The sequence below is a fragment of the Cynocephalus volans genome, chromosome 5 (genome assembly GCF_027409185.1).
Source record: "Cynocephalus volans isolate mCynVol1 chromosome 5, mCynVol1.pri, whole genome shotgun sequence".
In the NCBI taxonomy this organism is placed as follows: domain Eukaryota; kingdom Metazoa; phylum Chordata; class Mammalia; order Dermoptera; family Cynocephalidae; genus Cynocephalus; species Cynocephalus volans.
The window spans coordinates 94,756,915-94,901,093 of NC_084464.1; the positions used below are offsets into that span (position 1 = coordinate 94,756,915).

General features: G+C 37.7%; 1 protein-coding gene across 1 annotated transcript; it reads left to right on the plus strand.

Annotated features, from left to right (window-relative positions):
• The first annotated feature begins 11,419 nt into the window (after nucleotides 1-11,419).
• Nucleotides 11,420-11,783, plus strand: LOC134378667 (large ribosomal subunit protein eL27-like). The gene has a single exon (XM_063097978.1). It carries the CDS (start codon nucleotides 11,420-11,422, stop codon nucleotides 11,750-11,752), a length of 333 nt encoding a protein of 110 aa, XP_062954048.1. The 3' UTR covers nucleotides 11,753-11,783.
• Nucleotides 11,784-144,179: the final 132,396 nt, after the last annotated feature.

Sequence of the window (144,179 nt, forward strand, 5' to 3'; positions counted from 1 at the left end):
CTTTTTGAATACATTGAATCCAGTTATAATAACTGTTTTAATGCCATCTGTGTCATATCTGGGTAAGTTTTGATTGGGTGACATTTTTTTCTCCTCATCGTAGGTTGTATTTTTCTTCTTTGCATACTCGATAATTTTTTATGGATGCCAGGCACTGTGAATTTTGCCCTGTTGATTTCTGGTTATTGTTGTATTTCTAAAAATATTATTGAGCTTTGTACTTGAATGTGGTTAAGTTACTTGGAAATAGTTTAATCTTTTAGGGTCTTGCTTTTAAGCTTTGTTAGGTGGCACTAGAGCAGTTTTTATTTGTCCCCACTCTTGAGGCAGTACTCTTCTTAATTTTTTAGCTGGTGTCAGTGAATTATGAGGTTTTCCATTTTGGTCATTGGGGACAGCCATGACTTCTGGCTGTGTCTGATCTCCAGGTACTGTGACCTCTAACCCTTCTGAGCAGTTCTTCTCCTGGCCTTGGGTGGTTTCCTCACATGCATACTCTCTCTGGTACATAACAGGATACTCAGGGGGAACCGTCTGCAGTTCTCTTGCAGTGTATCTCTCTCCTCTTCAGTGTTCTGCCCTGCAAATACTCGGAATCTTGTCTCCCTGGACTCCCAACCGTCTCCTCAACTCAGGGAGTCCACTGGGCTCTGCCTGAATTCCCCCTCCTTGTATCACATTCTCTAGGAAGCAAGGTGGGGCAATCACAGGTAGAGCTCAACTCATTTGTTTCATGTTTCTCAGAGATCACTTCCCTTCATTTCCAATGTGTTGATAACCATGGTTTTACTTATTTTGTCTCACTTAGTTGTTTCAAACAAGAGAGTGAATTTGGTCCCTGTTACCACATCTTGGTTGGAAGCCTTGTTTTTCTTTTTTTTTCTTAAGTGCCAAGAACTTCTTTTTTCGTGTTGAGCAGTTCTCATGTAATTATAGTTACTGATATTTACTTAAGACTGCCTTCTCTCCCCAAACATTAGTTTCTTAAGGGCACGACAGCATTACTGTTCGTCATTGTATTCTCAGTACTAATATAGTATTTAACAGATAGTAGGAATTTGACAAATGCTTGTAGAATGAATGAAACTAAAACAGATATATGTATATAATACCTATTTCATATTATATATAAACCAGTGTGTGCATGTATGAATATATATGTGTGTGCATGTGTCCCTTTCATTGCCTTTATAGTTCTGCATTTCCCTTTTTTATATAGCTGAGAGACACTTAGTAAAAGCTTTTTTATTTTTTTGCAACAAAGAAAGGTTGAATAGGTTTTATTTCAGCAAAATGAACAAGACTGACTCTTAAAATGTAAACGTGTTACCTGCCTAGGCTGCACTCGCTCTGAATATTAATAAGCATGTATATATGTTTTTTGAATATTAAAAAAAGAAATACTAATTCCAAGACCCTGAAAGGAAAAATCCGTAACAAACGTTAAAGTTAAATATCTAAGGTATAATTTTTAATAATCTCATTGCAAAAATAAAATTGTTTTTTTCTATTACATTGCAAAATAAACGTGGAAATACATATCTGTGTCTGTCACCATTACAGCTGGAAAGAAGTCTTTCAGGACAGTTATATCTGCTCCTTACTCAGAGTTCCAAGAGAGTAAAGCCTGCGAGAGAGCACATCCTTCTCTAGTGAGCATGAAATTTGCTAACCTTAGCCCTGACCTTTAATCTGCTAAAGCAATGAGACAGAGGCATTTCTCTGGGACACTGAAGAAGATACAAACCATTAGAGTTAACGGTGGATGAACTCATCCCATTACTTTTAATAACATTATATCTGTGTTTGTCTGCTCGATGTAATGATAACTTAGTGAAGGAGAATTAATTCCACATATTATCTACATAAAGGATAATGAGGAAAATCAGTTTCCTCTAAGGAAGTTTCATTAAATTTGGGTATAAGCCAATCTACTTTAGATTGGTCCCTGGCTCTTGGATGACTTTCAAGCCCTGAGGCTCCTAGAGAACGAACAAGGCCGTATTTGAATGTCAGGGAAGCAGACGCAGAAGGTTTCAGAGGACCCCTGTCTCTGAAATTCCCTTCCCTTCTGGAAAAACAAACTGCTAGTTTGTTGACCATCAGGTACAAAATATAATTTTTCCCACATACCAACATGATGTCTGCTGAGATGGTTTTAATTTATATGATTTGTGCCTAAATTATTTGAACTGTGGGTCTGATGGCTCCTTGAGGTATTTCAAGTAATAAAAATGACAAACAAGCCAATAAATGGTGAATTAATAAATATTCAGTGTCAATAAGGAGAAATATTTTGCAATTTTTTTTTTTAACACAGGAAGGTTAAAGCAATGTCTTCCAATTTAGTTGCCAGTTTTGAAAGTTTGTCCTTGTTAAAGTCGCTCTAAGTATTGACATTATGTATAATGCTGGTAATTCTTGCAGTGAAATTTAGGACATACAATTTTTGTGTGGGTTCAGAATGTAATTAATTTTGCAAGTCTTTAACTGAGCAAACAGTTTGATGTCTCAAAAGACAACAAAGCAAATTCACTAAAATATGTTCACTTTAATTTGAAAACAAAATTTTATCAAAGGTAAATTGCACATAAATTGTTTTATTCAAACAATGTTAGCAATCCTTAAAATGTTTCTTGGGCACATACAGCATTCTTATGTCCTAATACATTAATAACTTGGGTTAGATAAGGAAGAGAAATTCTAAGATAACAAGCATGCTGAATTACAGAATTTATTTTAATTGTTACCTTGGTCTTAATGTTTGTGTTTCCCCAAAATTCATACATTGAAATCCTAACCCCTAGGGTGATGTTAGTAGGAGGTGGGGGCCTTTGAGAATGGAATTAGTGTTATTATAAAAGAGGGCCCAGAGAGCTGCCTTTCCCCATCTACCATGTGAGAACACAGCTAGAAGGTGCCATCTATGAACCAGAAAGTGGGCCTCACCAGACACTGAATCTGCTGGTGCCTTGATCTTGGAGTTCCAAGCCTCCAGAACTATGAGAAATAAATATCTGTTGCTTATGAGCCACCAAGTTTATAGTATTCTGTGAAGACAATGGTAATGCAGTTTATCACTTCTAAACTATTAATAATAATAATAATAATAATATAATAATTAAAAATCAGTGTCAGTTACAGGGTTAGTGCATAGTGGAAGTACTTTTAGATTAAAACAATAAAATCAAAGAATTGAGGTACTGTTGAAATATTGAATTAGAGTTGAAAGGACCTTACTGTTAGGTTGGATACTTTACTAAATTATACCAAAGAAACTGAAGAAACATTTAAATACTTTATACCTTAAATAAAAAACCAAAAACTTGTTTCTAATATTTCCAAGCATTCTGCAAAACTGTTTATTTTCAGAATTTTTTCTCATTTATATTTGGTCACAACCAAATATGTTCTTCTCAATAGGTTGACTCTGTGTGTGTGTGTGTGTGTGTGTGTATTCATACATACAGGTTGAACATTCTAATCAAAGATAATCTCCACCTTTTACCTAGTCTGAATTTCTTCCAATTCCGAATTGGTGGAGCCCATATAAATAAAGCCTTGCTGTATTTACAATTCTAGAATAAATAACAGCAATAGAATGCAAGTTTCTTTGGGGACTTGAATTATTCACAAAACGAATAATTGAGCTAATCCCATATGTAGATTTTCAATTTACAATTATTATGTGCTTAATCATTTATTGTTATTTGGGATCATGAAGAATTTACTAACAGGACTTTAGGAAAATGAGACAAATGGGGAGGATGATATGTTATTACTAGAAAAGCATTTTGGCCCAGTAAATCCTGAAAAAATAATTACCGTTGATGGTGAAAAGGTTGCATTATCTCTCTCAGTGGGGTCATATGGCAGGAGGCAGTCAAATAAGAGCCAGAACAAGAATATTAACTATTTCTTATATGTACTTTACTTTTTGTTAAGAACAATACAATACATAAAAAAAAAAAGATACTATTGTATTGGAGAATTATATTTTAGGGCCAAAAATTTTAGTTTCATCATTTTTAGACCAAAGTAACTGTTACAGATTATCACAGGGACAGGAAAACCATTTTTCCCATGTGCTATTCAGTGTGCAGTACTGTCCTCAATTTGCCTTAAAAATCATCATAATCACAATCATCTTCAATAACCAAGTGAGTAGAAGAAGGAGGTATTTTATTGCTAGAGAGTTTATTCTGTGCTATCTCTGTCTAAATCACGGTTTCTAAGTCTATGGGTACTTAGAAGGAAGCAGAGGTTTATGTTTATCACCATGCACTCATGACATGTGTACATCATGAATGTGCCACCACATACTTTTCCTGGGGAAGGCCCTGGGGTGGGGTTCTGAGGGACAGTAGTGGGGATGATAACGACAATGATGAATGTTATGGAGCAGTTTCTATTCGTTCATTCAATTTACATTTATTGAGCACCTACTATGTACCAGGCATACTTCTGACCTCTGGGTATACAGCAAGGTTTCCCCATAAGTTTCACATTCTAATAAGGAGAAATAGAAACCTTATGTGATTAACTCTGTCTGCCTTATGTCAGATAATGATAAAGGCCCTGGAGAAGCAGGAAGGGGGATGGGAAAAGCCAAGGGGTGATTGTGATACAGCATGACTAGGAAAGCCTCCATGCTCATGTGAGACTTGCTGCACTGACAAAGTGAGGGAGAAAGCCATGGGGAAGATGTTTCCCCACAGCGGGAGGAGCCAGCGCAGAGACCCGGGGAGAGTGCTCTTGGCTCATCAATGAACAGCACGAGGGCCAGTGCAATTGGAGAGAGGAGAGTGAAGGGAGATGAGGTCAGAGAAACCCAGAGAGAGCTGGCGGTGTCTGAGTATAAGGTCCTGTGGGCCACTGAGAGGACTTTGACTTTTTGAGGAGAGGCACGACAAGGTCGAATTTAGCTTTTAACAGTATCACTTTACCTCCTGTGTAGAGAACTTGTTCTGTGGAAGCCAGGAAGGAAGCAGAAAAACTAGTTGGAAGGCTTTGCAATATTCTAGGATGAAGTTGATGATAGGGTGATAGTGATCGAGAAGGAGAGAAGCAGTACTCTGAAGTGGAAGCCAACAGGACTTGCTGAAGGGTTGGATGGGTGTAAGAGAGAAAGGAAAATCTCAAGGATAACTCCACGATCTTCTGGCCTATGCATCTGGGAGGATGAAGTTGTTGTGAACGGACATAAGGACAAGAAAGACAAAATGGACTTTGGTTTTTATTCATGCTAAGTTTGAGATACTTCCAAGAGAAGATGTGCAGCCTGAAGTCCAAAGGAGAAGTTCTGGCTGGAGATGTACATTGGGGAGGCCATCAGCATATCAATGTCTATTTAAAGATATGAGATAAGATTGCCTAGGGAGTGGGCCACGACAGAGGACAGTTGTGAGGACTGAGCCCTGGCTGCTCTAACATGTGAAGGTTGGGGAGATCAGGAAGAACCAGCCGAGGAGATGGAGAAGGAGGTGGCCAGTGAGGTAGAAGACAGTCCTGAATGAACGGTCACCCTGAAGCCAAGTGAACAGAGCATCTCAAGAAAGGGCAAGTGATCAATGAAGTCCCAGCTTCGAGGAGTTCTGACAACATCCTATGTGAAGGAGCCCCACATGGTTAAAGCAGTGTTCTCTGTCCTCCTATAGCACCGCACTGTCAGAAGCCCCATAAATAAATGGCTGGACAGAAGATAAGTTAGGAATAAAGCCTTGGACACAATCTCCAAGGGATATAAGGTATAGGCTTTAACGAATTCTTATCCTCTCTTCATGCAATGGTATGTAGGACTCTAAATGATTTTGATCAACCCACAAATCTTGAGTGCCTCTAATTTCATCAATGAGAGCCAACTTCTACATTTGTCATTCAAATTGACAGGACGCTGGTTTAATCAAGGGGAAAAAAAGTTTTCACATCCAGTACACAAACTAGTAAAAGGTCTGTTGCAGATGAAGATATCCATAGGAGAAGGAAATGCAGCAGCCACTCGTGGAGTGTGGCCTTTTTGGTTGGAATGGGAACTGACTCTCCTTGGACTGTGCATTCTCTTGCAAGCATGATGGCTGCCCATGCCTAGAGTTAAAACTTAAACTATTTGGCACTTACATACAAGAATACTTCGAAAAGCTCATAGAAAGATTCATATTATCTTTTAATTCTATTTTTCCACAAACATTTTGGAGTACCCTCATATTATCATTCTGATAACCTGAGGTACTTTAATGAAAATTACAGACATTATGATATTAAGCAGTTTCAGAGAGGAGTAGGAAAGTTTCTATGACTATGAAGGGGAGACATTGGGATTTAAATCTAGACATTGCTGACTTCAAAGTACATGATTTCCACATGGGCTATGTTGTCTCATCTGTGAGATACAGCTCCTGCAGTTCAGAGCTTGCACTCAACAGGCAAGTTGTGGATATGACTAACTATCACACAAATTATATGGCGACTCATGTCCAGTCAACATTCCGGCTGTCTAAGTTCAAAAAAAAAAAACCCCAAAAACAGAGTATTTTGACTGGGTTGTGCAAGAAAGACTTCAAGGCAGAGTAAGGCTTTACATGGATTCTGATAGATAGGATTTAAAGTGTAGAGAGAATTGCATTATAAGATCAGGGAATAGAACTCTTCACAGTGGTGTTACTCTAAGTAATGATACTGCTTGAAGTCTCAAATTCTTCTTTATTTACAATTCTCCTGTCAACATTTTTTTTGCAGAAATCTGAATTTCTTCTGAAAGGATTAGGGAGAGACTATTGATATATCTCCTTCTTAATTATATTAGTCAGGGTTCTCCAGAGAAATAGAATCAATGGCATACATCTAGAAAGAAATTTATCATAAGTTCTTGGCTCATGTGATTATGGAGGCTGAGAAGTCTCACCATCTGCTGTCTGTAACCTGAAGACTCAGGACAGCTGATGGTGTGGTTCAAAGGCCTGAGAGCCAGAGAGCTGATGGTATATATTCTAGCCCAAGAAGGAAGGCCTGAAAACTAGGAATGCCAAGGTAGGAGAAGATCTATGTCCCAGCTCAAGCAGATGGAGCAAATTCAAACTTCCTCCACCTTTTTGTTTTATTCAGGCCCTCAGTGGTGGTTTGGATGATTCCCATCTGCACTGGGCAATTTGCTTTACTCATTTTACTGATTGAAATCCTGAACTCTTCAAGACACACCTTCATAGACACACCCAGAAACAGTTTTCCAGATATCTGGGCATCCTGTGATCCAGTCAGTTGGACACATAAAAGTAAGTATCACATCAATTAAGTATTAAGTACTCCCTCTATTAATGAACATAGTGCCTCTTTCATTGTTACCCATGAGAAATTAGGCAGAGCTCTGGAAATTAAGTTTCTTCATCTATAACACAGGAATGTTAATACATTTCTCACAGGATGTTCTGAGTATTAAATAAAATAGTGTATGTGACAGTGCTTCCTAAAGTGTAAACACAGAGATATATCATATGCACCATTGTTCAATTTCATCGAATGCAACAGTGCGAGAGGAAAAGACAAAAACAACAATAAATATTTCCTTTGGGGTCTTTGCGTGTGGTCCTATGACGTAGATTGGCTGAAGGATCTTTTGTATGTTAACATAATAGCTTTGAAAGATTTGAGTCGTATCGTTCATGTCAGAAGGAAGCACTGTACTGTATCCAGCTCAGCTGCCAGCAGGCCTGACAGAATGCAAAACAGTGATAGGACCCCTGAGCTGTTCTTGATTGGCCCAAGGACTTCAAAAATGAAATAAACCAGTTCTGTTATTTTTCATTTCCTGCAAAATATGAAAGCTGATAAGTTCTGGGCTCTCTGGTTATTACAAGGATAGTCAAGTTGAATTGTCCCTTTAGCCAACAATAGAGCAATCCAGTAGTTTCTGTTCAGAAAGCTACCACTTGGAGGTCAAAGGATCTCTGCTCAGCAAAGGGTTCTCTCTTCTGGGGCTTTCCAGCAGGGTGCTTATGAGTTTGATCTCCAGAATTCTGCACAGAGCACTCCACCTTGGTTTTTAGGGGAAGTAGGTAAGCAGCTTGCTATTTACACTGCTTATTGATCTTTTAAAGGTGTCTAGGGAAGTCCCCTTGGTATCTCAAAAACGTAATGTTCAGTTCAATCAGTTAGGAGGGTCTCAAGGCCATGAAAATCTCTAAAGAGGATACAAGGTAACCAATCATGCATACTCTGTAACCACAAACTTCACAAGTGCATCAGAAGGTCAAAGTCCAAAGAATACTTTTGTTCTTCTTTTTTATTTCTCTTTGCTTTAAATGTGTCATATCGCCCTTTTTGTTGTATGTAATAATTAATTCTTTTAGTTGGAATATTCTCTAAGAGATTAGTGAAGTCTATTAGGAGTACATTGAGTCATAGTAGGAAAAGTTATATGTGTAGGTCAGTGGTACCCGAGAAGCTTACAGACTGCAGGGTATACAAGTTCCGCTCAGCACACACCACACTCATCACGCTGCTCTGTGTAAATTTAAGGATTTTCACCATAAACCACAGACGATCTTCTACCAGGTTCTCTACAAGTGCCTCCTCTCCTTTTTTGCCTTTCTTCCAAGGCATGACTACCCTTTGTGTTGTTTACTAGTTCACAAATAATCCGTGACCCAGTAGAGCTATTTTATTTCCAGTCTAAGTCTGCTAGTCAATGCCAAGCAACCATGGAAAGGGTGTTAAAGGAAAGAGATGTGGAAGAACTGGGTCACTTGGTGGCCACATCTCATCCTTTCCTGCTGTTTATTGACCTGAGCCTGAGGCTACAACTCACCCTATGATAGAATAGATGATGGAATAGAGAAGAGCTTCACAGACTTTAATGTGCACAGAAACACCTCGGGGTCTTGTTAACCTTCAAATTCTGCTTCAGTAGGTGTGGGGTTGGGACCTGAGATTCTGCATTTGTCATAAGGTCCCTGGTGGTGCTGATGCTGCTGGGCCACAGGCCACACTTTGAATAGCAAGGAATTAGAGGATTTATTGATCTGGGAGGCTCTTAGACATTCCAATTAGACTCAGGCTCCTGTAACAGTACAGGGCCTAATATGATGTATAACAAAGAAATATCGTCTTTTAACAGCATTTCTCTGGCCTGTCTCCTGGGATCTAGCATAAAATGATTTCATTATATTTATCAAATATTCTCTGCAAAACATATTGCTATAAAAATCAGTTAAGGGTTTGTGACCAAGTAGAATGACCAAAGTGCTATAATTGTCTAAAGAGTGATATATGAGAAATTCACCAGAGCTATCTGGGTGCATAGGATCTTATAGCCTCTTTCATTCATCAAAGGTTTTTCTCCACACATGTCAGCCAGGAGGTTATCTGTATCATAAACACTATGCAAAGCTTTTTGGATTCTTTCTCTGGGACAGGTTGCTTCCATTGACTATGTTATCAATCAGGGCATAAACCACAGCCTTAATGTTATCGGAGACTCAGAAGTTCACCCTGGCACACTAACTGCTGGGGAATTATGAGTCCTGGGATTGCTCTAACACAGAGAGCATTGGGCTGTGAAGATTATGGAATCTTATTAGAAAAGGCTCTGCCCCAGATTTGTAGCAGTTCAAATCAGAGTATTTCTTTCAGATACCTTAGGGAAGACGAACAATGTTGGAACCTGTTTATATTTACTCATACGTACTCCCAGGATGCAGAGCCGGCAGCAGGAGCTGCAGCAGTCCCAGCTTATTAGTGCGAATTTCCCCTTTGGGGGGTTATTTAAAAATATTTGTACATATTTCAAATCCCTCAATCTGGTTTGTGGCAAATGGTTACTTAAGCAGCTTCTCAATTGTTTTATTCAAGTTTTTGCAGATATTTGGCACAAAGCTTAGGTTTTTGAAGCCTTTAACTACCTCCTCAATTGGTTTCAGGAAAACGAAAAAAAAAAAAATCAAGGGGTGTTAAATTATTACTCTCATTATGTAGTAAGCACAAATAGAATTGATTGTAGACCTCAGTACAGGAAAAATATTCTTGCACAGCTGCATGGTCATAATTTTTACATGTGTTAAAATTATGTTCTTGCTATTTTGTCATAATATTCCAGAGTGAATCTTTGGAGGAATGACATGGTTATAATAATAGTGAATGGAGTCACTTTGCAGATCTCAGGTAATAAAGTATCTCATAAACTTGTGGATGAAATGTAAGCAAAATCATTTAAAATCAATGGTAGATAAATAGAAACAAGTAAAAGCAAATGTTATTTTGCAGTAATATCAGGTGGTACCACTCATTAGACGGAGACAAATGAATCAGTTGCCAAACTTGGACTTCAGCAAATTTCAATTACCAAAATTATGCCCAGTCGTTGTGCCCACCCTTATGTTTGAACTTCTATGGGGAGCTGGAAGGCCATATGTCAAGTGCGGAGGGATGCAGGCTCATGGAATTATAGACTGACGATGTCCAAGACCCTAGATTATCCTGAAACACCACTTTATTTATTTATTCGTTTTATTCCTTGTAGCCATGCTGGATATGAGAGGATGTCTGTATTAGTCTGTTTTTGTTGCTTAAACAAGATACCTGGAACTGGGTAATTTGTAAGAAAATGAAATTTATTGATTACAGATTTGGAGGCTGGGAAGTCCAAAGTCCAAGGAACATTTCTGGTGAAGACCTTCTTTGGTGGTGGCTTCAGCAGCACAGGGTGTCACATGGCAAGAATGGTGGAGCAGCAGAGAGCTACCCTTCTCAGTTGGCTCCTTTAAAAGCCATCAGAATCATGCCCATGACCACCAATAATCTATCAACTTATTACTCAGTGAATGGAATGATCCATTCATTAGGCTCAGTCCTCACAGTCCAGTCAACTCTTCAAGGCTCCATCTTTCAATTACCACGATAGGATTTCCCACCCTCAACAGTTACAGTGGGGATTTAAGCTTCAATGACTTTGGGGGGCCCTTCAATCCACTGCAGTGTCAAAAACTAATTGATCCCATGGTGACTAATTTGAAGCAGGTAGGCTGGGTCCTCAGGGGCAACATCAATCCTGTCTTCCTGCTTTTCTAGTTGTCTGATTATGTGACCTGTTGCATTTCATTCTATTCATTTACATATTCATATGTATGTGTGTGTGTATGTATGTGAGTATATACATATTTTATAAGCATAGGAAAGACCAGTGATAGTTGGTGAGAATGACATTCAGAATTGCTGAGCTGTCCTCTTCCATTGGACTCTATGGGAAACAACCAATTAAGACATGCAGCAATGCCAAACTTCACTCACTCTGTGTTCTTTCGCCTCACACTGTGTATTTTGGGTAGACACAACTGGTCTTGAAGACATTTGAGCATTAGATTCTAGGAAGAAATTTTAAGTTTGAGTGATTGTGCCCTTTCCGCTGAAGGTCCAGTTGGCTGCTGTTGAAATGGGTAAGTTTATGAAACCCGGCAAAGTGGTGCTGGTGCTGGTCGGATGCTACTCCGGTTGCAAAGCCATCATTGTGAAGAACATTGATGATGGCACCTCAGACCAGTCCTACAGCCATGCTCTGGTGGCTGGAATTGACCATTATCCTCAAAAAGTGACAGCTGCCATGGACAAGAAGAAAATCGCCAAGAGGTCGAAGATCAAATCTTTTGTGAAAGTTTATAACTACAATCACCTCATGCCCCCAAGGTACTCTGCGGATATCCCCTTAGACAAAGCCATCATCAACAAGGACGTCTTCAGAGACCCTACTCTTAAATGCAAGACCTGACGGGAGGCCAAGGTCAAGTTTGAAGAGAGGTACAAGATGGGCAAGAGCAAGTTGTTCTTCCAGAAGCTTTGGTTTTTGATGTTTTTTTTTTTTTTCTTTCAGTCATTAAAAAGAAAAAAAAAAACAACAACTTTGATTGCAATGTCAGAACTTGGATCCTACTGATTATGATTATGATGAGTGGTTCTTTCAACAGGTTAAGGGTGCTTTCTGATAAATAAAGTTGTCATTAAATAAGGTGAGATTACACGTACGTGTGGATGTGTGTGTGGATGTGTGTATACGTATGTATCTGCATATGTATGTGTGTACACTCATGTATGTAACATCACTTGAGCCCTTTGAAAACTATCTTATTGGGAATGATGACCTATGTAATCCAAGTTCCTCAGCTGGGGAGAAAAGGAACATCAGGGAAGGCAAAGAAAGATGAGACAACTCCAAGATACCAGTTTTTTGCAATAAAATCCACAATCTCCACCCTGTGAAGATCATTCTGTGGGCACTGCTTTGGCAATGAAAACAATAGTTATATGTCAAGATGGTTTAAACAGCCTCAATCCATACACATCAGCTTTACACAAAACAGTGGTCATTGGAAGAACAATGTTTACCTATGCTTATTTTAAAGGAATGAAATAAAAATCTCACAACTCCAAACCATGAACAGAGAATTCTGCCAGGCCCCATAAGAAATAGAAGTTTAGCCTAAGCAGACCTTTTCCTCAGATAGCCTACCACCTGGTTGAAAGCTTAGTTAAACAAAACAGAATAAAACACAAAAAACAAATAACAGAGCTTGGAGGTTACCTCACGCAAATAGTTCATTTCTACAAAGAAACAATCTGAGAAAGAGAGTTTATGCAAATTCCCAGAGTCACACAATGGGTAAGTGGCAGAGCTGAGACAAGGATCCAGGCAGCCTGACTCCAGAGTTTATGTTCTGTGTCCTACGCACTATCGCCTCTTTGTAGAAGCTGTAACCTAAGAGAGATTTATTTTAAATTTGTTTTTAAACTCTCTCATTCCTTCATGTCAAATAATAATTGGCTGCCTCTATAGGCAATTCTTTCTGCTAGTGGGGTGGGAGGAGACAGGCGTGAATCAGCCAATTATCCAATCAATTATTTACTTTCCATTATGGAAAGAACTGGGAAGCAAAAGGGACTATGAAAATATATGACAGGGGTAAGGGGTGGGGTCCAACCTAGATCAAGGTAAGGGGATGAGTCCTTGAGGAAATGGCATTTGGGTCGAGCTTTGATGGTTGAGTAGGCATTAATTCCAGGCAGAGGGAACAGCTGTGCCTTGAGGCGAGAAGTAGCTGGCACCTGTGAGGCTCTGAAAAGGGACCAGAGTAGCCTGCCATGGAGAGCAATATGACATGGAACCTGGGAGACCAGTAGGAGGTACGGGCTCAGGCATGGCCTTGAAGACCATGTTAGAATTTGGTGTTTGTTCCTAAGAACAATGAGCTTGTAGCACTCACTGAAATGGGCTTTATTTCCATCTGCTTAATAAATACTGTATTGGGAGAGGAAAAATGTAGTTTCAGTATCTAATCTTGCCGTAGAATTTAGACTGGAGCTTTCCAGATGATCTAAGGCAGGAGTCAGCATCCTTCCAAAGCACGCGCTAAGCGGGCACTTCCTGTGAACCTGACCAAGCCTTACATGGTGCAGGCCGGGAGCTGGTAGTTGTTCAGGATGTAAGAGATGAGCTTCTGTGCCCTCCAGCAGGGGCTGGAGAGCCACCTATTGCCTGGGAACTGTTGTTTGCCTCCCCTTCCGCATGTCACTTTTGAAGTCTTGTATAACAAAGTTTACTTTCAGACCACCTTTGCTCTTTTATTTTCAATGGGATTGGAGGATCATTCAGTCAATGCCTACACAAAAGAAGTCACCAACTCATAAACTTTCATTTCTAAAGTTTATATATCAGAAGATAGAGCGACCCTTGGACTGATCCCTTCAATCACCGAATAGACTTGCTTTCCCTGGGTGCCTGAATCTGTGCTCTAGGCATTGCCATTTCTCCTAGAAGTGAGGTAATAAATAAGATTTCTGTTCCCGGGCAAGCACACAATTGCATTAAATATCTGGCCTCTGAGCCCAGGGAAAATGGGACCACGCAGCTCAGAAGGGAGCAAAGGAAGAATAGAATTTCCTTCCCTCTCTCCTGGGTGCGATTTTGAAAGAGGCACATTTTTGCTAAATTAGAATGATAAAAGAAAATCCTTTCTGGGAGGGGGCAGGGAGAGCTGCAAGTGTAGGCGTAAACTCAGACATTGAAAGGAGGTCTCTAGAGTGGGGCCTCCAACTCAGCTGGTGGCCACCTGGGCTGGCACAGAAAGACCGTGAGGGGCACCGCCTCAAGCTGTAGTTAGGCTGGTGCTGCAGCTGCTCTCTGACACTGTTCAAAGTCCCATTGTGGAACAAAGAGGACAGGGTGACAGCTCCTTTGTTTCCTGGCTTTCTAAAACTGATAGCATGCAGGTGACTGGGGTTTCTCTCTTTCTCTCTCTGGTGCCTGTTTTTGTAAAGGTTAAAAAGCAGAAGGAGTCTTTAGCATTTCTAGGAAAGATCTTCCTGTGCAGTAGAAAACACAAGCAAAAATCCCCAAGTGCAGCTCCAGCAGCAGCCCCAGCCCCACTCAGTGAAAAAGCCAGGGCAGAGGTGGCAGCTGCGGGGGTGCTGAGAAGACACAGGAAAATCCAGGGCAGAGCCAAGGCAGGGTTCCTTGAGTGCTGCTGCAGCAGGCAGGAGAACCCCACTAATGGTCCTCAGTCCTTAGAGTCAGAGAATAAAGCCAGACAGCTGAGCAGATAAAAGCAATTCCAGAGATAAGGATCTAAGCTTCTTGGGAGCAGGGACTGTGTCTTGTGTCTCCTTGAATTCCCGGAGCCTTTGTTGGCCAGACCACAGAATGCATCCTTAATTGCTGAGGGGAAGAATCAGACACTGGAGACAGAAGGGAGCCACCAGGACTGTGGAGGGGTAGAGGGCAGAACACTCAGACCTAGTGGCATGTGCTGAGGAGGAAATGGAGTAGGATATTGTTCTCACTTGTCTAGGAAGGCCTGAAAGAGATCTCATTTGTCTGGGTTGGTGGATCTAGTCCATGAGAAGGAACAAAAATACTTTATTTTGGAAGACTTGAATTTCTTAAATTCTGGGTACTGAAGTTACCATGCTGACACTGAATGGGCTGTTTGGGTCCATCATTTTAAAATGTGCACTAGGAGGGCAGGGTTATGTCACATGCACCACTGAATACCAGTCCTACTGCGAGCTCTACCAAAATAAGAAAGAAAGAATCCTTGGGCAAATCCCTGAAGAAATGGGGTGGACCAGACCTTTTTTTTTTTTTTTTTTTGGAGATCCGTCATCTAAATAGCAAGTGAAGCTCTGGATTTCAGTAAACACACTTTGTTTTATTTAACTCAGTGTCTCCTGATCTTGAGTGAATTTAGAACCCCATTACTATTTAGAAAATATTTTCTACACATTGGAAAATGTTGCTGCTGTTGGTGGCTTGGAAAGCAGATCGGAGTTTCATCTGGAGCAGATCATGGAATCACTGGAAGGTGAAATTTCCCTTGGACAATTCTAAACAACCTCTGGAGTATAGGCTGAGGCAATGGCTCCGTTTCTTCATGAGTCTGGATTTGGAGACAGATTAAGCTTGTTTTTTTTAAAAAAGTCTGTCATTGGTTTGCCTGTCACTAAACAAATTGTAAGCCACGTTACTTTACTTTCCTGTGCTCCTTGTCTTCACCTGCCCTCTTGTACTCTTTCTTAGAAGGGTATGCCAATAATGAAAGGTGTGTTACTCTATGAAGCCAAACTGAGGTTTGTTGCAGTTAAGCAGAATTAGCATTTCCTGTTTGCAAACATAATGCTTCTTTGCTACTCCTACCAGCAAGACCCAGAGAAGTCAGATGGCATTCTCTGCATTTACAGATGCAGAAAGCAGTGCACAGCGAGATGGGGGGTGGGGGTGGGGTGGATAACAGGGTTTCTAGCTGGGTGCATCCTTTTTTGTGCTCTTCTAAAATAAACTGCTGCACATACAGCTCACAGGATAGGGTCTTGACCGAAAAGGAATACAGCTGAGCTTGGTTCTGAGTCTCTGCTCATAGGTGGGTTTGCTAGCTTTGTAGTGATTTGTCAGGAGTAGGTTCCGTTTTCAGTTCTGTGCTCTTTGCACAACTAAAAGGCCTTTTGAAATAAATGGAGACGCACATCCACTAGGTGGCGCTACATCCTTTGTTCTCTGACGGATGCGTTTCCCTTAGCTAAAAAGTACGCGGTTTGGGTAGGAACGCAGCAAAGACAGAAAGCATCTTCTTTTCTCTCACCTTGTTGTGGGAGCTACAGTACTTTGATGGAAAAATGTATGGGGAATTGGCATGTTTTCATGCGGGGAATGAGAGATGTGATACGTTAGGATGTCCTGTGAAATGCAGCAGATAGCTGAGTGGAATCAGATTCCACTCACTTTGAATTGATTAGGTCCCACGACTTGCTAAATACATAAAAAAAGGAAAGTTATTTTATCTGTCCAGTATTTCACCTTTTATAGGTTTCTTTATCTGTTAAATAGCGGCCTTATAAGTTTTTTTTTTTTTTTTTTTTAATGTGGAGTAAATGAAATCTATGTAAAGTACTTAAGCAATAACCTGGGGCATGATAATTCCTCAGTAAGTGTTAGTTGTTGCTTTTTTTTCTATTTTTATTTTTCATTTGATTCAATGCCTAGTGAGAGAGAACTTCATGTTTTCATACGAAAATATAAAATTCAGCTAGATTTGTATTTCTGGACTGCCTTCCTTGCTTTGCTACCCTGTGGGTTCCTGGACGCCCTCAAACTTCCTAACCCCTGGGATGGCCTGTCATTTTTCCCAGCAAAGTGTTCCTCAGACCATACTGTGCATCAGATCATCAGGAGGTCTTGTTAAAACTCAGATTGCTAGGCTCTGCCACTAGGGTTTCTGGTTCAGTGGGTCTGGGGTGAGGCCTGAGAATGTGCATTTCTAGTGAATGCCCAGATAATGCCAATGCTGCTCCAGACCAGTGCCCTACAAAGGATTGTTTACACCCTGCTCTACCTTCCCATCCCCAGGCCTCATTTAGGCAGAGTAGGATGTGACTACCAGGCTGGACTGTGTGGATTTCTTTAGAGCTGCTCCTGCCCAGACTGGCTCCCTTTCCCAGCTTGTCAGGGTATCTAAAATTTCCTCCTCTAGAGATCTGTTTCCTTGAAAAAACATGTACTCACTGTGAGGCCTGCAACTCCTTCTTGTCATTTCTTATCACCAATCCCTTCTCTCCCCTTACAGTTCTCATGTGATTTACACAGGAAACACTCCAGGCTCCCCAACTGATAGCTTAGAGGCCAACAGTTGAGGCATGAAATAGCAGGTGATTCTTCCACATTAAAAAATGACCTTCAGCACCAAGCATGGCACATGGTAAATGCTCAAACATATTTGTAGTTGCTGGATGAATCAGTACTCCAGGGAAAGCCCTTCTGGCCTAAGAAAAGGAGACCTCACCAGTCAGAAAGCTTCCCACTTACTAGCTGTGCAACCGTGGGATAATCTTTTTATGAAATAAACACAGCTTACAACTATTAGGTACTGTTGTGATTTATAGCCGCATATTGATTAGTACCACTTATATTTTTTTTAGGTTGAATCGTATGAAATTGACTCCATTTGACCATTTTTGAGCATTATATGGCTCAACCCAATAAAAGTTCGGTATTTAAAGTTAGGCATTTCCTTAATGGGCTTATTTTTCTAATATGCTTTTAATTCTGAGGAATGTCATTCCTGCTTCTCTCTCTTGCTGCACATCCAAATGTTAAGGGAATATTTAAAAAATAAGCCTGATGTTGGCACTGTAAAAATTCAGTTTTATTCCCAGGCCGAGATGCTCCTTCATTGCTATTTTCTCATTGGAAGAATGATTCTCCTTCATTTGGAAGCAACTGGCAGATGTTCCTTGCTGAGCTGGTTTATGTGGGATGCTGTGGTGATGAAATTCCACTTGCAGGATCGACTTTCCTCACTCTGCCCTGGAAACTGCTTCTACTCCACACAGCCCCTATTCAAAGGGTACATTAACCTTTGTTTCAATCTTATGCAATACCACCCATGCCCTCTTCCCCGCTCTCTCTTTCTCTTTCTTTCTCTTTTAAAATTACAACAGTCTTGAGCATGGCAAGTGAGATTAGCTTTGCCAGCTGTACATGATTCTTGAGTTATCATTCAGTTATGCAGGGAGCCATGTAAAGGTTTTAAACCCATCTGCTGCAGAGTCCTAGAACTCTTGGTGTCAGCAAGTCAGTGAGATATTCTTGGGAGAGGCAATGTCTTACCATTCAGTAGCCATTCAATAAATACTTGTTGTGCACTGATTATGTATCAGGAAGCTCTGGCCACTTATCCCTCAGTGGAATATGTTTATTAAATCATCTTTATGACTGACAGCAGGTTTTGTTACAGGGAAAGGTAGAAAAACTATCCAGATCCTGGTTGCCAAGGGCTGTGGACGGAGCATTCCTCAGCAGAAGGCCACAGCAGGGCACAAAGTAAACAAATTCTACCTATTTTTTAATTTTGCCTCATTTGACCATGTGAAAGTATAACAATTACTGAAGGATGAATTAGGCATATAAACTTGATATTTTAAACCAAGATATTTGTTATGCAAATCCCTACACAGGAGGAGATGGGGAGGACCCACGCCGGGGCCATACCCCTGTTTGAACCTTTCTGCTGTTCCATCACTGGGTGACGTTGGACAAGTTTCTTAGTTTTTTGGAGCCTCAGTTTCTTCATCTGTAAAATAGATAATAGTCATTACTTTATAGGGTTGTTGTGAGGCTGAGTTAAAGTATTTAAAGTGCTTAGAGCAATGTTTGGCAAATAGTAAGAACTATGTAAATATTAGCTATTTTGGTTTCAGATAACATCCCAGAAAATGCTAAATTATACTAATATGTTAATAATCAATAGCTGCATTCTCCTGGAGGAGCTGGTGTAGCCTTGGCCTTTTTAAAGGTCTTCTGAATTTTTTTTCATAAATATCCAGTTTTAAATGATTTCGAGATCATTATTTCTTCTAAAAATCATTCAGTACTCTAAGCCACTGGGTTTATTATCAGTAGGTTTTTTTTTCTCCCTTGATATTTAAGCTAAAACTTCTCTCTTAATTCTAGTCTATTTTTCCTTATTAACATGCTTTTACTATGCGTGTGACTTCTTTTCTTTCTTCATGTTTACCTCTTCCTGATATTTACAGAAGTACAAGAGAGAATTTGTGAACTTGGGCAAACTCTTCTGGAGAGAACTCCTCAGGGACCTGTTACAGACATCACAGTTCTCTCGGTCATACCATCTGCAGGCAATGTAAGCATCGTGCCAAGGGTATCTCTGAGAATTTCTCATGAATAAAAGCAGAGAAAAAGCAACAGCCACCTATTTGTGAATTATTAGGAAGAATGGAGTTCTAGCCTTGCTTTTGAATTTCCTCAAGAGCTTTACATTATGATGGATAAGTTCATGAAGACCCACACAAACTCTTCAGCATTTATGGTTGTGTTTGAAGTTGTGGTGAGTTGATTACAGTCATGATTTGCCAGGAATTTCATTGTAGGATCATGGGAGTCTCAAGGATCTTTTCCCCATTTAGATTATTTGTGCATGTAGGAAATACATTTTGTGCTTTGGCATTTCATGATGATTTCATTTAGTTGTTGTATCCGTCATATTTAGGGGGAAAAAAAACACTTAAAATGTTTATTTGTGCTTTCTTTATATTTTATACTGTGGTTCAACTCTGGAATCTTTAAAACCCCAAAAGGATATCTAGACTTCAGCACTGAGTTTTATAAAACAAATTATTTTTATGTCTACTGATTTTTCATAATTTTTCCATGTATTGTGTTTATTTATTGAAATATTTATTTCAAGATGTCATGTTCAGAGTTCAGTTGAGTAATTTTTAGCATCTGTTAAGAAGTTATGTTTTGGTTATTTTTCTTAAAAATGAAAACTATTATCTTAACCTTGAGACCTTCAATATAGGGAAAATGTAGCACTATTTTTATTCTAGTACAATATTGATCATTTTAATAATATGGATTTTGGAGAAATCCAGAATCAGAGAGATTGTGGAAGAGTCATGCAACTGAAAGCTACATGTTGACTTATTTAAGCAAAAAATTAGAATAAGCAAAGGAATGGAATTCTTTGATGGTCCAAATTTTTTATTCTAGCCATTTCATTAGGTTTTACCCTTAATATTTACCTGAGGTGGTGGCTAAGATACTACAGCTTGGAATGATAAGTCCTAATTTTCTGCTTCTTGTTCCCTCATTTTCTGCTCTATCTGATTTTTAAGATGTGTGTGGGTATAAGGTCAGGTGAATTAAAATTGGTGTAAAGAGACACAAAATAGATATCATCTGGGTGCAGTCAACACCCCTCAGTCAAAGGTTACGAGCCTTTCTGTTCTTGACCTAAAGCCTTGTGATCCATGAAACTCTTTAAAGAGAGACTCAGAAGGACACTGTGATAAGACAAAGTGGTGAGAATGGTGGCAGAGGAGGAGGTCATGGATGTATGGCCCAAGGATATGATGCCCCCGGGATTACTGATGAAGTGGTAGTTTATGGCAGTGTCCTCCTGATGAGAGTGTGGGGCCAGCAGACTCCTGATGTGTCCCCTCAGCTGTCCATGGCTGGTGTGGGCATTTGGAATGGAGGTGGGCAGGCCATCTTTCTACTGTCCCTTCCCCCAGTTAAATACTCCAGTCAGAGGTTGAGTTCAAAGATGGTTCGATGAGGTGCTGACATACCAGCTGACATATCCTAGATAACGGGACATTTGGGGTGTTCTGATAGATTTAAAAGCAAGGAAAGAGCTGTTTGGTCTTGATAAACTACCTCTAGGACCTTCCAGCCTAAAGATGGGATTAGGGCATCAGGCTCAGGTAGGCAGATGGTTGAAGAGGTGTTGTAGCCCTGGCCTAGTGATATGGTTTGTTCATTTAACCACCTTTTGTAAAATGCTGAACACCTTCTCATCAAGATCTTAACACTACTGTTACAAAGTAGCCACATATTATTTCTTTACAAAGAAAAGCTGAAGCCCAGAGAGTTTCAGCAGGTTACTGAGTATCACTCACAATAGAATGGACAATATCAAACTTGGAAAGTACTCTTACCTTGTTTTCTAATCTATTCTTTCAGGCTGCACACATCCCCGTCAGTGTGTGGCAAAAAGAATAAACCATTGCCTGAATGTGCTATGAGGTTGAAATAGACTTGATCGTCTAAAATACTTCTTTCCAACATTAGGACGAATGCTGAACATTTTTGAATTCTAATTGTGAAGCATTAGTGTTGTGCATTAATGCTTAGCCTCAGGAAATTCTTACTTTGAGTGCCAAATTAAACTAATTTACACTTACTGACTAACTAAACATTTTCTTAGCATGGCACAATACTCATATTTCTGCCATATTATATTTTACACTTTTTGTAATATTTCATAAAATTGTGTGAGTAGTGAAATATTTCAAACTTTGAACCATGATTCTTCGTGGCCTCCTGGAGGATTGTGAAGCAAAGATCACAAAGATACTGATGTTATCTGTCAGATGATATTACAAACTGTCCCAATAGATGGCATAACCTGCTGAGTAGAATGTCATTATTATGAGGCACATCCTGAAACATGATGATAACAGTAACAGTCTTTCCTGAGCATTCTTCTACCTCTTTTATCCCTAATCCTGCAACCCAGCTAGGTGTTTTATGCATTGTTCTTTAAACAAAAATGTCATAGAAAAATTAAGCAAGTTATATATAATATGAGAAGAAGTCCTATAAAAGCTGGTTTGGGAAGGCACCCAGAGTCTATACTTATTTAGTTGCATTCTCCTCTAGGTTCACTATTCTAATCTATAATCTCGTAATGAAGCACAGCCAGACTGTCTCTACTTGAATTTGATGACTCTGAGATTCATCTATAAGCTTCAGGAGGTCATCTAGGTGAACTAGTAGGTGGTGACTTTCCTTCTGAGCTGGTGTCCGACCACTGCTCTGGAAAGCCCAAGTCTTGATCATGAGTTGGGAAAGAGCAGAAGATGTTTTATGATGATGATTCACCAGGCTGAATATTAGCCTCTCCACACTGGACCTATTACACAAGATGTTTCATTAGCTGTGGGAAGTATAGCATGTTTTCTGACAAATATGCCCTAGAAATCAGATTCCAAAGTCCCCTTTGTTCTTGGGTGGTTTAACACTCCGCACATTCTCTGCCTTGCTTTGCGAGAGTCTGGAGCCCTGCCATTCCTATGATAAAGGCAGTGGGGAATGTCTCACCTATCTGGGTAATTTGAGCTTTTGTCCCATTTTCCAGGCAAGATTTCAAACTTTTAATTACCCACTTAGTAAAACCCAGATGTCCCATTTCAAAGACCTATTCCCATTAGGGAATTTTCATTTCTAAGCAATAGTTGGATGAAATCCTAGAGTTTTACTGCATCCCATTTCTAGTACTTTAGCTTTGCTTTTTTTTTTTCTCTCCCAGAGTAAATAAGACTATAAACTTCTAATTCTGAAAACCTATTTTAGATAGAATTGGGAGTATACCACAATTCACTACATGGAAGCTTCCCATCTAAGCCCTAACTGTTTTTTTTTGAAATATTTCTTAACATGCATTTGGTTCGTAAACCTTCTTGGGGTGCTAAGAGGATAAGTGACTTTCAATTTGAAAATACATTACAAAGTGTTCCATCTCTTATAGTTTAAGGAATACCCTGGTCAAGGTCTTACAACATTTACCTGACAGTGATTTTGATAAACGGATTCATCACTGGGTTGGAAAAGAGCCAGAGTGAGATGGCTCTTGGACCAATTTATTGTGGCCATGTGTATTGGCAGAACAGTGTGGGTGTTGTGTGACCTTGTTTACGCAGGATATTTCCACAGCTGTGCTAGCTCAAAGTCTCAACTTCAATTGCTATCTCCATTGACCAGATTGGCTGGACTAATCACCTGTTGACGGTGTTCTGCATCAAATAGCCATTTTGCGATTTCAAGGGAAGATACTTGAGAATTTAAATTGGTTATATTGATGTGGAGGTAAAATAACATGGATTTAGCTTGGATAATCACATTATGATTTAAATCAAAGAGCAGATGATTAAAATTGCTTTTTCAAGGGGGCTTCATATGACCTAGGGATAAGGTACTATGCCTGATAAGGACAATTTCAGGCAAGGATGTAAATGGTGACACTTTCTGAATAAGAAATTGTATTTTATTTATATTTTACTCTCTTCAAAGTGCTTTCACAGGCATGCAGGATCACAATAACTTTATTTCCCACAACTAGAAAATGACCAAATATGGAAGACCTTACAATGGCTGGTAGAACAACAGGTCTCTGAAGTCTATATGAGTGGCATCCCAGGCAGCACGAATGTGCACAGGGCTGGGGTGGTGATGCACCAGCGCATATGGCTCCAGAAGATTTGCCTCCTACTTACTGTCCCCCATTTCTGACTTCTGCACCTACTTCTCACCCCTCATTCAGCTCCAGCCTTTTGGGCCTTCTTGCTGCTCCCTGAACACACCAACACACTTTGGCTTCAGGGACTTTGCACTTGCTATTTCCCTGGCCATCCTATTTAATATGGCACATTTGCTGTTCTTTTTCCTTACGTTATTTTTTGTCACTTGTCACTATTTCATGTACTCTGCATACAGTTTATCTTGTATATAATCTGCCTCCCTCCCCTATTTCACGAAAGTCTATGAGTAGAGTGACTTTAGTCTGTTTTTGTTTTTGTTTTTCCCCAATGCTGGAGACCTAGCACCTAGACTAGAGCTTGGCACATAGTAGGTATTTCATAAATATTTTGCAAATAAATGAATGAAATGAAAACTTTCAATATATTATTGAAGATAGCTCAGAGTTACTATCACCATAAAGAAGTCTTGACCTTCCATACACACAATGTTTAAAATAGCCAGAAAATTTGATGATTTTGCTCATTTCAGTGGTGAGACATGTAATATGTTTCCTGCATGGCTAGGTAGGACTCTGAGTTGGAATGGAAGGTTGAACCTAAAAGAAATTTACGGAAACCTGCAAGTCCTTTTATTGTTTTTCAGATGACAAGAATTTTGATGTGGAGGCTTGAAACAAAAGTCACCTCAGTTGGTGTGGCAGCTTAAGAGTCAACAGCCTAATGTTATGGCTTGTAAGAAAAATGAGATTTAACATTAGAGAGACAATAGCCAATTTCTCATTTTTATTACAGATATAGCCATCTTGATTCCTCTGATCCCTTCCTGCTGCCTTCCTGCCATCTCACGTGGATATATACAGACTTGCTCTGCTGAATTCATATGCTCTCTCCTGGAATATTGCTTTTGTGAAAACAATGTTGGTCTTGCCATTCAGTCCAGTTGATAATTTGGCATTGTTTGGCCAGATCTTCAGGGAATTCATGGTTTGTCAAACACGTGTATTTATTCAGAAAATGTGTTTGCTTTCATGGTGTTTTATTTACAGTATGTTTTCTGTTAAGTATATTTCAAATAATTGATAACATGTGTGGGAAGTTATACATATCATTACATGAATCTTAGTTGCAACTATCCAAATATTCATTCTAGAGGAGTGACTTTTACTGATAATTTAGCAGCAGGGATATATTTATATATGTAGCAGCATATACATATGCTTTGAAATTGGTAAGTTTATATGTATATAGAAAAATGCAAATAATGTTAACATGATCATTTTCATAGGATATACCAGCTTCTGCAGCTGAAATCTGGCACTATTTCTATTATCCTGCTGTAGAAATTGGACACTACTTGTATGATTAGGTGTTGTGATGATGGACGTGAACAGAGAACATAGTGTTGGATTCTTACTGGCAGATTTCCCCAGCGCACTGGCAGAGGGGATGGCTCATCTTTAGTAGCATGTGCTCTGGTCTTAATGCATATGAGTTTGTAGCATTTCTTTAATTGTCCAATTTGTTTTATGTTACCAGGTGGTTTTGATTAATGATCCAAAACAAGTGAATTTGTGTACAGAAGACAGAAAGAATTATAACTCAGATGGCTGCTTTTAGGTTAGTACAAGTTACAATAGAATTACATAATCTTGTCACCAATGTAACATTAATTCTTTCCATATTGAGGAGGATGAAAAAGTACCTAATTAAAATTCCAGTATTTCCTTCACCCTTTTTAATCTTCCTGTATACTAGTGAAAATCTGCAGAACCATGAATGAAATATTTTTCATTTCTAGACTCTGGATATTCATCATAAACAACTCCAATGCTACCAAGTATTGTGAGGTACAAGAAATGGTCTTTGAGTCCATTCATTCTTCTTCTGCCTTCTCAGGAGTGAAAAGCAACTGGCCCTTCCCTGACCTGCATCAGAAGTGCAGGAGCCTCAAATATGTGCCCCCTTCATTTCTGTTGTTTAAAAAATATTTTTATTGAAATGATTGTTCTTTACTTAACACAAATATAGTGCTTACTACGTGACAAGAAGTGTTCTAAGTACTTTATAAATAATTTCTCTCTTCTTTTCCTTCCTCTTTTTCTTATGTGTCCTTTTGTTCTTTTTTTTTTTTTTCCCTCTCTCTGTTTCAAATACCTTTATGTACTACTAACTTCTGAACAAAAATATTTCTCCCAGAACTGGGTAAATTCAGATAGTGCACAGATTTCTTACTGGATGTATATATGCTTCAAACAATGAAGGGGATCTCTCTGTAAGGCTGGTGGGGATTTCTGTAGGATTTCTGGATGGCAAAGATACCCACGGATCCCTGCATCACTTTATATTTTGGTCACATTAGGTTTTTTTCTTTTCCCAACCTCCACCCTCCATGCAGTTTAACTTGCAAGTTGAAGGACTTTATAGTCATATAAAGTTTGAGAAACACTGCTTCTAATAATCCTCCTTTCTGGAAATCACAATGAATGCTTGCTGATTAAAATGTCCTACAGTGAAGAAACCAGTTTTTAGTATGATGCTTCCTCAAAAACTTAAAAATAGAATTATCATATAATCCAGCAATTTTATTTCTGGGTATATGCCCAAAAGAATTAGAAGCAGGGACTCAAACAGATATTTATACACCTGTGTTCATAGCAGCATTATTCACAATAGCCAAAAGGTGGAAACAACACAAGTGTCCTTTGATGAGTGACTAAATGCACAAAATGTGGTATATCCATACAGTGGCTTATTATACAACCTTAAAAATGAAGGAAATTCTGACATAGGCTACAACATGGATGAACTTCAAAGACATTATGCTAAGTGAAATAAGCCAGTCACAAAAGGACAAATACTGTGTGATTCTACTGATATGAAGTACTTAGAGTAGTCAAATTCATAGGGACAAAAAGTAAAATGGTGGTTTCAAGGGTCTGGGGGAAACAGGTAATGGAGAGTTATTGTTTAACGGGTACAGAGTTTCAGTTTGGGAAGATGAAAAAGTTCTGGAGAAGGTTAGTGGTGATGATTGCAAAAAATGTGAATGTACTTCATGCCATTGAACTGTATACTTAAAATGGTTAAGATGGTAAATTTTTGTGATGTATATTGTACTGCAATAAAAAAATAAAAAAAGAAAAAAAAGAAACCCACTTTTAATGTACATTTCCTAGTTTATTTGACCCCAAACATTTTTTTTTTTTAAGAAATAGTTACTAACATTTGAAGGGATAATTGGAACCCAGTTAGGAAAAACCTGGTCTATACACTCAGCATTGCATTCAGTAAATGTGAGCTGTAATAATTTTCGTTCATGCCTAAAACCCTTCCATGACCCCCTTGCTCAAATCATAGTTAAAACTCCTTGCTTGTATACAAGCTTCCCTGATATCTGACCACACCTGTATAATTAAGTCCTCAACTTGAACAGTGACTACTAATTAAGAAACATGTGACAGTTAAAATCTATATAACTTGATGATGGCAAAATGAGGAAAGGAAATAGATAGTGCAGAAGTTTTAATTTATGTAGCTGTTAGATGTCGCTGCCACCAAACCAAGGGGACGCAAGAGAGCAGCATTTTGAGAGAGCAAGAGATAATGAGATTGGCTTCAGTTATGTGGATGAGACGTCTTTTTAGTGATGTTAGAACTATGGGAGAAGGGATAATTATGGTTAGGGTCACAGAAGACGAGAAAGAGACTTTGGGATAAAGAGCAAAATGAGGGGATTAACCTTGGAAAAAAATTGGGGAGGTCCTCTCAGATTAGGTATGAGTTATCAAAATTCCCTTTCCTAAAGTAAATTTACAGTGAATGAAATGAAGATCTGGAAGTAGCAGAGAAAATAATACATTGGTAAGAATGCCTGGACTGTGTCCACTTATTCTGAGTCATTTTCTGTTTTGGAGGGCCTTTTTATTTATTTATTTTTTCATTTTGAGAAGTTTTGTTTAAATAATACATTTTAAGAACTTTAATTACATCTATTATTATAAAGGCAGTCAGAGGAATTAGAACAATGATTTAAAAAGAATTCCTTCTGACATTCCTTCTTATATTCCATTTATGTATTCTCTCATAATGAAAGCTACACCAAACCATTAGTCTTCACATGTTGAGAGTAAAGAATGCAGCAGTATATAATCTGATGAGAGAACAAAAGGCATCTCTGACCTCTAGAATAAGGTATTCAAAATGTCCCACAATTTGAGATATAACACTTATTATAGGAAGACATTATCAAGTTTTAAGCAAAAGAACAAAGGCTATTCATGCCTAGTCTGTGACTAGGAGTGACATGGCAGACAACAATAGCAGAATTTGAATATGTAAATGAGGAGGGACGACAGGCCCATATCCCTTAGGTTCAGTGCTAACGCAATGCTGAGTACACAGTAGGTGCTCAAAAAATACTTTGTTGAACAAATAGATCAATAATCGAATTGGTTTCTGAACTGTTATCATCGAAGAGCTGAGCTGCAATGAAATGTGTATCCTGAGTGCACTTTAATATTTTCATTGACATCTAAGAGTTGGGGGGAGGGATCACAGAGTGTAAAAACTGTTAGCACTCAGGAGAGAAAGAGATGGTTTATTGTACTTCCACAAATGTCAGTCCTGGGGAGTATTAATTGTGAGGGAGACTACAGAACATTTGGGCTGAATGTAAGGGGAAGTTTTTGAAGAGTAAAGTGTGTTAAATTACATAACAGAGTCAGAGGGAAAGACCCAAGGGAATGGATGGAAGCCTCAATGGCTGAACAATTTGCAAGGAGACTGGACCATGTCCTGGAGAAGTGGGAGAGGCCCATGCACCTTGGAGGGGTAGGTACTCAGACTTTTATCTGTCTCTGCTGTATTGGAAATTTTCTAAAAAGCAAAGAAAAATATGCTGGTGTGATTAGAGGGGTCTTGGCAACTTGGAGAGTATTACAGTGATACAACAATGCTAAAAGGAGCTTGTGTATTTGGGAAATGATGAATCTTACCATGAGGTAAGATTCTGGGAGAGCAAGCAAAAAGCAGATGATTCATTCTGCAGTGCTTTAAAATGGTGTATTTATCAACTATTCATATGATTAGATATAAATGTCTGCAACAAAGGGATAGAGCCCAACTCTAATTAGAAAAAGTGAATTAGTGAATTCCTTTCAGGTCTATGATTCTCAGAAAATTAAATTTGAGGACAGTGATGCCATGTAGCTTAAAAGTACTCAAAATCTCTAATGTCCCCTGGAGCTAAAAATCCTCTAAAATCAGCCTACATAATGAAATCTTTGTTATAGCTCAAATTTGCTTATATTATATATAGAGAGTGCTTTGTGCTGCGTATTTCATAAGTTAATTTTAATAGTTGAGCTATTCTCATGCAGGAAGGGAAATTGCAGGTCACTCCGTACAACACAATAAGGAATTTTGTTATAAAATGAAAATAGTTTTAACTAAAAAAAGTTCAACTCAACCCCATTACAAATCTGCTGCCTTGGACTTCCTAGTGCTATTATCTAAATTCATTTGTTAATTTAAGGTCCACAGTTAAAGAAACAATATCTCTCTTCCCAATTTGTTATTTAAAAATTTTAATAAGTGCATATGATTGATTTCATAGTACAGTGATATATGTGGAAATAAATTTGGATGTCCTCAGTTTTGTGGATAGATAATATATATATATATATATATATATATATATATATATATAAATATATACACATTTATACACACACACACGTATATAAGAGAGAGGGAGGAAGAGGGGCTAGAGAGAGAACGGGGGAGAGAGAGAGAACTGAGACTATAATTTTGAATTCACTAGAACTTTTCTACTGGTGATTCATGACCCAATGGTTGGTTTTTCTTTTGATTGATGAATATATCCCATGAAGAATCTTTTAAAAAGACCAACTTTGCTGTGATAAAATCTAAATAAATACAATTAAGGTTTAAAAATATTTTAAGTGCATCATATAAAAAATGTAAGCAAGGTGATCAGCAACTATAGGCTATGTTTTAGTTGCTCTGACTTGAAATATAGGTTACATGGAATGCCCAAAATTAATGTTACAGAATTTGTACATTTCCAGGGTAGTTCATCAATGAGAAGCTAGAGAAAGGGACTCAGGAGGAGAAATTGTAGCGGTAAGAGGAGAATTGGGGTGGCTAAGTCTGACAATTCTGATGGCCTGCTGGACATTTCCCCATGGATGTCTCAATGGCAACTCAAAATTAATCGTATCTCCCCTCCAAAGGTGTTGGTCCTCTCCTAGTTCCTGTTGTAGTTAATGCTAACCCTATCTTCCAGATGCCCAACTAAAAACTTAGAAGTTAGAGCAGCGGTACCCTGAGAGGCATGTGTCCCTACCACGGGGAGGCATCTGCCACACCTCTCTGTAAGGTCCAGGGGCCAGAAAGTGGACGCTGGTTTTTAACAGAGCCCCAGTGCACAGTTACTTCAGGTCGTAGGTGTTGCTTGAATGCAAACTACTTTGAACAGAAATGAAAATGGTGTTTATAAAAAGTATCTACAAGATTGGAATAGCCAGTTTTTCTTCCTGAACCTAAGTATACCTTGAGTAATTTAAAATTGTGATTATGAAAAGGCAGTAATAATTAATATTGATTTTTACTAATTTTCACTGTCCTTTTCCATCTTTGCTTTATCATTTTCTTTAGTAACAAAATTCTATGAGTTGAGGAATGGCAGTATGTGTGACAGCCCCTTATTTCTTGACTGGCTTTGACCTTGTGTACCAAACAACCTTCTTGAGGATGCAAGTGACAGATTCTCTGCCGAGGTTCCTCACAGACCTGTCCATGACCGAGCTGCGGCTCCTGCAATTCAATCGTGCTCATCCTTAATTCCATCTGCAGCTCTGTCAATGATTCTTTAAGTCACGAGACTAGAGACTATCAGCTATTTCCAAAACAGCACGAGCATGCCCATTTCAAAGGAATAGGTGACCCGGTTTTCTTTTCTGAATCATGAATCCATATTTTAGATACTTTTGTTTCAGTGCTCAGAGATTGTCAGGTTTCCTTCTGACATTATTTTGTATGTTATGAGATGGGGATACTTAGGCGTAAAGAACTCTAATAAGGCTGGTTTCATTAGGAACATAAATTAGAATGGTTTAACTCCCATCATACTCCAATGATGATAATAATAATAATTGTAATAACACTTTGTATATATTTTTTGTACCATAACTGCAAAAAAAAAAAAAAAAAACCGTCTCATGATAGAGTTCTCTTTACAGCTTCATCCACAGGGGGGAAAAAAAAAAGCATGTTAAAGAGGAGCTTCAGTATCCAGTGAAATAAATGATCTTTTGTGAACAAAGAGGGAAATATGCCTTTAACTTACATCAAATACTGGGCCCTAAAAAAAAAAGCTATCAAGATGATTCTCAGATACCTCCTCTTACCTAAAGTTGTAAAATGATAAGGACTTCCCTCCCAACCTGCTCGCAACCTACTTATGTATGACAGAACCAGCAGGCATCTCCCTAGGTAAGCCACCAGCTTCCAACCCTACCCATCCCCTTCGACTAAAATTAATTTCCCTGCTCAGAACAAGGGCAAGAAGGTAGAAAGAATGAAAACATAACAAAAATGTGAAATATTGGGTGACTTTTTATTACCTAGTGGTTGGGTTGGGTGATATATTTGGAAAGTTTGTGTATAACCTGATTCCAGTCTAAAACATGGATTTTCCATATCTGCAGAACAAGTTTAAGGCCACCCTTCCCCAGTCCTACCCCCCAGACAGGCTTACTATCCCATAGCGCTGGGTCCTGCCTGTGCACCCTGGGGAACGGCCATTTGGTCTTCTTTAAAAGCCGACATGGACCATTAGAGGAAAATTAAACTGAATACACCAGCTCAGAGACATCTGACAGTCACAAAGGCTCTCTTCTTGCTTTCATGCTCCTGGGAAGCCCTGGCTTTCAGTACTCCAGGGTACCCATCTCACAGAGCTCATAAACAGATGGTTTGGTCTGAGAACGATGCCGACAGGCCCGCACACTGGCTGTTCCTCCAGTCCTGTCTTCGCTCAGAGGCCTGTCTGTACTCTACTGCTCAGCTGCAGTTGCGCTCCTCGGCGCCATGGAATTTATCTCTCCAGATTTTCTAGCTGTAATTATAGTTTCTCATTTACAGTAGAACATTACACTCTTTTTGGAGCTACTTCATATACTTGGCAGCTGAGTAAGGTGATCATATGTCCTGTTTTTCTTTCTTTCTGTCTTTTTTTTAAAAACCAGGACAGGTCTTTGTTTTTGCTGAAGTTTGCCATTTCTCCTTGTTACTGATGTGCAGCCTCCTTTGTGCTGACGGCCAAGAAAATTCTGGACTGCTGCCCTGTTTGCCTCTAGAGACTGATGCTACGTCTTTAAAGTCAAGTCAGTGGGTTTTTTCAAAACAGAGTTTACCAGAAACAACACATCTTCATGCTTATGAGGACCTTGCTCTTCACTGCAAAACTTTCAAAGACTGACAGCTTGGACTTGGCCTCTCTGAGGTTTGCAAAAGTACTTGAAATCACTCAAGAAAAGAAAAAAAAAGTGGTTTCAGCAAGGGCAACAATGAAGTTAAGACTCAATTTTAGTTTAGATTTTTTTTTTTTTTTTTTAGTTTTTCATTTGGCACCAATAATAGAAAATGTTTAAAAATGTTTCAACTGGTAGTTCTTTGGGTGGAACCCAAAGATGACTTTCTGTTTTCAGTAAATTTTCTGTTTACATGAAATAATTTGTTTAAACAAAATTCTGTTAAACCTATGTATTTTGCTGCTGTCATGAAAAACAAGATCCAGTTCTGTGTGACATAGGTTTGGTTATATGCATTATTACAGCTACTTCTCTCATACTCAGAGCAAAAAAGGTGTGGATCTGCCTTATTTACCTAAGAACGGATCTACCTAATCACTGAGATAGAAACAAACATATCATCTACTTCTTTCCTCCAGACCCTCTGAATACATTATCCATTTATTTGGTGTTTGGCTCAGGTTTAAATGAGTCATTTAATAACCCCTGTTCACAACAAGTTAAGTTGCAAGCAGCTGGCATCCACAACTCACACGATTGTTAACTGTTCCAACCAGGATCAGGAACGACACCCCAGCCTTCCTGAAGGGCATCAGGCAGCTCTGCTCCAGCTCTCATGGCAGGAGTTTCAAGCAAATCTGTGCCTTCGGTAATGAAATGGCCGTGAGAACTATAAGGGTTTTGGAAAATAGATGTCAGTGTCTATTTTAATGACTGGAAGGGCTATTGATAAAGCTGTTTGAGGCCGATTATCACCATAGAATGATAGCCTCTATTCCACTCATGCTGCCTTTGGGGGCTCGAGGAAGTGCCTTATTCCACATAAAGGTCATTTTCTATGAAAGGTCAGTGGCACTCAAGAATGTAGAATAGATGACAGAGTGGTCACAAAGGGAGACAGAATGCGTCCACATAGAGTCCACAATCTGTATGTTTTTAAGAACTACTTTTATTTAAGGACATCACCAATCTCCTCTTTTTTTAAGGGCACTTACCACTTTGTAAAATATATAGTGAATTATTTATTATACATATTGTTTATGGTCTGCCTACTACTTCCCATCCCCTGCTGGCTTGGAATTCACACCCCCATTCTCTGCCCTCATTCGTCTACCTGGCACATGGGAGGCACTCAAAAAATTGGTTGCGTGAATGTATGTAGTGTATGCTTATTTTTGAAAACTGAAAAATGTAGAAATGTAGAAAAAATAATACAAAGAAATGCATAAGATAGTAAAAATTATCCATTTCTCTTAACCCACTAAACAATATCATTAACACCGAGGGAAGGTACAGACCCTATTGCATATGATCTATGAATACGTGTGCATATATTGAAATTAGTATTTATCAACGCCCCTCTTTTAATTATTTCTGAGAATCCCCAAAGGGTGCACACCTCAGTCTCTCAGTTTCAGTCTGGTTCCTAACAATCAATCTACATATGAACAGGGGTTGTTCTTGCTGCCCCCCATTCTTACTCCCCTGAGGATAATTGCAAGGTCTAGAGACATTTTTGGTTGCCACTACTGGGATGGGGATGCCACTGACATCTAGTAGGTAGAGGCCAGGGATGTTGGTAAATTTCCAACAGTTCACAAGACAGCCTTTGCCCCCTCTGCCAACCAATAATTATTCAACCTAAAATGCCAGTGGTGCTGAGGCCGAGAATCCTGATCTGTATTCTTTCCTGCTCTGACTTCCTCTGGTCATGTTCCCAAGTCTGGGAAGCCTTGCAGTGAAGTCTCCTTCTACTGCCTCTCTACTGATTACAGCAAGGTCAATGCTCTTGCCCAGGGCACCATCTCCACATGCTCTCAGCATTTCCAGGCCACAGGTGATCGGTGCCATGCAAAGACAATGAGCTGTGCCTTCTCAACACCTCTGTGCTCTGCACACGGCCACCATGACCCACAGGCAGCTGTGCTTGTGCCCAGAGACTCAAGGAGGTTGACTTCTGACCATCATTTATCTCTCACAAGGTTGGTCATGAAAAATAGTTTTGGTTCTCATTTCTCTAAAAGTAAGAGTTGAAATTGAGATCAAGGAGCCAGCTGAGAAACTATTACCTTCATTGATATTTTTTTCCTCCTGGTTCTGCTCTATCCAGCTCCCATTTGTATCAAAGGGTGTTGGGAGCTGCTGGGAGAAAAGAACAAGAGGCAGTGGAGAGCTGTCTGCAAAGCAGCATTTGGCATTGGCCTTTCAAAAACGCCTTTGTGTTTTTTTTTATTTTTGCTTCCGTGATTGAGAATCTATTTTTTCCCCATTAAAGTTTTCTATTTTTTTAGATATATAGAAAAACTGTCAATTTTTATTTATTCAAATCCTCTTCCATATTTTTTAGTAGCCTGATAAGATTCAATTTACTTAAGTCCTTCATATTTAGTAAATGTATTCCTGGGAGATTTATGCTTTGGGTTGCTATTGCGAATGACTTTTAGAAAATGATATATTTGAACCTTTTGCTGATTGTATTTATCTCTTTCTATATAAATCTAAATACTATGTATTATGCATGCAACTGCTTTTAAATATACTCTATTAAAGATAATACTTTTTCAGTTAATTCTGTGGGATTTTCTAGGTAAACTCATATTATCTAAAAATAATGTTTCTCATTTCCAGTATTGTGCAAGTCTATAAGTCACTGTTGTGCAAAAATAGAATAAAAACATGTCTTATCTGGGCAAATGTCTCAACATGGGTGGGTGGCTTGGAGCCTTCATGAAAATTTGAACAAAGTGCCTCTTCAGAGCACATGTAGCCCCAGTCCAGAGCACACAGTGTGTTGAGCAGAACAATGGCTGTACTTTAGCCCCTACTCACCCCTGGCCTGGAGCCCTCCACAGGGAACAACCTGCTCAAATGTTGGAGGTAGTTCTACCCACACCCAGTAATTTTACTTCTTTTTTCTCTTTCATATTTTATGGCTTTGATCAGAACTTATAGAACAAGGTTAAATAATAATGGTGTAGCAGTTAGCTACTTTTTTCTCTAATATTATTTAGAATGCATCTAGTATTTCACCATTAAGTGTGCTAACTTGAGATAAATATTTGCCAACTTCAGATATATGTGAGTTTGCATTCACCTGCATGAATAAATCAATGGTTTTTGTATTTTCCAGTTGTGACCGGTTAGAAAATGGAAAGTAGATCCCACTAATGACAGCAAAAAACATATTAATTAGAAATAAACTTAACAAGAAATGTGCATTATACACATGAAGATCACAAAATGTTAGTGCAGAGTATTAGAAAAAGCTTTAATGAGTGAGACAACATACTAATTCCTAGTTGAAAGGACTCAAAGATGCAAAGATAATAAATTCTCCATAAATTAATACATAAGTTCAATGCACTATAAATAAGACTCTCAGGGGACTTTTATGTAAACTGATAAGCTGATTCTGAAGTTCTTCTGGCCGAGTAAGTTCTCAAGTATAATTTATAGTTAAGGCACTTTAAAAGGGGGTACTTGCTCTAAGAAGATTCTGTGTGTAAACTGTAATAATTTTGAAAGTGTGGTACTGGTGCAGGAAAGACAAATATATCAGTGCCATTGAAAATAGAGTCCAGAAATATATATGTGTGTGGGTGTTTGTAAAAAAATGTACATATACATATGTTAGCTTTCCAAATCAATTGGAAAATATAGACTACCAAATAAATGAATAAACGGTTGAAATAATTGTCTATCAATCTAAAATAAAATTGGCAATTCTACCTCATGTCACTTGATCTTAGCCAAAAGGCCAAGAAATGATGCTACCTCATATCATACACACAGAAAATACCAAATGGATTTAAGAGCTAAACATAACAAAACAAATTATAAAAGAATTAGAATAAAACATAAGAGGTGGTTTACATATACTCATACATATTATTTAGGGTTTGCTAAAGTTTTCTCAAGAATGATGTGAAATCCAGAAGCAAGGTATGAAAAAACAACAGAGCTTTAACTATGAGAAATGTTAAAATTGGCACTAGGAAAGTGACCTAAAAATGAAGATAAAGTGTAAATTACAGACAGAGATTTAGAAATAGAACATACATAGTAGGCAAATAGTTAACATCCTATTTATGAAGCTCTCCCACAAAAGTAATTAAATTTAAAGCACATTGAAAAGGACACTTTATGAGTCATCGCTCAGTCATCATCACGGATGAGGAATTGAGGCACAGAGAGGTCAAGTAACTTGCTCAACATCACACAGCTCACAAGTAGTAGAGGCTGTCTCCAGGCAGTTTTGCAACACCATGATTTCCTGCCTCCCCAAACTAACCAATATTGATGAATTTTGGGGAAAAGTGAATTTCTCATATATTGTATGTGGGAGTTGATATTGACACAAACTTTTTGACAGGCGATTTAATAATAATCATAAACATTTAACACTAAAAGTATGTTTACCCTTCAAATTAGCAATTCCTTTTGTTCTCACCAGTGTATGAGGACATTTCTACACTGTGGCATTATTTGTGATACATTTGGTGTGTAATTGGATAATATTGCCTCTCTGTTTCTAACTGTAGGTATATAAAGTTTATTTACAAAAATGAATCATTTTATAGATATATGTATGTGTGTACTAAACATTAGCAGTTATTTATTTCATTAAAGAGTTCTGGAACAATACACACCAATCTGCTGTTAATGCCCATCTTTTGGGAAGTGACAAATGAAAGAAGCAGGTGTGGTTAGGGCTGAGGACTTCCACTTTTAATATATATATTTCTGCACTGTTAAATTTTTATAGTGAGCCTGTAGCATATAAAAAATAATTAAAAGAAACTCTCTTTCTAGTCATAGTTTTAAAAGAGGCTTTTTTTTCTAATTGGTGAGGAATGAACTTTGCATATTACCCATTGTTTTTTCTCATCTATTGAGATGCTATAATTTTTTTTTAACTTGGCTGATTGATTTGAAATGTCATATTAGTAGATTTTCTGAATATTGAATGATCCTCCCATTCATAAGATAAAGTCTTCCTTTTTTTTCTTTTCTCTTTTCAGAGCTCGATATTCCATCAAATGTGGTTAAATACTATGGTTAGCATTTATTTAGAATTTTTAGAACTATTTTTATATATGAGGGGTCTATATCCTTTTCATTGTGATGTTCTTGTGGGTTTTGGTTGAAACATTATGCTGTCTTTATAAAATGAACTTGGTAGCTTTCCATTCTTTTTCATATGCTCTGCCAAAATTTATGTGGTGATGAAGTTAGCTATTACTTAAAAGTTTGAGGGAAATTACCAGTAAAATCAATTTTCATAATTAGTCTTTGTTAAGTTAAATTTTTTTTTTTTTTTTTTGCTTCTTCAGAGTTTGTCCTATTGCTTTCTTAACTATTGGTCATATCTATTATCTAGAAATTTAAATTTAATAAACTCTTAAACTTTTGGCATCATACATTGCACATAGTATGCTCTTATGATCTATAATTCTCTCTACACACTATATCCTTACAGTAATTTCATTTTTGTTTATTTATGCTCCTTTTTTATTGATTAGATTTTTCTAGAGATTTTACTATTTTCTTTTTCTCCCTAAGGACCAGCTCTTTTTGTTTTTAAAGGACTAAAATTAGAATATTTGCTTTAATTTACATTTTTGGAATATTTTCTTTTGACATTACTCATTAGTGTGTTTTCTTAAAGAAACCTTTAAAGGAAATATGCCTGTGATTTATATTTCTTCTTTAGATTTCCTATATAGATGCAATGTTAATAATTTCATTTTGTTTATGCAAAACTGGTCATCCGCAAAGTTAAAATTATGCCATTAGCTACTGTCCCTATTTCATGTAGAGTGGCAACTTTAATGAATATGTAAATATGGTGATTACTTTTAGAACCAAATACATATATGTTTACAAATAAATAGCTTACTTTTCTGTTGTTGTTCTTACAGAATCACAAAGGCATTAAATGTAACTGATTATGGAGTTGGTATATGAAGTAAAATAGTTTATTTAGGAAGAAAAGCCTCTCAGTGTTGTCTTAAAAATGGCTAAACTTCTATATTCCTAACTAACACCTGCACAGTAAGGAAGACAAAGGGCATGTGTTTACAAGAGGGTGAAAAGAAAACTACTCTGAGCTGGAAACTGCACAGCTCCTCATTTCTGAGGAAGGCAGCTCGTTTCTCATTTGGTAGCTGCTGAACCATTTCTGAGCATTCAGTTCTGTTAAACAGCTGAAGTTCTCCATGACAGTAATTCAGAACAACCTAGCCCAATGTTTTGAATTTATTCACTTGTACAGTTAGGAGGAAAGATTTGGAGCATGGGTTGGAAAATGCTGCCTTTTTGGAGAAGCTTGAAAACCTGATAATGCCATGTGATGCTACAGAAATACTATAAATTAGCCCAGGGCTGTGGAAAGGTTCTCTGCTCGGGAGCAGGTTAGGGCTCTGCGAAATCCTGGCTCCACGACTCTAGGAGGATATTTACAGGCAAGATAGTGAATACGAATCTCACCATCGCCATCTGATAATGGGAATCATACTACTTACCTTTCAGGGTTCTCATGAGTATTAAATGTAAACTACCTGTTTTAGAACTCTCCATAAAACACTTTCAAAACACGGTTAAATACGTGGTAAATCTATTTTTAGCATGATGATGTGACTATTATTTCAAAAAAAAGATCCATTGTGTTTTGTGGTTTCCAACTGAAGGCATCCCTGACATTCTTCAGTCATATCCTTGGCACGTTTCTGTCATCCAGCACTGTAATTACTTTTAAGACACAGACAATTCAGCTCCACAAACATTTACCAAGCTTGTTCTGCTTAAGACTAGAGACTAGGTGATGGAGGTAAAAGAATGAGAGAAATGAGGTTCCTCCCTTAACAAATGTGCATTCTACCCATCAGATTCACAACCCTTACTTGACCCAAACAATTCTGATTAGCAAACACCATATGTCCAGCTCTGTCCTCTAAGTTTAATTTGCCCGAGGCATTATTCCTCTGAGTACCTTGGGTTTTTACCTCTCTCATCCATTTAACTTGTCTCACTTTTATGTGAAATCAGATGTCAGAACAGGAAGAACCTGGGAAGAACTCTTAGCCCTTCAATGGTCCAAAGTGGAAACAGTTACATTTTATTAAAAATGAAGGAGTTTAGCAAAGCGTTTTGAAATAGAAATGATATGGGAGCTCAGCAGGTCATGGAAATGCCTTCAGAGGAATTTGCTGAAGGACTCTCTTCAGGGGTAAAGATCAAAGATCAGCCATTCACAGCATAAAGGGTGCAGTGTTTTTCATTTTAGCCTGTTCAGTATCATAAATAAATAGGGATTTTGTGTGCATGGATTGGTTGTGGCTCTCCAGATTTGAGAGGTAAGGAAACATATAATTTCTATATGTGAAAAGAATGTGAGGAGAATATAATAAACTTTCAAATTTGGGGGTGTAGGAAGTAGGCATCCATCCAGTATTTATATGAAATACCCCAGAATTCTGTGAATTTGTCTTCGCTTTCTATCGTGACATGTTTGATCTAAAAGGAATTCAAGTTCATTTGTTTGAAACAAAATTTGCCATCATTGTTTTACTTTTCTGTCAGAGAGTATTAAGAGAAGTAGCTTTTAAAATGAGTTTATGAAATCACGATTTCCATACATTTATTTAACACTCCCACACAATACAACATACAGTGATAATCTAAAATAAATATGTAAAGGCAATTTAGGTTAGACAATATTGATTTTCTTTTGTGAATGAGTTAAGGAAGGTGATACTAGATAAGGCATGTAAAAGCTTCAGTACTCTCTGAGCTGTGCTATAAAAGATGTCCTTCTGACAAGTAAGGAAAATATAGATTAGACTATTTTCAGTGATTAATGGACACATATCTGCTTGGCTAGTGTGATCTTAAATAAATAGAGTTGATAAATAGGTGGGTAGAAAGTTTAGAAGATCTACTCACTGTCTATATTATGCAAATATTGAGTACACCAGAGGTGTGCAAAGAATTTTCTGTCAACAGTGTTTCTGAGATATTAGTTAATATTAAATACCTCTAAAACTCTCATTGTCAAATGAGATTTAACCTAGTTAAAAAGGTTCATATGATGTACTTAATATACAATAAACCTTGTGAATTTTCAAGAAGTAAATATAATACCCATTACTTCCCAAATTTGTTAATGCAATTAACAAATGTATAATCTTTCTAGATTGTTTCTTCCAGGAATATGCTACTTTGAGACACAATATTATAGACATGATTCACAACTACAGGCCTACTGAAACTTCTTCCAGTTTTTCTAAATGTTTGCCCTTCTAAGTTTTGTCTTAGAGAAAAACCGCAGAGTGGAGTCACAGAGCATCTGCTAGCATCAAGTCATGCGACTGATTAAGAAAAATATTAATGTGGACTCATTCAGCATGACAAATAAGATTCTTTTAACCTATAGATTTTGTAAATTCTACTACAAAATTTCATATTAAAATGAAAATCTATGTAAAACATGCCTCAATTCACAAGATTCGTATTTTAAGTAGTGCAGTAAAAACATGATATTATATCAACATATACATTTAAAGTTCTTTAGGATGGTTCTATAAGTATTTTTGTAAATAACTTGGAGAACAGAATCTCTGAGTGATTGGTCCATGCCTTTGAAAAACAGAAACCAACTTACAAATGATCTCTAATTTGATAAATGTTTTATTAGTGACATGGTAGAAAGAGCCATGACAAAATCTAGACTGAAGAGCCGCAGCAGTGGCACATGTAAACATTAAAGTGCTATTGTTTTTATATACGACATTCAGCTACTATCCTAATGCTATTAGTGTATTCACCTTGAAATAATTTTGAAAATAATAGCTATCTTTTATTAAAGCAGCTTACCCTGGGCCAGGTATATTTATGCTTCATGGTGACCCTGTGGAATAGGAGCTATTATTACTGCAATGATTATTATTACAAACGATGAAACTGAGGCTATAAGAAGTGAAGCAACCTGCCTAGCCACCGTGACAGAAATTTCTATTTGTTCAGAAAATATCACTTCCTTTTTGGGGGGCAAAAACATATTTTACATTTCCCAGCTTCCCTTTGCAGTTCAATGTGGACACATGACGTGGAGTTCTAGTCTCTGGAAATTTGGGTGCTTATGTGGGATATGATGTGATATGCTGGCAAATAATATCACCCCTTTTCCTTTTTCTTTCTTTTTTTTTTTTAATTTTATTTTGTCGATATACATTGTAGCTGATTATTGCTCCCCATCACCAAAACCTCCCTCCCTTCTCCCTCCCCCCCTTCCCCCCAACAATGTCCTTTCTGTTTGCTTGTTGTATCAACTTCAAATAATTGTGGTTGTTATATCTTCTTCCCCCCCCGGTTTGTGTGTGTGTGTGTGAATTTATATATTAATTTTTAGCTCCCTCCAATAAGTGAGAACATGTGGTATTTCTCTTTCTGTGCCTGACTTGTTTCACTTAATATAATTCTCTCAAGGTCCATCCATGTTGTTGCAAATGGCAGTATTTCATTCGTTTTTATAGCTGAGTAGTATTCCATTGTGTAGATGTACCACATTTTCCGTATCCACTCATCTGATGATGGGCATTTGGGCTGGTTCCAACTCTTGGCTATTGTAAAGAGTGCTGCGATGAACATTGGGGAACAGGTATACCTTCGACTTGATGATTTCCATTCCTCTGGGTATATTCCCAACAGTGGGATGGCTGGGTCGTATGGTAGATCTATTTGCAATTGTTTAAGGAACCTCCATACCATTTTCCATAGAGGCTGCACCATTTTGCAGTCCCACCAACAATGTATGAGAGTTCCTTTTTCTCCACAGCCTCGCCAGCATTTATCGTTCATAGTCTTTTGGATTTTAGCCATCCTAACTGGGGTTAGATGGTATCTCAATGTGGTTTTGATTTGCATTTCCCGGATGCTGAGTGATGTTGAGCATTTTTTCATATGTCTGTTGGCCATTTGTATATCTTCCTTAGAGAAATGCCTACTTAGCTATTTTGCCCATTTTTTAATTGGGTTGCTTGTTTTCTTCTTGTAAAGTTGATTGAGTTCCTTATATATTCTGGATATTAATCCTTTGTCAGATGTATATTTTGCAAATATTTTCTCCCACTCTGTTGGTTGTCTTTTAACTCTGTGAATTGTTTCTTTTGATGTGCAGAAGCTTTTTAGTTTGATATAATCCCATTTGTTTATTTTTCCTTTGGTTGCCCGTGCTTTTGGGGTCGTATTCATGAAGTCTGTGCCCAGTCCTATTTCCTGAAGTGTTTCTCCTATGTTTTCTTTAAGAAGTTTTATTGTCTCAGGGTGTATATTTAAATCCTTAATCCATTTTGAGTTGATTTTAGTATACGGTGAGAGGTATGGATCTAGTTTCATTCTCCTGCATATCGATATCCAGTTATCCCAGCACCACTTGCTGAAGAGGCAGTCCCTTCCCCAGTGAATAGGCTTGGTGACTTTGTCAAAGATCAGATGGCAGTAAGTGTGTGGGTTGATTTCTGGATTCTCTATTCTATTCCATTGGTCAGTGTGTCTGTTTTTATGCCAGTACCATACTGTTTTGGTTATTATAGCTTTGTAGTATAGCTTAAAGTCAGGTAGTGTTATGCCTCCAGCTTTATTTTTTTTGCTGAGCATTGCTTTGGCTATTCGTGGTCTTTTCTTGTTCCATATTAATGTCTGAATAGTTTTTTCCATTTCTGAGAAAAATGTCTTTGGAATTTTGATGGGGATTGCGTTGAATTTGTATATCACTTTGGGTAGTATGGACATTTTCACTATGTTGATTCTTCCAATCCAAGAGCATGGAATATCTTTCCATCTTCTTGTATCCTCTCTAATTTCTCTCAGCAGTGGTTTGTAGTTCTCATTATAGAGATTTTTCACCTCCTTGGTTAACTCAATTCCTAAGTATTTTATTTTTTTGGTGGCTATTGTAAATGGGCAGGCTTTCTTGATTTCTCCTTCTGCATGTTCACTATTGGAGAAAAGAAATGCTACTGATTTTTGTGTGTTGATTTTGTATCCTGCTACTGTGCTGAAATCATTTATCAATTCCAACAGTTTTTTTGTAGAGGTTTTAGGCTGTTCGATATATAGGATCATGTCATCTGCAAACAGGGACAGTTTGACTTCATCTTTTCCAATCTGGATGCCCTTTATTTCCTTCTCTTCTCTGATTGCTCTGGCTAGTACTTCCAACACTATGTTGAATAGGAGTGGTGAGAGTGGGCATCCTTGTCTAGTTCCTGTTCTTAAAGGAAAAGCTTGCAGCTTTTCCCCATTCAGGATGATATTGGCAGTGGGTTTGGCATATATGGCTTTAATTATGTTGAGATACTTTCCCTCTATACCTAACTTATAGAGGGTCTTTGTCATGAATGAGTGCTGAACTTTATCAAATGCTTTTTCAGCATCTATAGAGATGATCATATGGTCCTTGTGTTTGAGTTTATTAATATGGTGTATCACATTTATTGATTTGCGTATGTTGAACCAACCTTGCATCCCTGGGATGAATCCCACTTGATCGTGATGAATAATTTTTCGTATGTGTTGCTGTATTCTGTTTGCTAGTATTTTAGTGAGGATTTTTGCATCTGTATTCATCAAGGATATGGGCCTGTAGTTTTCTTTTTTGGTTATATCTTTACCTGGTTTTGGTATCAGGATGATGTTTGCTTCATAGAATGAGTTTGGGAGATTTGTGTCCGTTTCAATCTTTTGGAATAGTTTGTAAAGAATCGGTGTCAATTCCTCTTTGAATGTTTGGTAAAATTCTGCTGTGAATCCATCTGGTCTTGGGCTTTTCTTTGTTGGGAGCCTTCTGATAACAGCGTCAATCTCCTTTATTGTTATTGGTCTGTTCAAATTTTCTACATCTTCACGGTTCAGTTTTGGGAGCTTGTGTGTGTCCAGAAATTTATCCATTTCCTCCAGATTTTCAAATTTGTTGGCGTATAGTTGTTTATAGTAGTCTCGAATGATTCCTTGTATTTCAGATGAATCAGTTGTAATATCGCCTTTTTCATTTCTAATTTTTGTTATTTGAGTCTTCTCTCTTCTTTTTTTTTTTGTTCCCATGCTAATGGTTTGTCTATTTTATTTATCTTTTCAAAAAACCAACTTTTTGATTCGTTGATCTTTTGAATTGTTTTTTGGTTTTCAATTTCATTCAGTTCTGCTCTGATCTTAATGATTTCTTTCCGTCTGCTAACTTTAGGTTTGGATTGTTCTTGTTTTTCTAGTTCTTTAAGGTGAAGTGTTAGGTTGTTCACTTGCCATCTTTCCATTCTTCTGAAGTGAGCATTTAATGCAATAAATTTTCCCCTCAATACTGCTTTTGCAGTATCCCACAGGTTTTGGTATGATGTATCATTGTTTTCATTAGTTTCAATAAACTTTTTGATTTCCTGCTTGATTTCTTCTTGGGCCCATATGTCATTAAGTAGAATGCTGTTTAATTTCCATGTGTTTGTATAGTTTCCAGAGTTTTGTTTGTTATTAATTTCTAGTTTTAATCCATTGTGGTCTGAGAAGATACATGGGATAATTCCAATTTTTTTGAATTTATTGAGACTTGATTTGTGACCTAATATGTGATCTATCCTGGAGAATGATCCATGTGCTGATGAGAAGAATGAATATTCTGAGGTTGTTGGGTGGAATGTTCTGTAGATATCTGCCAATTCCAATTGGTCTAGAGTCTTGTTTAGATCTTGTGTTTCTCTACTGATTCTTTGCCTAGATGATCTGTCTAATATTGACAGTGGAGTGTTCAGGTCCCCTGCTATTATGGTATTAGTGTCTATTTCCTTCTTTAGGTCTAATAGAGTTTGTTTTATAAATCTGGCTGCTCCAACATTGGGTGCGTACATATTTATGATTGTTATGTCTTCTTGATGGATCAGTCCTTTTATCATTAAGTAGTGTCCCTCATTGTCTCCTTTTATGGTTTTTAGTTTAAAGTCTATTTTGTCAGATATAAGAATAGCCACTCCAGCTCGTTTTTCTTTTCTGTTTGCATGGTAAATCTTTTTCCATCCTTTCACTCTTAGTCTGTGTGAATCTTTATGGGTGAGGTGGGTCTCTTGTAGGCAGCATATAGTTGGGTCCTCCTTTTTGATCCAGTCAGCCAGTCTGTGTCTTTTAATTGGGGAATTTAAGCCTTTAACATTAAGAGTTGTTATTGAAAGGTGTTGATTTATTCCTAGCATTTTATTGGTTGTTTGGTTGTCTTAGGTGTCTTTTTTTCCTTGCTTTCTGATTTACTGTTTGGTTTCTTTGTTTGTGGGTTCCTTAGGTTGTAGATAGTGTTTTTGTTAGCTTGTTTTCTCTTCATGAATGCCATTTTTATTGTACTAGCGGGTTTAGATTTTTCTTGGGTTTTTATGGCAGTGGTAGTTATTTTTCAGGAACCAAACCCAGTACTCCCTTGAGGATTTCTTGTAAGGGTGGTCTTGTGGTAGTGAACTCCCGCAGTTTTTGTTTGTCTGAGAAATATACTATTTGCCCCTCATTTCGGAAGGATAGCCTTGCAGGGTAGAGTATTCTTGGCTGGCAATCTTTGTCTTTTAGTATTTTGAAAATATCATCCCATTCCTTTCTAGCTTTTAGGGTTTGTGATGAAAAGTCTGATGTTAACCTGATTGGGGCTCCCTTATAGGTGATTTGACTCTTCTCTCTTGCAGCTTTTAAGATTCTCTCTTTGTCTCTGAGTTTTGCCAATTTGACTATGACATGTCTTGGAGAAGGCATTTTTGGGTTGAATACGTTTGGAGATCGTTGAGCTTCCTGGATCTGAAGATCTGTGATTTTTCCTATACCTGGGAAGTTTTCTGCCACTATTTTGTTGAATATGTTTTCAATGGAATCTCCATTTTCCTCCCCTTCTGGAATACCCATGACTCGGATATTTGAGCGCTTGAGGTTGTCTGATATCTCTCTCAGATTTTCTTCAATGGCCTTGATTCTTTTTTCTTTCTTTTTGTCTGCTTGTGTTATTTCAAACAGCCCATCTTCAAGTTCAGAGGTTCTCTCTTCAACTTCGACAAGCCTGCTGGTTAAACTCTCCGTTGTGTTTTTTATTTCGCTGAATAACTTCTTCAGTTCAGCAAGTTCTGCTACATTTTTTTTCAGGACATTGATTTCCTTGTATATTTCCTCTTTCAGATCCTGTATACTTTTCCTCATTTCATCATGATGTCTAGCTGAGTTTTCTTGTATCTCATTCAGTTTCCTTAGAATTATCACTCGAAATTCCTTGTCAGTTATTTCAAGGGCTTCTTGTTCTATAGGATCTAGAGTATGAGATTTATTAACTTTTGTTGGTGTACTTTCTTGATTTTTTGTATTTCTGGTATCTTTTTTTTGGTGTTTATTCATTGTGGCAGGGGGTTTCACAGTCCACCGGTTTGAGACTAATGACTAACTAGGATGTTGCTGTGGTTGCCAATTTGTTATGGCTCCCGCCGTGACTGCTCAGTTGGCCTCTAGTGTCTTGTGTGTGTGGTTGCCTCGGGTCTTGGGCTTCTCCGGGGATCCACCTTTCTGGTCAGCTTGGACTCTGCTGGGCTGGTGGATCACGTACCACAGGGTGTGTGATCTGTGTTGAGCTTTCACTTCCTGTACAGGACTTCTCCCCGTTCCGTGTGCTCTGGCCCAGGCTGTTAGATGTGCAGTGGCGACCCCACCAGGTGTGTGGTTTCTGTCGAGTCTCCGCCTCCCTGGCCGCACGTCTCCCCCCTCTGTGCACACTGTGCTGGGCTGGGGTGTGTCTTCTGCACCCCTCGTCTATCAGCTGGGCCTTCAAGACCCTGCTCAGCACCGCCTCGCCCAGGAAGTCTACCAGGTTTCTGCTAGGCACAGACGACCGGTCTCTCTGGGTGCCTTTGTAGCACTGTTTAGATCTTTCTCGGGTCTTGTTCACCTTTGTATCCCCCGGGTATAAACCGAGTCTAGTGCCCGCCTGCAGCCTGCTCTCCAGCAGGTTCAAGCGGACCTGGGAACTCTCCTACCACACTATTCCCAACCAGAAATTCGTTAGGCTTTTTTCCAAACTGGTGGTCGCAGAGATGGTATCTGCCTCCCAGTAACAGGAAGTTTACCGGGGCGGAGTCCAGGGTGTGGTGGAGTGACAGTCGGCCCGCCCTTACTTCCTTGCCCTCCCAACACTGGTCGGGACGCCCCACGCCCCCAGCCCCGCCAGAGAACCGCGGAGGGAGTGGGAGAGGAGGCCGGCCCGCAGGCTCCGGAAAGCCCCGCGCCAGGCCAAGCAAATGGGCTCAGTGATGGCTGAGCAGGGCGGAGCTGCCCGCACCTGGGAAAATGGAGGCAGCACCGGGGCGGCGAGTGGCCTGGTGGTGCAGGCGGGAGCCGCGTGGGCATCCACCCCCCGAACAGAGCTGTGCCAGGGATCACTCACAGTGCTGTGCCAGGTCGGGTGCTCGCTCTCTGTCTCTGGTTTGTCGCCTTCCGTGTTCTCGGCGCTGCCACCTCGGGCTGTTCAGTCGCGGCGCGGCTCAGGCACTCCCAGGAGTCTTCTTTAATGCCGGTCTGAAACCTCGGATCCTGAATAGGGCAGCTGGCCGCCTTCAGCGCGGCCCCAGCGTCCGGGATCCTGGCTGCATCCACAGCAGCCCTGGCGCCATGTTCCCTGTTTCAAGACTCGCTTTTGCAGCTAAGAATCAGTTCTTTTCCTGCTCCACACTTCAAAGCTGTTGCCTGTAAATGAGGCAGCCTCTCCTGCCGGAGGCAAAGTGGCGTTGAGCCCCCACGACCGGCCAGCAGCTGTAGTCCTCCCTTAAGAGATGGTGAGAGGAAGGTCCCCAAGTTTCCCGGCTGCCTGAGGCCCAGTGGCCGCCTTTTCCACCTCAGCTACTCCGCGCCAGCCGCCGCAGCCGCCGCCATCTTGAAACTCTCTCCACCCCTTTTCCTTTTTCATAGGCTCTTTAACATGCTTTTAATCATGTGATTCTGCTATTATGTTCCTACCTGATTAATCAAGGACTCACCTGACCCACGGGAAGCCTATGTACAGGTCCCCCAATGGTCCATGAAATAGGCTGCCCTAAGACTTCTGTCCAAAATTGTTTTTTTGTTTTTTTTTTTGGGCTGACCCCGTGGCACACTCGGGAGAGTGCGGCGCTGGGAGCGCAGCAGTGCTCCAGCCGTGGGTTTGGATCCTATATAAGGATGGCCGGTGCGCTCACTGCCTGAGCACGGTGCAGCCGGTCACAAAAATGACAAAAAAAAAACCAAGTTCAAAATTGGTTTGTTTTTTTTTTTTGCCCTCAGCTGGGATGGTGTCTGGTCAACCCAATGGGATGCTCTTTCTTAGTGAGTGTAAATATGAGACATATAGAGAAGTAATCAGCAAACACTAGAGCAACAGATGCTGAGGGATGCAGAGAAGCAGAACAGTAAGCAAAGCTCTGAAGTGGAAAAAGTAGAACTGTGACAGTGCTGTGTGGTTGCTAAAAAATAGCAGCTTTTTTCTTTGTGTCCCATGTAATTTATATTAAAACACCCTGTCCATTAACTAAGTCTACTAGTTTTCTCTTGCTACTAAACTAAATTACTACAAACTTAATGGCTTAAAACAATAAAAATTTATTATCTTCCAGTTCTGGAGGTCAGAAGTCTGAAATGGTCAGAAGTCGAGTGAAAGTTGTGCTATCAGCAGGATGTGTTCCTGTCTGGAGGCCCTGAGGGAAATCCATTGTCTTGCCTTTTTCGACTTCTAGAAACTGTCTTCATCCTTTGGCTCCTGGCTCCCTTTCTTCTTCAAAGCTAGCGATGGCCAGTCGAGTCTTTCTCACAATGCCACCCCTCTGCTTCTGCTTCTTCTGACTCCTCCATTTAAGGACACTTCTAATTATACTGGGTCCACTCAGATTATTCAGGATAATATTATTTTAAAGTCAGTTGATTAGCAACCTTAATTGCATCTGCAACCTTAATTCTCTTTTGCCATATCAGAGAACATATTTACAGGTTGTGGGGATTAGCATGTGGACATCTTTGCTGGGAGTGGGGGGCACTATTCTGCCTTCTATACAAACTATAATAGAAGTGGGGTTTTCTTTGCAAGTATGAAACTGCAAATATTAAACTCAAATTATTGTTTTCTTACAACCATCTATCACTGATACTTAGCAATAAGGTTTAAGGCCCTATGACATGCATGGGCTAATAGTTATCCTATTCAGCAAGCACAGGAAGAGCATTGTGTTTTAAGTAAGGAGTCCTGAAGCAGTAAAAGACAGTGGGGGAAATCCTGCCACATATGGCTCCCAGGTAATATGTCTCAATATTTCGTATATTATATGATGATTTCTTCAGTACTCAGAAACATGAAGTGTTAAAATAATCTGAGCATCATTCAAATTCAAGTGACAAAAAGGCATCATAGATAGTTTTTTAGTAAACAAATATACTGATGTTTTCAAGAAAGTAAGCATAAATATGAGCATTCCATTGCACACAATTGTTTAGCAGAGTATAACAGAGTTCGAATTGAACTCTTTACAATTTTTCTAGCACAATTTCTCAAATATGGCAGTAACTCCCTTCTATCACTTTCCTAAAATTCATTCTCTTTTCTGATAGCATTTATCAAATAATGAGGATCTCACTACCCTCATGAGTCACTGGATTATTTTGATTGTTGTCTGGGGTGATTTATGCATAAGCGTGGCAATTGAAACTGTGCATGTTTCTGTTTCCTTCATAAAATGACAGTAAGGGACTAAAACAAAAAAAGATACAAAACCCCTAAGGATAAGCAAATGGTAAAGAAATAGTGGACAAAAGAGGAATCATAATTTTGAAAGATGAGAAATGAACAGGGGCGTGGCAACTGTCCAGGAAAAAGCTGAAATGTAAGTGTCTATAGAGAGAGGTGAAAATGAGAAGCAAGGTAAAGAACCATGCAAATCTCCAGAAAAGCTGAAGACTTAATGACCCAGGTACTCTGGAAAGTGCATGAGGCTGATTTGGTGCAGATGGCTTGTCTGAAAGTTGTTCTAAAGCAGTTAGACTTTCTGATCTCCATCCCCACATGCTGAGTTTCTGGACTTAGTGAAACCAGGCATAACGGAGTAACCTGACAATGACCCTACCTAAAATTATAAAGTCACCATACTCTGTTCATTCACACAGAATGTCCAGTCAGAGTTTTCATGTGTTACTTGCAATTATGAACAGATAATCAAGAATCACACTTAAGAAAGGCATTCTACATAAAACTTAGAGACCAAACCAACAGGAAAAAATTGAGCACAGAAAAAGCAGATAAAATAGAGAGTGAATAAACAAATAAACAAACAAAAACCTTCAAAAAATCCTGTTAATCTCAATGAGAAAACAATGCGTCCGCAAAACAAAAGACAATTAGAGAACAGCAAATGGTTTGTGGAAATTATCAAAGAAACAAAACAAATATATTCCAGAGAAGAAGGACATGAGAATTTGAATTGAAAGAGCTCACCAAATGCCCATCATAATGAATGAGAAATATATAAACCAAAACCCACATCTAGAAACATCATAGAACTTTGGAATATCAGCGATAAATAGATCTTAGGAGCTTTCCAATGAGGGGGGTGGGTAGTGAGTATAAAATAGTACATACACATAAAGATGGAAAACAAAATTGCAACAGCAACAGTGGATGTTAAAAGGGAGCGAAGTAATGTCTACAAAGTTATGGCGAAAAATTATGTTAAACCTAAAGTTCTATTCACAGTGTGATGGGCAGACACTTTGGATGGCCACCATGATCCCTGACCCCCAGTATTCCTGCCCTTGTGTGATTCCTCCCCAATCAGAGTGTGTAGAACCTGTGACGTGATTCTAATCAACAGAATACCATAAAGGTGTCAGGCTGTACATAAATGCCTGATTACATTATACACAATTGTAGCAACCATGCTGTTGGAGTCTCTCTCTCCTTCACTGAATTTGAGAAACTAGCATGTTGGGAAAACCCACAGGACAAGGAACCTCTCAGAGCTGAGGGTAGTCTTTGACTGACTGACAGCAAGAAACTGAACCCCTCAGTCTTATAAGGAACTGAATTCTTCCAATAACCATTGTGAGCTCAGAAGCCAATCCTTCCACAGTCAAGCCTCAGATGAGACTGAAACCCTAGTTGATATTTTGATTACAGCTTTGATTGCAGATTTACGTCACACAGAAACTGTGTTGTTCTCAGCTGCTAAGATTTAACAATAACAATTTATTGTTACAAAACAATAAATAACTAATACAAACAGCAAAAATTTTCATTTGTGAGGGTAAAATGAGGGTATTTTCATACATATTAGGCCTAAACAATCTTGACTGAAGATTCAGCACCTCGGAGCTCTATGTCTGTCAAAAATGAATGGCATCAAGAGAATCAAAGGCATGAAAGAGTAGTGTGTGACAGGAATAGACAAAAAAATTAGACTGGCATGTAATAATCACGGTGGGAGCACTTTGCTGTAATATCAGACATCTAAGGAGGAAGAGAGAACTACACAATCTATTTTTTTTGTAACTTCACACTGTTCAGAGCACTGCACTATGCAAATAGTACAGAAATAAATAGATGGGTAAGAGAATTAGTAAAACAGAACTATAAGAAACCACCGCAGACTGCATTTGTGGTTTTGATTTGTACCTGTAGTTAACACTACCATGAGCAATGGTACCTTCAACTGCAAAGAATGGTATATTAGGAAATACCTTCAAGATCTCCATGTGTGGGTATTAGTATAAATTCCATTTTCCCCATGCCCACCCCAATTCCTAAAGGACTAGTGATGCTTCTTTGTACAATATAAATTAGATGGTATCATTCCCCTGCTCATAAACTCCTGATGGCTTTAACACTAGCTCCACTCTAATCACAGATGGTTCCCTGCTCAGGGCCTTTGCACTTATTGTACCCTTGGCCTTGAGCAGGTGTTTGCATGGCTCACTCTCTCACATCACTCAGCTTTGCTTAAGCATCACCACCTCAGAAGACCCATTCCTTGCTGTGATGTCTCAAGCAGTAGTTACTTACCCTGATTTATGTGTTTATTTTTGGAGCGCTTATCATTATTTATTGATTTGATGCACTCCCACCACAACAGATTGTGAGTTCTTTGAGGGAGAGATGTTTTTATTTATTGCTCTGTCCACAGACCCAATGATTAATATTTAATTGAACAATTAATTCAATTAATTTTTATGTGAATGAATGAATGAAATTTCAAAGTAAAACATTCAAGTACATATTTGTTTCTCCAAGTACAGAATAAGATATAATAAGACAATAATCTAAGCTGAATTTCATTTTATAGTATTTAAAGTTCTTCTAAAATGTACATATTTGTTTCAAAAAATTGAATATAAGAAAGCCACTCCTCAGTTATAGACAGATCAGTTCTAAAGAAATTCAAGATAATCAGAATAGAGTGTGTATTTTTCATTCTCTCTACAATTGTAAATTCATGTCCTTTTAATCATCAAATATACTGTCCCAACTTATGGTGATGAAACATGAAGGTAAAGGCAGAGATAAAGATTGGTATTTTGCTATTTAGTTATTGACATTCTGGGCATCATTGACTCTAAAAGAGATAATGTTTTCCTTAATGTATTGGAGCATTAGGCAGAATGTAAGAGAGCATTTACCCCTACCCTGACCATCACACTTAATTGAAATGAAAGCATTGCACTGTGCATGAGGGGAAGTAGATGGAGTCTCTGAAGTAATTCCATCCCCCTGCTAGTTAATTCCTTTTTTTTTAAAAGTTAGACCTCTACCTCATTGCCTAGCATTAATGAATTTTAGTAACATAAAGAACAGTTGAGAAGTGAATAACTAGCTTCTAAATAAGTTGAAAAGCCAGCAGGCCACTAAGGAGAAGAGGTAAGTTTGCAAGCTCTTCCCAGTGGTTATACTTAAAAAGATGTGGTCGACTAAGAATCAGTCTGGCTTTTCACAGGCCACTGTTGCTGCACTATAGATTCTAGATGGGCTTGGAGATAGGGCAGATGGTACTGCTGCCTCTACTGGTAATACCAGGGTCATAATTCAATTCTTTCAACTCACTGGGTAGTTCTGAAATTTATAAAATGTTAGTAACTATATCTGAATCCCTTTAGTCCTCCTGTAGAGAAAATGTTGAAGAAAACCATAAAGATGAGTGCCATTATCATATTATATCATATTATACTTGTGGCTCAGCTAAAATTCCTGCTGATAGTTTACAAACTCAAAGTTTAGGTTTCAACAAGGGTGACCAACCATCCTGGTTTGCCCAGAACTTTATGATTTTAGCATTAAAAGTCCTGCATCCCAGGGAACCTCTCAGTTCCAGGCTGACCAGAAGAGTTGATCACCTAAGGCGCTTTCCCGAGCTCCAATCTTGGCAGGACCATAAGTAAGGCCATGGCAAGTGGTTTGGAATTAAAAATATTGTGGTTTCTACTTCCAGAATATCTTTATTTCTATTTCAATTGCCTGTACTTAACTCTAGCTGCACCATGACTACCAAGAGCAGGTCACAAGACTGCTTTAGCCAAAGGATACACACTCAATACTTATTGAACCTTCTTGTTCAGTGAGTCTTCTCCTACGATCTAGAAGTAGAACAAAAATGTATATAAAAAGATATCCATTACACTATTATTTATAATAGCAAAAATTGGGAATCAAATGTTCACAATGGGGATTAATTTAGTAAAATACATTATATTTATATAATAGAAGACTATATAGCCATTTCAGTTACATTTTTTGCAAGCTATCCAATGACATGGGAAAAGGCCTCTAAAATAGTTTTTAACATGATGATAGATATAAAAGGACAGAAGGAAATATACAAAAAATGTTAATAAGTTATCTTTGGATAGCATTATAAGTCATTTTTTCAATTATTTTTATGCCACTATAAATTCTAAACTTTTTTTATAATCATCATAACAAAATAATTATTGAGAAAACCATTAACACCTTGAGTAAGGGTTCTTCAACTTTGTCTTATGAGTGTCTGGGAACTTTTCTGAGCCAGGTTCTCTGACTCTACTGTCATGTATTCTGAATCAGGTCTGAGTGAATCTCTTGAAATTGCAATGTAAAAGAATACCCAGAAAGATTCAAATGTATATGCTATGAATCACTGGGAGAAATGCTAACTGCAAAAGTGTCTATTTTTAACCTATTTGTCTATTTTTGTGTGTAGCAAGTTAGTTTAACAGGCAGGTAGAAGAGATGGTCCTATAATCAGTGGGATGTCAAGGTATCATCAGCCACCCAATCAAAGTTACCTGAACCGCTGATTAGTGATTGGAAGTTTACCATCAAATCTTTATTCCTTTAGCCTGTGATTTGCCACTGAGGGATTACATGAGCATCACTTTTGGAGCCTTGTGAGTGCCTGTTCACATGGATGAATACACATGCATGCACACGTACACACCACACCCATACCCACACCCACAGATTTCCACATTCAAACCTCTGGAATCAGAATCTTAGAGTAGAAGGCTGAAAGTGTGCATTGAAATGGTTCCATAGATGATTCTGATATCTACCCTCTTTAACAACTACTGCTGTGGCCGAAGACTCAGGTTCTTGTTAAAACACAAATGCCCTTTAAGGGTAGCACTTTAGAGCTGTTACCAATTATAAGCATCTCAGTAAAATTGAATTTGTCAGGTTTTTCCTGAAAACAGATTTTGTTGAAGATAGAAGGAAAGAATATGAAGATCTTGGTGCATGAAAAACAACAGAGAGTAATTTAAAAACAAATGAACAACAAAACAAAACCATAAAAAGTGGCTACTGAAAGTCTCACAGCCTAACTGCCAACCTCATCGTTTTGCATAGGCAGGCTCCTGGCACTGCAAGAGTACTTTTACCAATTCCAAAAAATAGTTAGGTGCTGTTGGTGAGGAAAGTTTAAAAGTTAAATTGCTAACATTTTAACAATAGCTGAATAGTCAATGCAGCAGAAAGCAGCCATTTCATTAGGGCTTTTTGCAAGACCAGTAAGTGGTTCATTATCAATTATGGAACATTTATGCAGATTTGCTTTAGACTTACACCTCCAAGGCCATACTTCCCACGTTTCTTAATTTTCTCCTGGACTTAAACGGCTGATCTTCAAATCTGTGCCTCTGATGTGTTCTCATTCCAACAAGGTGGGTCAGTTCAAAAGGGAGAAGCAATTTCTGCCACAAAAAATATTTTTTTAATAGAATGCATTTTAACTTCTTACCTGCAAGGTTCCAAAGCTACCTCATTCTTTTGAAGAATGAGGTGAGAAATAGATAAGTTTTCTAATGCCAAGGTTGAGGTCACAGGAGCTTTTCATCAGAGAATAATGGTTGCCTCAGAACTGGTCTGACATCCCCTTGAAGAGCCGAGAAATGCTGCAGAAGTTCTGTGTGCATGTCAGGGAACAGAAAATAGTTTGGGCAGCTGTAATTTGTGCTGAGACTGTTCTGTATTCAGAAACTTAATCCACTTTCTCATCTTCAGTTTACCAAAGAATGGAGAGGAGCATTTTTCTTAAAGAGTACTTATAAAATGGAGTCACTTAAATATAAGGAGACAGAGGAGAATGCTAATTTTCCATACAGCATGTTCATTCTTAAAAGGAATTGTAACAACGAGAATAAGAAAAGGTCAGTTGGAAAGATAGTGCACAATTAAGTAAAGAATTAATCAGTTCTATTCAAACTTTCGCCTTCCACCTTCCTGGTGTAGGCTGCAAAGTGACTTGTGTTAATGGAGTTAGTTAACAAAGGCAAGATCAGTTGGGAAAGTCAGAGAATCATTAAGCAGAGTTATATCTGAGTTATTTGAAGAAGATATAACCCTCACCTGAGTAGATTTTAGTAACGTGTGCATGTATTTGACCCAGATTCCTGGGGCATGTTGTCCAAAACCCCACACTTGAGCTGCTCAAGTTGCAGGAGTCCTCTGTTCCATCTTCTCTGAATACCGGAATATTCATACTGAACCATTCCACTGTTTTCTAGGCTGGATCTACACCAATAGTACAAACACTGCCTAACCTGAATGTAGGCTCTAAATAAGCCCATGATGAAGGAACTAGCAATTCTGCTGATCTTACTGAACAATCACTTCTGTGAGAACCTTGCACAAATAAAATATTTTGGGAAGCCTAACATTTAGCTGATGACCTGAGAAAGTGGTATAGAATGTTAGAGCTGGAAAGGAATGTCTATGTCACTGGGGCCATTTTACAGATGAGAAATTGGAGGCGTAAGTGGTGAAGAAGCAATGCCGACGCATGAACAATCTGCAACCTAAACTAGGATATGCTCTTTACTAGATAGTTGCATATGTTATCATTTACTGAGCTGGGTAGGGTGATTATTGCCATTTTAATACACTAATAAATTGGGGCTCAGAGAAGTTAAGTACATTTTTAAAAGCAGCCAGGAACTGGCCATGCCAGAAATTGAACATCTGTTACTAGAATCCAGAGTATTCTCTTCTTTATATGCAGGTGTTTCTCAAAGCTGGATGATGTTCAGAGTTGCTGGAGAGTATAAAGCTGCCTTTGGAAACACTGTCCTCTACTGTACCGCCCTGTGGGATCCTGCCTGAGGTCTGGAGGCACTGAGGGAGCCAGATTGGGTTCGCATAAAGACATACTGTCTACTGATACTCCTCCATTCCACCCCCTTTGTTTTATGCTGCACACCCTAACTGATCTGTCCTTAGAGCCAGAGCCTGTAGTCTAACTTTTATCTCTAGGGCTGTTTGCAGTCAGTCTCCCTCTGAACCACAACCCCAGGCAACCATTGATCTGCTTTCTGTCTACAGATTTGGCTTTTCTTAAAATTTTATATAAACGAAATCATAGAATATTCTGGCCTCATTCACTTAGCATAATTTTTTGATGTTCATTCATATAGTAGCATGTTTCAGTGGTTTGTCCCTTTTTCTTGCTGACTGGGAATTCGTGGTGAATATCTACTTCAGGGAAGAAAGCAAAACTCTTTAGCTTAACATATAAACCTTTCATAACCTGACTGCTACCTGTGTATCTCTCACCTTCTATTGACATTCCCCCACCGTCCCCAGCCTAACATTTCCCTCTAGCAATAATGAACTACTTGCAGGTTCAGTACAATGAAATGTACACTGTAGGTATACAATGTTCTCCTTTCCTATGTGCCTTTTCAAATACTAGTAGTAATATAAATAGTACGAGTATCCATAAAACTCCATCTGCTTTTAACACTCTTAATGCTGCTTCTGGCTCAACCCTGATCGCATTCAGCTCCACATTTATTTGCTTGACTCATTTCTTGTTTTTTTCTTTGAAAGTCAACTAAAAAGTCACCCACTTTTTAAGAAGCCTTCCCTGACACCCAGCCTGACAAATAATTGGCAGATGCCCCAATGGTCCACAGCTTCCTCTTCATATCACATCATATTATAAATATTTGTTCACTGGTTTGCTCTTCTCGGCTTATCAGATTGTAAGGTCATTGAAGGAAGGAACAATATTTTTCTGTCTTTGGCATCTAGTGAAATAGTGCACAGGGTAGGAAGGTTTGTTTGAAAATACAAAATTTTTATTTATTCCTTGTCTGTCTTGAGACAAAACATTTCAAGTGCTCTTGAACTAAACAGAGGAAGCATCTGAACATGATCTATAAGTGAAAAAGGGTAACTGCAGGAAATTATTCCAAATTATTACACAGTTGTTCTGTATAATACTGGTAGGTTAGAGTTACTAAATCCATATCACAAATTATTTTCATAAAATTCAGAGATTACATTTTTTCCTGGGCTGGTTTTTATTTTTAGCAATCATTAAACTAAAAAGAAACTTAGCTACTACTTAATTTAATCATCTTATTTCAGTGATGGGTATTACTGAGGTCCAAAGAGTGAAATGATTTACTGAAATTCACACACTTTGTGGCTAAACTAGTGCTGGAAACTGGCTTCTGTGGACTTTTCTTCCCATTGCAACATGCTGTAGCCCCTTTCCAAAAGATGGTAACAATGAACATGGCTCCAGGGATAAGAGAAGGAATGCTAAAGTGAGACTGCCTATATTTGAATCCTAACTCCCCCTCTTGCATGAGACCTTGTGAAAGACGCTACACCTCTCTGCTTTCTCAGTTTCCTCATCTGTCAAATGTGGATGGTTAATTATGTCTACTATGCCAGTGATTTTGCTATTGTCTCTTGTCTTCAAACCCTCCCTTCTATACTCTGCTTTGGGATGTTTGGGCTGAGACATGTCTCCTTTGCTGTCTGCCTTCCTGTTAGAATCTGTTAGTAGAGACACTAGAGACAGATTGGGAGACTGGAAGCAAAATGTGTATGTTATATATACATATATATATTTATATGTACATGTGTATATATATACATGTATGTATATATTTACATTTTTCCAGTATGAGCAGAAATAGCTTCATCGAAACTCATCAGAAATCTGAGTACTAGCCAAGTGGTGTCCCCTCCCTCAGAAGTCTTAGTTTTAGCTCTACAAGGTCCCTCCTTCAAGCCTTTAAGTATTTATCATTGAAAACTCTTCCATCTGCTCCCCTTGGAGGTAGTTGCTTTCTATAGTTATTACCCCCTGTTCCCTTTCTGTCTTTTCAGTTCTTCAATACTTAGTTAGCAGTTCTTATTAAATTCTCTCTGTTAAAATAAGTGATGTGATTTCTGTCTTCTGACTAGATGCTGATTGATATGTCTTCCTCATAGGGTTGTTGTGAAGATTAAAATACTTGTCTATGTAAAGGGCTTGGCAGCGCCTGCCACATGTCAAACAGTTCAATACATATTAGTTGTTAGTATTACGAGTACTGTTCCAGTGCGTAAGGGGAACTGTGTATTTGTTATGAATATTTCCTTTCATTTATTTTCTTCTTCAGGAACAATAAAGGAAAGGCTAATCACATAGGACTCCTGTTTTTGTTTTGAATTTCTCTATATTCATGCATCCTTTTGGAATTCTTTCCATTTCTGTGGGAGGCACAAAAATCTTGGTCACTAGATCAAGCTTTACAGATCAGCTTTATAGGGGTTACTTAGTTACCACAATAGCAACCCTTATGCCCCTATCTAACTACTGCAAATCACAACAAAGAAAACAAAGGAACAAAATAACCTTTTAGAAAAAGTGTTTTGCCTGTGGGTCATTAACACTAATTCCCAAAACAGAGAGCTCAGCAAATATGGAGAATAGATTCATTCTCTTTGCAGTTTGTTTTTTTTACTGAATTCAATCTCAACCAATACTATGGTTTCTATATGTATGTTCCCTTCTTAGGTTCTTTGCGGTTTGTATACTGTCTCTTTTAAAAATTTCTATTTTCCACATTTTTTGCTAAGCATCCCAACATATTTCTTGCTTACAGATAGGTACTTATTCTTTCAGATGCTTTTCTGGGTAAATGAGACTCTTGATTTTATTTGTACACCTTGCGATTCCAATCTTTTGCTATAAAACTGGTCAATTTTTTACTTATTCTTAAACCAACTTGCAGGGAGAAAATGGATACATTTGTAATTACTGGTTTCCTAAGAAGTACCAGAAATCATCCTTTATGTTATGAAAATGTAGGAAAACATGCATTGGGGTTTTGCCTCTATTTCTATGTGTACTTATTTATAAGACTGATTGGGCTACTAAGATACAAGTGTACTTCAAAAAGCTCATGGAAAAATAAAAGGTAATATGAACCTTTCCACAAACTTTTTGAAGTAACCTCATGTATAGTTGATTCTTCCCTTATTGATTTGTCAATATATACTCTCCTTGACCTATGATATTGTTAGATCTTGATAAACTCAACATTAAGTCAAAATAGCATAGTTGAAAAAACATTTAATATCCCAATAAACAAATCATGAAGTTGAAAAATCATAAGCTGAACCACCTTAAGTTGGGGACCATCTGTCCGTATCCTCCTGGGATTGGTCTCAAGTCCCCCTTCCCCCGCTCAAAGGATACCAAAATTTGAGGACTCTCAATTAGCTGATATAAAACAATACAGTATTTGCATATACAAGTAACATGCTCACATCCTCCAAATGCTTTAAATTATCTCTAGACTACTTATAATACCTAATACAATGTAAATGGTATGTAAATAGTTGTTATACCATATTTTTTAAAATTTGTATTTTTTTATTATTATATTTTTATTTTTATTGTTTAGTTTTCCAAATATTTTTGATCTGTGGTTGGTTAAATCCATGGATGCCAAGCCTGTGATACTGATAAACTACTGTATTGGCATTTTAGCTACAGTTCGCAAGGTAAAGATGCTGTGTGTGTGTGTGTGTGTGTGTGTGTGTGTGTGTGTGTGTGTGTGGTGGGGGAGGGGATGTGTGTGCTTGTTTGGGAGTAAAGATGGGGCTGGTGGAAGAGTTAATGGCTGACCACAGCAACAATTGCCCTGTGCTTAATTTAGGTAGCCTGCTTGGAGCATACTTCAGTACACAACATATTGTAGAAGTGGCTGCTTCAGTGACATTAGTAAATATGCTGGCATGGCCATTTGAAATGTTACACTTAAAACAGTTTCATCAAACTTTATCCAGCCTAAAGAGGTCCATTCATAGCTATGAATTTAAGTACTTTCATAATGGAGGAAAATAGATATTTTTTTCTGCTTCTGTTTCAAATGTGTCCGTGCAATTGAACTAAATCTACACTAAAAGGATATTAATAAAGTAGAACAACTTTAACTAAATCAGACAAACCAAAAGAAAACATTCTCTCCATCATCAAGGCTTATATTCTATAAGGAATAGGAATATATATACGAATATACACAGAGATAATTAGAGAGAGAGAAAACTCTGGTGAAATATTCTCCCTTCTCTTTTGTTACAGAATGAAATTTACCAACAATGGCTCTCGCAGGGTCTTTCTTGTACTCTTCATATAGGGAAAATATTTCATTTTCAGCGAAATTGGAGAAAAATAATTTTTATTCCTAAACATTGTCTTCTTTTCGCTTTTAGTCTCCTTTAGGTAAAGTCCTTCCCACAGGATTTTCTTTTTCTTCCCTTCTCATTAAAGGGTCTTCCTTCATTGCCTAGCCATGTGCTGTTTTAGCTCTTTTTGTAAGCTTGCCAGTTTACTCCCACCGTCTTTTGGTATTTAATTATCTAGCTACCTCACAGTTAAAACTCATTCCAACTGCTGAGGAATTGCTGTCTGGCACTTATTAGCTCTTTCCTTTGTATCTATTACATATGATTAACCTCTACGGCTTTCTTGATACATATATTTTTAATTCTAGAGTTTCCCAATAGTAATTGGTGATGGTGAAAAAAACAAAGCAAAACTGTAGCTAAATCATTAACGAATGATTTTTCAGAAGTTGAAAAAAACTGGGAAAGAAGAAAAAGATCCAGGAAGCTGGAACTTAAATGGTCTGGTTTGAGTTTCAGAGAGAACAGACTGTTAATTGTTATATTAGCAAAACTTTAAGTGCCTTGTTATTATGTAACAGAAGAATGAACTATGAGATTGGGATTACCAAAAATATTAGAAGCTTTAGGTTATCTTGCTTTTTTTCTTGACAATATACGCATGTGCATATACTGAAGTCTAGTTATTCTTTGCCCTTGTCCAGGTTTACATCCTCAATATCTCTGAGGTGTCACAGTGATTGCCATCATCCATCCAAAAGCTTGATGATACTCTCTCTGGAGCCCACCTATGAACCATTGTATCAGATGGGAGGGTCACAACTAAGCAACGTGTTAAATTAGATTTGCATAAAACATTCCATCTCTTCCAGGTTGAGCTTGCAATCTTTGCTTGTTTTCATCTTATCTGTCCTGGTTTCAGCATCATTTCTACAGAATATCAGTTGGTCACCCTTGAGCAGATGGTACATCTTCAGATCTGCTGCTGCTGCTTAATCTAGAGGGTTGGGTGTTCATCCCAAGGATTGTACTATTCACTCCAGAGCATTTGTCAGGCAGAGTGTTCTATGCCTCTCACATCCTCCCCTGGAGTAGGGGAGATCTGGTATTCCAAATATCTGATATTGAAGAAATCTGATCCTGGTAGGCATTTAGCAAGAGATTAAAGAGGTAAAGTACCATCAGACTGTGTTCATCCCTAGGGACTGGTGGAGAAGTCTGTTTTCTATTCTTAAATCCCCAGGGTGAGACCACTCAATGGTTTTCTCCAAATTAAGATTGTTTTTCCTTAGGCTAATTCTTGTTTCAACAAAGGGATCTTCTGCTCTCCAAGATGAAGACAAACTATTAAGCACTGTAAATTATGAGGCTAAAATAAAAACTCTAGTCTCCTCGTTAAGTGGTAAAAAATCAGTGAGATTTAAATATTTCTCTAGATGGTGTGCAGATGAAAATCTACTTTAATGTATTTCCAGCACTATTTGTTCTGTTGCAGTGACTTTTTTAAAAATGATAATCACATTTTCAGTATGCAAAACTTAAAACAAATGGGCCTTTCTTTGGTCATTTACTGCTGGAAAACAATTTTTACTTTGTAGGAGATAAAATGAAGTGTCATGCACAGATATACACCCTTTTTTCTCATGGAAACTGTGTGGTGGGTGAATAGAAAGTCAATGGTGGTTAGGAATTAGAGGAGGCGTTTTTCTCTAGAAATGAGAAAAAATGATGAATAATTAAACAAAATGCTACCAAGTTGTTAAAAATGCAATTTTAAAGATTTCAGAGTCAACTTAAATCATTCCTGTTAGACTACAACAGAAATATTATAGAATTAGATGCTCTTCTTTAAAAACTGACGTTTATGAAGATGGAATCTGAAAAGACACTTGTTGCATTTCTGGAAGATATGCTGAAAATTTATGCCCAAATAAAAATTACTTAGGATCTTTTCCTTACACAAGGAAATATTTTTTTTTCTCCCTACAATAGACTTTTTATGTCAGAACACCTGTAATAAACATTTATTCCAATGGTGATGGCAGGGACTTAGAACACCAGGATTTCACACTTATAGGACTTTTTCAGTAAACTTGTAGTAATAAGGGGAAAAAAAAATGTACCCTTTGAATTTTGAGGGACCAGAGGGTTAAGACACCAAAAAACTGGCAAGAAATGTATTTTCTTGTCTATTATTTTAATCTATAAACTCTGATTCTCTTCTTAAAAAATCAATATTTTTCCTCTCCTCTTGAAGATATTATTTACATTTGTTTTCCTTTTTCCCATAACCACAAAGCTGAGGTTAAGATGTTTTAATTTGTATTATTCTGTTTTATAAGACGTGCTAACAACTTTTTAAAACCAAACTAGTTACCTTATTTTTACCACACTTTTAAATAAAAATATTTGTCCACCAGGTTTACATTTTTCTTGAACTTAGTTAGCATTTGCTTGATAGCCATCCTGCAGATGATTCAGAAACCCCCTTCTCCAAGATGTTTATGTCAAATTCACCACCTTGGTAATCATTCTTCGTATTTTATGCTATGACTTTTTGTGAATTAGTCATTCTTCTACTGAATATCTCCTCAATTTTGAAGTCATTTCATAGTACTTGCTGTATGCCGAGGCTAGTGGCGCTTTCTTGCTTCAAGATCATCTGTGCATAATGAATATCTTATTCAGATGTCAGAAATGTTTTGTTCATTAATAGCAGCCACGCTTGAAATGGTGATTGACAAAGCCAAGTGGCACTGATCGCAGGGAAATGGTGTGGGGAGAATGTGTGTAAGTGCTAGTGACGGAGTAGGGTGGCGTGTGTATTTTGAAAAAGCTTATTCAACATACCCACCCTCTTTTATTCATAATATAAACTATAAAAAATAATGCTAAATAAAATCTTAGCAGGTGTGCATATGCAGAAGATAGGGTATAAAACACAGAGGGGGTATTGTTAAAAAAGAAGCAACTGCTTTGAGGGCAAGAAGTCTATCATTAACTGAAATGGAAGTAATGGCTTGTGTGAGCTGCATATAGTTATTTTGTGATATTAAATTGTTATCTTTACAACTGTCTTAAATAGGACATATTTATAAATATGTATCTGTATACATACATTGGGGAAACTGAAATATGGTACAAATGAGTTAGGCTGTCATATGTGTTCTGTTACTATGGGAACAATTAATTCTCCATAGGCAGATTTTTGGTTTCTCTCCGTTGTCACATTCCTGGGTCATCTCAAACCTGCTACTGTATATTCAGAGGATACAAATCAAGGTTATTAAGAAGAAGACAGTAGGAAGATAAATCTTCTTTAAGAAGTCAGAAAAAAATCATTTTATTACTCAAAAGTAACAAAGAAAACATTATTTAAATTTGTGTTCTCACACCACTTTTCCAAAATATTAGTGAGAAGTATATGCAATCAAATTTTACTGTCTCTCTTTTCTCCTCTGTTTTATCCACAAATTGATTATTACAGCCCATTACATCTTTTCTTTCCAAGAACCCTCATTTTGGGGTTTTATACTTCTAAGCATCATTAGCCAGCGCTGATCAGAGGTCACAGGGAAGGGTGATGAGAGTTGAAACTTAAATGAATATTAACAGGAAGCTATAATTAGAAAAAAGAAAAAAAGAAAGAAAGAAAGAAAAAACTTTTTGGGGGGAAATATTTGAAAGGATTTAAAAAGTTGCAGTTGTGAATCATATTTGTTCTCCGCCCTACTGTATTACCGTAATACACGTAAGAAATTCACTATTGAGTTTCCCAAAATGTAAAAGCATGTTGTTTTAAATTTATAGTTTAAGACCAAATCTCAGACAAATAATCATATTTATTACACTTAATATTTATTTCTGGATATATATAATGTAAGTCTAGAGGAAAGATTATTTTATATACATCATTATATAGAAATACACATTTATGCAGAAATACATACAACACAAATATACCAAACATGTATATTTAAATAAATTTTATACATGTGTAAATAAATTCTTGGTATCTTGGCCTGATTTGGCATTTTTCTAGAAATGTGTATTTCTGAATTATCTGATTTTATGTTAATTTGATTCTTCCACTGGAAATTTACCTAAATTTAATTTAAAAATACATTTCTTGAAAATCACAGTAAAAAGAGTTTAGCAGGAACATATCTTTTGTATTAAGTTAAATTATTTGCTATCTTATCCTTTATGGGGTTGAATTCTTAAAGAATACGTGTGTAATGACTATCAAATGAGCACCAGTGATCATTTGGTCATACCAACTTTATTAATTATTCAAGTGGAAATTATTAAAGGAATAACTTTTCAAAAAAAAAAAAGATTAGATATACAGACCTCCATAATCAATACAATCTGCTTTCCCACCATAGAGATTAACTGATTGTATGATGTTAAATATTTACCACAAAAGGAAGTATTTTTAGTGTAGTCTTAAATGGAAAAGGAGAAGAAAGAAACTGACAGCTTGTCTTTTAGGTTTAAAAAAATATCCCTTCTGTGACCTTTTGAGGACATTTTCTTTTTCTCTAAATATTTTGATAAATTAAGATAAAAAACAGCAATTACTTATTCATGAAATAAATCAGCTCTCTCCCTTGAGAAGTGAATCAATGAACCAGCAAGTGGTTTAGCTCCCTGGAGAGGGCTGCATGTTAGGTGCCTCCAGTGTTCTGTGCTCCGTGAGGGCTTTATCTGAGAAACACAGCCCATCACTTGGGCTTTGAAACCTCCAGCTTGCTCTGTGAGCTAAAGCTGCCTCACAACCACAACTGTGAGCTGAAAGCCTATTCTGAACATGTGGGCACATAGGAACTCTCAGGTTCAGACTTTGTCCAAGGGAAAGGGACTACAGGCTAAAGACCAAGCAGAGACTTTAGAATCTGCCTCTTACTGGGATCATATCTCACTGGACCTCATTCTTTTCAAATTAAATAAAGGCTAATCAATTTGGTATATCTCTCTGATACTTGTAAACACAAAGAGCCTGATGAGAAGAAGAGGCATATTTGTGAAACTTTCCCTTAAAAGTGGGTGGTAGGGAAGAAAATATTTGTTAATTGTCTATGCATGCAATTGAATAATTATTTTACTTGTTCTCTAAGAAAATTGATGTTTTTTTGTTTCCATTTGAATTTGTAATGGTCACAGCTATAATTTGATGAGAAGAGCCTTGGTTTTGGGGAAAAAAAGCTTGCAATCACCTACACTTTGGTCCTTAGTGACCATGAGACTTGAGAAAAGTCAACTGGCCTGAGTCTGTTTGTTGTTTTCCTTGTAGGTGTAAAGTGGATGATACCTTTCTTACCAGATTGTTGTGAGAATTACATGCTGATGAACTTGAAAGTGTTCTGAAATAATAAAGAGCTACAGCTCTTTATTATGATTGACATACAAGCCTGGCTGATGGATTTATGGAATTTTAGAGTATGGCACGGTTCCCCAGAATGTTAGACATAGTTTTGAAAATAGCAAGAGGCCCTATTGGGATACTGCAATTCCATACAGAGAAGTAAGTTTGTAGACAGGCAAACTTGGAAATTGGAGTAGAAAAGAAAATGAGAAGAAACTATAAATGGCAAAGGTCAAATCTGATGAACAGTATGTGATGATTTGCCAGAAAATTGTATATGGGGTAGGTATCTAAGACCTTTGTTCAGGTTACAGGCTTAAGGTTGTTTTACTGGTAGCTCAAATAATGAATAATGCCAGTTGTCTCCTATGAGAGAGTTACAGTTTACTTAAGCTGTGATTTTTTTTAATATCAAATAAAATACCTAAACTCCTGATGGTTCTCATTTGCCTATATTTTGAACTTGAAAAAAGAATGAGAAACATCAAAGAAATGAAATAAATGTGCCTTGTCCGAACTGGGAAGGAGAGAATCACTTGGAAATGAATGGGACAATTCTGTTCTATTCTGAAAGAAATGAAAAGCATTTTGTCTTTCTCTGTGTGAGAAAATAGGCATCCAGGATTTTCTCTGTGAGCATGAAGACACAGAACTGTAGGCATCAGCCAAAGTGAGGCTTAGGACATAAAATCTGTGATGAAAATTCCAGAATTTACATAAAAACTCCTGACATAATCTTGGCATTGAGCAAAATGTCCAGCTGAGTGAAGGCAGCAGGCTTAGCAACTTTCAGGAAAGGTCTGATGAAAGCAAAGCCTTCGATTCTCTTATGCTCAGAGCAGTCGTATCAGACCAAGGTTGCCTCCTAGGAGAAAAATCTTCACTATATTGCTGCTAAGGAGCTTTCAGGATGAAAATTTATTTAAAGAGTGGTGGAACTCTGGTTGATCTTTTGAGGTACTAATGATGGAACACTCACTGAAAAATTATTCCAATATCCTGTCTTTTTAAAAAAATTGTTGTTTTCACAAAAAATTATAAGGCATAAAATACCTTAGAAAATGGTATTGCCCCTCCAGTTTCACAGTGAGAGTAATGGGCTGTATGCTTGTGATCCCCCCTAATCCCCACCAGCTCCAACTCATATGTTAAAGCCTTGACTCTCCAGTGTGGTTGTATTTGGAGATGGGACCTCTAAGGAAGTAATTAAGGTTAAATGAGGTCATAAAGGTGGGGCTTGATCCATTAGGATGTATCTTTCTAGGAAGAGACACTAGAAAGCTCATTAGCTCTCTCTCTCTCTGCCATGTGACAACATAGCAAGAAGACAGCCATCTGCAACCCAAGGGGAGAGCCCTCACTGGATACCAATCCTGTTGGCACCTTGATCTTGAATTTTCATCTTCCAGAATGGTAAGAAAATACATTACTGTTGCTTAAGCCACCCAGTTTGTGATGTTTTTTTTATAGCAGCTAGAAGAGATAAAGACAGTGAATAAGCCAACTTTCTCCATAGGTGGTGAGATGAAAGTATAAAGTAAGTAAACTAGTAGTTAACTTTAAGTTGGAAGTCTTGTTCTACCCCATTTTGTGTGTGTGTGTGTGTGTGTGTGTGTGTGTGTGTGTGTGTGATTTGTGACTATTAATAATTGAATCTAAACAGGATTTATTGACTTAAAATAGATGAAAATATTATGGTAAATATTAGAGGCAGGACATAATATAATAGATGTGGACTTGAGTGTTTTTGTTTGCTTATGACTTATTTATGCAAGAAAATTTACATAGTTATTTTTCTGACCCATTTCTCTCATCAAGTGCAACAGGAATAAAAAGTACCTATGAAACATGCCAGACATCCTTCAACAAATTCATGTGAAATGTTTAAGAAATGGGTGCATCAATGCTGGTCAATTCTATTTCAGTTGGGGTCTTTCAGGGAACAGAGACATCATCATATGACCTCAAGTCCCCCAGGCACTGTTTGTGTATTGCACGGGAGGGAAGTAAAGAAGTGCATGATGCCTTGTAACAAACAGGCCTTTGAGAGAACTGAAGCACTGTCCCAGGATCTCTCAGCAATCCTGAGAGTCTACTCTTCTTGTGCCTGGTATCTTCCTCTGCCTCTCTGTTCTTGCTCTCTTGTAGCTCAGGTTTACCACCTTCTCTTTAAGAACCTTCCTTCCCTTGTCTTCCTCTCACTTGTGAATATGTCTCCATTTGCCTTTTTTTCCAAACTTCTCAAGAAAGAATCTGTTTAGGTGGGTTTATCCAGTGTACACCTCTCCTGCTGGGTTGAGTGCTCATGTGGGGCCATATGACAGACCACTGGTCTCCCTCATGTCAAACTTTGGAACAGGTTTGATGCATTGTGGCCAGACTTGCATGGTAATGTGACCCAAATCGTGGTGATCTAATTGACATGGACTGATATTCAAGATTTGTTGGCAAATGGATATACATGTGTAGATAAGAAGAAAAAACGTGGAGGTATACACACCAAGATCTGTCTTTCACATATCAACAAAAGTCATGCTCCATTTTGGGCTCTCTACCCTTTCCTATTGACATTTACTTTTACTGTTGTAAAGAAATGTTTACTCCTTTTTATGTTTCCCATCTTACCCACTGACCTCTTGCCTCTGATAACACCGATGGGCATGGCCTATTTCACTCCAGTGGGACAAGCAGATTAGATAGGACCTGGGGCAGGAGTTGGTGTTGAGTCAGGGAATGGCATGAGAGGGGAGAAAGGGATGTGGGTAGGTGGGATGTGGGTACAGGTGGCATGTGGAAACAAGTCAATTCCCAGCAAGTAGAAAAAGGTCTCCATTCGTCTTGCAGCAGAAAGCAGTTGGTTATTTAGTATCTAAATGGGGCTCCATCTCTAACTAGGTATGTAGTTGGTACACTTGGGCAGTGTACCTAACCATGTCAAGCTAGGATGAGGAGTTTGGACCTCATTTTAAACATATTGGAAAGTCAAGGATAATTTTAAGCAGAGAAGTAACACGATTTGAATTATGTTTATAAAGATCACCCAGGCTTCTGGGTGGGAGTTGATTGAAGTGGGAAAAGGGTGGAAACAGGAGACCAATGAAGGGTCCCATGGTCCAGTGAAGAGATGATGGTGGCTTGCAGCCTGGTGGTAATGGATGTTGGTGTTGAAATATAGATAGAGACAAGAGGATAGATTCAGGATTTACTCTGGAGGTGGAGGCAAGGAGACTTTCTTATGGATTAGAATAATAACAGCCACAAAAAAAGTACCAACAATATAACACTTTCTCAAAATCCTAGGATGGTCCTGGGCAATCCATGCTGTTGGAGAAATACGTCTTTCCATTCATGTTCCCTTTCTCTACCCCCTTTGCCATCTGGGCACCATGCAGTTCCCAGAGGCTGAGGAGCCCTCCAGCAGCATCTTATGCTCAATTTCTTTCTTAATTCACTTCCTATAATTACTTTTTATATCTTATAGTCTCCCTTGGCCCTTTGGAGGAACTAAACTTAATTTTTTTGCAGGTATTTTCCACTAAATATAAATTATTTCATGTACAGCATCCCCAAGAAATAAAACATTTGCATTCTAACATGGAATAATTCTCATTGGAAAAGTCAGAGACGGTGGCCAAGTCAACAGGATCTTTAACTGAATGGGGGAGGGTCCTTTAGTGTCCTACAAATGACATCACTTTATTTAAATCTTTTACTTTTACTCAAAAGCAGGACTGTTCTGGGTTGGCAATAGATCTCTTCTGTGAATTCCGTACCTTTTTGTAGAGCTTTTAAAAATACATTCAATACAAAACACGCACACTCTTACACACACAAACACACATATACCTGAAAACATGCACACATGCCCACACCCCACCCCTGAATCAAAATCTCAGGGGTGGGCCCCAGCAATGCTATTTTGACAAGTTCTATATGTCAGAAGTCAGCAAACTTTCCTGCAAAAGGCCACATAATAAATGCTTAGGCTTTGTGGGCCAGGTGGTCTCTCTGCCCCAACTACTCAACTCTGTGGAGGTAGTTCAAAATAGCTAAATAAGTGAGTGTGGCTGTTTCCATAAATCTTTATTTACAAATGAGGCAGTAGGCCAGCTGTGGCTATAGTTTGGCAAGCACTGTCCCTGGTGATAACTCCACATTGTTCTTCAGCCTCAAGGTGTCCCTGCTGGTTTGATTCTGATTTTGAGGATGTGCATCAATCCTTGATCATTTGCTGAGTCAACAATTTATTTCTTGAGTATTTACTATGTGTCAGGCACTTAGAGTACAAATACCGGCGCCTGCCTTCAATGAGTCACAGTTGCTCGATAAAAAAGACAAAAAAGAGACAATTAATAATGGCAGGATAAAGGTAAACATCAATTTCTGTGGGGGAAAGCAGGGGAATCAAAGTGAATGCTAGTGGTAAAATGATGCATGGTAGAGGAGTTGACTTGAATTCTCACTGGTAGGCTCAGCCATGGCCCAAGATCCCAGGGCCAACTCTGGCCTGAAGTTGCAGATTCCTTAGTCATCCAGGACTCTAGAAACTGGGTTCTGCCCTCATGCTAGGCTGCAAGGATCTGAAGTATTGCTTTCCCCTGGCAGATCTCCCTCCAGATGTAGCCTCTCATTCAAAATATTGCACTCTGGTCTCCTTCCAGCCCATCTTCTTCCCTGGCTGTTACTAATATTTTACCTTCCCCATTTTAAGTTCTCTATTTTTTCTTTCTTTCCACCCAACTAATCCATTTGTGAGAATTGTTCTATAGGTCAATTGCAAGCATGGTTTTATAGCAGTCTCTTTTCTCTAGGACTGCTCAGCAGAGAGCAGTAGGCCCTCTAGAAATTAGTGGTGCTGTATAGACCTAAATCTCAGTTTATAATCTTGAGAAATATGATCCTTCAGTGATTATTTGTATATTTTCTAAAGTTGTTATGAATGCTTTCATAATCTTGTAACTCAGTAGTGGGCAATTGTTCTGTCGCTGTGATGTGCCTCAGTGTCTTTATGGAATTTAGTGACACCATCCACAGTAAGGCTTCATTAGCTCTGGGTTGGAGCACATCCAGGAAACAGGCCCCTGACTCACTCTTTTGGCCTGGAAGCCATCATGGTGCATCAGCCTGGTAAGCTGGGGACATTTCTTCTAATGATTTCAGAGGTTGTCCAAGCTGAGTGAAACATGGCTTTGGTGCTGGCTAAAGCATCCTTTCTGACCAAAGTGTCAGCTATTTTCCAGAAAGATTAAACTACCCCTGCATACACAAATGTTCAAAATTCACAGGCCATCTGGGGTTCCTGTATTCTCACAGGAGAGACCCCAGATGGGTTGTAAATTCATCCCTGTGGGTAATATAGTGCAGTTGCTCCTCGATCCTCCTGCTTTTCCCAGTGGCATCTGATACTATGGCCATGATGAGGTTAATTTATGTGGCTTGATACACTTTATCATCTGTCACTTGTACAGCTCTTGCTGTGCCATCTGGTGTCTCAGAGGCAGTTTCAGGAAGCAGCATGCATAACAAGGTATCTGCATTTGTGAAATCTTTCAAGCATTTATAGGTAATAGCTAAAAGATATTTTGAGAAGCCAGTGCCCATTTCTGCTGTGGATCACCACTAACGTGGATAATCTGACATGAGGTTCAAACAAAGCCTGCTATATTTTGCAGGAAAGCACATCTGAATTAGTTCACAATCACTGATATTGATGGAACTTATTTATTTCAAGACCCTGAATATCTCTATCAGGCTGAGAATATCTTACTAGGCTGTTGTGAAAATCAGTAAAAGGCAGAGGCAATGGCTTACTATCAAACATGATGGATGATGAGACAAAACAGCACATACTAGCACAAAAAATTGTTTAAATCAAAAATCCTGCAGTGAAATGCCTAAGTCCCCCTATTATAATGATTTCATATCCATGTCTCATTTTCAACAATGCGTTAGGACCTTGAGAGAGCACCAGAAAACATTAAATAGATAAAACCATGAGAATCAGAAAATATACTCAGGGGAAGTGGGAATGTTGAAATGATACAGCATGGACTGTCCTGTATGTCTGTCAGTGGGGCTGTGATTAACATGCCACTGTGCTGGGTGCCATCGACAGGGCTGGGGCCAAGTTGGGGAGATTATGAATGTTAGGGCTCTTGCCCTTCAGACATTACCATTTATTTTGGAAGAGGAAGATAATGAGAACATATATTTTATTAAATACTTAAGTAGAAAAGAGAAGAAAATTCAGGGGAGTTTTGAAAGGAACAATTGCAGAAAATGGCAAAGTTCTTGAAAGAAATTAGAGTTAAGCCAGTCTCTGAAGGAGTGAAGAATGACCTTTATAAAGGAAGATGGAAAGTGTGCGGGACAATGCAAATTCAAGAGTCAAAGCCAAACCACTCCATGCAGCATGAGGCCAGCCATTACCTTGGGCAAAGCATGGGGTCCACAGCTAGAGATGGAATTGGTGTAACATGGTAGGCTGAGATTTTGAAATTTAAGTTAATAGACATAACAGAACCATTATATGTTTTCAGGGAGATAGTGAATGAAAATGGAGTTTGAAGGGAAAATTATTGTAGCCACAGTATGAGTTGGAACTCCAAATATGAGCAGGAGAATCACAAGACCAGTTCAAGAACCTCCCTAAATTCTTACAGCTGAACTGTCGTTACACATGACCAGCCCATCAAGAAATCCTTAAGGTAGTCCTGCACCTGGAATCTGAAAAACAATAATCACTACAATGAATACACAAAAAAGAACAAAACCCATTGCCCCACTGCTAGAGCAAAAATGCAAAAGAGAAAGAGAAGGAAACTGAACTTTACCACCTCAAAAAACCAACACAAATTGAAGACAAACAATAAAAAGGGAAGAAAGAAACAAATGATATTTAAAACATCCAAATGAAAATCAATAAAATGCCAGGGGCAAGACGTATCTCAATAACAACTCTAAATGTAAATGGATTAAACTCTTCACTCCAAAGACACAGACTGACTGAATGGATTAAAAAGATAGACGCAACAATATGCTATCTTTGAGACTCTCCTCACCTGTAAAGACACACAGACTAATAGGAAAGGGATGAAAAAATATATACCACACAAATGGAAAGCAAAAAATGTGCAGGAATAGCTATTCTTATATTGCATAAAATAGACTTTAAACCAAAAACCATAAAGAGACACAGAAGGCCACTATATATTGATAAAGGGATCTATCTAGCAAGAAGACACAACGATCACAAATATATATGAACCCAACAGCAGAGCACCCAAATATATAAAGCAAACACTATTAGACCTAAGGAAAGAGATAGACCCTAATACGATAATAATGAGGGATCTGAACACCCTTCTCTCAGCATTGGACAGATCATTTAGGCAACAAATCACTAAGGTGTAGGATTTAAACTACACCTTAGACTAATTGAACCTGGAAGATATCTACAGGACATTTCATTCAACAAGTACAGAATATACCTTCTTCTCTTCAGCACATGGAACATTCTCCAGGATAGACTACATGTTAGGTCACAGATCAAGTCTCAACAAAAAAAAAAACCCAGAAATCATTTCAAGTACCTCTTCAGACTGCAACGGATTAAAACTGGAACTCAATACCAAGCAAAACTCTGGAAACCCTACAAATACATGGAAATAAAACAACATGATCCTGAACAACCTATGGGTCCAAGAAGAAGTTAAACAGGAAATCAAAAAATTTCTTGAAGCTAATGGAAATAAAGACACGTCATACCAAAACTGGTGGGATACTGCAGAAGTAATACTAAGAGGGAGGCTTATTCCAATAAACACTTACATCAAAAGAATAGAAAGATTTCAAATAAAAGAACTTAACACTACACTTCAAGGAACTAGAAATACAAGAAAAATTCAATCCTAAAAGTAGATGGAAAGAAATAACTAAGATCAGAGTAGAACTAAATGAAATAGTGACCCCCGAAAGTGACACAAAAGATCAATGAAACAAACAGTTGTTTTTTGAAAAGATAAATAAAATAGACAAACCATTAGCTAGGTTAACAACAACAACAAAAAGAAGCAAAAGGAAGACCCAAAAACAAAATTAAGAAGTGAAAAAGGAGACATTACAACCAATACCACAGAAATACAATGAAACATTAGCAACTATTATAAACAAGTATATGCCAACAAATATGAAAACCTGGAGGAAATGATTAAATTTCTGGATGCATACAAACTATCATGAGTGAACCAAAAGGAAATAGAAAACCTGAATGGACCAATAACAAGCAATGAGATTGAAGCAGTAATCAGTAGTTTCCCAACAAAGAATAGTCCAGGACCAGATGGCTTTACTGCTAAATTCTATCAAACCTTTAAAGAGGAACTAATACCATTCTCTTAAAACTATTCAAAAAAATTGAAACAGAGGCCACTCTCCCAAACTCATCCTATGAGGTCATCATCACCCTGATACCCAAACTAGATAAAGATACAACAAAAAAAGAAAAATACAGGCCAATATCTCTGATGAACACACATGCAAAAATCCCCAACAAAATGTTCGCAATCAGAATACAGCAGCACATCAAAAATATTATACACCATGATCAAGTGGGATTCATCCCAGGGATGCAAGGATGGTTCAACATGCTTAAGTCAATAAATGTGAAACACCACATCAACAAAATCAAGGACAAAAATCATATGATTATCTCCATAGACACAGAAAAAACATTCAACAAAATTCAATTTTCCTTCATGTTAAAGGCTGTTAGGAAATTAGGTATAGAAGGAAAGTGTCTCACACAGTACAAGCTATGTAGGACAAACCAACTGCCAGTATCATCCAGAATGGGGAAAAATGAAAGCTTTTTCCTTAAGGACATGAACAAGACAAGGAAGCTCATTCACACTACTCTTATTTAACATAGCATTGGAGGTACTAGCCAGAGCAATCAGGCAAGAGAAAGAAATAAAAGGTATCCATATTGGAAAAGACAAAGTAAAACTGTCCCTATTTGTAGATGACATGTTCTTGTTTACAGAAAAACCTGAAGACTCTACCAAAAACTTTAGAGCTGATAAACAATTTCAGTAAAGTTGCAGGATACAAAATCAACACATAAAAATCAGTAGCATTTGTATACTCCACCAATGAACTAGCAGAAAAAGAAATCAAGAGAGCTCATTTAAAATAGTTACCAAAAAAACAAAATACCTAGTTATAAATTTAACCAAGAAGGTGAAAGATCTCTACTGTGAGAACTACAAAACCCTGCTGAAAGAAATTAAAGATGGAAAGCCATCCTATGCTCTTGGATTCAAAAAATAAACATTGTGAAAATGTCCATCCTGCCCAAAGCAATCTGCAGCTTCAACTCAATTCCCATCAAAATACCAATGACATTCTTCACAGAAGTAGAAAAAACAATCTTAACGTTTACATGGAACAACAAAAGACCCTTAATAGCCAAAGCAATCCTGAGCAAAAAAAAAAAAAAAAAAAAGCTGGAGTCATAACACTATCTGACTTCAAATTATACTACAAAGTAACCAAAATGGCATGGTACTGGCATAAACCAAATACTTGGACCAACGGAACAGAATAAAGAACTGGCAAATCAACCCACATAATTACAGTCTACTGATCTTTGACAAAGGCACAGAGGTCATATATTGGGGAAAAGACTGCCTCTTTAATAAATTGTGCTGGAAAACTGGACATCTATAAGCAGGAGAATGAAACTAGATCCGTACCTGTCAACATATACCAAAATCAACTGAAAATGGATTAAAGACTTAAGAATAGGACCTGAAACTATAGAACTTATAGAAGAAAACATATGGGAAACACTACAGAAAGTGGGACTGGGCAATGAGTTTATGAATAAGACCCCCAAAACACAGGCAACAAAATAAAAAATAAACAAATGTGATTATATGAAACTGAAAAACTTCTACACAACAAAAGGAACAATAGAGCAAAAATACAACCTGCAGAATGGGAGAAAATATTTGCAAACTATGCATCTGATAAGGGATTAATATCCCTAATATACAAGAAACTCAAAAATTTAACAGTGAAAAAACAAGTAACCTGATTAAAAAGTGGGCAAAGGAGCTAATTACAGGCATTTTTCAAAGGAAGAGATAAAAATGGGCAACAGACACATGGAAAAATGCTCATCACTAATCTTCAGGGAAATGCAAATTAAAACCACATTGAAATATGATTTCACCCCAGTTAGACTGGCTATTATTGAAAAGACAGAGAATAACAAATGCTGACAAGGATGCAGAGAAAGGGAAACCTTCCTACATTGTTGGGACTGTAAATTAGTACAGCCATTACAGAAAACAGTATGGAGTTTCCTCAAACAACTATAGATAGAACTGTCATATAATCCAGCAATCGTACTGCCGGGTGTATATCTAAAGGAATGGAAATCATCACGTTGAAGGGATACCTGCACTCCCATGTTCATCACAGCTGTATTTACAATAGCCAAGAGTTGGAACCAACCTAAATGTCCATAGACGGATGACTGGATAAGGAAAATGTGGTACATATATATACAATGGAATTCTACTCTGTCATAAAAAAAATGAAATTCTGTCATTTGCAGCAACATGGATGAACTTAGAGAAAATTATGTTAAGTGAAATAAGTCAGGCACAGAAAGAGAGTCATCACATGTCTTCACTCATAAATGGGAGCTAAAATAAATAAATAAGAAAAGAAAGAAAGATACAACAATCATAATAATTCCTTGAACTGTCAAAGGAGAGATTGGAACTGAGGCTACCAGAGGAGAAACAGGAGGAGGGTGGGGTTAACAAAAAGTTGGTAAAAGGCCCCCCAAAATGAATGTATTCTGTAATGAGAAATATAGTATTTATTCTGCTTTGAGCATCACATATTGTACACACATACTGATATTCAATGCTATACTCCACAGATATATACAATCAATTATGCTTCAATAATATATATATATATTATATATATATATAATTATGAGGTAGCTCTAGTGCATGGAATACCAAAGGTAGCCCACTGTTTAAAAAGCTATTTCTGCCCAATAATGTTTACAAATATTACGAAGCTTTATTATTCCTCCCCACTTCCCATCTTATGTTTTCTCACCTCTCAGCATTTTCTCTGTATTAGAGGGTTAAGTAAACACAAGCCAGCAGATACTTCCCATAGAGCCAAAGATAGTCTGGAGAGCCATACTATAAAGGACAGGAACAAAATTAGTGAGTTCAAATGAGAAATCATTTGACTACAAAACTCCCTTTGAAAACCACCTATTCTATGTTGGGCCACCTCTGGGCACTTATAAAATTATAGAAAGGAAAATCTAGATTTCATGCTTGAGTGACCCTCCTCACTGGAAAAGCCTAGCTGAGCCAATCCTGTGTTTCTGAAAGTGGTAAGAGATAAGACTTTTGTCAGGAAGAGGAAGGGTTGCTCTTTGCATTGATTCCAGAGAGATTGGAGAGGTGATCTGGTTAGGCTCATATGATGTTTCAATTCATTCTGCAGCTCTCCCCCAGCTCTGCACCATCAGAGGTCTGTTGTAGTCATTCCAGTCCCCAGTGCCTCCCCAGCCCAAGGGCTGGCAGACAGTAGGGGCTCAATAAATGTTTATGAAATGAATATGTTTGTAAGTGCTTGACTTCCTGAGAAAACCACCTTTTCTATCCTACTGAGATGTCTTCATTCAGACTCCTGAGAGTGCAGCCTGGTAACCTTGCCGTGGTTGTTGGGAGATCATCTTTACCATCTGCTGGTTCCCCTCTGCTAGAGTATATTCTGCTGATTAGACATGGTGTTTTTTCCATTCTGTGATTCTGGGTAGAGTAACTCATGACTTTCTTTGGCAGCTTCAGCCACATATTCCTTTTATTTAGTCTAGGGATCAGCAAACTTTTCCGTAAAAGTTCAGATAGCAAACATTTTAGCCTTTTCAGGCCTTATTGTCTATCACAACTGTCCAGCTCTACTGTTATAGTGTGAAAGCAGCCTTAGACAGAACAAAACATAAATGGGTATGGCCCTGTTCCAATCAAACTTTATTTACAAAGCAAGCAGTTTTATTTGGCCCACAGACTATTGTTTGCTCACCCGATTTAGTCTGCATGGTATATTGTCTTTAATTTACTGTTTTGAGCATTTTTGTTTTTCTACTTGCCAACATTTAGCCAGTAGCCACTCTTTTCTTTCTTTTTGTGCCAGACATCACTTTTGCATTCATTGTTGTGCCACACATTATTTCTGCACGCATGATAAAACAGGCAGACTGGGCCTTTGCCAAACTTTGCTGTTTATGCACTTTGGGCACTCAATTCTTCCAACATACAGCCTACTCTATCCTGTAGAATAAGTTTTTCTACAATGGCAGGTAATTCTGGCACATAAAAATACAGCAGGATATGATAAGTCTGGCCACTTCTTTCTTTGAGTTCTCACGGATCTTGTGAATTGTTTCAGAAGAATATTACCTTGCATTTATATACAGTCAGTAATTAAGCTTCACTTAGCTCTCCTGATATCATGGAACCTCTAAATATTCATTCCCTCAGATTTTTGACCTTCTTTGAAGAGCTAACAACCATAACAGGCAATTTACCTTCTCTTAGTTTCCTTTGCCTGACCTGGGCCCTGTGCTATCCACTTTCTGGAAGAAGGGAAAATTGTGTAGAGTCAGTGGTCATTAAACTATCTTCCAAAGGTACCAAGTTTCCTTGAATCATCTACAGAGGTTCTTTGAATGCTAATGGACTAACAGAAAAGCCATTCCTTACATCACCTTCAAGATATCTGAGAGTGCAGGTCAAATATATATATACTGTACAATGGAAACTTCACAGCTTAAAAGAAAATTAGATGAAGAAATTTCTCCAGAGTGTATCAGTCTTGAGGCATATGGTCATGACAAATGTCATCTCAGGAATCTTGTGTTTGCAAGCTTTCCTTTGGTCCTTTTTTACTACTCTCACTTGTAAACGTTGAGTTGTTGCAGAAATTAATGTTCACTTTATCACAGGCTCCTTTTTAAATGTTATCCATACACTAATTTTTGTTTTTCCTATGCAGTCATGGTTGATTCTCCCTGCCCTGGAAATAACAGGTCGATTTAGAACACTGCTCAACTAATATACTAAAAGAAAGCTTATCACAGTTCAAAACACTATCCCCAAAGCAACAGTAGTTTTATTGCCTGAGACATATAAAACAGATTGATTAAAGAATAAAGAAATAAAATGTGAGGAGAAATTGTAATCTCTCCTTCATGAAGAAGGAAAACTAAGCTTTTGATTTTAATTGCTAATATTCTCACTAAATGGTTGTCTTGGCCAAAATAAGTAAAACAACAACAAAAACTCCTTGGTGAATACAGAACTATAAAAATATCAGAGCTCCCTGGTTAGTGAGCTAAATTCTGGACAAGGAATTTAGGTTTGTGTGTTCTGATCTCCCACTCGGTCACATGCATTTTCTTGTTTCTACCTTTTAAGACCCCTTGACCTTTCTCACTTCAAACTTATAAGCAATGAGTCCTCATACATTTGCTGTTGAAGGAATCAATAATTCTATGTCCTAAGTCTTCCCAAAAATGGCCATGTTGTCTTACAAAACTGGCAAATTTTGCCAATCCTGAGAAACTAGTCTGAAATGCTAGATTTAAAGGTGGCTGAGGACATTTCCAATTTCATTAATGTTTAAAACACATGAAGGGCTAGTGATAAATACAGTGCTGACTTCTGCTCAAGCTGATGGGAAGGAGGAGTTTAGGGGGAACTTCCTGCTCCTAAAGAGTGATAAGGTAGAAAAAAGGTCATTTAAATTCCAGATCTCAAAATAGAAACATTATACCAGGAAGGAAGTAGAAAAAAATAATCTTGTTAAAGAAAAAATAAGTCATACAACTGATAGAGATGTTATCCTGAAAAATTTACATCCGACTTTTGGGCATGGGAGAACAGGGAGGGAAAAATGTAGTAATCACCCTGCTGTTTCTCTTGGCCCTTGAGAGAAAATCAAAATAAACACACCAGGATTCATACACAGAGGCTGTCAGCAGTCTGAGCACTGTGCAGACCACATGTGAAGGGAGTTGGTAGTACCCAGAAGTCAGAAGTGAACTGGTCTTTGTTTCCTCAACTCTTTCAAAGATGAAAAGAAGGGAGAAAATTTTTATTTTTGCCTCAGAGACCAAATGTAAAAGCTAATAGTAGATATAGAAGCAAACTATATGGAGACCATGATTAGGTTTTACATTTAGTCTGATCTCCTTTCCTTAGCTATACTCTTCCATGTTTTAGATGTTATGGAGAGAAGAGACAGGGCATATAAATTTCATTGGTGGAGAACAGGCTCTTATACTTTGTATTAACATTAAATCCATGGCAACAGCTCTACAAGTATCTTGTAATCTGTTTGTAAGGCAGAGTTCAGGCTACGAGAGCAAGGTCGCTGTGCTTGGCAGCTCGGGGTTCTGAGTCATGTGCTGCCCAAGGAGAAAGAGGCTCTTCTCAGGTCTCTTCCTATGAAGCATGATTGGAAATGACAGGCAAGGAAAATTCAGATGACCTGAATTACATGGTCTGATTTGATTTGACTAAGCGCATGTTCTATATACTCAGCAAGTGTATACATATATTTCAGAGGAGAAAATGCCTATCTAATTAATGACAACTCAGTCAACATGTATTTCCAATTAAAATACTTTTATTGAACCCTTTCTATAGTGTTATTCTTCTTCCTAATCTTCAATTGGCTATAGTTATCAGAAACTGAGGCTAACTACATCATATTCATTTAATGAAATCCTTCAATGAATTTGATTCCATTATTTTCATTTTATAGTTTAGGTTAGGTAACATGCCCAAGAACTCACATAGCTAGTAAATACAGGAGGTGGGATAGGAACCTGGGTCAGTTTGGCTTGAAAACCCCTTCTAACCACTGTGTGGTAGTCCTTCTTTCTTTTGAAATGCCACACACTCTTTTCTCCACCATATTTAAAGTTATGTTGACGTTCCCATATTGTGAATGGCTTAGTCATTGAGCAAAGAACCAGCTCTATACATACTCCTTGAAAATTATCCCTCTGTCCTTAGTGTGCTGCTAATAAAGAGGGGCCTCTATCAGCTGAGTAAAAGGATGAGCCCTTCTGTCTAATTCTCTTCTCTCTCCCAGTAAGATATTTTTTTCTACTTCTGCAAGCTGGAGAAGTGAGTTTGGCTAAATAGTGATTGAGTTCTCAGTGAAGCGAGGGTTGGAGAACTGTTGGGAAGGAAGTGAGAAAGAACAGGAGGTGGATGCTTCAGTGACCGAGACAATGTCATTACTGTAAGTGGGGAAGCCGCCATTGTGGTTTTCATGAAAGAACTGGGGTTTTTGACTCCTAGTATTCAAGAGTTTGATATCACAGACTATTATATAAGGGTACTTCAAAAAGTTCATGGAAAAATTGAATTAAAAGATAATATGAATGCTTCCTTGAACTTTTTGAAGACCTCTCATACTGACACATGAGAAAAGCTGTCTTTTCTTTCTCTTGCCTACTTCTCCCTCCTCCCTTTCTGCCTGACAGTGTGTGTGGGGAGGCTTGTGGTGCATTGAGGGAGAAGTTGCTTGTGCAGACAGAGAGCCTTTGGCTTGGAGCCTCTCGCTGTAGACTGTGCTGGGCATGCCTACTTGAGACCCAGGCAGGCTGCAATGAAAAGGCTGTCAGAATTAGCTTCACCAATGCCCCCAAGCACTTCCCAGACCAACTGTGGAATGACTCAGACTTGGGAAAGAATAAGGGAATTCAACAGACATGAGTGGTTATATAGAGTTTAAAACTTTAAGAAAGATAATCTGGAAAAAGAAGACGAAGGAATAGAAAGTGATCTTTATTCTTACAGGTAGGCAGTGAACGGGTCACTGGTTCAGGCACAGCAGTAATTCTGGATGGAACCTATCCAGTGTGTGATTTATCATTGTCTGAAATAAAAATTGCCTTTGCATTTATCATTCTACCTCCATATTCTATCATATCAGCTAAACTCATGATTTCTCTTTTACTCTTCCCACTTCTATGCTTTATAAAAACTATATTGGGTAAGCATTTTCCTCTATGCTGACCCCTAGTAAGCTGAGAATACACAGGGCAGTTGGGACAGAAAAACACACAATTCCATAACTCTAGTGACATTTGCGTATCTCAGCATCTTTGTCATGACATTGAACTACCCAAGGACCTGCCTTTATTCACCCAGCTGTTGATTCCTTGCCAGAAGGACATTCTACTACATTAATCCCACTGATGGCCTGTCTGTGTAGATGCATTTTTAATCCACTGACTTTTATAAAACTACCTGATACCTCTATTGATAACCATTATATGATTCCACATTTCTTAGCAATTTATTTCACATTCTTTAAAATGTACTAGAATTAGAAAAATATTTCTAATATTTTTACAGTATACTTTTCAATATATCCAACTTTCCAACAATACTTTTATAAATTAAGAAAAATTTTATATTTGTAACAGATCTATACACATTAATTAAATAATAAATGTATTCATGTTTAATAAACTATTTATGGTAAGCATTTAGACTCATGAAAAGCTCAGTTTAACTGCTGAGATAAGTTTATGCTTTATCAAATAAGACTATGTTTAATCAGTATACAGCAACTGTTGAGTGTTATGGAACGTCCACTCCTAACTGCGTCTGTTTGATGGATGTTGCTTATATCTTAAGTATGACTCTATATTATGAGACAGAAGAAACCCATGTACCAAAAGCTGAAATCTATGTACATGACTCTAGCTTCTCTTAGTAGAAAAACTTCAGGGAATAAAGAGTAGTAATGGAAAATGCATTCTGAATACATGCTGTAGCTGTGAACAACAGACTTTTGAATACAAACATATTTTCTTTCAACTGTGGTAAAGAATGTCACAGTTGGACTCAAGTCTTGTTAGCTATTGTGTCAAATTGAAATAATGTTTCTATCAGAATATGCCTCATTTTTAAAAATATGCATTGTAATTTTACATGTTGGCAGACCCATATTTCAAATTGGGCAATGAACTAGTTTCACAACAGAAAAATTATAAGATTCTTTAGAAGCAGAATTTTATTTTCTTTAATTTCTAGATATAGTAAAAAGGTTTCTTTGTGTTCTTTCAATGGGTTAGGTTGCCTGTATAATTAATATTTCTATTTTTCAATTAACCAGGAAAAAAAACCACTTTGACACATATCTCGTTCAAAATTATGGTGGGCAACCTAACAGGTGAGAAGTAAAATATAAGATAAGGTGGGAAATAATGATTATTTATTCTGCCACTGGCTCTATATGCGGTGTTTAGAAAGTTACTAAACTAAGGAACAAAAACTTGAGATATTGACTGACTTCTACTTTAAATTTTGGAAGGAGGTAGATGAAGAGGAGAAAATCTACACTTGCTAAGTATTTACTAAGTACCAGAAGCTGTTCTATAAGTCACAACTGAGTATGTTCTCTCTCAATAAATTTATGTAAAGTACCATGTGATTGATACATATGGCATCAAACACAGACACACATATTGAATACAGTGAATAATGCTTTGGTGGTAAGCCTAATGCAAGTGCATATCTCAATGAATGATCTATATTTCTCTTGTTAAAGTCTGTCTTTGTTAGGTTAATTTCATGTGAAATTTATCATTTATTCATTTTAAGTTGGGTTTCCCGTCTATTTCTGGGAAAGTTTTGTTTATTCAAATTGTGACTAACAATATGCCAATGTGAGTCTTTATAAAGGATATGTCTTTATGCTCAAAACTAAAGATGTTCAAAATGCTTTTGAACCTAGCATAACTTTTTAAATTCTATATTCCGTATTGTGTGGACTAGTGGTCAGGAATCCCTGGAGGACACAGCTATAATTTTCTTCTGATGCTCCTAAGTTATCAGCAGAAGACAGCTGAGGAATCATTTTCCTAGCCCCTTCACTGAGCTGAAAAAGTCTTATATAGCGTTTAACTAGAACATGATCAGTTGATCCCAAATAGAGTGGCTGTAGAGTTCCTTCCTTCCAACAGTGAATTGTGAGGAATATAGATTTGGGTGTAAAAGATCTAATTTCAGTAGAAAGCCCAAAGATTTATTATAATTGCTCTTAAAATTATATTCTTATGTTTTGAGCTATTGACTTTGTCTTTTGCACTCACATAAAATATATGGATGCTTTATTTAGGTTCATAAACTGTGAGTTGATGTCATCAAATTCTCCTTTCTTTCTCAACCTGAGGTGTTCTATAGATTACTTTGAAATGGAAGTGTTACCTGGGTGTGTGAGCTGAGGGTTCTGAGTTTCCATCTGACAATGAATAACATTGTAAATGACCTTGAAGAAGGGACTTGACCCTATAATTGTCTATCTGCAGAAGTAGGGATAATACAGATGCCTAATGATTATAAAAAAGCTGTGATGCCTCAAATGAAGTAAGATAACTGCATGCTTTAGACTTAAATACTTAAAATGGATATAATTTCATTACTCTTTATTATTTCTCTGTGAAGCAAATGTGTTTCAGGAATTATGAGACTGTCTTGCAGATAAATAGAATAAAGCATAGCAGTGATAATGAACTTAGGTAGAAAATTAATAGGGAGTCAAAACTTAAATTCAAGTTTACTAACTTTTAATTCCTTTTAATCAATTTCTTTCCATGGTTTCTAATATTCTTTATGCTGTGATTCACCAGAGAGAATAATGAGAGGCATTATTATTATTATTTGTGAAAGGAAGGTGTATTGCATTGTTAGGTCAAAGTTCTCTCATCAAATCTGCCTACGTTCTAGTTTAAAAAAGCTTATGTAATTGAAGACAAACTCAAATCTCTTTGATCCTTAGTTTCCCCATTTGTAGGGCTTTGTGATTTATTAATAACATAAGGTTTTTATGCTGTAATAATATCTACATCATAAGACATTTTATGAGTATTAGATTAAATAAGATGATAGGTATAAAATGCTTCTCAAACTCTAACCAGTTATAAAAATGTAAGACCTTATTTTTGGTATAGAGTGTATTAAATATTAGCTTACAAGTGTTGCCTTAAATTGCTAGGTATGGAGAATCCTTCAACTTTTTAGAAAGGGCTGCTAAAAGCCCAAATAGAGCTTGGAGAAGATGAATCTTGCAGTAGCCTGTGTGACAGACGAAGAGACAAAGAGATTGAGGGTTGTGGTGTGGGGATAGGTAGAAGATTAGTACAGTAGTTCAGGTGAGAGGTAAGAAAGAGTTTGAACCAGATCAATGACCATAATATTAAAAAATACAGAGATAGATGCAAAAGATACTGTAGCAGTAGAATCTTTGGAATCAGTTAAAGAATGAAGAGGGTAAGCTAAGTAAAGAAAGAATAGGGGAGTTTCAAGATGGCGGCGGCTGCGGCGGCTGGCGCGGAGTAGCTGAGGTGGAAAAGGTGGCCACTGGGCCTCAGGCAGCCGGGAAACTTGTGGACCTTCCTCTGGCCATCTCTTAAGGGAGGACTGCTGCTGCTGGCCGGTCGTGGGGGCTCAACGCCACTTTGCCCCCGGCAGGAGAGGCTGCCTCATTTACCGGCAACAGCTTTGAAGTGTGGAGCAGGAAAAGAACTGATTCTTAGCTGCAAAAGCGAGTCTTGAAACAGGGAACACGGCGCCAGGGCTGCTGTGGATGCAGCCAGGATCCCGGAGGCTGGGGCCGCACTGAAGGCGGCCAGCTGCCCTATTCAGGATTCGAGGTTTCAGGCCGGCATTAAAGAAGATTCCTGGGAGCGCCCGAGCGGCGCCGCGACTGAACAGCCCGAGGCGGCAGCGCCGAGAACACGGAAGGCAACAAACCAGAGACAGAGCGAGCGCCCAACCTGGCACAGCACTGTGAGTGATCCCTGGCACAGCTCTGTTCAGGGGGTGGTTGCCCACCCGGCTCCCGCCTGCACCACCAGGCCACTCACTGCCCCAGTGCTGCCTCCATTTTCCCAGGTGCGGGCAGCTCCGCCCTGATCGGCCATCACTGAGCCCATTTGCTTGGCCTGGCGCGGGGCTTTCCGGACCCTGCGGGCCAGCCTCCTCTCCCACTCCCTCCGCGGTTCTCTGGCGGGGCTGGGGGTGTGGGGCGTCCCGACCAGTGTTGGGAGGGCTAGGAAATACGGGCGGGCCGACTGTCACTCCACCACACCCTGGACTCCAGCCCGGTAAACTTCCTGTTACTGGGAGGCAGATACCATCTCTGCGACCACCAGTTTGGAAAAAAGCCTAACGAATTTCTGGTTGGGAATAGTGTGGTAGGAGAGTTCCCAGGTCCGCTTGAACCTGCCGGAGAGCAGGCTGCAGGCGGGCACTAGACTCGGTTTATACCGGGGGGATACAAAGGTGAACAAGACCCGAGAAAGATCTACACAGTGCTACAAAGGCACCCAGAGAGACCGGTCGTCTGTGCCTAGCAGAAACCTGGTAGACTTCCTGGGCGAGGCGGTGCTGAGCAGGGTCTTGAAGGCCCAGCTGATAGACGAGGGGTGCAGAAGACACACCCCAGCCCAGCACAGTGTGCACAGAGGGGGGAGACGTGCGGCCAGGGAGGCGGAGACTCGACAGAAACCACACACCCAGTGGGGTCGCCACTGCACGATCTAACAGCCTGGGCCAGAGCACACAGAACGGGGAGAAGTCCTGTACAGAAAGTGAAAGCTCAACAGAGATCACACACCCTGTGGTGCGTGATCCACCAGCCCAGCAGAGTACAAGCTGACCAGAAAGGTGGATCCCCGGAGAAGCCCAAGACCCGAGGCAACCACACACACAAGACACTAGAGGCCAACTGAGCAGTCACGGCGGGAGCCATACCAAATTGGCAACCACAGCAACATCCTAGTTAGTCATTAGTCTCAAACCGGTGGACTGTGAAACCCCCTGCCACAATGAATAAACACCAAAAAAAAGACACCAGAAATACAAAAAATCAAGAAAGTACACCACCAAAAGTTAATAAATCTCATACTCTAGATCCTATAGAACAAGAAGCCCTTGAAATAACTGACAAGGAATTTCGAGTGATAATTCTAAGGAAACTGAATGAGATACAAGAAAACTCAGCTAGACATCATGATGAAATGAGGAAAAGTATAAAGGATCTGAGAGAGGAAATATACAAGGAAATCAATGTCCTGAAAAAAAATGTAGCAGAACTTGCTGAACTGAAGAAGTTATTCAGTGAAATAAAAAACACAACGGAGAGTTTAACCAGCAGGCTTGTCGAAGTTGAAGAGAGAACCTCTGAACTTGAAGATGGGCTGTTTGAAATAACACAAGCAGACAAAAAGAAAGAAAAAAGAATCAAGGACATTGAAGAAAATCTGAGAGAGATATCAGACAACCTCAAGCGCTCAAATATCCGAGTCATGGGTATTCCAGAAGGGGAGGAAAATGGAGATTCCATTGAAAACATATTCAACAAAATAGTGGCAGAAAACTTCCCAGGTATAGGAAAAATCACAGATCTTCAGATCCAGGAAGCTCAACGATCTCCAAATCTATTCAACCCAAAAAGGCCTTCTCCAAGACATGTCATAGTCAAATGGGCAAAACTCAGAGACAAAGAGAGAATCTTAAAAGCTGCAAGAGAGAAGCGTCAAATCACCTATAAGGGAGCCCCAATCAGGTTAACATCAGACTTTTCATCACAAACCCTAAAAGCTAGAAAGGAATGGGATGATATTTTCAAAATACTAAAAGACAAAGATTGCCAGCCAAGAATACTCTACCCTGCAAGGCTATCCTTCCGAAATGAGGGGCAAATAGTATATTTCTCAGACAAACAAAAACTGCGGGAGTTCACTTCCACAAGACCACCCTTACAAGAAATCCTCAAGGGAGTACTGGGTTTGGTTCCTGAAAAATAACTACCACTGCCATAAAAACCTAAGAAAAATCTAAACCCGCTAGTACAATAAAAATGGCATTCATGAAGAGAAAACAAGCTAATAAAAACACTATCTACAACCTAAGGAACCAACAAACAAAGAAACCAAACAGTAAATCAGAAAGCAAGGAACAAAAGACACCTAAGACAACCAAACAACCAATAAAATGCTAGGAATAAATCAACACCTTTCAATAACAACTCTTAATGTTAAACGCTTAAATTCCCCAATTAAAAGACACAGACTGGCTGACTGGATCAAAAAGCAGGACCCAACTATATGCTGCCTACAAGAGACCCACCTCACCCATAAAGATTCACACAGACTAAGAGTGAAAGGATGGAAAAAGATTTACCATGCAAACAGAAAAGAAAAACGAGCTGGAGTGGCTATTCTTATATCTGACAAAATAGACTTTAAACTAAAAACCATAAAAAGAGACAATGAGGGACACTACTTAATGATAAAAGGACTGATCCATCAAGAAGACATAACAATCATAAATATGTACGCACCCAATGTTGGAGCAGCCAGATTTATAAAACAAACTCTATTAGACCTAAAGAAGGAAATAGACACTAATACCATAATAGCAGGGGACCTGAACACTCCACTGTCAATATTAGACAGATCATCTAGGCAAAGTATCAGTAGAGAAACACAAGATCTAAACAAGACTCTAGACCAATTGGAATTGGCAGATATCTACAGAACATTCCACCCAACAACCTCAGAATATTCATTCTTCTCATCAGCACATGGATCATTCTCCAGGATAGATCACATATTAGGTCACAAATCAAGTCTCAATAAATTCAAAAAAATTGGAATTATCCCATGTATCTTCTCAGACCACAATGGATTAAAACTAGAAATTAATAACAAACAGAACTCTGGAAACTATACAAACACATGGAAATTAAACAGCATTCTACTTAATGACATATGGGTCCAAGAAGAAATCAAGCAGGAAATCAAAAAGTTTATTGAAACTAATGAAAACAATGATACATCATACCAAAACCTGTGGGATACTGCAAAAGCAGTATTGAGGGGAAAATTTATTGCATTAAATGCTCACTTCAGAAGAATGGAAAGATGGCAAGTGAACAACCTAACACTTCACCTTAAAGAACTAGAAAAACAAGAACAATCCAATCCTAAAGTTAGCAGACGGAAAGAAATCATTAAGATCAGAGCAGAACTGAATGAAATTGAAAACCAAAAAACAATTCAAAAGATCAATGAATCAAAAAGTTGGTTTTTTGAAAAGATAAATAAAATTGACAAACCATTAGCATGGCTAACAAAAAAAAGAAGAGAGAAGACTCAAATAACAAAAATTAGAAATGAAAAAGGCGATATTACAACTGATTCATCTGAAATACAAGGAATCATTCGAGACTACTATAAACAACTATACGCCAACAAATTTGAAAATCTGGAGGAAATGGATAAATTTCTGGACACACACAAGCTCCCAAAACTGAACCGTGAAGACGTAGAAAATTTGAACAGACCAATAACAATAAAGGAGATTGAAGCTGTTATCAGAAGGCTCCCAACAAAGAAAAGCCCAGGACCAGATGGATTCACAGCAGAATTTTACCAAACATTCAAAGAGGAATTGACACCGATTCTTTACAAACTATTCCAAAAGATTGAAACGGACGCAAATCTCCCAAACTCATTCTATGAAGCAAACATCATCCTGATACCAAAACCAGGTAAAGATATAACCAAAAAAGAAAACTACAGGCCGATATCCTTGATGAATATAGATGCAAAAATCCTCACTAAAATACTAGCAAACAGAATACAGCAACACATACGAAAAATTATTCATCACGATCAAGTGGGATTCATCCCAGGGATGCAAGGTTGGTTCAACATACGCAAATCAATAAATGTGATACACCATATTAATAAACTCAAACACAAGGACCATATGATCATCTCTATAGATGCTGAAAAAGCATTTGATAAAGTTCAGCACTCATTCATGACAAAGACCCTCTATAAGTTAGGTATAGAGGGAAAGTATCTCAACATAATTAAAGCCATATATGACAAACCCACTGCCAATATCATCCTGAATGGGGAAAAGCTGAAAGCTTTTCCTTTAAGAACAGGCACTAGACAAGGATGCCCACTCTCACCACTCCTATTCAACATAGTGTTGGAAGTACTAGCCAGAGCAATCAGAGAAGAGAAGGAAATAAAGGGCATCCAGATTGGAAAAGATGAAGTCAAACTGTCCCTGTTTGCAGATGACATGATCCTATATATCGGACAGCCTAAAACCTCTACAAAAAAACTGTTGGAATTGATAAATGATTTCAGCACAGTAGCAGGATACAAAATCAACACACAAAAATCAGTAGCATTTCTTTTCTCCAATAGTGAACATGCAGAAGGAGAAATCAAGAAAGCCTGCCCATTTACAATAGCCACCAAAAAAATAAAATACTTAGGAATTGAGTTAACCAAGGAGGTGAAAAATCTCTATAATGAGAACTACAAACCACTGCTGAGAGAAATTAGAGAGGATACAAGAAGATGGAAAGATATTCCATGCTCTTGGATTGGAAGAATCAACATAGTGAAAATGTCCATACTACCCAAAGTGATATACAAATTCAATGCAATCCCCATCAAAATTCCAAAGACATTTTTCTCAGAAATGGAAAAAACTATTCAGACATTTATATGGAACAATAAAAGACCACGAATAGCCAAAGCAATGCTCAGCAAAAAAAATAAAGCTGGAGGCATAACACTACCTGACTTTAAGCTATACTACAAAGCTATAATAACCAAAACAGTATGGTACTGGCATAAAAACAGACACACTGACCAATGGAATAGAATAGAGAATCCAGAAATCAACCCACACACTTACTGCCATCTGATCTTTGACAAAGGCACCAAGCCTATTCAGTGGCGAAGGGACTGCCTCTTCAGCAAGTGGTGCTGGGATAACTGGATATCGATATGCAGGAGAATGAAACTAGATCCATACCTCTCACCGTATACTAAAATCAACTCAAAATGGATTAAGGATTTAAATATACACCCTGAGACAATAAAACTTCTTAAAGAAAACATAGGAGAAACACTTCAGGAAATAGGACTGGGCACAGACTTCATGAATACGACCCCAAAAGCACGGGCAACCAAAGGAAAAATAAACAAATGGGATTATATCAAACTAAAAAGCTTCTGCACAGCAAAAGAAACAATTAAAAGAGTTAAAAGACAACCAACAGAGTGGGAGAAAATATTTGCAAAATATACATCTGACAAAGGATTAATATCCAGAATATATAAGGAACTCAAACAACTTTACAAGAAGAAAACAAGCAACCCAATTAAAAAATGGGCAAAAGAGCTAAGTAGGCATTTCTCTAAGGAAGATATCCAAATGGCCAACAGACATATGAAAAAATGCTCAACATCACTCAGCATCCGGGAAATGCAAATCAAAACCACATTGAGATACCATCTAACCCCAGTTAGGATGGCTAAAATCCAAAAGACTCTGAACGATAAATGCTGGCGAGGCTGTGGAGAAAAAGGAACTCTCATACATTGTTGGTGGGAGTGCAAAATGGTGCAGCCTCTATGGAAAATGGTATGGAGGTTCCTTAAACAATTGCAAATAGATCTACCATACGACCCAGCCATCCCACTGTTGGGAATATACCCAGAGGAATGGAAATCATCAAGTCGAAGGTATACCTGTTCCCCAATGTTCATCGCAGCACTCTTTACAATAGCCAAGAGTTGGAACCAGCCCAAATGCCCATCATCAGATGAGTGGATACGGAAAATGTGGTACATCTACACAATGGAATACTACTCAGCTATAAAAACGAATGAAATACTGCCATTTGCAACAACATGGATGGACCTTGAGAGAATTATATTAAGTGAAACAAGTCAGGCACAGAAAGAGAAATACCACATGTTCTCACTTATTGGAGGGAGCTAAAAATTAATATATAAATTCACACACACACATACACACACACACACAAACCGGGGGGGGGGAAGAAGATATAACAACCACAATTATTTGAAGTTGATACAACAAGCAAACAGAAAGGACATTGTCGGGGGGGAGGGGGGGAGGGAGAAGGGAGGGAGGTTTTGGTGATGGGAAGCAATAATCAGCTACAATGTATATCGACAAAATAAAATTTAAAAAAAAAAATAAAAAAATAAAATAAAATAAAATAAAATAAAATTTAAAAAAAAGAAACTAAAAAAAAAAAAAAAAAAGAAAGAATAAAATATATCTTTGAAGGTACTATCTTGGGCATGTGAGATAAAAACTAGAAAATTTAGGAGACAGACGGTGCTTATAAAAGATGGAAAACTAACTTTAGCATCTGTTGACTTTGGGAAATTGGCAGGGCACCCCACTGGCAATGACAAGTAGAAGCTAGAAACATTGAATAAAATGAGGGAAGTGGTCAGAGGATAAAGTGGTTAGAGCATGAAGAGTCATTTGCGAAGAAGTAATAATAGCAATCCTGAGAATGGGGGTTTTTGATGAGAAAGGTACTACACAGACAGAGAATATGTATTCTCCTGTTTAAGAGGATGTGAGAAAGTGAGGAGCCAGAAAGGGGCTAGAAGGAAGGGTCAGAGAAATAAAAGAATCAAAAGAATATAGTATCATGAATGCCAAGGAATGAGAGAATTTGATATTTTCATGCAAATGGGCTGTTCAATATTTTAAAATATTTTATTAGAGGCCAAGAAGGAAGGGACTGTGAATAATCATTAGAAATGCCAATTTTGAGGAGGCAATTGGTGAGAAGTGGGAGGGTAGAAATATTATCCGTTTTCTTCACTGTATCACCATCACCTGGTAGGGGCCTCACATTTATGAGCTATTAGTAAATATTTCTATGAATAAATGATGAAAACAGAGTTGCAAGAGTGCAATAAATGAGTTAGTGACAGGAGAATTAAAATTAGAGAATGTAGACTGATTTTCTAAAATATTTGCAGTGGTACAAAGGATTATATCATGAGTATTTATTGCTACTGCTAATAGATAAGATTTATTTATAGCTTACTATTATCTCATTTAATCTCAGTAATCCTATAAGGTACGTACTGTTATTACCTCCATTTTAAAGATGAAGAAACCGAAAAATAGAGAGAGAAATAAATTAGCCAAAGGTCACATAGCTGGTTGTGGAAAAAGCTAGAATACATCAGATCACATCACCTGTCTACTTAAAATTCTTCAACAGCTTCCATATTGAATCCTTAGTGTCTACCACAGTGTCTGGCACACTGAGGTATTTATTACCATCTACTGATGGAGAGACTGAGACACAGAAATCAAGTCACTTGCCCAAGATCACAAACACTTAGTTTTAGTAGTGGAGATAGAGTTTAGATTGAGGCACTCTGATTCCAGATCCCCTGTTCCTAACACTGCCTCAAATGACTTTATGCTTGACATAGCTGCCTATGGGATTGAGCCTTGATGGGGCATTAAGAATAACCAGAATTAGAGGGTAAATTGGGAGAAAAGTGAGTGATTAAAGAAGCAGAGTACCTGATAATGAATAGTAACTCTGGTAGGAGTGACAGAGCAAGTAAAGGGGTAGATAATCCAAGTTCCTGGAGGAACAGTGGTTCTGGGTGATGTTGAGATCTGAGGCATGCTATCCTAGTGGGTGAGTATCAATGAGTGGAACTGGAGGTCATTTACACAAATATTTTAAGACTTATGAGACCCAGGGTGTTAATGTTAAAAGGCTTAATGAGATTAGCTTTTGGAAAAAAAACCTAGACAAAGAAAACTTCTCTTTTCCTGGGATGGTGTCTCGGAATCATTGGGGATACACATGTTATATATCCTTGGTATTCAAATGACGGGGTATGATCCTCTTGGAGTTTATCTATGGAAGCTGCTAAATCCCATGTCGGTGTCTTCCAATTCCAGGGCTGTGAGTCCAGAGACATTCTTCTAGGTGTGAATTCATGGGATTTGCTTAAAAAAAAATCTACAGAACTTAGTCCCAAGCCTTACAGGTAGTAAACATTCAGTAAATGCATGCATAATGGAGACTGTCTAGCAGGAGGGCTTCTCTCACTTCTGAGGAAAATATTATATCCGGTACCCTCCGTTCATCCATACTTTCTTAAGGGATGTTGATGAATCATTTTCCTAAGGGAAGTCATTTGAGGTACATGTATTCAGCTCAGATGAAAGAGATTTGGTTTGGAATTTTAACCTTGAAGGTTGAGAGCTCATGGGTAACAGAAGACGCCATACGTTCTGGTATTCTCTTCAAATGGGACTCCCTAGAACTTACTGCCGTGTTGCAGCACTACTTCAGGACCTACATTAGGAAAACCAGAGTTCTTCCCATTGCTCTGAAGTGTCCTTGCTGAAACAACTACAGTTAACCTATAAGTATGGCCCTTGGTCTGTAGACTTCAGAAAGAAATGTAGCAAGAATTAGCAGTAGCTGTAGCTGAAAAGACACAGCCTTGCTCTAAGGAGAAAACTGCATTTGGGATTCATTTTTCTTACAGGCTGTATTTTGTCCCCTTTACCCAGACAGATGCACACATGCACACACATACCCCTTCCTCAATGGATCTTCTCCTTGACATTTTTCTAAGGCAGACTGCACATCAGGATACATGTAGGACCAAGTGAGATGTAAAACATAATTCCCCCTTAACAGGAGACATTTCTTTAGACTCTAATTCATTACTGGTTCAGGAAGTTAGAGAAAGAGGCAATAAAAGGCAAAAATGAGCCACATTTTCACATAACAGATAGTCAACTTCCATAGACTTCTGTGTCTTTCTTCAGAGATTTTTTTCCCCTCTTTGAAACTTTTATGGATATAATTTTTAACTATGCTGTATCAGCCTCAGTGATAACCCAGTGAGGGTCGGTCTATAACTGCTTCTTGGATTGCAAGAGAACAGAAGTTAGAGTTGGACTAATAGCATGCAGGGAGTTCAGTGCTTTCGCTTCTTTGAAGCCTGTCTGTCAATTTTTCTTAAAATGCACACGTACATATACTGCCTTCGGTCCTTTCACTGACTGATTAATGTGGCTCTGTTCCTCTAGGCTAACACATGCTGCACTCGTCTTGTTTCTAGCAGCCAAAGCCCCTCTGGTGTTGCCCGAGTTATACCTGGTTCTTTCCAACAAATTATTGTGATTATTAAGAAAGTGGGATAATATATCATTTTTCGGATTCCAGACCTCCTGTCAGATAATAGAGTCAGAAGTGTGAGGCCATTGCAGTTATTTCATATCAATGCTCTGAGTTCAAATAAAGTGTCAGGATGACTAAGTACAAGGGATTTGTGGAATGCTTTAATGTTGCCTCATTTCAAATCACTTCATAAGCAGCCTGGTAATGAGCTCAATAAATTCTGTTGGAGGGGGAAAAAAAAGAGCCCTGTATTCACCACAGAAAAAGTAGGTTGCTATTTTATAATTAGGCCTCTGGGCTGGTGGGAAGGAGTCTTATTTCCTGTTTGAAATCCACTTTGTTGGCTCTGTGATGTGGAGATGGCTAAATGAGTATGAAATATTATAATTAAGGACATCACAAGCTGTTTATCTTATCAGCAGTGTTTTTCCTTAAAGGCGGCCTCATTGACCACTTGTGTGTTATCACTGCTTTTTTCCGTGCTTTGCCAGTTGTAACCGACAGAGGTTTATCTGGCTCTAAGGGGAAAAGAGGCAATGTGAACAGTAGCCCAGCAACCAGAAGTCAAGTGAGAAACCTAAATTGCTTTTATTTTGCCTGGATTAGGCATTCTTTTCATTAACTGCAACGAGCTGTTTGTTTATAGAAATAAATGCGTTTATAAAAGTTGGCCTGAACCTGGCGAGAGCATGTTACACATGCTGTTTAGGGCCAGGCTGTGAGGTACTGTCTTGGATGTTCCTGCCAAGCATCACGGTTTTGTTTGGAGGCTAACACAGAAAAGCAATCCCACTTTGGAAAATGAGAACTGGTTTATTATTGATTGGATGGAAAAGAAATGGCCAGGTCTGTAATCTCCACTGTGATTTGAAAGGCTCTACATTATGATAATCTTTTGACCTGCCAACTTTTTTGCTTTCATCCAATAGCGGGAGGGTGAGTCCTGCTCTTCTGTAATAGACTGAGTTGAAAATTCTCACTAGGTTTTGCTGAAAAGGTCTAGATAGCAGTGATTTGCCTGGTAAGCCATTTGGCTGAGCTGAAAAATCAAATCATATATTCACACCACCTTGCATTAGTGTTGATTTCTAAAAGATCCTACTTGTCAAAAAACACAGTAAAAATCTAATGTGTTCATAAGATGGATTTGGTATACCTGTACATTCAACATTGGTTGGCCCTTGGCAAAATGATGGAGGATGCAAGTTTTTCTTCTAAATTCCATCCACAAATCTGCTTTGATCCTAGAATCTAAAAGCTCTTCCTATATGCATGCTATCTCCACAATTTTTCTATCAAAATCCTTTTAAGTAAGTATGTAACAAACTGGTTTACAAAATAGTGATAAATTCAGTCACATCAGAAGTGTTAGGATATTCTGATAAGGTTGTTTGTGGTATCCAGAGCCAATGCTGATGGTTGTGATCTTTGTGCACTGCCCAAAAACATCAAGCCAAGGAGGGAGTGGAGTATCATAGAAGATACCTGTGCCTAATTTGCACAAAAGCAAATGAGCTAGAGCTGGGCTCCATATCATTTCCCTCAAAGGAAAAATAAATAAATTTGTCATTCTAGTCTTTCTCCCTTATCGTAGATGTTCTTCAAATACCAGGGTTCCTGACATAACCTTATGTAGATAGAAGTTGACTCTGCCCATACACATAATTATTAAACAAACATTTGCATTGTTTGTATAAAATGCCAACCTGTAAGGCATTGAATGATAGCCATGTTCTAGAACAAAGGGTGCCAAACTTTCTGTAAAAAGCCAGACATTAAATATTTTAGGATTTGCAGGCCATATGGTGTCTGTGACAACTGCAATTCTGCTGTGGTAGCACAGAAGCAGCCACAGACAATTCATCAGTGACTGGGTGTGGCTTTGTTCCAATACGATTTTATTTATGGATACTGAAATTTGAATTTCATGTACTTTTCACATGTCACCATTTAAAAATGTAAAAACCATTCATCAGTTGTAAAAAATGTACCACTCTGATGTGGGATGTTGATTACAGGGGAGGCTATGCATTTGGGGGGATAAGGGGGTATGAGAAATCTCTATACCTTCCTCCCAATTTTGCTGTGAACCTAAAACTCTTCTAAAAAATAAACTAAAAAAACCCTTCTAAAAAATAAACTAAAAATGAAAATTGTGCTTTAACATGCAAAAAGTAAATAAACAAAATAAATAAAACAAAAATGTGAGAACTGTTCTTAGCTTAAGGTCCACACAAAAACAAGCCACATGCTAGACTTAGCTTGTGGCCAGTAGTTTGCCAATCTCTATTGTATAGTAACTTTCAAGTAAGGCCTTTTCTTTTTCTGGGACCTGGTCTAGGGTAGGGGCAGGGTTTTCATGGAATTAGCATTGTAACCCCAAGGACATACTTTGAGACATTGTCAGATTGTCAAAAGAGAGAATGACATTTTTAATGTTATTTAAATCTCCTCATTTTCTTTACATTTTACATCTATCAAGTTATTTTTAGGAAATAAAGAATGTTAAATTTTATCATTGAGATGCAAACGAGGATCACCAGGAATTGAGATCCATCTATTCAGAAATCATGCTTACTGCCATACAACTACTAAGTCCTCTTTGATGTCAGCAGAATGCTTTCACTCATTCATTCACTAATTGATTTAGCAAATAGATATTGAACTCCTGCTTTGAGGAGGATCCATAAGGTGTTTCTTCATACCTGGAAGAAAGCAGGTATGAACCCCTAAGAAGTCCCAGAAGTGAATCATTTCAGAGGCAGAGTGGAGCTGTTACAGAATGCTGGGAAACAGCCTCCAAGGGACAGACGACCTGACCGTGGGCTTGCCCTGTGAACAAACGTGGCGTGCACCTTAGGAAGAGGCCAGGCGGAGCCCCCCATGACAGCAGAGTGTAAACAGCAACTCAAAGCTATTCCCAAAGCATAGCTTTAAGGTGTGTGCATGGAGCTTTTAGCCACAGAAACCGAGATCTTACCAGCTCAGTCTTGTAGGATGAAGGACAGTCATACTTTATATGCATATTTGTCGATGAACACAGACAAATCATTTGCTCTTTCCTCCTGAGATTTTTGTATTTTGAACAAGTACCTCTTCTCATCTATACTGGATTCCATTGCTTTTTCTACCATGCTTGATACATTCCTTCATTATTTCCAGGACAGCTACTCTGAAGTCACACCCCCATCACCACACCACCTCACACACGGGGAGAATTCTCTGAAAGAGAAATTTATAATTGCACCTTCATTTTTCAAAGGAAACGTTAATTGAGCTAAAAACCATGAGAGTTAACATGACTTCCTATGGTCATCCGGAATTCATCCAGAAAACATCAGGCTGAAACACAAAACACAAAAAACGCAGTCAACCATTCGGATATTTTGTCTTCTAAATGATAAGCATGTTGTATTTACTAATTTAGCTACTTTAAAACCTACAGTAAAATTTACCTGAAATAAGGCAGTGACATAAATGTGTTAATCCTATGTAACATTTGTAGAGGTCTTTATATTTTCAAGTATTTTTTCACATACTGTATTTGACTACATTCTCACAACTTCCCAGTACAGTATTAACATCAATTCCATTTTACAGGGGTGGTAACTAAGGATCGATATGGGCAGGAAGTCTAGGCAGGGGCTGAGATTTCAGTAGGTCACAGGTTGCTTCGGTTATACCGTATTATCTTCTCAACTGACAGAATTGAACTAAGGCTACCATTAGCTCCCTATGAGAGTATGATGAAAAAAATGAAGTTGTATGAGTCTAAGCCTCAGACTTTTGATAAATTGCTGTTACTGCAGAAACTTTTGTTGAGAGCTTCAACTCATCCCACAGCTCTCTGCTACACTTGTCCCCAAAACATGAAATCCTGGGTCAAGATTTTCTAGTTGCTGCCTGGTGCTTCTCTCCCCCAAGAACTTAAATAATATGGCATGTTGTTTAAAGTTTCTGGAAATCAAATTGGCCAGCAAAGCCAAATGTCTCATATAGTATTAGGCAGACCTACCCTTTTCATTGGAGGTAATAATTTATCATTGTGGGCAGAAGTATAATTAGTATCATTCCTCACGAGGCAGAGATACAAACTTCATGTTTGATATGATTCTGTCCAATAATTTAACATGGTGCAGTTAAAAAATGACATAGATCATACGTTTTGTTAGCGGTCTGTGAGGGAATCTAAGGACAATCTGATTTCAGCCCCACCAAAATGGGGCACCCCCTGCACGCTGCAGCCTCCTGTAAGAATGTTTATTTTAAAGGGGGGAAAATATGTTCATGAGAATGTGGTGATGTTCAATTGCTTTCCAAATCTAGAATAAATATTTACCTAGAGAAAATTCTCCAAAACATAAGGCACTGTTCTCTCTCATAAGCCAGAGAAACACATCAAAGCACAGGCATTTGTGGGCCGTCAGAGAGCCCCAGATGACTAACTGGTGCTTTCTTGCACCTTGTTGAATCTCTGCTGATACCCTCTGTACTAACACCCCGCAGGCTCTCTCTTCCCTTCCCTTTACAAACTTAGAGAAACAATATAAAAATCTTAATTTTTAAAAAAGTGGCAAACCACATCCAGGGAAGATGCGATATAGGTTTCCTCCCCGCTGAATCTTCTCCTTTGTTCCGTCATTCTAGACCCCACTTTCTCCACTGAGAAGCCCAAGACATCATGGCTGATAAAGATAGGAAATTAGGTGAGCTACAATCCTGTGTAACTGGAGATATTTTCCAAAGAAACTTGTGGTTTTGCTTGTTGAGTCACTGACTCATCCAACAACCTTGTGTCTGATTATTAGATATCAGTGGCTGTGCTAAGCACAGGTGTTTCCACCTCCACTTACCATCCCGAAATTGAATAAGGAAAGCATAGCCTAGAGGGACAGATAGACACATATCAAACAATTGTGACACAGTATGATAAGGGATGTGCTGGGCATTATTAAACCATATGGGAGAGAAATCTAACACAGAAAAAGGAGAGTGAGCAAGGGTCCTTGGAGGAGAGAAATGTATGTACTCTTAATGTGGCACTTGTAACTGCCAGGGCTTCAGCTTTAAACATCCCGTCATCCTGGGGCTCCCCAGTGGGTGTCTCACATTTGCTGTTTCTCTTGTTCCATCCTCACCTGTGGTGCTGTATCCTATCTGGCTTTTTGTCTGGCTACTGCAAGGCTGCGGCTAAGGCTGATGTCGCGTATCCTGCTCACAGCGCCAATTGTCTAGCTCTTAATCCTGTTCGTGAAATCAACTGTAACACTAGGCAACCACGCTAGTTGTCTCGGCTCTTTAACCTGCTTAATCCTGACCTGACTGGGCCGATGCTTGAGCTAGGGCTGGGTCTGGAGCTCCCAGACCCCTCAAGCCCATTCACAGACTGGGTCACAAACCCTTCACATGCCAGGCTGGGTCACCAGACCCCTCCATGTCAGGATAGGTCACCAGACCCCTTCACGCAGGTCGGTAAGCTAGGCTACCGGCCACATGGTCCTTGGAAGCTGCAGGTCTGGAAAAACATGGCCAGCAGGGCAGTGCCTGAGGCAGTAAAACACCAGCCAAAGTGGCACTACCATGCAGGCGCCCCTACTCCACGCCCCCCCCCACACAATGTTTACTGAACGACCCTGAACTGGCTCCAAGGTGAGGAGAGCCTGACAAAATTGTTCCGTTTTCCCAACACTCTTGCTCCCTAAGGGGCAAAGTCTCTGAGCTGCCACTGCCAAAGTCTGCAGAGAGAGCTGTTGCTGTGGTCGTGACACACATGCTACTGCTGTTGGACTTACTGAAACCACCTTCTCTGGGCTAGACCTAGCACAGGCCTCGACACTGAGTAAAGGCTGCTGAATTGAATTGAATTGCTGCTCATACCACTTTAGCCTGTGCCTGAGCCTGCTGCAACGTTAATTCCAAATGATGGCTTTTCACCCACATTATCACTGCTGTCTATTGCAAATGCCACCAACCAGAGAAGCTGCATGCTCTCACTGTCTTGCAGAGGAAACAGCTCTCAAAGTTATTCATTTAGGTGTTTCCTCTCTTCGAGACCCAGGTACGTCTGGACAGTGGAATCTCCTCCTGCTGTAGTCAGGAGAAAAATAAATCAAAGCCTTACTTCTGACCCTAAAGCATTGTCTTTGGACATAATATTGTGGCTTGATGCTCCCTTTCCGAGGATAAATTACTCTCATGACCATTATCTGAGTCTGTCATGCGAATAAAATTGTAAAAACTTTTCAAAGCCAGCCCTCCAGATCTGTGCAGACACATGGAATCCTGTAAACACAGTTTAGAATCAAGGAAGTATGAAAAAAGAGTAGGGGGCAAAGTGCAGGATGGCAGGGCACAAAACAGCTTGCCCAGAGAGCAGAGGACTTAATATTCCTACCAATATAACACTCGCGCACCTAATATTCCAGGTTCCTTGACTCAGCATCTGAAAGGCTCTCTTTGACCAAAGGAAATAGATTCTAGGTTGAACTCGTGGAGGAAATTCATTGATTTGGGGTTTTTCCCCCCTTGGGTCTCTGTGAAAACTGATGTGAGGCTGTGTTTAACCTTATGAGCAAAAGGAAGATGTGGGACGTGGGCCAATCATGCCCCCGGTGGTGTGATAAGAAAGAACAAGAAGTCTTGCTAAGGTGATTGTCCTGCAGGAGGTTTATTTAGTTATTATTTATGTTATTTATTTTTACTAGAGAGAGTCTGGTCTCTCCCATGAAGCTTCAAAATAGTATGGCATTGAGAATACTCCAATATATATCAATGACTTTTTAATTTGATGCTAAAAGATGATTTGGAATTAAATATCAGTGATTGCTTTCATATAAAGTATTTACTTATATACTTTTGTTCCTGAGGGTTTCTGTTTGCAAATATCTAGAAGTCAATATCAAGCCAGTCACCTGGCTTGGGTGACTCTCATTTTAGAATTGATCTCCTTTGGATTTTTCTGAATATAATTGGGCACGTTTGTTAAATTACATTGAATAAAATTTGAAATTATATCTGCTTCTTAGCTTAAACCCTTGGACTTTGAAGGAACAAATCATTGTAACTCAGCAATGTTTTAGCTACAAAATAAGGAGACTCCCGCCTGGACACGGTTGCTGTCTTTTTATTATTTCTCATTTTGATGCTTTTCTTATGCTGTTGGCTGTCTTATTAGTGCCTCCTGTTGGGAAATATTTTTCTTTAGCATAGTATCTTAATAACCATCAAGATGGTTTACCCAGGGTTTCCTAATGCTCAGCATGCCTAGAAATTATAATGTGGTAAATATCGTGTGGGCAAAGTGACTGCATTTTTAAAAAATCTGTCAGTGACTGCACTCTTTATGTGTTATTTAGGCATATTGATAACATAAAGACATAGTTTCTTTTAGAAAATATGGCATGATTTTGATAAAACTTTCTTTATAGATTATAACTTGAAATAAAAAAAAAACTCCTTTAAAAAATCCATAGCTAAATTTGGAGCACAGAGTTCTGTAATTTCAAACCCATTAGTTCATTTTCAGTAGCACCTTGTTTGATTGGGCTCATTAGTCTGAGCATATGTGTGAAAGCCACTCAAACTGAATTAGCATTGTATAAAACAATTGTTGTTTCTTATGAGCTTCTCTTTCAATGTGTTCTCCTAAGTGAATATTTCACTATTAAAGAAACACATATACCTTCATCATTTTGTGAAGCGTACAGCCTGACAGACTATATATTTTTGTTGTACTTCAGGTTATTTTACTCTTCATTTATTTCCAGTATAATTTTTATTTATGCAACCACTATTAAAAAATGCATATATATTTATTTATTTTTCACCATTCCTCATACCTCAAAAGCTTTGAAGAGTTTACAATAATACATAGAGTGATATGTGATACATAATTTGTCACTTGGCAAAGTCATTAAGAATCTGCCAAATTGATTCAATGCTGAAAAATTCTGGAAAGATAGTAAATGCCTTTTATATTTGGGAATTTCTGCCATTCACTATTTTGAGCTTCTAGGTCACTATGCCATTTCCTACCTTTTTCTTTTTCTTTTTGGCCACTAAGATAAGAAATCATAGTGGCAGGTAAGAGATTTGCAAATGCCTAATTATAGTCTATTCCTGATTACACTTGGGGGAGTCATTGCTGATTATCTTCTGCAAATCTTGCTTTCGAGTTCTATTGACATTCAAACAGAATGGGCTCTAAAGTCATTTGTGGTTATTACTAAATATCTTTTGTCTAATTTCCCTTCCCCATGTAGCCTATCACCCAGCAGGATATCTTTTATGTCAAAACACTTAATTACCTCCCCCAAATCAGTGAAGGTTAAAAACAAAACAGAAAACAAAACAAACTGGAAAAACAAATATGGCATGTGTACAGCCTTTCACCCTGAGTCATGCTTTGCTTTCCACCTGTTTGTCTTGTGGCTACTTGCAGAGCACAATGCAAGCCCAAGAAACTGTTTTGAAGGCACATCTCATCTCAGATATGACCTCTTGTACTGCTCTTGGGGCCCCACCATGTTGGGATGGGGGGTCATGAGACATGAATTGGGCAAGACATGTGTGCTACAATACCTTGATGTGTATGAGTGTGTGTGTGTATGTAATAGTATATATTAAAGAGAGCAAACATCTTATGTGTGTAGGTATGGATATGTGCACTGTATGTAACTCTACTGTATGCATATATGAAAACAAATAAAACATAAATAAATACAATTATTCAATTAAATGCAATCCATATCCTCTGTGCATAAAGGATAAAGACCTTCAACTTCCTATATTCTCACCCTCTATATAATGCTTGTGTCTTTATAGATCTAGAGCAGGAAAATCTTTGTTCTCCAAGACCAGAATATTTTTCCTCAAATGAATTCTACTTTTTCCTTGCAGCTGTGAAAACTTTCTGGATAAGGGTAAAGGATGTCTTCATTATACCCCCAGCTCTGCCCATGACAAAACCAAACTCTTTTATATTTCTCTTCTTTGCAATTTCTTACATAGTGAATTTCCTATGCATATTCCTAGGTAAGGTGGAATGTCTCCCTTCCTCTTCAAGGCTTTTTCTTGCAGAACAGATTGTTGGTTTGGATGCTGTTATTGCTGTTGACCCCCTGCCCCTGTTTTTAGAAGCACCATGTGACCTTAGAAAGGCAATGCTTTGAGTGTGTTTCTACTTCACCTGTGAGACGATCTAATGTATTTCATCATTAGACTCCTGCGGAAATATACAATGAAAGTAGGGGATCTGGTTAGTGCTGGAGGCAAAGTACTACTAACTCATCCCAAAAGATTGCTTTTTGATTAAGGGGCTCTTGCTGTAAGGTGCTCAGCCTTTCTTGTAGCTGATATGAACTGCTATTCTTGGCTGTATAACCTTAAGTTGAACAACTGATTTTTTTTTTTTTTTAAAGAAACACCAATTACATTAAGGAGTCCTGATGTGAGGTATAATTCCTTGAAAATTTCAAGTAGAATTCCGTAAGCAGACTGAATGTTGTGCCACAGAGTTAGGCATAAGGTACAAAGTGTGGTGGGCCTAAGTAAGGGTAATTCTACCCCATGTTTTATGGGTAAATGGGACCATGTCAAAGGCAATTCCGACTGGAAATCAGCCCTACTTTAAGAAAATGAAAGGTGGTTTAACAAACAGCTGAGCTTAAAAAAGTTAACTTTTTTCTTCCCTGCCACACTCTCTCAAGAGCTAAAATAGCTTGTCCTTAGTTTTGTTAGGAGAGAGAGAAGGAAGTAAAAGGGAATAGGGATAAGCCTAGGGCATCTATATAATTTATTGTCCAAACTGGGACATTTTTGGAGTTAAAGGTACTCTAATAATAATTACACAGGATAAAAGGCATAAATCTGGACTCTTGCTGGTGAACCGGGATGTTTGGTGACTCCTGGGAAGTACAATTAATAGGGCTGTATGTCCCTGGTCTTTAAGCCTTGCTGTGACCATGAGCTCACAATAGAAACATCATTTCAACTGATGGCTTTTTCTTTTCTTCAAGGTTTCTGATCATAAACTGTCTGTGGTGTAGGCAATGTCAATTACACTTTGCGGAGGGATAGGTTTTCTGTTCTTGGCGTTCTGTTATTAGATTAACAAGCATTTTATTGTTTCTTTTGTATATGGGCTTTTCACATTTGCTACAATTGGAATGTGAAAAAAGAAAAAAGTATTTAATAGGACAGCTCAAAAAGAACATCAAAGCCCACTATTTGAATTATCTTTAACTGTTAGCTATCTTTTGTTCTTCAGAGAACATCCATCTATGAATCCTGCCTCTTTATATAATGATACTGTTTTCTCATTTTCACTGGGAAAGGAAAAAGGCAAAAATAAATTTGTTGTGATTGTTTTATAAAAATCCTAGTGATTTTTCTTTCATAGAAGGGTTTTTTCAAGAACGGAATGTATGATAATTTTAGTGCATAATCTTGGCCTAACACGATAGCCTTTGATGCTTCTCAAACAGAGTCTGAAACTGAAGAGATCAATTTAAAGCAAGGGTGACTGTGTATTAACTTTAGAGTTTTTAGATGGCAGCTTTCAGTTATACTTATTAAACACAGACATCATGTAAATAATAAGAAAGTTCACTTGAAGAAAGGAAACTAGAAATTAAGCTAAATTACTGATTTAAAACATTGGATAATCAGATTTTTTGGCAGGCATTTTGGACATATTATGCTTGATCAGAGAGTTAGTATACCAACCAACAAACCAAAACAGTGACGTTTACCACTTATTAAGAGATTAAAAAGTGCCCGACCCTTTGTTAAGGATTTTATGTATATTATTTCATTTAATTTTTACAGAAATCTCATGATAGGTATGATTTCTGTATAAGAGATGAAAAAAAAAGTCAAAACTCCCAGAAGGTAAATTACTAGGCCAAGTTCACAGAGAAATGAGAAAGTGAAATTCAGACTGAGGTTGTGTTAAACTGGTACAACTATCATTCACAAGTGAGAGGATTTAGGTGAAATTTCAAAATGGTCAAAGTATGCTTTTTTGTAAGTAATTGTCTGTTTGAATTATTGAATAATGAATATATCTTTCAAACACTAGCTTTTTAGTAATTAAAAAAAATCATTAGGAAAATGAAAGGCAAGAGAAGTGACCATGTCACTAAAAATGTAACTTTTGGCTCCTTCAGTTGCACAAATCTCTTCCCCATCTCTCTTACACAGGACATCTTGTGAGAAAAAGAGAGAATGATATCCCAAGATGAGGTTTAGCAGCTCTTAACACCTCTCAGGTCATTTTCTCCTTTAGAACGACAATTCACTATTCATCTTTCCAGTCATCTGCCTTTTTCTATAAAGATCCTGAGAACTCCTACTTCTTCAAAGAACCATGAGCTTGGTAACTCCCATCAATAAATGATTGTTGAATTAAATTGACTGAACTGAATCACATCTCTCCAGACTTTGCTCTAGCAACTGACTCTCCCATCTCCTATATCTTGTTTGTTCTGCTTGAAAGAAAACTGGAAATCAGAAACAAAACAAAATGTTTGATAAATTCCTAAATCTCATTATAGAAAATAAACCAAAATGTATTGATGGCATTTGGGGCCATGACTCATACAAATGGTGACTTAGTGTGTGTTGCGAAAACGTGCCTCCCCTCCCCCAGGCTAATTATGCAACAGCTTCCTCTGGTAAGATAGGGCCCAGGTGTGTTTTGTCCCCTCCGTGTCCCCTGAAGAGGGGGCAGTACTGAGTCAGGTGTGCCTTGAGTGCTCTCGGGTCTCTCATGTCTGTGAGAACATTTTTTGCTTTTGTATATTAAATAAAGAAGATACAAAAGAAAACATTTTCATAAGAAACCAAAAAATGTTGATTTGTAAAGCTACCTCTCAAGTTACCTATATGAGTATCTTGGAGAATGGATAATGAATAGAACTAGCTATAACATTGCTAGTAGGTATTAACAGTAGAATTTGGCATCAGTCAGATCTGTGTTCAAATCCTGAACTTACCACTATTAGCTGTGTGTCCTTGGATACATTACTTAACTTCTCTGGCCTCATTTTTACTCATCTGGAAATGGAATAATAAACTTCTACTCCTAGGTTTTTAGGCAAGGATTAAAATCATGAAAGCAAATTTCTGATACGGAGAATGCATTTAGTTTCTGCTTGTTGGTGTAGAATGTATATGTATCCAGCTTCTGATTTTTAAGGATGCACTTACATTTAGCATATCAATAAACACAATTAAGGAATAAATGAAAATAATAGTATTATATAATAATGTGGCCAAAAAACAATGCTAAATTCTAATTTGAGAGTGGTAGCCTATACTTATTGTTTGTATCATTTTTTTTGTCTTTTGGAAACTAAGTATGCTGGTGCTAGTATTGCTTTATGATAACATGGTTCATTGCCCTTTATCGTATTTGCAGTAGAGATATTTAGGTGGAAACTGTATTTCATGTATCAGAGTTCAGTCTCACATGTCAGTTACACTTACTCAATAAAAGGAACTCTTTTAATAAATAACTTCAATGGACATTGTGTTTTAAAATGTAAAGTTATTAGAACATTTGCTGGGCAATCTGTTTTTTATTTGTGCAAGTTAAATTCTATCCACTCATGATAAGTACCTTACTTGGTTCCTGTCACATCTTTCTTACATGAAAGCTTTATAGTGACTTATGGAGCTAATGACACGGCCAAATTACACAGAGTTAAGTGATAGGAAATATTTTGAAATAATTCTTAATATGTCTTTATTAAACTGCTAATAAATTGATGCCTGTTTTCCATTAATGACCTGAAAAACAAGCAAAGCCTGTGGCATTTCAAACAAAACTGTATTAACTACAGTATTTCTTCTATTTTATGCAGAGGAAATTTTCTTTCAGTTTTCACATATCTATGATTAAAATATGTAGGGATCCATTTTGATTTGTGTAAAATATTGTTAGAAATATTTGCTAAGCATTCCGTTGAAACTAAGAAATGTGCTAATATAATAAAATTATTTAAGGCAGGTTACGAAGGACAAATCATAAAAATTGGAAAATTCTTAACCCTGCCCCTCTCTTAAACCAGCAATGCTATTCTTATTATTAAAATAATGGGGATAAGTTTTGCAGTATTGTCCTGTAAGCTTCTTAACATTGTTTACTTCATGTATAGTGACCACAGTATTAGTTTATAAATATTATTGTTTCACATTTGACATTAGAGTACATGTGGGTCGGGTTTTTAATAACGTTTCTCACCTTCTACACATGCGTTCCCCACATTCAGGGTAATAAGTGCGGAAATAAAGACAATGTCGTGTTAGCAGGAGGTAGAATTAGACTTGCCTGGATGACGGGGTTGGGGATGCAGCCGCGGTTGTGTGTTGCGTGGCTTGCCATCATGGGATTATAGTGCTTTTTCAAGCTGTCTGATGTGAGAATTTTAACGTGAATGTTTAGGTATCGCAATGCCTTCTTCTCGTCACGGTTGCTAAAAACACACAGCCTTTTGTCAGGCTACAGAATGTTTTAATTCCCAATGCAAATCTGGCTGACATGTTTGTTACGCTAGCGGATATACCTGACAGATCCTATTCTGAATTTTCCAGGAAAAAACACACAGCAGCACGTTTCCGGGATTTCATCCTTTTATGTGAGCATGTCTTTTAGTAATTGGGAAAACCATTTCAAACCAGAGCTGATTTGATATAAAAATAACTTGCACATTGTGTTTGTGCAATTCTCAGGGTAAGATTATTTTAACAGATCTAGTCATTAGTAATAAGAATGGTTTTATGGTTTCTGTGGAGAAGTAAATAACTGTAAAGGCAAAAACCCCCAAACATATATATATATATATATATATATATAAAGCTTTCATCACACTTTTGTTAACCTTTAGAAATACATTTACTGAGTTTTTGAGTTACTTACACATATGTATACAAAAGGTGTAAAGAATTATGGTACACGCATTCAAATAATCTATAAAACAGAACAATTACATACATATGTTTCTGAAACTGCAAGTTATAGGTGTTTATGAAAGTATGCTGAAGTATATTTAGTATTCAGTGCAAAGATAGGCATTAAGAAAGCTTTTCTTGAAATTTAAACTCCATCTTTTATTTATTATGAGATACATTGCCTTTAGCCATCAGAGCACAGGTTCAAATTCAGGTCACTTGGATGTGAGAAAATCTACTTGAAATGAATTGTTGGTCTTAGTATTTAATAATGTTATGGGCTTGAGTATGTATGCAGTGTCTCCAGGTAATAAAGTTTCTTGGGCTTAGATCACATTACACTGTGTCCCAAATTCTTGATTTCTGTTTTTAGAGTTAAAGGAAGGAAAGACATGAGTTAAGCCAGTTTTGAAACTTTTTCTATATTTTTCTTAGTGCCATTACAAAGATTTTCAAACAAGTTTTTCAAGTACAGAGTGTTACTATTTTTAAGGTTTCAGCAGTATCTTTAATTCCTTTTCTTTTTCATCCATTACGGCTTTCACTGCCTTTTGTTTCATTCTTATATAAATGTCTTTATTTTGAATTTATCATGCTCAATTTAGTAGTTATTATCTGAGACTGTTCTATACGTGTAAATATAGGAAAAGCTGATAGTACAAAACTAGGTGGAAGTAGATTAGAAATGAGCATGTATCCTTTCAATCTTTTCATTAGAAATGGGAGAAGCATATTTAGAGCACTTTAATCTTATTAGAATAAATTGTTGTGCTGGTTCAATTAATACGTCTGAATTTCTTACTCAGGAGCAAAATTGTGATAAAGTGTTTAAATTTCTATTTGCAGCCCTCACTGTGTGGTATGTAAAAAGGAGCTTATCTTGTTTCAATTTGCAGGCCACCAGAATCTATTTTCCTTTTAATGTAAGTACAAGAAAGACTAAGTACCTTGCCTTACTGCCATAGGAGAGGATATTCTTAGACTCTACAAACTTATTGAAAGAGGATGGTGAATTGACTAGGGATGCTCGGCTTTATTTTGAATATTTTCACTATCTTATAAGATATTAAGGTATACAAGCATTATTCTATTGAATTATTTGCTATTGTGAAGATTTGGTGAGTCATTGAAGAAATTTCTTTTGAATTTTATGTTTTCTTTGTTATTATAAAGTAACTATTAGAAGGCTCACGGATATCTAGGTTAATGTGTTTCTATTTCAGTACCCAAAAAAATAAATGTGAGATCTTGGAAGGGTCGTGTTCATATTCTGGGTGACAATAATTGCATAGGAGTGAGCACCTGCTGAGGAGCTGAGGGCTCTGTGGTAGAGCAAGAGGAATGGGGGAAGAGAGAGAGGCTTTAAACAAAAACTTTAACTGTAAAAGAAACAAGTTTTCTTCTGGGAAATTACCCAGAGTGCAATACAAGCATATTTTTCTAATTAAATAGATTAGTTTATGCCTTTGGCACTTAAAAGAAAGTCCTTAGATTCACAGCCTCCTGAGTTATCAGTATTTCCCAGGTTAATTCTCTGGAAATTAAATCTGGCTGTTTCTTGCCATTTTGTCCCCCCCCCCCCTTTTTTTTCCCTATTCCCTTTTCTCTTTTCACCTACGGCTCATTTCCTTCTCTCTCTTTACGATCTGTTCATCTTTATCTTTCCCTTCCTTAATTCTCTGCCTTTTGAAATGGGACCAGCTCTGATGTTCTCCCTCTATCTTTGTCTCTGAGTCAGAACAAATCACTTAGCCTGTATTCCCTTAGGACTCATGTTAGCCCGTTTCAGAAGTATGGCTCTTAACTGTCTGCCTTGGACAACAGCTGGTTGCCCACATGTCCGTCCTTCTGACTGCACCGTGGGCAAAGGTGCCATTTGCTCCCTCCTATTCTCCAATGTCAGACATATAATTGTGGATAGAGTAGGCACTCAAAGGGGGTTGAACTTTATGTCTGTGATTAATACTTATCAGTGAATAAATTCTTAAAATCTGTGAAAAATCATTCCCCTTTTTCTTTTGAAATTTACAGCTTTGCTCTTTTACTTTTGCCTTTTTATATCCACCTCCTCTTCTGTTCACTCACTGACATATCCCGAAGTGCCACTACAGAGGGAGAAGAGAGATCCGTGTATTTGGAGTGTGGCTCCACACTGCCCTGTGCACCGTATGTGCTGCAGATACACGGGATTTATTTGGTCCCCAGAAGAGAGCTGAAGAGAGACCAGGGCTGAGAAAGAAATTGTATTGTACTAACAAGCAATCACTGGGAAATCATTTTAAGACTTTGACAATAATTTCCCAGCGGTTGGTTGTCTAGAAAAGGGAAGAAAAGAAGAGAGAAAGAAATAGTGTTTTATGCTGAATACCAAATAATTCCATATGACAATGCAAATCAAGTTTGAATGCCGGAAGCGTAGAAATTAAAGCCCACTCAGCCATTAGGTTGTCTGTCTTGATCAAGAAGGCGTGGAGAGTCACTGCCTTGGAAGGAAATGTAGAAAAGGAATTTGAAGGTGAGAGGCTTAAAATAAGAGCATTTTGCAGTTTGTTCCAAATGAAAGCCACTGCAAGTCAGTAACACAGAGCTAATGTATCACTAAAACGGGATAAAGTAAACAAAATGTTAGTTCAGATCCTGCCATTTAATACTGGGGAAATCACCTTATAAAAAGATTAAAAGAAGGAGGCATTAGGACCTTAAACAGCATGGCTTTGTGAAATGGATCACTTAGAAGTGTGGTTGTGGTTTCATTTTGTATGACACATTGGCATACATACATAAAACAAATTGCTTTGAGTATTGTAACATGCAATTCCAAGGTCTCCTGCCTTTGGTATGTGTTTTACATAAGTGGTTTCTATATTTGTTTCTTTACTGGAATTCATTTATAACCTACTGCACTGGATTTTTTGACTGTTCTTTTTGATGAACTGCTTTTCAATTCATAAATTTTTTTTTTGAGGTTTCTGTGTCATGAAGGACTTCTTCAAATGCTGCATATTATGACAGAAAATTGCATTGAAGATGAAGCCTAGAGTCAAGGTTAGATAAAGAAAAACAAAACCTTTATATTTCTTTCTGCTATATTTCTTAAACCAATTGAAAATGGGCTCTGGCTTCTTTTGTAATCTTGCGAAGTCTGGGTTCAAAGAAAAAGCTACTGAGAAAGTAAATGGAAGTTTTCAACTTCTAAAAAAAAATGTAGTTTACTAAAAGACATACATGGACTCAAGGTTGAACAGCTGGCAAAATGTCAAGGCCAGAATCAAGAGACCTACTTTCAGTATTATCTATTGGCTATCTTTTAGGAGTTTTGTGGCTACCACTGGGGCGTGATAGCTGCTTGGAAAAAGAAAAAAAAATGGGAGCCCCTCTCTTCTTCCCATTGGACATCAGGGCAGAATATCCCAGTTTTTGCACATGACCTCAACATTCTTTTCTTCCACAGCTGCTTTTACTTTTACCTGTGCTTCAACTCGTCTCTGGGTGAGCTTGGAGGCTCCATTCTAGCCTGTCAGTCAATGCAAGAGACTCAGCTAAAGTCAAAGAAGCCTTAACATTATGGTAGACATTTTATTTTTAATAGACCAACAAGGCAATATAACATCTTTACAGAGATAAATAGCTACTTACTTTACACAAGCTCCATAAACAACCCATTTACCACTGGGACTGTATCACATATTGGTGCATATCAACTGAGGGGACCCAATTCAAGTTTCACTTCCTTCCCAATGCCTTCTCTGGGTGCTCTGTTTTATGAGATTTCTTCCTGTACTGAATAGCTCCTGTAATGTATTTGTTTTTTGTAGCACACACTCAGTTATAAATAACAATGTATTCTTCATCTACAGGTAAAAGGCAAATCTTATAGCACTCAACTGCTTGATTCCAGAGGAGAGATGCATTGTGTAAAACTCAAGGAAGCACTTATTATAAGTGTGCAGATATTTACTGAGCACCTACTATACACCACAACATGAATAAATGTGTTGAGCATGCAAAAGTGGATAAGATCTTTAAAGAGCTTACATTTTAGTTGGAAGAACAGATTTATAAACAAGGAAATAACTTTTTATACAATATAATGTGTTGAGTCATAGCTATATACAGCCTGTGCTTGGGTTGCCCAGAAAAAAGTCTGATGCTTTCCCCGCTGGACTGGGAAAATGTAATCTATAGGGAGACTTCCATGAATATGCTTATTTCTAAGCTGGGCTTGAAGGGTGACAAGGACATTTGCTGTTGTTTGTTTGTTTTTTTATGTAGACAAGTAAAAGGCATTCAATGCACGCCACAGAAATGTGAAACAGTACATTGTGTTTAGAAACTATATGGACTTGAGAATGGAATTACTGGGAGGAAAAATAAAAACAAAACTAAGAGATGAAGTTAATCAAACAAGCCAGAGATGCAGTCAGAAAAGGCCTTACATGTGACGCCAAGGAAGAGCAGATCAGAATTAAAGTCACAATGAGATCAGCAAGGGAAGCCATCTGACAGGAAGGAGAATGCAAATTCCTATACAGCGTGGGTAGAAAAACCTTAGAAGTCCTAAATCCTGGGGCCACTTAGTGTCCAGGCAGATGGCTTCCCAGGACTCAACAATTCCTGGAGGCACTGTGCTCCCAACCCACAGAACTGTGATTGAAATGCAGAGTGACAATCTAAGTCATCAAGGAGAGGAAAAATTAAGTGCAATAAGCTATGCTTATGAAGTCAGGGAAGTGTGTAATAGACTTTAAAATGCCATCAAACAATGAATATTAAAAAATGTTTTGGGGCGCTTACAGATGTTTTAGTTTATAAATGTATGAATCATCTTATTCTCCGACATGGCCAGCTATGTAAGTCATTACTATAGTCTACAATACATTTTCATATCCGTGTTAGACTAGTTTCACCTTTTAGAATTTAAGCTCCTTGTTGACAGATACCTCAACTCATACTCCCCTACATCACTGAAACCAATGCCAGAAATATTTTAGGTCTTCAATGAATCTTTTATGATCGTTTCTAGACCACGGTCCAGCACTTCTGCACTGCGTCCTGGTTCTTTGCTGACTCATTTATGGGATATCTCAGGACAGTCACTGAAAATTGCTTTCTTCCTATAGATTATCCTACAAGGAATAAATCCATTAACTGTACTTTATTTTGCAGAATAATTAGTTCCTAGGAAACTAACTGGGGGAAGATGACATCATATAGAGGAAAAAGAAAGTATCGATTTAAGACCTAGAGAGCCCCGGGTTTGAATGACAGCCATTCAGTAAGTCACTAGGAGGATGGACTCAGTTTTTCTTCATGTGAAAAGACAATAGGTACAAAGACTCTGCAAAGCACTTATAAATAATAGAGATTATTTTTGTAAAGTACATAGTGTACAGTGTAGTACAAAGCAGGCACTCAATAAATAGCAGCTATTAATATTTTAAAACCACACTTAGGAACATTATGCTTTTAATAACACACCTAAAAGGTACATGAAAAACTTTTGAGAAAAGATGAATAATAGTGAAAGCAGCTCACCAAATATAAACCCAGAATAACCTATATTATTTTCCATTTTGCCCCTGAAAGGGATACTAATGGCATTTCACCTTGACTGAGGTCAACAGTCACCTACAATATTCTGAAATAAGATAACACAGAATACATTTTGACTTTGTTTCTCGGAATTTCTAGATATTTACAACAAGCCTGATGTAAAGCAAAGAGACAGAACTAACAGTTCAGTAATTTAAAATATAACAATGGAAACCAATGGAGAAGTAGATTTCTTAGAACACAGAAGAACTAACAGAGGCTGAAAGGGCTGCAAGGAAAGGTATTGACTGTAAAACCAGTCCTCTGAAATAAACACTTATTGTAAAAACATATCTTATTTTTGTTTTTAATTCTTATTACAAATTCAAAATTTCATATTACAGTCACTCTCTTGTTCTAACTCCATTTTCCTGGAGGAACACAGCGCACTGTTTGTGAGCAAGATTTGTTACTTTTTTTTTTATGATCTCTTCAGTATAAATGTACTTTTATGTCTGCATTTCCAGAAGTGTGTGTGTGTGTGTGTGTGTGTTTCTTATTTTTTGACATTGATGATTAAGAAATGTCAAAATGATACTTGGGCTTCTTTTTCCTGGTCAAAACCAGCAAAGTACATATTAGTAGTGACTGCCTGTTTTAAAATCCCCTTTCTCTTTGTCTGTCGAGCTGTCTGTAATCATCAGAGTGGAAAATAACTTTGAAAGCTCAAGCTCAGAGAAAAAAAAAAAAGAGCTTTAGTGCCTCAATATGGCAAAAGGGCTGGCAGTCAGGAGAGCTGTTTTTTTTTGAAACAAGGTTTTACCCAGTCTTGTGAAGTACGACAAAATGTACAACCACATAGTGTAAATCCTAGATTGGTCTGCTGGACCTGCAGTTTTTCAGGTAAATTTTGTCACATGCATAGCTAGGAAGAAAGGAGGTGGCCAGTCATCAAGAAAGAGAGGGAGAGAAGAACAGAGGAGAGAAGGAGAGGGGAGAGAAGGGGAAAGGAGGAATTCACCTCAATCCAAAAAATCTGAAAAGCAAACTTGCGTCTGGCTCAAGTTGGACTCAGTTTCATTAATGACCCCAGTCTGGTGGCCTCAGCAAATGTACCCTCTATAGTCTGTGCATGAAAAATGGTGCTTTGTGGTTTGCTTTCCCTGGTTTGCTTTCCTTCAGTTCCCCTTCATGGTGTTCATTCTGTCATCTGTGCCAGACACTGTGAAAATATCTTAACATTCTTTGCAGGCTTTGAAGACTTTTTTTTTCTTTCTATATGTTGAGCTTGATCTTTTCTGGCTTCTTTTCTATTAATGTTGGATGGAGGTTTCAGTTATTTTTCTTTCTATTTCTTTTCTCCTGCTGCTGCATTTGTAGACACCACGTCTTGTTGGTCTCTAAGACGTGATGTATTATGCATGTCTTTCCTAGTGGATCAGGGTGGGAAGAGCAAAGGGATGGGAGTTACATGAGGTCATACACCCTAAGGAACGCCCACTGATGACAGTGCTCCTGGCTGCAACTGATGGTCTGGAGGGGACCAGTGGGGGTGGGATTCAGAAACAAACATGCGTTTTCTTTCATCCAGGAGCTTGAATGAAGAGCAATCTCTCTGTTTGTTACAGTGATGGGTAATTTGAAGCACTTCCCTTTGCAGGAAGAAATTTGCTATTCTAATCAAAATCTTGTCCCTTTCTACAAACCATTATAAGATACTTATGAAAATAGGCAGATTCAGATTTCCTGTTTGAATTTTTGTCAGCTTTCACTTTTATGCTCATTTGCAGAATCACATAACTATGAAAGACCAATTAGCTCTAAGTCCCCAGAAAGTGACAGAATAAATTGCTTTCTTCCTAGCAAATCAAGAATAATATTGTGGGTGCCATGCAAAAGTGTCCACCCAGAGATTTCAGTTCATTTTATCAATCTAATAGAGTGCTTTCGGCCTGTCTTGTGTGACTCATGCTTCCAGTACCCACTTTCCTGTCAGGGCTCTTCAATGACACTTATCTCCTATGCTGAGATAGGAGTAATCTGTAAATTTGAGCACTGCATTGGTCAAGATGCTTAGTGTGGAACAGACTCTCACTCCAGTCAAAATTTATTTAAGTCAAGTCAAGGAATTCATAGAATTCTCTTTGGCAAGGTTGACTGCCACTAAGTTAATATCCCTTAATGCAGCATACTGGGTTTTTGAGTGTTTTTTTTTTTTTTCCCCAGAGAGGGTGGCTCAGATAATATCACTTTTAATTGTGAAAGCTATGCAAATATGACTGAAGACCATAACTTAATTGCAGTTTTCAAAATCAAGCCATCTCAGAAGAGATTCTGCAGATTGTGGTTTTTCTGACATACTTCTTCTCCTGGACATGGGTATGTGAAAGTTGTTTCCTTTCTTCATATTTCTTTCTGTGACTCGTCCTTATTTCTTGAAAACTTTACCCCCAAGTTGCCCTGAGCAACTCCACCATGTCCAGGAAGCTCAGGGCACCCCCCAAAAAAGAAACACAATTCTTCAAACTGGGATGTAACCACTGTGTGTAGGGCTTCTAGCAGCCTGGGAAGGAGGCCATGCCCAGTCACTGCAGGACTAGGGTTCAAGGTAAGATTTATCACTGAGAGAGAAATGCATCTCTCCTGTTTCACCCTCTCAGAGTTTTCTCTGAAAGTCCGCTGTGTATCCACCATTGCCAGAAGTATTATTCTTGGTGTTTTAGAAAGGAGAACAGAATAACAAGGGACTTGACTTAGAATTAGTGTTGAATTATTTTGTTTTCTTTTTTTTTTTTTTTAATATTTTTATTTATTTATTTATTTATTTATTTTTTAAATTTTATTTTGTCGATATACATTGTAGCTGATTATTGCTCCCCATCACCAAAACCTCCCTCCCTTCTCCCTCCCCCCCTCCCCCCCAACAATGTCCTTTCTGTTTGCTTGTTGTATCAACTTCAAATAATTGTGGTTGTTATATCTTCTCCCCCCCCCCCCCGGTTTGTGTGTGTGTGAATTTATATATTAATTTTTAGCTCCCTCCAATAAGTGAGAACATGTGGTATTTCTCTTTCTGTGCCTGACTTGTTTCACTTAATATAATTCTCTCAAGGTCCATCCATGTTGTTGCAAATGGCAGTATTTCATTCGTTTTTATAGCTGGTACATCTACACAATGGAATACTACTCAGCTATTTTGTTTTCTTAAGTCCATTGGCTCTCACTGAAAAACTGAGTTGCTGATCATTTCTTGATCACATGTGGCACCTATATTGGTATGAATGGATTGTATTCAATCAGTGCTACTCAAAAGAGTAACATATTTTTTCACTATAACCAGGTACTTAGGCTGCAACTCAATTTTTGTTGTTCCGGAGAATGGATACAGGAAGTTGTGGGAGTTTTGTTCTGGATTCCCATGGAGTTACATACAATATTTATATTAATACCCAATGAGTTTGACATGATTAGTGTCATTACAATGAATTCCAAAGGGATTAATGAGGATTTGCTACTTGTAGGAAGCTGTTGTTTTGCAGAATCTGCCATTGAACGATTCCAGGGTGGCCTCATTTTATCAGAACTCTTGGATTAGAGATATTCAATAAAAACATCTGTAAACTGTTATAAAATTTACATTCTTCCCCCTGTTACAGATGACATTGCTAACTCTACTGCACTACTGGGGCCCATTTAATCTAGCAGTTGTTTCAGCAAGCACTTCATAAAAACAATTGTTGAATTAATTGTGATGTTTCCAGTCCAGTATTCATTTATGATATCTCCTCCACCTGTAAACTCCTCTCCCAGTTGCCTTATAGAGGTAAAACTGGATAATTTCACAGCCTGTAAAATATGTCTTCTTTTTGTTACTATAAAATCTATGACAAGAACTCTGCTGGTAGAGAACATACAGTTCTGGTGTCATTTTGTCCTGCTTTGGGGAAATAAAACCTTGTCCAGTTCATTCACACTCTGTGCCTACCTTTCAGCTGTACTTTCTTGAAAGGGCTCCTTCACATACCCTTTTACATAAATTCAAAAATTCACTGAATATTTTCTTCCTTCAGTTATTTTTAACTACATCAGAAAAGAAAAAAGAATACTTCAAAGCCTGAACATATATACAAAAAGGAGAAAAGTGTTTAATCTTCCCAAATTTTCACACCTTTCTTTTTTTAAACTGCAGGTTCTAAGTTATATTTTTGTTTAGATTGTTTGTGTGAGTTTCCAAAACTACACAAGGTTGAGCTGGGCACCTTCATTTCTGAAGTTTACATTTAAGCAATTTCCTAAGATGCGCAATATATATATGATGAGAAAAAAAGACCTGCAAAGATGAATCAGATTGGCAAAGAGCAGTTTTGGAACTGAAATGCCTGAGACTAGAGAACAATAAGTGAGGAACACACAAATGAAGGCCTTTATAGGATTTATGTGGGATGGGAAACCTTGAACAGCAAAAGCACAGCAACCAGCAGCTCAGTATTTTCAAGTCTGAGTTTCTGTCTCGTGCCTGCAGACCCATAGAGCAATCACGCATTAGTATCATAGCTATAATACAGATAACACTTACCCTACCTACCTGAAAATTTCGGGTGTAAATTAATCATCCATTCACCTTAAAAAATGTGTTACTTCTTTTAATAGCATGGCTGAATTCCAAATCAATTATTTTCAGTGTAGAGGCTGTATCTGAGGGTAAACTATATATACTTATGGAATTGTGATGAAGGAAGGTATGTGTATACAAACCTAGGGAGCTAGAGGAATCACACAAGAAGTTCCCCCTGAATAGAATTGCATTTGTATTTCAAAAATGTCAGTGGGGACCAATACAAAAAAGTTAGTTCATGTTAACTTTTGAATATGTCATGGCATAGTAGATAGCAAACTTTAGGAAATACCTCACTACAATAAAGGAACAGTGATCATGTGCATCCTTGCCAAAACAGTTGTCACTTCTAGTTGGAAGTTACAGCCACAGTTTTCCTATGTTAAGAGGGTACAAAGAGACAACAGTGTGAATTCTTCACATGACTCTTAATGATGCTTAGTTAAGAATACAGTCATAACATGTTTGGGGGGTGACGAAGATGTTTTGTGTCCTCATTGTAGAAGTTGTATTTGTCTGTTTTTGTGGCTTTTAACAGAAATACCCCAAACTGAGTAATTTGTAAAGAAACAATATATATTGCTTACACTATCAGAGGCTGGGAAATCCAAAGTCCAGGCAACACATCTGATGAAGACCTTTTCCTGGTGATGACTGTACAGCAACACAGGGCGAAGTGGATAGGCTAGAGAGAGCTAAGCTTCTCAGTAGTTCTTTTAAAGCCATCAGAACCACACCCATTACTCCATGAATAGATCGATCCATTCTCAGGGGTACAGTCCTCACAATCTAATCATCTCTTCAAGGCCCCACTTTTCAATTACCATAATAGAATTTCCCACCCTCTTAACACTGTCTAAGTGGGGGGTTAAGATTCAATGAGTTTGGGGGGACATTCAATCCACAGCAGTGGTTATACCAATCTCTACATGTGTTAAAACACATAGAACTATACATCACAAGGAATCAATTTCACTACACGTAAATTGAGAAATAATAATAAAAAGAGTTTTAGTTAAGTTACAGTTTAGAAGAATTCTGTTGCAAGTCATAGAAGAATAAGAAGAGGAACATGATTGATGGATTAGCACATTAATATAAAAACTAAGAGAAAAATTCATGCAATATGATATAGTAGAAACAACAATTATATTTTCAAAAAAGACACTAAAAATAACTAAAAATTGAATGTGCAAAGGTTTTTGTAAGGATGCCCATCAGCTTCTGAATAAAAGCTGACTCCCTAGCTAGTCATTCAAATCTCTTATAATATGCTCTCAACTCACTTTTCAGGCTGAATCGCCCTCTCAAAAATATTTTGTGTCCCCAAAATATTTTACCCACGGTTCAGAAATCTCAAAAGTTATAAACACTGAAATTTTTTCATAACTCAATTGGTGGCAAAACCTGAGCTGAGGTGACAGAAGACTATTTATGCTTTTTATGTGTGTCACTTTGTGTGAATATTTGCATGTGCTGTTGAAATACTACTGTGTTTGATTACTAGGTGCTGCCTAGAGCCCACAGGGTGTGTTTTAATATACAGCATGTGAACTGAATTTGTTTCTAAAATCTGAAAAATTCTGAATCCAAAACTTATCAGACCCCAGGGTTTTCTGGTAAAGGATCAGCGTATTAATACATTTTCTGTGGCTCATAACAGAATACCTGAAACTGGTTAATTTATAAGAAAATGTCATTTATTTCTTACAGTTTGGGAAGCCTGGAAGTCCAAGGTCCAGGGGGACACATCTGGTGAGGGCCTTCCTCTCGGCAGGGGCTCTGTACAGAGTCCCTAGGTGACACAGGTTATCACATGGCAAGAATGGCAAGAGCAAGAGAGGTAACCTGCTCATTAGCTCTCCTTATAAAGCCATCAGAACCACTCCCTGATAACCCATTAAACCATTAACCCATTAATTGTTTAACACACTCATGAGGGCAGGGCCCTCACGGTCTGATCAGCTCTTAAAGGCCCCTTTTAAGTACCATAATTGGATTTTCCACCTTCTTAACACTGTTACAATGGGGATCAAGTTTCCAATACATGAATATTTGGGGGACACATTCAATCCATAGCAATTAGGGACTGTGCTTTCAAAAGACTATTTCTGAAAAAAAGAGATGGTACCACTTACTTCTTCTGATATGTTTCAAATGTTTATGCTTTAGCACCTTTACTGATATCACTACCTGCATTCTGGATGTATGGTTCTCTTATCTCAGCCATGTGAAAGCCTAGTTTTAATGACATTGCGTCTAAGAAGTCTTCCTTATACACAACAGATGGGCTTGTCATTTTTTTCTTTTCTGATTTTAACTCTCTTATATCTCATATCTCCTAGATTTGTAATTTTCATGAAAGCACAGACTGCTCTAATTAGTCATGTCAGTCTGGGGATGGTTATTGCAGCAGAGTTTGCACAGAAGTTGTGCATTTATGACTAGTGTTTGGATCAGGAAATCTATGGAGCAAAGGCTACAATCATGGCCATTAGAGCAAGGATAGAAGCCAAAGCTCTGGAATCAAAGCTAGAAATAAAAACTTTGATTAAAGTTGGAAACTTACCATGGTGCTTGGCAGGAGCAGGTTGGCATAGACATGGTCAAGATACCTATAATAAGAAAACTAGCTACCATGTGTTAACCAGAGCCTGTGAAGACACTTTAGCATCATTATTTCACTTAGTCCTCAATTTTTTGAATAGTTATTATCTCCAGTTTACAGATGAGGGACTAAAGCTTAGAAGGGTTAAGGCCTTGACCATCACCACATAAGTAATAAGAAGCAAAGCCAAGATTTGAACTCAGTCTCTCTAATACCAGGGTCCTTGTTCATAGCTACTATGCAATACTGCTACTTCAGTTGGGGCAAACAGAGATGACACTGAGAAATTAGATTTAGTTGAGATAGATATTGGAGCTGGGAACTTAGGACAGCATTTGGCATGGTTTTCAATGAGTGTCATTTTACCAGTGGTGACTATGGCTAACTGTGATCTTGGGTTTAGCAGCACTCAGGTTTTTCCTCATAAGCCCTAAAGCTACACGCTTCTCTAAAGCTTACCTTTCTCCTGTCTGTTAGCATGGGTTTCTCTCCCCCAACTGGGGCAGCAAGAGCTCTCAGGAATCCTCTCTGTATGACACCACAGGAAGAGAAATGAGGAGAAAGATTAAACCACATATGCGAGACGAAATGAAGACAGAATACTTGAGTCTTGGAATTTTCTATGAGTTTTCTTCAGGATATTACCTCTTTTGGGGACCTAACAGTTTCATATTCATTCTTGTTCCTGGTCATAAATAATACATTGTATTGAATATAGTAGGAAATAACTGTTTATGGAATGAATTCTTGCTAGCAGAAATTGGTAGATCTGGACAGCTTAATAGAAACATATTGTTGTTGACACCTGTTTTGTAATTTGAAGTAGTTTTCTCACATGTTAAGTTTTGAAATTTTCAGAATAAAGTTTAGCTATTTATAAATGTTCACACCAAAAAAGACTAATAAATTTTATCTTTCCTTAGTTGGACAAAATGTCGAAAACTATGTTAATTTCTCCCAATATTATTTTATGGTTTCTGTAGGCTAAAGTATTTTTGATATATTGGATCCAATGGGACAGCATCTCAATAGTGTCAACAAAAAGCTGACATTCAATCCTGCGCTCAGTTCAGCCCTTCATTTTGAAACATATCTGTGCAATCCGCAACTTTCACTCTAGGAAAGGAGATTGTAGATGAATTAATGAGAACGGAGTTAGCATAGGTCCCTCTCAACAATTTTTAGCAAGTAAATTAATATCACCTGTTGGTCCAGTGCGTTCGCATTGCTGGTTCTTTACTCAAACCCTTCAGGATTAGTTTAAGCTCAAAGGGATGAATAGGCATAAAAGAAAATGTATTTTTTCATCTCTCATTCCACAAAGAAGTTGTAGAAATAGTTGAGAAATTTTTTCTTTCCTATTATATCTAGCTCTTATTGTTCTTGAGAGGCTGGGAAAAGTAAAATATAAGAGAATGTGAAACTGTTTTTTCTCTGTAATGTCTAGACATATGCAAACATGGTCTATTCCTTTATTAATCAGTACAAGTTGACAGTGGAAATATTTTATTAGGTAACCATACCTTTTAAAATCATTGTTGACTTTGGATTTCATCTGACTTCTACTGTAGGGGCTAACTAGAGAAAAATCCTGGATTTTCCACTTTGATATACCAATATCTATAGGGAAGATACTTCAGTGATCTCTGAGAAGGAACTGAGGTAGTTGACCCTCGCATACTGTCTTTGAAGCATTATAGGTCATACCAAGTACTCTCAGTGCTGCCTTTGGTGATCTGATTTCTTATCAGAGACATGAAGACTCAGGAATAAAAGATTCTTGAATTGTACCTGGGCCCAGCTGTTCCCAAGGACCCACAGAAATACTTAAGACTCTTAAAAATATAAATTTCAGGGCTTCATCTCATATCTAGATTATCATAATTTCCATGGTGCAGGCTGATATCTCTATTTTTAATAAGTTTTCTAGCTAATTCCAATGAACAGTGAAGTTTAGGCCTAACCAGTTACAGGTGTACTGGTTGTGTACTGCGCAACTTTAACACATCACGCATATGACAGTCCATATGAGTGACAGCCTCTGGTGTTGAGCAATCCTCAACCTCCCTGGACATACATGGGGACTCTTTTCCTTAGCCTGCCAGGATTCCCAGGATATTTTCTTTCTCTCATGCCATAATTTTTAAACCTTAATCACACATTTCAGTTTGTCTATGTCCCAAGCAAGATTATGGCTATTCAATTTACAGGAGATTGAATGGAATTCTACCCATAGAGTCTTTTGAAACCACACTCCTACCATCATTTTGCAACTTGTTATAATCCTCCTCTGTGTTATGCTCTCTCACCACATGGTCTTGGAATCCTTCTTGCTCTAGAACTGTATCTGTTTATAGATCAAGATGTGATGCTTATCTTTAAGGAAATACCCTACCGTGGGCTGTTAACTCAGGATATGCAGGAAATACAGATCTGGACAGTGCAAAGATTTGTAGAGAGGCATAGAAGGTGGTGAGTGGACCCAGTAATGGGACTATGTTTCAGCTCTGTCGCCTGTTGCTTTGGCAAGCCCTCTAGTTCCAAGGAGACTGAGGTACAAGGTGGCATCTGATCCAAAGAAACTTGATGGAATTGGAGACAGGGCAGAACTGGTCTAACAAGGAGACTGACTGTGCTAAATCACCTGAGACATTTAACCTGGAATTACAACTTTTTCCTGTCTAAGGACAGGATTGGTTCTGGAGCCGAATGTTTAGATGAATGCCAAGTGACAATATCTGTGCTGTTCAGTTCAATATGGTAACCAGTAGCATATTGAGAACTTAAAATATAGCTAATCTGAATTGAGGTGTGCTGTATGTGTAAAATGCACATCAGATTCTGATAATTTTTTTGGAAAAAAAATGTAAAATTTCTCACTAATAGTATTTTATATTGATTATATTAAAATGAATATTTTAGGTTAGGCCTCATCCTCACTCTTCACCTATATTGGGTTCAATAAACTATATAATTAAATTAATTTCACTTGTTCCTGTCTATATTCCTTAATGTACCCACTAGAAAATTTAAAATTAGATTTGTGTCTCACATTATATTTCTATTGGGCCAACATTGTTCTATATTATGAAGTAGTGAAGTCACAGGAAATCAGATAGGGCATTCAATGTCTTTTAATCAATATTTACATCTTCCCTCTCCCATCCCCAAAGTACATTTACCATCTGTTTTTTCTGTATTTTTCTGTATTTTCCAGATACTTTATAATGCTATTTCTAATCCTCTTAATGAGTCTCACAATTGGTGTTATTATACTTATTTTTCAGAGGGAAAACTGCTGCTTAGAAAGAATAACAATACATTATAAGAGCTACTACTTATGAAGGGCTTACTATGTGCCAGGTATTATATTTATTATCTATCAATATATATGTGTTATGTCAACCTTACAATTTTATACATTTTTAGGAAGATGAAGTGCATGCAAAAGGTCAGGCTATTTGTCCAACACCATGCAGCCACATGTAACTGAGCCAGGTTCCAACTGGGGCTGACAACTTACTAGAATCCTCTGGATGATGAGTAATCCAGGGCTAAGTACTTGGATGAGTAATCTCTTCTGGGGGCCTCTGGCTGATGGTGGTGGTGTCTGCACGTGCACTTGTGCTCGCATGGGGTGGAGGCATAGGGAAAGCCCTGACCTTCCTGCTGATCTGGATGGCCAGTCAAGGATTCATACAACCCAAGCTGGTGTAGCAGGGTCTGCTGTTCCATGAGAATATATGAAACGCAAATAGAAAGAGTGATAGCAAACGCTACATGAATACCTGCCATAAGTTAGCTTTTGGGCCAAATACTTCACAAATATTATCTCTAATCCACACTGCAACCTTGAAACCTAAGTTCTGCCATCTGTAGGTGAAGAAAGCAGGATTCTTCGGCCAAAGACACCCAGAGAGCTTCAGGATGATGTTTCTAGCTTATTTGGCCTTGTGGAACTGTTTTTGTTTTAATAGTGCAATTGATTTTACCGAAAAGGGTAACTTTGAAGAAGCAGCAATTTTAATGGATGTTTATTGTTTTTATCTTTGCTTCTGGAATCATAATTCCATTGTTATTATTGTCTGGAAGTCAGAGTGCAAGCTACCTGAGTTGCTCTGGGGATATTAAAGAAGCAAGCTTCAAAGAAAATCTAGTTTATTTCCCCCTCCATATTAAATTATGGTATCTATATTTCATGCATCTTAAATGTATAACAAGCAAAAAAATTAAATCTCAGTTACCCATTCCCACCCCTTTAGTTATTATGTGCGAAAATACATTCTACTACAACGATTTTGACTTTTACAAATTTAAAAAATTTTTTTATAAGTAGAAGGAAACTGGTAAGTAGAAGAAAAACTTGGGAGACACTGTTTAGAACAAAATTCATGTAAGGAATTAAATAATAACATTATTAAAATAGCATTGATAAGTAACCACATGATAAAACTGAATACAGATTGGTGTGTTTTAAAATGGAAAGCTATTCCACAGATAGCATCAACCTAAGCAACTTTAAAATATATGAAACTCACAAATGTTGAAATACTGCAGTAAAATTACATTTGGGAAGTCAAAATAAATCCTTTGGCAGACATCTAAACTGCAAAAGTGACAATTATAACATACGAAGAACAAATGTGGGCTTTACTGTGTTCTTAATATACCATAAATTATTTCTAATGTGAGTTGTATAATACTATAAAATTTACTTTTCCTATGTGTTGGAAAATGTAGTAAGCATTATATACATGTAAATATTATTTTCTATAAAAAAGGAGACTTTAGAGCCACGTTGCTAAGGTTTCTATTGGGGTTATGTTCCATCAGCTATAATCAAGTTTCCATTTATCTGCCACTGTGAAGACCAGGGTAGCAGAAAGAGAAGAGCTTGGGAGTTAGGCCTGATTTTGAATCTCTGCACTTTCCAGCTGTGTCATCAATAACAAACTACTTAACCACTCCAAACCTCAATTGTTTGAAATTAAAAATGGGTATACTATACCTTTTATATTGTCATGAGGATAAGTTAAATACCTGAAATGAAACTCTAGACAAATATTTGAAATGTGAAAATAAAGGTATTAGTTTCTCTGTTTTTTTGATCACTTCACTTGGAAAAGTAAATTAAATGGAAGTTAAATAATGCAAACTAGTCTCCTTATATTTTTTGTTATGAATAAATTTCTAGAATCATCTAAGATATACAGCATGATTGGAACTATTCACTATTTTAAAGCCTTTCTAGAATGTTTCTTCTAAAAATAATATTAGAAACACTTATTGTTCTTGCCAAGTAACTATAGAGTAATTCATATTTGTATAAAAATTCCTTGTATTTCTAATTCTTTAATCAATCATGTATTTGTAGTTTGTCCTCTAATTAGATTATGAGCTAATTGAGGTCAGGGCTTTCTCTCAGTATTCTCCTGTAAAACCTCATTTAGCACCTGGTTTGCAAGCAAACTTATTTCTACTGGGAAATAAAAATAAAAACATGTGACTTGGACACACCTGCTTAAAGCTTTATTTTCTAAAGAAAATGTTTGAATATTTACTCCTATTTAATAAATCTCCATTACTGAAATTCAGTGCAAGCCTGATTGAAGCCCATCTGGAATACAGATCCACAATGCCCACTCACACATTCTCTGACAACTACTATAAACATATTCTATTTGCTTATAGAGAGAACTGCTAAGTTACTATGCTCCCTTCTTAAATGCCACTTAATCTTTACTCAGACTGTTCCTTTGAGGAAATATCCTATCCCATTGCTACCTGTTGAAATTCTATCTTATTCTTCCAAGTACATCTCACATTTGTATATTGCCTTTTCTATTTCTCTCATTCCTCTGAAACCTCATTGCAGTTTGGTTTTATATCTCCTACAGAGCTTATATATCACATAAACCTATAATGGACGTTAGAGATAACTACCATGCAACTGTCATAGTCTACTAAATACAGAGAAGAGGACATTCTATTTTGCCACTCATCTGACAAATTACACAATGGGACTTCTGCAAGGTTGTCCCTAAATCCTTTTTCACCCCTTCAAGGCTGGGTATGTGGATCTGCACATATATAAATATCTCTGTCCTAACATTCATCAGATGGCATTGAACCTCCTTGCTGGTTTTCCAGTGCTTCCACTAGTCCAGAGTGTCCTGGATGGTTTTTATTGCTATACACACATAGCTCGCACCGTGACTGACAAATAGAATACACTCAGTAAATGGCTGTGGACTGAATGAACGCATCATCTGATTGTTGAATCATTCTCAAAATTAATTTCTCATGAATCTTATGCTTGATAAATAGAATTAAAGTGGGAAATATCTCATGCTAGATCTGAGTGTGCTTCCTAAAACTGCAAAACAATTCTTTAGTTGTTTGCTGTGTTTTGTTTCTCTTGAGAATGCAAAGAAAATTTAACTGATTGCCCCATTAGTCATCTATGTGTCCTCCCTTAGTTGTTTCTGCCAATGCATCTATTAATAGATGCCAAAAGAAAGTGGGTGGGAGTGGGTGGAAGGGGTTACCTTTAGAATCATCATCAGAAGCAGTGCAACCACTCAAAAATCACTGCTACATATGCCTAGATAAGTAAAATATAAAAATATTCTCTTTGAATTATTTTATTTTCATTTTATTCATTTGTTTGTTTATAGAAACACAAAAATTGTTGATGTATGTGCTCTAAATTTTCTACAATGAACGTATTCTATTTTTGTACTAAGAAAAGTTTAGCAAAGTTTTTTTAATTTAATTTATTTTGTTTTTGATTTTGCTTTGCTTTAGGAGATGACTAGAAGGTGATGCAAAAATCCTCAACAAAATGCTGTCAAACATAATTCAACAGCACATCAAAAAGATTACACACCATGATCAGGTATTATTCATCCCAGGGATGCAAGGATGATTCAACATATGCAAATCAATAAATATGATACATTACATCAACAAAATGAACGACAAAAACCATACGATCATCTCAATTGATACAGAAAAAACATTTGACAAAATGCAGCATCCCTTCAGGATAAAGACTCTCAACAAATTAGTTTAGAAGGAAAGTGTGTTAACACAATGAAAGCCATGTATGATAAACTCATCCAGAACTGAGAAGAGCTGAAAGCTTTTCCTCTTAAAGCAGGAGGAGGACAAGGATGCTCACTCTTATTACTCCTATTTAACATAGTACTGGAGGTTCCAGCCAGAGCAATTAGGGTAGAGAATGACATGTAGAGCATCCACAGTGGGAAAGACAAAGTCAAATTGTCCCTGTTTGCAGATGACATGTTCTTGAATATAGAAAAACCTAAAGATTCCACTGAAAAACTCTTAGAGCTGATCAACAAATTCAGTAAATTAGCAGAATACAAAATCAATATACAAAAATTAGTAGTGTTAGAGAACCCAGAAATTAATCCTTATGTACAGCCAACTAATCTTCAACAAAGGCACTGAGAACATATGCTGGGGAAAGAACAGCCTCTTCAATAAATGATGCTGGGAAAACTGGATATCCATGTGTGAAGAATAAAACTAGACTCCTATTTCTTGCCATATACCAAAATCAACTTAAAATGTATTAAAGATTTAAATGTAAGACCCTAAACTATAAAACTTCTAGAAGAAAACACAGGGGAAGTGCTTCAGGATATAGAATTGTGCCAAGACTTTATGAATAAGACCTCAAAAGCAAAGGCAACACCAACAAAAATAAACAAATGGGATTATATCAAACTAAAACCCTTCTGCACAGCAGAGGAAACAATCAACAGAGCCAAAAGATAACCTGAAGAATGGAAGAAAATGTTTGCAAACTATGCATCTGACAAGGGATTAAAATACAGAATATGCAAGGAACTCAACTAACTAAATAGTAAAAAAAAAAAAAAAAAACAATGAAAAAAACTGATTTAAAAATGGGCAAAGGCGCTAAGCAGACATTTCTCAAAAGAAGACATACAGATGCCAACAGGTGTATGAAAAAATGCTCAACATCACTAATCATCAGGGACATGCAAATCAAAACCACATTGAGATATCATTTCACCCTGATTAGCCTGGCTATTACAAAGAAGAGAGAAAATAACAAATGTTAGCGAGAATGCAGAAAAAAAAAAAAGGAACTCTTTCACATTGTTGGTGGTATTGTAAATTAGTACAGTCATTATGGAAAACAGTATGAAGGTTTCTCAAATAACTACAGATAGAACTACCATATGATCCAGCAATTCCACTCTGGTTATATACCCAAAGAAATGGAAATTATTGTGTTGAAGTGACACCTGTATTTCCATGTTTACAATAAAGCTCTATTTACAATAGCCAAGGCATGGAAACAACCTAAATATCCATTGACAGATGATTGGATAAAGAAAATGTCATATATACACACAAAATAGGATATGACTCAGCCACAAAAAAGAATGGAATTCTGTCATTTGCAGCAACATGGCTGAGCTTAGAGAAAAATTATGTTAAGTGAAATAAGCCAGGAACAGAAAGAGAAATACTACATGTTCTCACTCATATGTGGGAGCTAAAAATAAATAAATAAATACATAGATGAATAAATAAATTAATTAATTAAATAAGTTGAACTTTCAGAAGGAGAGAGTACAACTGTGGCTACGAGAGGTGGGAAAGAGAAAGAGGGAGGCAGATAGCAAGAAGTTGGTCAATGGACATAAAACAGATATATGGGAAAAATAAGTACTATTACAGTACAGTCAAGCTAGGCATTTATAATTAACTATAATTTACTGCATGTTATCAAATGGCTAAAAGAGAGGAGATCAAATGTTCACATCACAAAGAAATGATTAAGTTTGGCAGTGATGAATGTGCTAATTACCCTGATTTGATCATCACACAATGTATACATGTATTGAAATATAACTCTGTACTCCACAAATGTCTACAATAAATGCATTTTTGCATTTCAATTAAAAAAAAAGATTTGGTAGCTGACTGATTATTAGGAGACAATGTAGTACACAACAGAAGAATCTAGAGTGAATCTGAATCTCAGTAATTGTTATTTGATTAAGCATACAGGTTTCTATTTAATTATTTTTTCACTTAGATCAGATTTGATATTTAAATTCAGATTTAATTATAAATTTTGATTTCTGTCATTATTTATTTATTTATTTATTATTTTAACTGCTCAATATACATTGTAGTCAATTTTCATGAGCTTTTACCTGTTCCTCTATTTTTGATTTTATTAGCAATCACCATTGTGAATTTGACAAATACTCTCATTAGAAAGCAATTCAGGGCCAACCCCGTGGCTCACTCGGGAGAGTGCAGCACTGGGAGCACAGTGGCGCTCCCGCCGCTGGTTCGGATCCTATGTAGGGATGGCTGGTGTGCTCATGAGCGCGGTGTGGGTGACACCAAGCCAAGGGTTGCAATCCCCTTACCAGTCACAAGAATGAAACAAACAAAACAAAACAAACAAAAAAAGAAAAGTAATTCAAAGATTTTTTAGACTTTAAATTAGACATTGCATTGCATACAATTTTTTGTTTGTTTAAGAACGGCTTCATTTTGCATTTGTGTGTAATATTTTATTAATGTGAATCATATTCTTTCAGTGATAATCATTACAGCAAGTTTAATGTTATGCAACAGGTGTGTTTCTGTGTTAAAAATATTCTTGCAAGTAAAATCATTTTAATGCATGTGATTTTTTTCTTTAACTCTGGGAAAGAAAACTTATAAAGCATATTGTAATATTAATTTTTCTGGAGAGTAAATTTAGGTTTTCATTGATTATAACTTGTTCCAGAAGGAGACCCCAAGAGCTATAAAATTAGATGGAATTTAAAATTGTTTTATTTTGCTGATAAAAAAGGCAGAACAGTTCTTTATGCAATCAAAACTGAATTTTCTATATTGTCTCATTATTGATAAGTTAATTCTGTCTTCTAGTAAATTCTCTGCTTGCTATTTGTTACTGTTGCATCTTCTTGCTTCCTCTTCTCAATAGCCACACCTTCCAGAAGTGTGGTCTAAAATAAAAAGGTGTAAATTGTGAATTTCATCATAGAGCTTCCATAAACGATTGTTGAAGAATATAGCTATTGTCATTGTGTCACATAGTTGCCATGGAAACTAGGAATTAAAGAAAAATACATGGTCTCTGCTTTTCCATGAATTTATAAAAATGTATGGTATGACAAGTGGTAAAAGAAATAACTGATGCAGTTAAATAGAAAGCAAGATAATGTGCGTGAGGAATGCTGACGTGGCTGGGGATTGATATTTGTATAGGAGGGTCAAAAAACCTCACAGATACGATGACATTTGAGCAGCAACCTGAAAAAAATTAAGAAATTAATACAAGTCATGTAGGTATCTGGGAAAAAGAGTTCTAGGCTGAGGAATCAGCAAGAACAAATGCCTTGACACAGGAGCATGCTTGGAGTGTTCCTGTTCACAGATTCAGAATAAGGCTGCACAGTTGGAGCAGAGAGAGAAGGAGTGGGAGATGGGGTTAGGGAGGGGATAGGGGCTCCATGTGTGCAGAGCAGAAGGGTCTTGTTGGTTTATGTCATGACTGACTCCTCCTGTAAGTGGGATTTGGAGACAGTGTGGGCCTTTGAACCCGAGAAGTGCCATGATCTGACTTACATTTTAAATGGGTTACTCTGGGTGCTCCTTTCAGAAGAGATGGTGGGAGAGCAAGGTTAGAAACAGGAAAAGCAACATTGATGGTATTTTTAAATACAGGTGAGTGGAGATGATGGTAGCTTAGATCAGGGTGATGGAAGTAGCAGTGGTGAGAAAAGTTCTGCATATATTTTGAAGGTAGAACCATCAAGATTTGCCTAACAGAGGATGAGCAGAATAGAAAAATCAGACTCCTCTTAGGCCTGAGCAATTGGAAGGATGGGTTTCCCATTTACTGAGACGGAGAAGATTGAGGAAGAAGAAATTCTTATTTGTCTGTTTATTTTGGGGATCGTAAGAATGGTAAGAATCAGGAATTCATTTTTGGACATGTTAAGTTTGAGATGCCAATTAGATTTCCAGCTGGAAATGTCAAACAGGCAATTGAATACATGAATTTGGAGTCCAGAGGGGAGGTCTGAGCTAGAAATATAATTTTAGGAAAGACCAGCATACAAATGGATTTAAAACAATGAATCTAGGACATGTCATTGAGAGAATGAGCAGTAGACAGAGGAGAAGTAAGAGGGTGAGGATTGAAACATGGTTTTCCAATGTTTAGAGGGCAGGTGAGGAGGAGCAACCAGGGAGGTGGAAAACAAGCCAACTGTCTTTCTAGGAGTCAAGTGGAAGAAGTGTTTCGAGAAGGAAATGGTATTGAAGTGTGTCAAGCACTGCTGAGTCAGATAAGAACTGAGATTTCACTATTGGTTATAGAAATGGGGGTTAATTTTAATTTTTGACTTTGATGAGGGCTGTTTTTGTAGAGTGGTAAAGATGACTAAAGTGAATTTAAATGAGAGAGGAAGGAATGGGACTATAGATGGGGAACAGAAGCAACTCTTTTGAGAAAACACCTATAAGGGGGAGTAGAAAAATAGGCACTAAATGGATATTTTTAGTGGGAGTTCTTGTTTTATGTTTGATTGATGATGAATGGAAATGATCATATAGAGAGGAAAAAATTGATGAGTCTGGAATGAAAAGAGAGCAATTACTGATCATTGATTGAGCAGGCAAGAAAAGATGGGTTGTATCTACATGAAGGAAGGACTAGAGGTTGCCTTGGATAGGGCTGTGGGGAGATCATCCCCAGTAACAGACAGAGGCCCGAGTGTGGGTTCCAGAGTCTGGTCAGTTGCAGAATGGCAGAGGGAAGTTACAGGACTGGGGACGAGATCATCAGCACAAAGGAAGGCCTGGGAGAGAAATTCCGGAAATTCAGGGGGATGGGAAGTTCTGTTATCTGGGGGTAAGTGAGAAGGAGAAGACTAGGGAAATGAATTCAGATTTCTAGGCAGCACTGAGTGCCTGTTTGTTTGTGTCAGAAACAGCTATCCGTTCACCAAAATCCACGTTCTCCTCTTCTTCCAGGGCACACAGACAGCATTTCTCAAACTCCCATGCAATTATGTGTGGCGTTGTGTTTAGAATGTAAGTGAAAACTACGTGCTTCACTTCCAGGTCTGGCCTCAGCAAATCTTCCATGAGCATTCCTCCATTCTATTTTCCTCTCTGTCTGGCTGGAATGGAGATAACCATCAAAGTGACCTTACAAGCCCACAAATTGAAGAAAGCAGGGACTTCGTCAGCCTGGAACCCTGAATGTCTACGTGAAGGAAGGCCTGCCCTGTAGACCTGTTCCCTTACACAGTCCTGTTACATGACCGAGGAATCAACTTGTACTGTGCTTGTGCCATTATACAGGTTTTTTCTAGGAGAAAGTTAATTTCCTAGAGCAGCTAGAGTTACTCTAACTAATTGGTCTTTATTATGTTTGATTCCTTCCTTGTGTTTCCATGTTTCATTCACTTTTCTCTTAATTTCTTGTTTTCTTTGGATTCTTTATTGACAAATTAATTTCTAAAATATCTCCATGGTTTACTGGAAGAAACAAATAATAGAATATACCGTAAAAATGTTTTATAAGTAAAAATAAATAATGCAGAGAATATATTACACTTTATTTTAGTACTTTATATTTTACATATTATGTATATTATTTATATATTATATTTACACATGTGTATATGTTTCCTAGAACTGCTATAACAAAGTACCACAAACTGGGTGGTTTAAACAACAGAAATGTATTGTCTCACATTTCTAGAGCTAGAAGTCTGAGATCAAGGTGTTGACAGGGCGAATCTGTTCCATTCCTCTCTACTACTCGGGGTTTACTGGCAATCTTTGGAGCTCTTTGGCATGTATACACATCATTCCAGTTTCTGCCTTCATGTACATGACAGTGTTCCTATGTAAGTGTTGTGTATTTTGTAAGGGCACTGATCACATTGAATCAGGGCCCATGCTAATGAGCTCTCTTTAACTTAATTACCTCTGTTAAAAATCCTATCTTCAAATAAGGTCACATTCTGAGGGTTAGTACTCCAACATATCTTCTTTTGAGAGACACAATTCAACACATAACAATATTATACTGTTCTAGGAAGTCTGATAGTAGAAGGGAGCAACAGAGGCTCTTGAATCTCACAGAATTAGGTTGGAGTCCCAGCCCTGCCACTTACTGTCTTTGTGACTCAGTAGTTATTTCAACTCTCTGAGCCACATTTTCTTCTTTTGTAAAATGGGTTGGGGACATCAACCTTACCAGGTTTTTGTGAAGGTTAAATGAAATATTAGGCACATAGTGGGCACTGAGTAAATGGTAGCTATTGCTCAGATAGTTATGGTGTTAACGTATTATAGTAAATAATTGATCTAATCCAAATGCATGTTAGAATACTCTACTGTTGCTATGGAAATAGTATAGTGTTAAGGAATGATACAAAATTTGTCATAAAAAAAATCCATGTAACCTAAGCTGCCTAAATTTAATACTATTGATGCCGTCATTTTAAAGGTGATCTTGACTGTGGGGCTCACAATCTCAGTTCATCCTTTATTAATTTACACCTGTACTAGAATGCTTGTTCTTAAATGAGTTTTATTTGATACAAAATGATAGATATATGATGGGATTACTTTTACTTCAAAGTCATGCCCTTTTGTGATTTGTGTGATGAAATGAATCAGTTGTTTGCAGTTGAAAAGATAATGAACTACTCACAGGACTGAAGAGTTCCCTAAAAGTTTAGAATTCTGAAAGTGCTATGCATTTGAGGAGCACACAATCAGTTCTCTTTTGAGTGTCACATTGTCCTTGAAATGGAGCACTAGCAGATTCCACAATATACACAATGATTTTTTTGATGCTCAACTATTCTCTAATCAGTCTCTTCACAGAACAGTATCTCCAAAAGCACATTCATTTCTCTCTTCCTTTCCTTCCTTTCTTTCTTTTCTTTTCTTTTCTTTTTTTTTTTTTACCTTGTAAAGTTTCTTAGTTTTTCCACCAGGATGGATTGAGGAAAAGACAGCTGCTGAGCTAATAGCAGGAACATCTGGTTGAGTTATTAGTTCAGTTACTGTATATACCTGTGTCTGTTCGCCAACAAACAAATGAGTTTGATCCTTAGACCCAAATGCTAAAACAGAAATGGAGCCAGTGGAGAAGCAAAAGATGTAAAAGAAAAAATGAAGTCTCTCAACTTGGAAATAAATGTTGAGTTAAGAGGAAATGAGGAAGTTTAGAAAGCAATTATAATATCAAATGAATTAGGATATGTATGATTATCAAAAGAAGCAAAAAGAGATGTGTCTAAGCAGTTGCAGGCAAATGGGTGTATTTTCAGACATTTTACACTGCCTTTTGTCCGAGTGGATTAACACATTGGCATATTATAAAGCCCCTGGCAGCATTTTGCCACTTACATTTTTCACCTGTCAATATACAATTTGTCTCAGACTTAGCTTTCGGAATTAACTTACAGTGGATTCTGGGGCTTCCAGTAAGGGACAAAAGAGAAAAACCAGCTGACATAAAAGTCACCACAAATCATTCACTGCTGTGACTGTACTGCCCATGTCCAATTTTCTATTTACCAGGCTGAGTGCTAAGTACATACACGTTCACTCTGCACATTTTCTTTATAAGGGCTATAAAATGCTTGTTGAGCTATTAGCGCTCACTACAACTAGGGTTTCATTAAGGAGAATAGATACAGTACCTGGAAACGTCAGTCATAAAACTCCATTCAGAGCACAAACAGTGCTTAAAAGAGGCAGAAGGACAGCAAAAAAGAGAAGATGGCGTATGGCCATTAGGCTGGGGTTGCAGAGGGAGATGCAGAAAGGAACTGAAGCAGAAAATTAAATGGTCTGATACTGACTTTGAATAATAGCTCTGGGTGACCCTGAATCTTACTACTGGAAGTGTGCACATATTAAAATTCTCCAGTTGTGATCAATTTTTGGTGTGCTAGATATTTCCGCCTTCTACACGGACTGTTAGGTGAGTGGAAGAAGCCAGTTATTTAAAAAACTCTTGGAGGATCTGCATCCATATTACATCTTTTGTGAAAACTGGTGATTTCCTCTGCTTTCATTAACTCCTCCAGAAACATTGGCCCTCATGTGGGTCCTTCACTCATCAGAATCTAATTATTGCCGTTCATTTTGGTTCAGCTGCCCAGGCCGAGTGCTCAGAGACCACCACAAGGGAAATCAGGGCTGTGGAGGTATTTGTTAGCACTGCCAGATACAGGAGGTTATTTCCTCCCCCCCACCCCACCCCATTTTTATTAACTCTTCTTTTGTTTTAAAACTACCCACACTTTTCCATCTTCAATTATTTCCACCAATGATTTACCACAAAGTGAACCCTCAGCTTAATTGTTGAACCTTATTGTTTAAGCTTTGAAGCCACATAATTACTTAATCCTACTAATGGTAGTGAGATAAAGACAGCCCATGGTGTCTCTGTCTCTTCCAGTGTTTTACATGCAGGTGTTGCTTGGCTATTCCTTTTCTATTAAGAGAAAGAAATATTTTTCCTAAAATAGTTTCTATTTAAGGTAATTTTAAAAGAAATTATTCAAGATATCCCTAAGGAGAGAAAATGTACCTTCATAGGGGTATTCCATCTGCAACTTTAATTCACTTTTGCCATGTAACATTGTAACATATTTACAGGTTCTGGGGAGTAGGATGTGGAAGGCCATACCGGGCCTACCACACACCCCCAATAGAGGCTTGAAGCAAAATAAGGATGAGATGGACTCTTGAGATCACTCTGGAAATTTCCAGTTACATGAACCTGAGAACTGTATTATTTGAAGTTTATTAATCAAAAATTATATTAAGTGCAATTTAAATCTATAAGTAACTTCTCCTTTAGTTTCCTGTTTTTAATGATGTGTCATGATTTTGGATTTGAGACTCAGTATGATGTAAGTGAAGGAATATGACTTTTGAGATCAAAAGGGCCAGCATTCACATTCCAACTTCACTACTCACTGAGCTTTGGTTTCTTCATCTTTACAATAGGGACAAAGATATCTACCTTGAGGGCTGTGGAGAAGACAAAATTGTGCTCACAAAGTTATGCAAATAAAATGTTGCACAGTTTGTACTGATAATGATAGACTATGTAGCAGTTATGCTATAAGACACATAGTAGGTATTTGGTAAATGTTATTTTTCCCTTTAGTGCTCAGTGTATAAAGTGTAGCACTTAAACATCACCATATTCTGGAGGCCAAGTCTAACCTGGGACTCTGAGACCTCACAAAATACAAATTTTGGGTCTTGGTTCCTGCAAAAGCCTGGGGCCAATTCCAGCCTTTGGTCTCAGTTGGTCTCAGTTGGTCTCAGTGAGATTATCATGGAGCTCAGGTTTGGAATATGTGGTAAAGTTGTGATTTGTCCCAAATTGTGTGACAGCTGCTTCACTCCCTGGCAGTGATTTCAGTCAGAAAGCATTCAGCCTTTTGAAATTGGTAACATACTGCTCCTACTTATTTCTGTTTCCTTTATCTCTTTTATAATCTCAGCTGGGATATATAAGAAAAACTCACATATAATGCTGCATAATTCAAATTAATAAAAATAGATCATAATACATGGAATACATATCCTGTGTGTTATATGTTACTTGACCCATATCTTAGATATATAAACAGCGTATTAGACCTAGGAAAATAATAATAATAAGTTATCATATTCTGCTACAAATAATTACATACTATGGCAGGCAGAATAATGGCCCCCCCAAAGATGACTACATTCCTAATCCCTGGAACCTGTGAATGTTACTTTATAAGGCAAAAGGGAATTAAGGTTGCAGATGCAAATTTAAGGTTGCTAATCTTGTGACTCAAGATGGGGATGTTTTCCTGGAGTTATTAAAGTTATTAAAGTTTCTAATCACATGACTCCTTGAAAGTGGACAGGAGAGAACCAGAGGGATGGCAACATGAGAGGGACTGGGCCCACTGTTGCTGACTTTAAAAATGACAATGAAAATAAAAATTCCATGATCCCAGAAATGCAGGTGGTCTCTAGAAGGTGGAAAGGGCAATAAAACAAATTCTCTCCTAGAGCCTCCAGAAAGGAAAACAGCCCTGCCAACACCATGATCTTAGTCCAGTGAGATCTCTATTGGACTTTTAACCTACAGAACTGTAAAATAGTAAATTTGTGTTGTTTTAAGCCATCAAATCTGTGATTATTTATTACTGCAGCTACAGAAAATGAATACATATACTTTATATCTTAATTACTATGGTAATTTATAGGTTAAATAGCTTAAACAAATTATTGCAAGGTAGAAATGTTAAAAATATATTCTGTGTTAATGTCCCATGAAACATCTTTCCATTTTTATTTTGATTAATACATTTCTTATAAAATTATACACTGTATAGGTAAGGCTTTTATAAAACTATATGTACCTCTAACCTTTCATAACAAGTTGAGGCATAATAGAAAACTTTAAAGGAGATTTTGAAGAAAATGTACTAAAGTGAAAGGCATTAAACTTACACCGTTGTATGCAAACAATTTTATTTCAGACCCCTATGACAAATTAAAAATGACAACTACATTTGACCAGGACAAACGACATTCATGTTTTTCAGATGGGAGAAAAAAAATCAATTTGCTTTTAAAAGTCATTTGCTGTTGCTATCACACCTACAGTCTAAGTTATTAAAGTTTTAAAGTTTTAAAACCATAAGATTTTATGAAAACAAGATACTGTCTTAAATATGCTCATTGTGTCATTATGAGATAGGAAGATAGTGTTTTCTGACAATTACATCATCTAACTAATCACTCTGACATCTCTGCCCAGTACATGACACATCCCTCATCCCCATCTGAAAGGGAAACTGAGGCAGGATAAAGACTGTGTATATTGTTCCAGATCATTGAAGAGGGCTGGCTAGGATGGAAAGTGAGCCTGTGTCTGCAAGCTGTAAGGCTCACATTTTCTGCTGTGCCTAACTACAGCGTGTCCTCTGTGAAATGCACTCTCTCTCCAAGCTCTCATGTAACAGTCACATTGTTGTCCTTTCCCTTTTACTTTCCACTTCAAAAAAGACAAATAAGGACATGAACAGAATGTAAGTGAGAAATACTTCAAAGTCAGTTTTCAGCTTGTCATGGCCTAAACTTATCTCTCTGCTCCTGAGACTTGCTGGAAGACTGAGGTTTGACTTGAACATTTAAGAATGTTCTGGAAGTGTGCTTTGTAGCAATGCCCTCGAAGGAAATGAATCCTTGCTTCGTGAGCTGTCGTGAAGCAAGGCAATGCACACAGAGAGGCATCGTTCATCTTCTTTTGGCTCCAGGGGCCTTTCCCACCAGCCTGTTTGACATATAGAATTTCCACCTCACTTGGTGGCAAAGCTGCGTGCTGCTTCCTCTGTATAGGGAAAAGCGGCCAGAGTTCACCAAAGGTGAGAAAGTTGTTGCTTCTGTCAAAGAAAAGTACAGAGAAGTAAATGGGGAGAGAAGTAGGAAAAAGAAAAGACAGACTAAACTTGGAATGAAAGAAATATGGAAAAAGAACTGAAATCTTAGCATGAAGAGAATCACTGTGTAATCTTACAGATTTTAAGGATGACTTTTTAAATATTTAAGAGATTGAGTTACTTCATAACAACCAGGTTTCTACAAGAAAGCTTATGCTACACTTTCCACCTGTATGTAGGTAGGGCTTACAGCTTCCTGCCTGCTTGAGGGGCTCTTCCTGCAGGTATAGAAACTCATACTTGGTATAGTTATTTTTATCATTATGATCACTGAACACAGGCACAAATGGAAGGGGCTTATTTCTTTTAAATACTGATTGCATAATTAAAAATCCCTCTTTCACAGCATCTTTACATGTTCAAAGTCCTTTCATCACTCTGACTACAAGTTGTGAAGAGGGGCTGCGCACATGATTGTGAAGAAACAGTAGTTTACATCGTTATGACTTGTGTTCATTTTCTGAATATTTCCTCTCAAAGATGTCCTATTTGCTTTATTAATCTCTCTACTTATCCAAATATAGGTTTTCTCATGTATTATCAATTTCTCAGAGGTTATAAATTGGCAGGGTCTTGTGAGGATTGCACAAGATGACACATAGAAAAATGACTAGCATACTTCCCAAACTTAAATGCTCTCTAAATGTTAGTTTACTAAATGTGAGTTAAATGTTACTACATGTTAGTTACTAAAATGTTAGTTTACTCTTTACCTTTCTGCCTGCTGATACTGTCCTTCTGTATTATAATTATCTTATCCTTCCCTTTGTAGCTTAGTTGTTTTTTTTTTCTCCCATTTGTAAGTTATAACTTGTTTTCTGAGGGTCCTGAGAAGCTTGAACTGGTGAGCTTACTGTGTGACACCCTAAAGAGCCATTATATTAGTGGATGGCTCACTTGAGAATCATTGACATGACAGACATCATCGTAGTTCTAAATATAGGTTATAGCAGAGATCACTGCAGCCTTTGTCTGTCTGTCTTGATTTGTGTGCAATTGCCTGAAACAGAGAAGCAACAATATAGAACCAGAAAGTTCTATTGCTATGTCTCTGAAAAGACTTGTCGGTAGTGAATGACTGGGCATGTCGTAGTGTCAACATTTTATAATTTAAGTCCCATTGATAGCAACTCTCAGGAGTGTCATGTGGGGACCCATTCAGTTTTGAAATTAAATGATGAATACTTATTATTTATTTATTTATGTGTGCTAAATATTGGAGATAGGATGGTAAAATAGACACAATCTTTATATTAAAGTTTAGATAAGCCTGAAGAGTTTATAGTAAAAAAATTTACATATATCTTGTGTACTTTAAAAATTTTTTAATTTTTTAAAAATTGTGTTAAAACACACATAACATTTACCATTTTAATCATGGTAAAGTGTACTTTGGCATTAAGTACATTTACGCTACTGAGCTACCATCACTACCATCCATCAACAGAACTCTTTCCATCGAGCAAAACTGAAACTCATTAAACAATACTTCCCATTTGTCCCGCCCCCACCGCCCTGCATTACAACCAACATTCTACTTTCTATCTATATGAATCTGACCATTCTAGATATCTCGTATAAGTGGAATCATATAACATTTGTGTTTTTGTGACTGGCTTATTTACTTAGCATACTGTCCTCAAAGCTAGTCTATGTTGTAGAAAGCTAGTCTATGTTGGAGCATGTGTCAAAATTCCTGTTCTTTTTAAGGCTAAATAATACTCTATTGCATGCATATCCCACATTGTGTTTATCTATTCATTTGTCAATCAATACTTGGGTTGCTTCCATATTTCAGCTATTGAGAATGATGCTGTATAAACATGAGTATACATATATCTGTTCAAGTCCCTGCTTTCAATTCTTTTGGGAATATACACAGAAGTGAAATTGTTAGATCAGAGTGTAATTCTACTTTTAATTTTTTGAGGAACTGCCATATAGTTTCCCATAGTGGCTGCACCATTTTACATTCCTACTAGAAGTGCAGAAAGGTTCCAATTTCTCCACATCTTCACCAATATTTGTTCTGTTATTTTCTTTTTTATATTAACCTTCCTAATGGGTGTGAAGTGGTATTTTATGGTGATATCTTGTTTTGAATTATTGCATTTTCCTAATAATTAGTGATGTTGAGCATCTTTTCATGTGCTTGTTGACCATTTGTATATCTTCTTTGGAGAAATGTTTATTAAAGTCTTTTGCCCACTTTTTAATCAGGTTGTTTGTTTCTTTGGAGTTGAGTTGTGATTGATATATTTTTTGAAGCTAAAAGGACAGCACGTGATTAGCAGTTTATTATGAAAAGTGCATTTTATCGGCTGTTATTTCAAACTTTCCAATAATTAAAAAAATACCATATTCCAGATGCATAGTACTTAAATAGTTTATTGTTATTATTATTTTGATGCTTAGCTTCAAATGATTTGAATAGCTTAGTCAAAACTAGGCCATCAATGGGTGTGCCTTAGATTAGACTATATGGTCACAGAGGTTAGGCCTCTCCAGAAAAGGCATTTTGAGCCATTCCACTTTCATTCTTTCAGTTTTTTGTAAAGAAAGAAGTCCTTTGGGTATGAAATTTCACATGCTTATTGATTGCATTACTGGGAAAATAAAGTCCTAATGTGTCTTGAAGGAGAATTTTTTAAAAAAATTTTCTGTCTATTGGGATATTTTAAAAGGTGCCAAAGAATAAATTGCAGACATAAGATCCTTTAGGACACTGGGCCATTCGTTAATGAAGAAACTTCTGTAGATGCATCAGTCAACATTATTTTAATCTTCTATTTTATGATATGTCGACAGAAACTAAACCAAGTTTTCAATATATCCCTGAGCATACTTCAGGCATGTGGATGACTTATATATTCTCAGACATCATTCCACCTTATATAAATAAACTTGATGCTATTTTCTTGCTCACAGTAGAATAAAATGTTTATAATTTGGTGAGTCCTTGCAATTTTGCTATCCATTTCTCTGTGGTTCTATGTAACATTTAGTGAGCACTAAACCCTAAAAGACTCAGGCAATTCAGTTTGAATAACCACTTAAAAGTACATATGCTTACTCAAAATAACTGAACTACTTGATTCTGCAAAACGAAGTTGAGCAATCCCCAAAGAACAGACTCTTATGAAATAGAAGGTTGCAAACTGACTTTCATTTATATCCCTGAATATTTTTTCCCAGAAAATTGCATTCACCTGCACATTTCTTTACATAAATATTTTTTACTTTTAAGAAATGGCTAGAAATTCATTCAGAATAATTTAAGTGCTGATCTACCCAGATTCTGGTTGAAGATTTGCCTAGAATTCTCCTCTCCACTCATACATATATTGTTAAATTAATCTAAATATTTTATAGTAAATATTAAATACATATACTTAATATGTAATAATGTAATGATTTATTTGCATGTACTAAATATGCTTTATGATATATCTATAATAATACATAAGGATCAGGTATCATACTTTTCATACACATTTAAACGTATTTGTTGAACATGTGGTATGTGCTGAGCATTGTGTTAGA

Bases quoted from the DNA above. Each gene is read 5' to 3' on its own strand.
- LOC134378667 (XM_063097978.1), top strand. From the start codon at position 11,420: ATGGGTAAGTTTATGAAACCCGGCAAAGTGGTGCTGGTGCTGGTCGGA.